The 141,492-nt window shown below is 41.6% G+C and overlaps 6 protein-coding genes across 14 annotated transcripts in view; 5 read left to right on the top strand and 1 right to left on the bottom strand.

Annotated features, from left to right (window-relative positions):
• The window catches only part of CCNC (cyclin C), a 17,805-nt gene extending 815 nt beyond the window's left edge, over window positions 1-16,990 (top strand). Inside the window, exons 2-12 of one of the 4 annotated variants that reach the window (XM_065731061.1) lie at window positions 3,754-5,122; window positions 5,306-5,390; window positions 5,627-5,696; window positions 7,210-7,261; window positions 10,343-10,398; window positions 11,449-11,484; window positions 12,728-12,819; window positions 13,497-13,564; window positions 13,895-13,974; window positions 15,042-15,160; window positions 15,673-16,990. In XM_065731061.1, the coding sequence (XP_065587133.1) occupies window positions 5,044-5,122; window positions 5,306-5,390; window positions 5,627-5,696; window positions 7,210-7,261; window positions 10,343-10,398; window positions 11,449-11,484; window positions 12,728-12,819; window positions 13,497-13,564; window positions 13,895-13,974; window positions 15,042-15,160; window positions 15,673-15,727 (792 nt within the window). In that variant the 5' untranslated portion in view covers window positions 3,754-5,043 and the 3' untranslated portion in view covers window positions 15,728-16,990. The remainder of the gene's footprint in view (window positions 1-3,753; window positions 5,123-5,305; window positions 5,391-5,626; window positions 5,697-7,209; window positions 7,262-10,342; window positions 10,399-11,448; window positions 11,485-12,727; window positions 12,820-13,496; window positions 13,565-13,894; window positions 13,975-15,041; window positions 15,161-15,672) is intronic. The other 3 variants (XM_065731062.1, XM_065731059.1, XM_065731060.1) reach the window with 3 other exon arrangements.
• A 2,046-nt stretch (window positions 16,991-19,036) lies between these two features.
• TSTD3 (thiosulfate sulfurtransferase like domain containing 3) lies at window positions 19,037-21,637 on the bottom strand. The gene is made up of 4 exons (XM_065730407.1): window positions 21,622-21,637; window positions 20,862-21,032; window positions 20,305-20,464; window positions 19,037-19,085 (listed from the first exon to the last, which is right to left on the bottom strand). Exons 1-4 carry the CDS (start codon window positions 21,635-21,637, stop codon window positions 19,037-19,039), a joined length of 396 nt encoding a protein of 131 aa, XP_065586479.1.
• Window positions 21,638-24,781: 3,144 nt separating this feature from the next.
• Window positions 24,782-71,374, top strand: USP45 (ubiquitin specific peptidase 45). 6 transcript variants are annotated; one of them, XM_065731049.1, is made up of 18 exons: window positions 24,796-25,463; window positions 28,990-29,099; window positions 30,119-30,303; window positions 31,861-31,964; window positions 33,042-33,142; window positions 41,547-41,692; window positions 42,781-42,876; window positions 45,028-45,158; window positions 55,230-55,317; window positions 58,887-58,968; window positions 59,978-60,069; window positions 62,129-62,185; window positions 62,975-63,118; window positions 65,792-66,455; window positions 67,798-67,895; window positions 68,268-68,354; window positions 69,164-69,317; window positions 70,243-71,374. In XM_065731049.1, exons 2-18 carry the CDS (start codon window positions 29,000-29,002, stop codon window positions 70,374-70,376), a joined length of 2,463 nt encoding a protein of 820 aa, XP_065587121.1. In that variant the 5' UTR covers window positions 24,796-25,463; window positions 28,990-28,999; the 3' UTR covers window positions 70,377-71,374. The 6 variants fall into 6 exon arrangements, with proteins under 6 accessions (XP_065587127.1, XP_065587125.1, XP_065587121.1 ...); XM_065731051.1 differs by having other exon boundaries at window positions 24,995-25,463; window positions 30,134-30,303; XM_065731050.1 differs by lacking the exon at window positions 24,796-25,463 and having other exon boundaries at window positions 28,919-29,099.
• Window positions 71,375-74,237: 2,863 nt separating this feature from the next.
• PNISR (PNN interacting serine and arginine rich protein) lies at window positions 74,238-95,635 on the top strand. The gene is made up of 12 exons (XM_065731048.1): window positions 74,238-74,345; window positions 82,708-82,817; window positions 84,102-84,287; window positions 86,124-86,347; window positions 87,989-88,175; window positions 88,474-88,664; window positions 89,106-89,243; window positions 90,279-90,378; window positions 91,074-91,127; window positions 92,378-92,548; window positions 93,937-95,041; window positions 95,292-95,635. The coding sequence occupies exons 2-12, from the start codon at window positions 82,739-82,741 to the stop codon at window positions 95,320-95,322; spliced, it is 2,466 nt and encodes an 821-aa protein (XP_065587120.1). The 5' UTR covers window positions 74,238-74,345; window positions 82,708-82,738; the 3' UTR covers window positions 95,323-95,635.
• Window positions 95,636-96,519: 884 nt separating this feature from the next.
• Window positions 96,520-102,812, top strand: COQ3 (coenzyme Q3, methyltransferase). The gene is made up of 7 exons (XM_065730406.1): window positions 96,520-96,587; window positions 96,893-96,981; window positions 97,673-97,775; window positions 98,224-98,323; window positions 99,428-99,670; window positions 100,640-100,799; window positions 101,827-102,812. The coding sequence occupies exons 1-7, from the start codon at window positions 96,520-96,522 to the stop codon at window positions 102,018-102,020; spliced, it is 957 nt and encodes a 318-aa protein (XP_065586478.1). The 3' UTR covers window positions 102,021-102,812.
• Window positions 102,813-107,127: 4,315 nt separating this feature from the next.
• Window positions 107,128-123,701, top strand: FAXC (failed axon connections homolog, metaxin like GST domain containing). The gene is made up of 6 exons (XM_065731058.1): window positions 107,128-107,390; window positions 107,730-107,865; window positions 110,975-111,171; window positions 116,914-117,131; window positions 120,169-120,285; window positions 121,885-123,701. Exons 1-6 carry the CDS (start codon window positions 107,128-107,130, stop codon window positions 122,166-122,168), a joined length of 1,215 nt encoding a protein of 404 aa, XP_065587130.1. The 3' UTR covers window positions 122,169-123,701.
• The last annotated feature ends 17,791 nt before the right edge of the window (window positions 123,702-141,492 follow it).

Below are 141,492 nucleotides of genomic sequence, written 5' to 3'. Positions count from 1 at the left end.
CTTATAAAACAAACAAAGAAACCTTAAGAGAAGCAAGGAGAAGCTGTTAAGCCAGCATATTAAAGGCTCATTGGTGAACAGTAATAATCAAACTGTGGTCTGTGAGCTTCTGGTTGGTTACATGTTAAGTATTTTAGCCCAATGCATGTAGTGCTGTTAAAAAGCAAAGCTCAGAATCTTGTTACTTGTGTTCAGTTATGTTCTTTGAAACCCGCACAGTGGCCCATGTCTTAGCCCATGTGACCAATTCCCCTGCAGTGAGTGGCTCTCAAATTGCCCACTGTTGTCTGCAGGCTGTTCTCCTAAAGAGTTTGGGGCTTGACTATGAGGTTAATTGAGACATGATCCTGCAAGGCATTTAACCCTATGAATAGCTGCATTGGAGTTTATTAGGTTACAGAAGGCACTTAAACCCTTTCCTATGCAGTTGTCTGGCATTTAAAAAAGAAAAAGGAAATCTCCTAGGAGAAGGATATTACAAAGCACTAGTTTGTTTGTCGACAGCTATTTGAACATTTTTCCTAGCAGTCCGTGGAAGTACAGAACACTTATCTTTTCAGCTGTCTGGTCATACTTAGTTGAGACAGAAAAGTTAAACTGAATTGGCCAAAGCCACTGAAGGAGCTTACCTATGTACTGGATTGTAATTGTGATAGACATTTAACCCAGCTTCTTTCTTAGGTTAATGATTTTTGCAGTAATTGAGTATGCTCCAAATCTGATTTCCATTGATGCATTTTTATTATTACTCATACAGCACTAGGAAGTCAAGCAGAATATAATCTATCAGTTTGATCAATTCCTGGTGTTCCTTGAGGATAAAACAGTCTCATAGCTTCCTAATGCAAGCAGAACAAATAGGATGCTGATAAGTTAGAGCTGTATTTGTGTTATTTTTCACTAGTATTAATTATGGAGTGTACCCTTTTTTATGTTCCACTTCAGTGCCTTTCCTGAGTAAACACTTACGAACTGTGTAGGTCACTCTGAAGCTGATGATACCTCCTATTCATTTCCATGGAAATTACCACAGATACAAAAAGCACTATAACACTATTTGATAGAGCAAATTCTCAACTATAAAACACTGTCTTTCAATAGTCGCCACCATTAGCTATGCATTTTCACCAGTCATGAACTAGAGCCAGCATGTCACGCTTGTAAAAATCTGTACCAACAGGGATGACCCACTGTTTCACAGCTGCTATTGTGGCGTTGTTTGCCCACGCAGTCCGTCTTTCATTTCAAACAAGTGGAAGTCAGAAGCTGACAAATCCCAACTATGCAATGGGTGTTGTAGGACAGTCCAGCCAAGACTGGCAGTGTGCTCCATGAAACTGCTATGGGGCCTGGCATTATTGTGTTGCAAGAGAAAGGTTGTCTTCTTCGTTGTGACTCTGGAAGTTTGAGCCTTCAGCTTAGTGAGCATCACAATGTAGCAGTTGGATTTCAGTAGGTCCTGACAGACTTGCATACAGTGTTCTTTCTGCTCCTGTGTGAGCATTTGTAGGTCCCACCTGGCACGAACTTTGTGGTATTGCAATATTGCTGCCACTGCATTAAAGCCAGTATTCAGCTTTGCACACCATTCCCTTGTTGTAATCTGTCAATTCATGCAGATGAGCTTTTAGAGATGCTCTTCATTTTGTAGCGTGACAGCTATGCATGGCCATCTGGAACATGGCTCGACATAGAAACATAGAATGGCTTGGGTTGGATGGGACTTCAGATATCATCTAGTTCCTAACCCCTGCTGTAGGCAGGGCTGCCAACCTCTTGATCAAGCAGTAGATTCTCCACATCACTGTCATCACTGCTGAAACGCACCACCCACTGCCTCACTGTGCTCACATCCACTATTTGGTCTCCATAAATGTTCACTAAGTGTCAATGAATATCAGTGGGTGCCAATTTTTCTTCATGGAGGAAATCAGTTCCACACCTTTGCTTCAAAGACACTTCCATGTCAGACACAATTGTGTCAGACTGCCCCTCTGCTGCCATCTGTCACACAGCAACAAAGTGGAATGGAATATTGTCAGGAAGGTTCAACCTCTATGATCATACCACCATCATCTGCCTTTGATATCACAGGCCAACATAATAAAATAGGAGAAGTAGCCCTCATAGATAAGTTCATAAGTTCTTAAGTTCATAAGGTTGGAAAGGACCTATAAGATCATCTAGTCCAACCATCCTCCTATCACTATCTCTACCCAACTACTAAATTAAGTCCTTTAGCACCTCATCTAAATGCTTCTTGAACAGCGCTAGGGATGGTGCCTCAACCACCTCCCTAGGCAGGCCATTCCAGTGCCTGACCACTCTTTCAGAAAAGAAATGCTTCCTCAGGTCTAATCTAAATCTTCCCCGGCGCAACTTGTGGCCATTCCCTCTCGTCCTGTCATTACTTATCAGGGAGAAGAGGCCCACCCCCTCCTCACCACAACCCCCCTTCAGGAAGTGGTAGAGTGCAATAAGGTCTCCTCTGAGCCTCCTCTTCTCCAGACTGAACAATCCCAGCTCCCTCAGCCGCTCCTCATAAGACTTATGCTCCAGACCCCTCACCAGTTTTGTTGCCCTTCTCTGAACACGCTCCAGGGCCTCAATGTCCTTCTTGTAGTGAGGGGCCCAAAACTGAACACAGTACTCGAGGTGCGGCCGTACCAGAGCTGAGTACAGGGGGATGATCACCTCCCTGCTCCTGCTGGCTACACTATTTCTAATACAGGCCAGGATGCTGTTGGCCTTCTTAGCCACCTGGGCACACTGCCGGCTCATGTTGAGCCGAGCATCAACCAACACCCCCAGGTCCTTTTCCTCTCTAAGTTAAACTGTTTGTGGTTCTCAGAATCTTGTTCCTTGGCATTCCTTGCCTCCTCTAAAGGAAGGTTTCCTGACCCATGGTAGCTGGAAGAAGGCTTTGCTGCTGTCTGCCCTGTGCATCTGTGTATGTATGAACCTGGCATGCCCTGGAGAGGATGGTGATGCTGGGCTGTTGCCCCTTCTTTGGCCAAGGATACTTTAATGGAGAGGACATTCCAGGGGTGTACTGTGCTGGTGGGAACTCATACAGCAGTTGCCATATTTGAGCCCTCAGTGCATGTTGTGTTTCTTCACCTGCCTCTGAATTGGGGACCCGATTTGAGGTGTATTGAGCCTCTCCCATGTTCTGCATTATCTTGATATGTGAGTCTTGGCCGTGATGTGCTGTATCTACCTCAGGAAGTGGTTGTTTCCCAAAGCAGCCTGAAAATTACCCAAAGGGGTAATCTCCTGCTGACTCCCCATTTGAAAGCAGTTGCTGTAGGTCAGCCATTAGAACTGTAGAGAGGGAAGACGATCATCTTCTAAACCAATTCAAACATGAGAAATTAATGTTGACTTCTTTCTTTGGATCACAGAGTTTTAATTGAGTTTTTGGATGAAAAGCCTATTGAATGATTTGGTGCAGAAGCTGTAATGTTTGCATTACAGGCTACTCAAGACTTTTTGGATTAAAACCAACAATTTTTACTTAAAAAACAAAAACCAAACAAATGAAAACCCTGAAATTACTTAGTTGGTGAACATAAAGGAATAAATAATCTAATAGCTTCCTTAATTTTTTTTTTCCACAAATTTATTGTAAGTACTGGAATTTTTCCTGGCATATAAAAGCTTCCATTTCATTAAATCTCTCTAGGCTTTTGTCCATTTTTTTTTTCCCTAAGCCTCACTTGGTTGTTTTTTTTTTTTGTTTTTTTTTGACAGCAGATGGCCTAACTGCTCCTGAAAATCCCATGGGAACAAGAAACATATTTGGAGAATTCTGTTTAGCTTAATATTTGGATTTTTCTGATGCCCTAGTAGTAGGACAGCTTTGTAGCCCTGTGGTCAAATCAAAGGGAAAAATCCTTCAAGGCCTTCCAAGATACGCTGATAAATGTTTTAATATTTGTACAGGCATTCCATAGTGAACTTAACCTCCTTTCTTTCAGTGTTGCTTGTGAGTCCTACTGTCACTGGCAAGCTAGTCTCACTTTGGCATTCTTTGTCTTTAGGAAAAGAGTGATATGACATGACAATGAAAGGGATTTAACATGGCTTTGAGTAATTATAGTGGGTAACACATTAATTATGGAGTAAAAAAAAATGAACTATGTTGCCAATATCAGTGTTGGTCAGGGTGGTTCTTCTCCTACGTTGGTCCATTTTCCAGCCAGCAATGCCCTTGTTATTTTCATGTTTCAAATTGCTGCAGTGCTCATTAAGTGGGAGCACAGTGCATGCCCTGTATATTCCCAAGGAGGAAACAACGGGATAATAGCATGGGGGAAAAAAAAGGACATTTAGGAGATCTTACATGCTTAAGTGAAGTCTAAGTGTAGTGTTTATTGATAATGGCATTGTTGCTTTTTCCATCAATGGTTGCTTCCTGGATAGATACTTGTATATACACTTATATACTTTGATGTATACATGTACTGAATTGTATAGTCAGTGCTTTTCTTGGACATTTCTGGTGAGGGAGGGAAACAAGATTCTTTACACAGCCAAGCCTTTCTCAGAGTAATGGCTGCGAAAAAGTATGGGAAAAATAACAAGTAACAACCTTATGTTTGTGTTTCTCTCTGTCATTCTCTGTATCCAACCCTGCTCTTAATCCCAGCTTGATGCATCTAATTTGCTTGGCACCTCTCCTTTGCCTGGGAGGCCAAACAAGAGCTACCTGCACAGATGACACCAGGGTTGTTTCTTGGCCAACTGGCAGAAGACCACTGTGATGGAGCAGCTGACTGCATCCTCTGGTCTCCCACCCCCTCTCCCTAGACTAAATATGTCATTTCTTTAACACCTGCTGCCTCTGCCAAATTTAATGACCATGTTTATGTTGGCAGCTTTAGTTGTTTGAAAAACACATCCATTTTGCATGGCCCTGAAAAGCCATAGACTTACATTTCAAGTATCTGGATTTCTTTTGCTATCAAATGAAATATTTAAGCTTTACCCTTTGAGCTTTGCATTGCCATCTACTTAAAGTTCACGCTCGCTTTGTACACAATGAAGTCAAGTTACTTTTCTTTTTTTAAAGGTGTCCACGAGCTTCAGGATGCAGTAGTACTTCTTCACCTGCATGTCTGTAGGTTTGCAGCAACATGTTGTCTCACCCAAGCAGTGTATGGGAACACAAGGAGAAGGCTGTGTTGCTGCTCCTTAGGATCTTCAGTACTAGCTGTGTCTTGAAATCCTTTGCTTTTGGTGTCAAATTTTTGTAAAAACACAACTCAAGGTTTTTTTTGTTTTTTTTTTTTTTTCTTTTAAGTTATCCAGGCTTTAGGTGAACATCTTAAATTAAGACAACAAGTTATTGCCACTGCTACAGTCTACTTCAAGAGATTCTATGCCAGGTAGGACTGTTTATTATGATGGGTACAGGAATAAAACATGTCAGGCACATTTTGGTAGCCCTTTTAAATTCTGTATTAAAAATAGTGCCACTTTTGTTTTCTGGATGGTGTAAAGCTTTTATGCTAGTAAAAGTTAACTTAAGTTTTGGTTTTCAAAAGGAAGTGTGGTGCTCTTAATAGATTAATGGTTCTACGTGTGTGAAACAACATATTATAATTTTGTTATAACATTTCAGATATTCCCTAAAAAGTATAGATCCAGTATTAATGGCTCCTACGTGTGTGTTTTTGGCATCCAAAGTAGAGGTATGAAGTATTACAATTTTTTAATGTAAAATTATGTGATGTATGAGAGTGAAAAAACGTTCAGGACTTTCAAAATTTTTTGTCATTCTTCATGCTGTGGGGGTTAAACCTTCTGGGTATTTTTTTTTTGTATGGATTTCTGTAGCAATTTAAGAAAAGGAGACAGAAGGCCTTCAAAGGTTTTATTTAATATTTGATCTTTCACATTTTTGTCTGAACTACTAACCCTGAAAAGCCTCTGGAAGTTGGAAAGATTAAATGTCTGTTTTGCTGTCACAGTGTTTACATATTTACGTACAGTATTATCTTAAATTGTGCAGTTTTTGCTTGAGTCTCCTTTCTCGTGTGTTTTTCCTTATGTTTACTCAAATTTTAAAACAAATTTGATTTTTTTTTCCTAATTATCTTTTTCCTTTTCTTATAGTGAGGGATCCTCAGAGTTTACCACACTTTCATTACTTGAATTAAAAGCATGTTGTAGCTCATGTGCTATGTTTGAGAAGGAACTGGCCCATTAGGGATAGTGATGAGAAGGCCTGAGTCCTCCACCAATGAAGGTGAAGGTCCACTTTGAAGGTGGCTAAAAGTTAGCATTTCTTAGTTCTAGAAGAAATGGAAGAAGTTTTTCATCAGTTTGAGGAGGGTCTGCATAATGGGGAAAAAAAACAACACAGAACAACCAAAGAAAGAAAACGTGTTGGCAAATCTATATTGGCAATCATGAGTTTTACAGGAGGAACCCAAATGCCTAGAAGCAGTGCTACTGAACTGTTGTTCATGTGTGGTACTGTTATCTGTACAAATGCTCTGATACCTTCCAGAGTTTGGAAGAGGTAAAGGAGAGGAGAAAGGCACAGAACATTGGAGAGAGTTTTTTTATCAGCCTGTTGGTCAAGCCTTTGATAAAGTCTACTCACATAAGGAAAACCTGTCCACTTACACTTTGTCTTAGAGAAAGTATTAGGAGGCAGTGCAGCCTTCCTGATGCTAAGGCTTCTGCAACTTCACAAGGCAGATGTAGCAGTAATGATTCTGGTATGTTCATCTCAAAAAGGAAGTTTGAAGTAGAAATTTTTGACTTGCTGGCTGCCTCAGTGGAGAACCTAAGGCTTCATGGAAACAATTTTAAAAGCTAGTTAATGACAGGTTTTATAAACATGGTTTTCTGTCCAGTTAGTATAAAACTACCATACCTTATTGAAGCTCTTTTGACTGTTTTATGTGTAGGTTGTTAGCAAACTAATCTTCAGGTATTGGCCGTAATACCTTTCATGTATGTTTACTATTCCTTGTTCTTCATAACTCAAACAGCAAAGTAATAAATGGAAAAAAAAAATAGCTAGATAATGTAGTTTACTTTGTTTACCTTTAAAAAAAAAGAAATAATAATTGAAAGGGGTGGGGAATACTGTGTAAAGAAGCCCATTTTAGTAAGAGGCTATTTTAATTCGATAGTAGTGTGGATAAGCAGTGTTTCTGGTGGTTCACCTCACTTAACCCTTTTTTTCTTCAGGAGTTTGGTGTTGTTTCAAATACAAGGTTGATTTCTGCTGCTACTTCTGTGTGTAAGTATTAGTGATTTTCATTATACTGTAGCTAGGTATCTCTGTAGGGAGGTTAGACTTTTTTCTTTTTTTACGATAACGATCTTTATTAAGTCATGGGTGGTTACATGCTGACTGCTTGGAGCCAGTTAAAGCCATTTAGCATGAATAACCTCTGATTTTACGTATGGAAACAGAAGGTTCTATCCTTTATTAGTTCTGGTTGAATCTGATTAGAGCTTGTAAGAAGCATAAATAAAAACTAAATAGCGAGGCTGATAAATAGTCTAGAATAGTCAATTGACTTCTGAGCTACTCGAAGATAGAGCTGGAAACTTAGGGCTTTATTTGTTTATTTCTAACAGGTTTGTTTCCATGGAAGTACCTGTTTGTAGAATTTCTGGTAGGCTTTGTGCCTCCTAATTTTTCTAATCCTTTTTCCCCCCCATCATAAAATTAAATGTCACACAATATTTATTTCTAAATATACATTTTATAATGTACATATTGTTCACAAAAAAAGATGCAATAAAATCACACTGTAATTACTTCATTTTCCCACTTGCCTTATATTTCCCACTTCCTATAAATTTCATGTCAGCCATCAAGGTCTTAAAGCAATAGCTTCCTTAACTAAATGCTATAATTTGACCCAGAAGGTTCAGCTACTCTCAAAAGGCAATTCCTCACTATGCTCTTCAAAATGTAGGTCAGTGCTTTCAAAATTGTTCTTAGCTACTGAGGGGACAGGTGACCGGCTGCATCTGTAGCCTGCACATGCAGTAACTGTATCAATCCATGTGGCTGGCTGTATGACAGTTCCACCACCAGACACTGAAACACATCTTCAGTGCCAGCCTGACCAAGACCAGTACTAGTCTTAGCAGTAACACTTGCTATTTTTGTAACAGGAGCATCTCTGAGCACAGATCTGTGTGGCTATGTTTATGCATGAATGTGAAACTTAGATGGATTTTAGTTGATTTTACTTGGACTTCTACTTCTGAGCTGTGTTGTTTCTGATAGCCCTCGTGGTTCTTCTGTCAGAGCTGGGATTCCTGTGTCTTGATGAGCACCCTGCATTTCTTGGCAGTGGGGACAAAAAGCAGCAGGCTTTTTCCTTGCATTTCTGTTTTTATTCTACCTAGCCTTCCTGTACTAGAGCTGCTTCATCAGTACAGATCAATTTTTTTTTGGAAGAGAGAAGGAGAAAAAAGATGAGATGAGAATAGTAAAAGGAAGCTGGTAAAAGGGAAAATAGCACAGTCAGGTTGATTCACTTTTTATTAGGTAAAAACATTGGAGTTAGTAGCACATGCTTCCTTTGTAAGGAAGGTATTTCTTGCAAGCTCTTCAAAAGTTTTTCCCTCTGTTTCCTCAGCTTCCTGAAAGGACAGTTTCATATGTTTGTGTCTCCAGCTTGCTATATGGGGAAAAGAATGTTTCCATTTTTTCCCCTCAAAATTGTTTATTTTTCAGTATCTATCTCTTTAACTTAAATGCTACTTGAGATGTCTGTTTTATTGATTCTTCTGTTATCTTGAAATGATTAACGTTTCCAACCAGTGGACTAGTCTTACTGTCCTGTAGCAACTTTTCTAGTAAAGTTCACCACAGATTTACATGTTGAAGTTTTCCATCTGGAGCACTGATGTTGCCTTTCAAATTGAGTGGCATACAGATTTCCTGGAAGTAGGAATCAGTTCATAGTTTACTGTCTGTCATTAAGATAAGCAGTACTGTCCATATCCAGGATGCTAAATGTTACTTGTTTTTCTGTGAAAGACAGAGTCTTAAAATCATTTTTGTATTTCACTTGTCGACATCTCAAATCAACACCTTAGTGTACTTAATTTTCTTTGCTCGGTAATCTGATTTTACTCTGGTTTTGCCACTTAACGTAGTTCTTAATGGTGCACTGAATACCTATCCTTGTAAAATACATGAGGCTACTTAAGTATCTAGATGATCTAAATCAGGGATCATGAAAAACTGGGACACAGAGGGTATAGATATACTTGGGCACTGTCTTGAAGGCAAGAGGTTCTTGAATTGTGTCATATGCCTAAATAGCTGCTTTTGAGTGGGAAAACTCAAGGAGAAAACACCCTTGAAAAGTGATAATCCAGTGCCTGAGGCATTTATCTGCAGTGTGTTTAATTGGCTTTTAAATTTGAGCCTGTTTTTTGCATATGGACATCTTCCCATTAGGTGTCTACAGGATCTCTTGGCTGGGCTCTCCTTCTCCTTCCTCCTCTACACCCCATCTTACTTTCCTAAGACTTTATCACATGGATTACAATCAAGCTTGTTGAAGGATCAAAAAAAACCCGCAGGAAAATTCCATTTGGATTTAGTCTTGAGAGTGAGATCCTAAAATGATCTCTGGATTGCAGTGACGTCAGTGGTCAGGCAGGCAGCCCTGTGAATAATAACTTGCAGGAAGTTAACTTATACATCTAGTAGTGGTTGACCAGAAGATTTAATTGTGCCCAAAGCATTTGTAAGGTGTGAGGGTAACACAGTGAATAATACAAAATGGTATTATAGCTAAGATACTTTGTAGATGGCATAGTTAGACAGATCATTGTGATGGAAAAGAGACAATTGAAATAAAGGGAAAAAATGTTCACCGTTGTCCTAGGCTCACAATAGAAAACTCCAAAGGAGCAATCTTCAACAAGAGATCTTTCCCCCGTGCTGGTCAGCCCTTAAATGGGGTCTGGGAGAGGTGGAGTTAGACTCTAGCCCTTCTGGTCACACGGGTGCATTGCCTTCACCTGTGCTTCTGTGGCTGACTCAGTGCTCGCCTCCAGTGATCAGTGTGTGGTTCAGGTCATCATTCAACAGTTCCCATACAATGTTAAACAAGTGTCTGATTGAATGCCTGTGAAAACATGGGTTTGAGATTTATTTCTCTTGCCCTTTCAGAACCTTAAATCTTATGACTTAATCTTTTTCTTTTGAAACCACATTTTTATACTGTGAGTAATTGTGCTTCCAAGTAGATTTGAAAGGCTCTGTCTAGGTGGATTAATAGAATTAGGAAAGAAGTTACAGTAGTAATTGCATCATTTTTAACATGTTTTGTCTTTACTGCAGTGAAAACTAGGTTTTCATATGCCTTCCCGAAGGAGTTTCCTTATAGGATGAACCATGTAAGTATGCTATAAAACTGTAACTTGATCAAAATGAATTGGAAGACCAATAATTCTTAGCCTGGCCTTTTAAATTCTCAGAAGGAAATATTTTTACGTTGATATATGAAATTGCTTGTATTAATTTTGGATAGTTTATCAAGAAAGATGTTTGAATAAATCTCATATAACTTCCTTTCTTTAAATTGCTGAAAGGAGTGTCATAAAGTGACCTATATTATATAGTATGATGAGAAAAGAGATTTAGCCTTACCTCCCCAAAATATTCTTGTTTAGAAGTGCATTGCTGCAGGGAAGATAGATAGTCCTTGCACCTGAGATGCCTCCAAGCTTACGTGCCGTAACAGCTGGCTTACAGGAAGCTGTTTTATTTTTGCCTGTAAAATGTAATTTTTTTGAAAAACAAATGTATCTATTATTCAAAAGTTAGATTTACTAGTGGTTTTGAAGGCATTTTCAGTCACAGGACTAATGTATTCTGTTGAGTTTTTCTTGAAACCAGTATTGATTTATGCTGTAGTATTTTGGAAGTAAATATTTCTAATTATTCTTAAGATTAATTGTGACAAATGCTACCTTTTTGTGATTTTTGCTTTTCATTCCATTTAGAAAGCCAAGTAATATATCAGGATATAAAATATTTTAGCTGCTTTCAGTAAAACCACTCTGCTTTTTTTACATATGAAGGCAAATGGAAATACACGTTGGGATATTGCTTTGCTGTAGCAAAAGCAGTCCAGCTGTTTGTTCATGGTCACTAATACATGTACTAAAACACTATGGAAGAGGAGAGGTTTTTTTAATTCAAGCATCAACAGAGGAGAGTTTTTTTTTAATTGTTTTAAATTTAATTAAATAACTTTTTAAAAACTGCTTAATCATAGTTTGATTTTTGATGGTTTTGTATTTCCAATACTTCTGAATGCATTTCATATGGAATTACAGGTGTTGAGAATTCCTTTGCATTCATGGTGTTAAGCCAGATGCCACTTAGTTCTCTCTGCTGTCTGAAACACGCTGCTGTTTAATTGTGATTTTACTTCTTTGCAGATACTAGAATGTGAATTCTATCTCTTAGAATTAATGGTAGGTGAGTTTATTTGTTTTCACTGACACCTTGATTTTTTGTATCTATTTTTAATGTTTTTAAATTTTTACTATGGAACGTGCATTATGCTGTCATCATTTTTTCTTCCCCCTGCTCTAATTTTAGAATGGTGCTCATGCAAGTCTAACATTTACATTTTCATCAGAATGCCTTAATCGCTCAACAGAAATAGTGCAGATTGTCGGAGTGGTGAGGAGTATGTATTGCTCACTAAGGCATAAATCCTGTTTCCAGAACTGCTTTTTATGCAGAAGAGGTAATTGTATATTACAAAGTCCTGGAACAGAAAGCAGGATGTTGGTGTCCTTGTTTGCCTACGTGAACAGCAAGTCAAGAGCACAGAGCTGTGTTCCTGCTCTGTCCTCTTCTTGCCTGAAAAAACATGGACTTACGCAGTGGTCCAGCTTCAGCAGAAGGTGTGGGCAGCTGCTACTCAGGCTGGTCTGTAACTTGGTAATCAGAGTAATCTGCTAGCAAGTCAGATGTGGGTTTAAGTGCTGTGAGCAAGGAGCTGACTGTAGGTCCTCATGCTTTCTGAGGCAGTGCCATACTTATTAGGGTGGTTCACGAAGGGACTACAACATCATGTTTTCTTGCAGGCACTAAAAGGAAAGGAGCTATACCTGCTTTTAATAAGGGTCACTATCTCATTGATCTGTTTTGTGAAAACAGCTGAAAGGATGCAGCCCAAATTTAGGGGGCTTAGGTAAAGTAGCACCAAGTTTCCACAATTGGATTTGGATGCAGCTTTTCCCTGTAATATCCATACAGTTGGCTGCTTTCAGTGAGGTTATTCTTTCTTGCATACACCAACCTGGGCCCGGAAAGGAGGAATTCAAAGACCTGGAAAATTTTTTTCTGCTTTCCAAACTAGTGTCAATTATTTTGGCATGCTTTCCATGTATGGTATTTAGTGACAGACTGCTTTCTGGCAGTGTTTTGTATTTCCAAGTGGGAATTACGGGTTTGTAAGCAAATGAGGTTTCACTGTGCTGCAGATGTGGCTTTCTGTGTCTCTTGGGGAAAAGACACTGACAGACTGGCATCCGTGCCATATAATGGTATTCTAGAGAGAGCAGTGCCCTCATTATGGCAGGGTTAGGTGTCACAGTGCTCCCTTAAAAGTACAGTAATTGATTTGTAAATCAAATGTTTATAACGTGAACTGACAACACGTTCTGCATTGTAATCTCATTTCTATCCTGTTGACATTTTTCCTAGGACTGCTGTTTGATAGTGTATCATCCTTATAGACCTTTGCTCCAGTATGTGCAAGATATGGGCCAAGAAGACATGCTGCTACCTCTTGCTTGGTAATGAAGACAGCGCTTAATTTTAGCACTTCCTTTCAGCAAGAATGCGAGCGTTTGACAGTTATGCCTCAGAGATGGCCAAGCAGGCTAAATAATACAAGGGGTATACTAGTTAACCTATGCACATATAAGTCACTGGCTTAAATGATTGGTTTTAACCCTGTAATGCTTTTTACTTTGAAATGCTCTAGTTTTTAGAACAGTTCCAATAGCAGTTTTTTACACTGTTAAATGGTGACTATGTGTAGACATAGCTATTTTTCTGTTAATGTCAGCTTTTGGTAAAAGTAATATATAATGTTATGCTTCTTAGATAAACAGAACTCCTTAAACACTTTAATTGTTTCTCAAACACAGACAATAAGAATGCTACCTTGATTTTTGCTCTAATTTGCTTACTTGTGAAACAGGAATAATTATTTCATGGTGGAGGTGAACATGCTCTGCAGAATGACATTGATGATGTTATAATGGAGTTTCCAAATAGACTTCTGCTGTGACTACAAGGAAAACAGTGGAAGACCTTAATAGATTTTTAGGAAGAGATCTCAGTTTCTCTGTCTTGCCCTGCAGAGTGACTGTTCCTACCATTTGGGTAGCTGACAAAGTGTTTATAAACTGGCAGCAGTTTATGAATCATGTAGTCTGAAGGAGATACTCTGCTTTGCTTTTCACAGGAGGATAGTGAATGACACATATAGAACTGATCTTTGTCTGCTGTACCCTCCTTTCATGATAGCTCTAGGTAAGTAACGCAAGTGACGTCTCTGTCACCTTCAAATAGATTTCTTCTTTACTCTGTCCCGTCAACAAGCATTCCTTAGAATGCTCTCATAAGCTTCTCCAGTTTGTACTTAATGTGGTACTGACAGTATAAACTTGCAACTTAGAAAGTCTTGAAGACAAATCAAATAATGAATCCCAGGTTTCTCTGTTGAAAACTGGCTGATATTGTTCACAGAGGAAGTGACAAACTGAACTCTGTAGAAATTTGCCTGCCTTACAAAAACAGTGTGTTTCTGAATTTATTAAGAGTGAATCATTGCTGAACATCTCTATCACCTGGTCTTTGCAGCTTGCCTACACGTGGCCTGTGTTGTCCAGCAGAAGGATGCAAGGCAATGGTTTGCTGAGCTATCTGTTGATATGGAAAAGGTACTCTTTTTTTACCTCCTGCCCTCTGCTATGGACTGACAGAAATGTTAGCCACGGTTAAAACCTGTTTTGCATATGCATGATACTGATTTGAGCGTCATTCAGCAATCACATTATGGACTACTGAAATTAGGCAGGAGAGAGGAAATGTCAGGTCATTTGGGTATCAGCCTGCACTGGAAGACAAGACTGAACCTCTGTGCAAGGGCAGAGCATTGCTGGTGTTGCCATTTTATAGACTGAAATAGAAAACCAGTATCTTGTGCATTTTGTTTTTGCTAGAAGAAAAAGAATTCCCAATATTTATTGCTCAAGATTGAACAGTATTCTCATTTTTAAATTCTAATGCATGTAGTTTCCTGATTTACCTTTCAGAATTGCACCTACATACTGTCCTTTTCTTCTCAATGCATATATAAAACACTGGCGTTTTTCGGATGACAGAGACTTTGGCTTTATTCAGTGTTAAACAAGGGTATTCCCAGATGATTCGGATGAGTTCCCTGACACTGCAAGTTGCATGTCAAATATAATCCACTTTGTAAATTGATTGCCAGCACAGGAGAAACAACCTGTATCTGACATATAAGCTTGACGTTGAATGTATCTGAATGTTTCAGTGTCTCTGTTCTCATACTGGTGATCACAATCTAAGCTTGAAATTAATTATTATTTGTTAGATTATTATTTTATTGTTATTTTTTTAACATTTAACACCATGGACCTCCCAGTCAAATATATCTGTTTCAAGGATATATACTGTTCTATCATTTGATGAAAATCCACAAGCCAGAAAGAAGCCCACTTTATTAATTTAGTAAGTGGTGAAACAAATAATTAGGCAAATGTTATGATTTGATTTGTGGGTGGTCCTGTGTGGAGCTGGAGTTGGAACCAGTGATCCTTGCAGGTCCCTTCCAACTAAGGTTATTTTGTGTTTATCCACCTTCCATATAGAATATAGCTCTGATTCTAATAGGAAAATTGTTCTTCTTAATTTGAGTTTGAGGAATGGTTAATTAACTGTATAATGCGATTGACCTAAAATCTACTTTCTTTCAAATCAGATTTTAGAAATAATCAGGGTTATTCTGAAGCTGTATGAGCAGTGGAAGAACTTTGATGAGAGGAAAGAGATGGCTACTATTCTTAGCAAAATGCCTAAACCAAAACCACCTCCAAACAGGTACTGTACCTCCATTACTTAATACAACTTTCATATGGAAAAATTAAAGTATTATCTTAAGTATGATGACATGTTTGAGGTATAGTGTATGATTGTGCACTGCAGGCTTTTCTGTTGTAAGTACCCAGACTGCTTGTTGAGGAGCAGAATATTTGTTCTTTCATGGAAAGCATTAATAATGTAATTAGAATCTGATCAATACAGTTTAAAAAGAGCAGTGTGAGGCTCGATGACGGGGCCTGATTCTCTGGAACAGTGCCTGTTTGATGTCATATTAAATTACTGTGATTAAATATCAGCATTAGGAATCTGCACATGCAAATTCCAGTGCGTGAGCTTCTGTAATGGGAACTTGGAAATGCTGATTTCAGGAGGAAGTTCAGGGTGGAGCTGCGTTGTAGGATTTTGAACTTACTGTTCAAATACATGAATAAATCATTCTCATTTCAGAAGACAGAAATGCAATATGATACCACTGTTTTGAGAGATGTTTTTGTGTTTCTTCCACACAGTGAAGGAGAACAGGGTCCAAACGGTAGCCAGAACTCTAGTTATAGCCAATCTTAAGACATTCCAAAGAATTTCTTTACGGACCACTTTGACTCAAGACACCCTGGGATCTTCCCCGTGTTCATGAAATGGACAGGATTTTTTAACAACATCTTTGACAAAGAACTTGAAGAGTGAATAGCTTGTTTGTGTCAAGCATTTTGAAATTTTTTTTCTTGAAAACTGCATCATTTTCTCTGACGCTGGAGCAAATGTACTAAGATTTCTCAGTGTAAGGAATCAAATGTTAAACCAAGCTGCAAAAGGGTAACATCTATCCACTCAGAACAGAAATAAATAGTTAAGTACTGGTTTGGTTTGCTTTGGGAAAATTGTGGCTTGCCATTCGAAGTGATTTTTTTAAGAGTAATCTTGAAGCCTAAGTGTAACTATATTAATGACCTGTGTTGTCTTCATTTTGTTTGTGACTGAAGGAAGATAGTGCACTGTATGTTAAACCTGTTAATTACCTAGAGTTTTGGTGATTTTTTTTTTCTAATAAATCTGGATTCTTTAACAAGCAAAACAGTCCTTCAGGAGCAAAACATAGAAGAATCTGCAAAGAATGGTGTTAAGAATTTTAATGAAAACTGCAGGAAAGAAATTGAGTTCATTTTTGGGGGTTAGAAAAATGCTTGTTTTACTCAGTAGATGTACTTGGATGTTTTTGCCTTGAAGCCTAGAAGCCCAGCTTACCAGAAAAGTGCAATATGTATAGTGATTCTGCAGTTTTCCTAAGTGTTTCAGGCATTTGGGATTTAAAAAACAAAGCAAAACACCAACAATGATTTTTTGCATGTACTGTGTAGTACAGTTGGAGAATTTCACAAATACAAATCTGATGGTATCTGATGGTATGATTGGTATTCTTTATTTAGGATTTGTTTTCTTTTGTACAAAAGATGTACACTGTTAGTCTGCCTTCACTGTTAGTGTGAATTTGTGAGACTCATTAAAGAGGTTATTTAAGAGGATCAAGCTTTTGGTGAGCTTCACACTGGCTAATTTTAATTGTGATCTTAGGAGCAACTCTTTAGAATAACTGAAATGGGATTCCTTGGTTGACTGTGTGCTGGAGAAAAGGAGATTCCTTCAAATAGAAGGCCATATCCTGTGTTCCTTACTCAGGCAGATGTCCCACTGAAGTCAGGAATTGGCCTAAATCAAACAGTGACTTTTAGATAACTTTGTTTCTACATAATTTCTGTACAACTTCATTTTGAATAAGAAACGCCGACTTGCCCAAGTATAAAAATTGAACAATAAATTAAAGTGAAGTACTGTTGTTGTCCAGCTTCTCCTTTCCTCAGACAACACATCTGAGTGGTTTCAGGTATCTGAGGACAGTTCTAGAAAAGCTTTGCTCTGTGATGTCTTGACTCAAAAAACTGACCCATTAAAAAATATGTGAAGTCCATTTTTGTAGGTAACATCCCTCTGCAATTTGCAGCTCATTCACAGAAACAGAAGTGTGTTTGCATGTAGCCAGCCAGGCTGCTTGCATTTATTACTGTTCAAGTTGTTTTTGTTAAAAGATTCAGTTAGTAAAGAACAAACCACCTTATAGTAAGATAGAAAAAATATACATTGTGGCCTTTGCCACTTCTGTTGCCTTTGACTGTACCTTCACAGACACTTGATTGATTAAGTGGGTTTTGCTGTTTGCCTTTGGTTCTTGAAGCCTAGAATGTTCAATTTGTAATGTGCACTTGGCAAGTAAGAATAAATGCAAATTGACTGCTGTATGGAGTTCTTAAATATGAGCTGTTCTTTAGTTAAACATCAGTCTTTTTACATCTATCCACATATCCCTCAAGCTTTATTTTCTTTTAAACTGGGAATCCTGTACAATTAAGAATAGCAGGTGAAGTGATGAAAAGTATTCTCACTGCTAAAGAGCCTTTGCAAACTTTTCTTTACACCTTTATTATCTACATGACCTAAATCTCAGAGCTAAAATATTGGGCACTTCTTCATGATAATTAGAGGCATCTGAAGTAATTACTGTCAAGGTGATGGTGATCTTACCATCTCTGATTCCAGTGTAAGCAGTACAAGGCCACAGAGTGAGGTCAGAGGAACTGGATTCACTGATGAGCATTTATAAAAGCTGTTTAGACAGCTTGGAAACTGTTAGACTACTGAAATAAAAGTTGATATTTCAATATCTCAGTTGTATGTTTCCATTGTTTCAAAACTGCCTTTAAAAGGTGTTTAACAGTTCAGATAAAATCCACTACTGTGCAACAGAAAACTTACATAAGATTTCTTAATGAGCTACGTTAATTAATTGTACAAGATTCCCTCTCAGTTTTTCAGCATCACCCAACAAGGCTGGATTCTGGGAAAGGTGTTCTTCAGGAGCAAAATGCTTCTGCCACTTAGTGAAGTAGGGTTGCACTGAAGGACTCCATAGCCTAGCCTGAGTTTTTGACTCAATCTTTTAGCTACTCCACTGCGCAGCTGGTGAAATGTCAGCTGGTTTGTGCCAAAGAATGTGGATTTTTGGTTTTGTTGTTTTTCATTTGGTAACAATTTTCCTTTTACTAAGAGGTTTGTTCTTCCAAAATTTATTTTCTTAATGGAATTCAGAGAATATAGGATTTCTTGTTACAATTGGTTTGGGCCCCAAACAGAATTTCAAGGTTTCAACCACATATAGGATGTTCAGAAGAGTCCAAAATTCTCAGAACTATTCAAGAAGGCCAACCCAGTTAATGGCACAAGTTGGCATGAAAATTAGCTATTATTTGAAAAGCAGTGCTCAGAAGCAGACCATGTATAAATGGATATATTTCTGAAGTAAGGAATTGCATGTTTTGAACAGCAAGTCAAGTTTCTTATTGTATGCTCTTGATAATATGGCAAAAACTTAAAAATGTGGCTATACATGAAGAATAATAAGCCTGTGCTTAGGACACCTACCCAACTCCATTAAACTGCAGTTATTCTAAACAAGCTACTCAGCAGTTATTTGGGAAGGATAATGTTATGCATACTATCACCATTTGTTTAAACACTCGTAAAGCAAATCATACAAAAATCCCAGTAGCCAAAAACATTAAAATTCTGCTCACTTTCTTCCAGCAAATAACATAGTGCAAATTAAAGGCTGAACAAATTTAACATCTTCTGCTCATTTCATAGTCCTTAATGTAAACCAAGCAGTTAACATGCATGCCTAATGAAGTGCCCATTTATATGAGGAAATGGGAAGGGTTTGTATTCTGAAAGTGAATGCAGGTAATTTGAATGCTAAAATCTACAAAGTGTCCTGAAAGTGGGGCAGGAGCTGGAGGATGTCACCTTCATTTTTTCTGCAGAGATTCATTCATGTTTTAACCAGTCCTCAAAGCCACCCGCATAGTGCTGAACTCTGAAAGTATGCAGAAGATACATGTCACAAAGTACTCTTCTTTATCAAGGTATGTAAGAAAAGATGGGGAAAAGAATTCACAGAAAAAGACCCATAAATTATCTTCAATCAAATTCACTTGTATGGCATACAGTGGACAAGGCAGAAATAAGGAAAGTCAGACTGCCTGCATCTGAACAGTATATTCTGCAAGCTGTCTCTTCCAAATAATGCAGTGTTGGAGATCAAACATCAAGGAAGCAGTAGCAGACGGATCAACGAAATGGTTTGCCAATCAACTCACTGTAGTGGGACACTGCATGATATTGTGCCTCAAGCTTCAGGCGTCATGAAATAAAAGCAGCACACATCTTTAGTCTCTTGCAAACATACATGCTGTACAGATCTGACATAATATTGGGAAAAAAACAGTCTTGATAAAACAAAAAACCACCATGGAAAACAATCCAGGCTCCTGCAGTTAGGCAGTATGAAAAACAGGCAGGAAAGGTTATTTTGCTCTTGTTTTATAAATATGCTGTTTAAATAAGAGCATAGTTCCATACTTTTGACTGTAACTGGCAAGGATGTCCCAATTCTTGAATTGCTGTTCAGTAAAAACATGAGCAAACAATTGATATTTGAAATTTCACCTGCAGCCTTCAAGTCAGCAACACGCCTTCTGTCACGACCCTAACAATTCTACCAACCACATGGTACTCTTTCATTCACTCTTGTGAACCTTGGCTTTTTCACTAATCCCTTCTCTACTTGATACTTCAGGAACAGCACACCACTTTACTGAAAGCAAAGCCATATTGTAACAGTGGTGACCTGTACAGGTGGAACAGCGATTTCATAAAGGATATGAAACTATTTAAGATTTTACTCTTACCAAAATAAGAACTTTTCTATCTTTCCAATCGTTTTGCATGTGAGGATTAGCATTTATGATGCTGTACAAGCAGCATCGCAGCAAGGGATAAATAATAGGTGGAAGGACCTTCCAATGCCAATGTGGTCTTGCAGCATAAAAGTAGAGCTGTTGGGGGATTGTTTTGCAGGACATCTCATTTTGCTGTAACACCGGTGTCTTTCAGTGTTCTGTTTGGAAGTTCTCTAAGATTAATAATTTTGATGTGAAACATGAATGATTACTTGCACCCATTGGAACCTGAGAGAGAGATCTACTTTACTTACTGGGGGAGGTCATGGTAACTCCATTGTTATGCATGCTTACCTGCTGAAACACAGGGACATAGCAAAACTCAGTGCTTGTCTACTTCTTGTTCCTGCAAAGCAGGAGAAAACCACATGGTCTGACTTGGCAGGCATCTTCTGATTGTACTGCTCCTTAAAGTCTGCTGGATTCATCTGCAGAGCTTCTACTAACTCCTTCACTAAATACAAAATCAAAACAATACAGAAAGTCTCACTTATTCTCTGTCCACCAGCAGACCTACAGTGTAAAGTTTCAAATTCTTCCAGGAAGATCTGGGCTCCCCTGTTGAAGAAAGGTGGGGATTTTCTAGAGAGTCAGTGGAGGGCCACAAGACAGGGTGACACAGTACAGTGCTGCCCAAAGAAGTTGTGGAGACTCCTTCTCCGGAGAAATTCAAGACCCACCTCAACTCCTTCCTGTGCCACATACCTTAGGGAACCTGCTTTAGTGGGAGTGGCACTAGATGGTCTTCAGAGGTCTCTTCCAAACCCCGGGGTTCTGTGATCACACATCCATAATGTTGCTCACCAGCCAAACAGCACTAACAAACATGTCCAGGTAACAGTGTATCTTACGCGGTATGTTGACGGACTCTGGGATTTTCCTATCTCTGTCAAACTCCCACCTCTCTCGAACATCGATGTGGAGGACGTTGCCTTCCTTCAGGTCCCTGAGCTCCTGGTAGGACACGCTGCTCTCCCTCTCAGAGCAGAGCCTGGGGGAGGGGACATGTACCACCCTTGGCTCTGTAAGAGCAGCACAGCCCACGAGCCCATGCCGAGCTCCCCTCGGCTACTAGCACCAACAAAGCATGAAGCACTCCCTCGGCCTCCACGCCTCGGGTGACCCCAGGCTCCACCATCCCTGCTATGATCTTCCCCTTTCTAAAAGAGGGCTTCCTTTTGAGGGCTACAGTCTTCGTTAACGAGAGTTTTCCTCCTCCGAACGAGAACAAAGTATTTCGCAGAGCCTCAGAGTGTGACAGATCGAAGCTGGCATGAGAGCTGGTTCCCCAGCCGCCCTTCTGCCGCCTCCCATATGGCCACGCGACAGGCATTCGCAAATGTCAATTTGGAGCAGTATATCTACGCGTGAGTTAAAGCTTTATGCACTTTCTGTTTTTAACAGGATACACAGGGATGGAATCCTTCCTCTTTCGAGCTGTGTTTTAGCATATACTTCATACGCTGTAAAATGCTGACCTATGCTTTTCTCCATTTGCAGCAGTCAGGGTCGTAGGTGGAAGTGGTGTCACAACAGAATGGTTTGCACGTGAGATGCGCATCCACCTATGGTTGTATTTTTATGGATTAATTTGTTTGGCTTTAATCTGACCTTGGGTCACGCACATGCACACGCAGAACACACTGGCCTGTGTGCAGAAGTGGGAACGACCCACAGAGGCTTTTGCAGGGCTCGGTCTGAAGTCAGAATGGGCTGAGGTAGGCATGCTCCCATGGTTACTGAAGGGGATGGGAGAGGGGACAGCAGCAGCCTGGTGAATGCTCTGTGCTGCGGTACTGCACGAATCACCATTTCCAATAACTCTTTTCCCTCTTTTCTTCAAAAGCAGCCTATTTATTCTCCTCTCTCCTTCACAGTACTGCCATTAGCACACACCCACCCAACTTACCCACCTTCCCACACTCCTTTTCCTTTCTCGTAGCGCTGTAATCATGCTTTACTGTGTGCTGCTGCCTTTCCTTCACTGCTTTCTCTTTATTTTTACATGCTTAATGTTATCTGTGTCCACAGCAGCTATTCCAAAAGCCCACCAATACCCTTTGGGATCCTTAAAACACCCCCTTTTGAGGTAATCAATACCAAGAATACATGGAGCCCCTGTCACAATAGGATGTTTTTGCCAGTCTTTACCAGTGAGGCTTATTTCAGCCTCCAACATGGTCAACTGTTGGGAACCCCCAGTCACCCCAGAAATATAGATTAATGCTGTTCCTTGGTGACTCGAGGGCATTAGAGTGCACTGTGCACCAGTGTCCACCAGTGCCTTGTATTTTTGGCCCAAGTATTTACAAGAGAATTTTTGAAATGAGTCCCATTATCTGACTCAATAGTGCCACGTTGCCACAGGACTTGTTTCTCGAGCCCTAAGATGGTGTTTCGGGCGGTAGCACGGGGTACTACATACGTTTCAAGCCACCCAGTGGTTGCTTCCACCATGATAAGCACATAATGCTTGCCACTGAGTTCATACTTGGAGAAGGCCATGATGGCAGGTGCTGTTCAGGTTTCGTCCTTCCTTGCGCTTGGCCTTTCCTTTTCCCTCACTATGTGATGTTTACGACAAGTCATCCGACCTCACAGCCGTGAGTTTTGCCTGGGATACGCGTAACTCCTTCTGAGCAGCGCTTCACTAACCATCCCCTGCAGCTTCTCCGTCCTCGTTTTCCAAGAGCCCCGCCGCACGCCCTTCCCCCGGTGTCACTACAACCACGTTCCCCGGGCCCGGCCCCTGTAGCGCAGGAGGCGGCCGGGCCGGGCCCGGGGGCGGGCCGCGCCGGGCGGAGCGGAGCGGCGGGGCTGTGTCCGCGGCCCAGCTTCCTCCGCCTTCCTGCCGCCGCTGTGCCTGCGCTCCCCCCGCTCGGTGAGTGCGGGCCGCGGCCCGAGCCGAGTTGCGGAGGGCCGTGCCCGCGGGTGGCTCTTCTGGGTGGCGCGGGGCCGCAGCGAGCTCAGAGCGGGGCCGGCCTGCAGCGATCCGCCATGGCGGCGGCCGGCGCCGTGCCCGCGGCCTGGGGACGTGGGGGCAGCCGCGGCTCGTGGGGACGGGGCGAACGGTGTGCGCCGTGCGGAGAGCCCCGCGCCCGGGGTGGCGGCGGAGCATATGCCGGCCGTGGGGGGCCGCCTTCCCGCGGGGCCGCCGGCTGTGCCTGCGCCGAGGCACGGGACGGTGTGTCTGCCCGGGGCTGGGCGTCAGCCGGGCCGTGCTCCGCGTTCCTAGGGGCTGTGGGGTTGCAGAGTCGTAGCGGCGGCACTGCAAGGGGTGTTTAGGGTAGTTCGTATTTCGATATATATATATTTTTTGTCGTCTGCAGAGCTTGAGTCTTTTGGTTGTGTGTAGGCTTTTTGTCAGGACTTCACCCTGCTTGTGAAGCGTTGCCGCTCTAACAGGATGTGCGTGTACGTGTTAAGTGCAGAAGCGCGAGAGCAAACGTGAGCAAAGTAGAAGCAGATGGCTTTAATTTCAGGTGTACTGTGTCATGTTGTCTTTAGATACAAGTGAATTCCATTAAACAGACCTTTAGCCCGTAAAGACTCATGCTTAAATGTTTCTTCCTGCCCCCCTCCTCCCCCTCATTATCTAGCATTTTAAATGGAAGTGCAGTAGTGGCACACACGTGCACCAGACTGACAGCAGGGCATGCCTTCTAAAACTGCTCTACGGCTTTACTTCGCTTGTAAATATTCTGTCAGATTTCTTCATGAAATATTGAAGAACTTGCATTCTGTAGTTTTGTTTCTGCCTGATTCGCAGAGATGCAGCTGGCGTTCAGGGTTCTGCTGTGGTACATCAAGGACAAGTCGTTCTACTTTAGGTGCGTTAGCAAAACAAACTGGAGCAATTTGTATGTAGGAGGGAAGCAGAATGAAATGCTTTGCTCTCAGCAGCAAGACTTTGACTTTCAGAGCAGAATGAAATGCTTTGCTCTCAGCAGCAAGACTTTGACTTTCAGAGAGCTCAGACTAGTTATTCATGGGCCTTTATGCTGTCTGTTCTACCACTTCAGTTAGCTCACTTCCACAACTTCCAGGGCAGATGGAAAACTTGTCTCATTTTGGTCCTTGTGGGACCGACCTGCTTCAGCTCAGCCCTTTAGGTGGGGAGGCTACATGGCTCTATGACACCAAGATCTCTCGGCTTGCAGCGTGGGCTTCAGTGTGCCATCTCAGGCAGTGCACTACAGCCACAATTCCTTTCTGTTATTTGACTTCTAAAGAATTTTAATTTTTTAAGACTCCACAGAAACAGTTCACCCTTTACTTGTGTTGCCCTTCAGTTTTTCATGATGACATCTTGAACCACTTTTTGTGGTTTTTGTCTCACGGCCTTGCCAGGATGCCATCAGCCCCCTGCTGATTCTCTGGCTGTTTTGGCCGTTACTCCTCGTGTGTTTGCGATGACGGCACTGCTCACTTCGCTGCTCACACCACGTGGCTGCCGGGGCTGGCAGCACTGCCAGCACACTGTTGCTTCACAAGGGGATGTTCTCTCTGGCTGTCCAGCATAATGACTTAGAAGCTATGGCTCTTGCTATGATGTTTATGTATTTTTATTTCTCAAGGATATCCATGGATCTGTAGGAAAGTCCATGTTTTATCCCCTGAACTTGTCAGCCCAGATGCTTTTCCCTCTCTGTGTATTCATTATGAGGATATTGGCAGGAATCCCTCAATTTATTTATTTATTTTTTCTGTCATACACTAGCAAAACCTTTCATATGAAATGCTAGCAAAAAATGCATCATTAAAGAACTGTTCCTTCTACCCACTCAATCCTTTTATTTACTTGAGTCATAAATCCAGTTTGGGGCTCTTTCTGTTCCCGTTCCAGGGCACATCTCATTTCTCTCCATCATTAGAAGCAGGGTTTTTTTTGTGGCAAGTAGGTTTCAGTGGTGCATACGTGGAGGATTGTGTAGGACGCAGACGTGAACACTGACAGACCGTGTTTGGCATGGACAGATGAATTAAAAAGATTAGTACGAATAAGAAACTCCATGGGATTTTCACTCTCGCTTGGGAAGTTGTATCCAGTGGTCAGAAGGCTCTGTCTATCTGATGTGCAAAAAGTACATCTGCGTCTCACTCTCTGAGGACTGCAATCTGGTGTCAGGACTGGCATTTGAGCTCCAGTGACGGTGTAGGATGTGTGATGTGCCTTTGGGCTAGGAATCTGGGAGATGACACTTTGAGAATTTCAAACGACGTTTTCCAGGGGAAGAAGTGTTGCTGCCACTACCAGTCAGCAGTTCTGGTCCTATTACTGCTCCAGCAGGCAGCGAGGGCTTGTTTGCTGTGAAGGTTTTGGTGGCTGTCAGAGTGCGCAGCGTCCTGGCGGCTGATTGATGCTACTACCCAGTTGCTGACCGTGATGGATGTGGTTCTTGCTGCGATTGGGTGACATTTGATCTAGCTGTGAGTGAGCCAAAATGCCACAGGTAATGCTGTGAACAGACGTCCAAAATAGATCAACTTGCAGCTTGCATCAAAACATGGAGCAAATCTCCTCGCAGGGAATCTGGCATTACTATCCTGGACAAGTCAGTCGTTTTACAGTTAGAAGGAAACTTGTCAAGTGCCATTGCAAATGTGCTACAGAGCATCTTGACCTTTTGGTTTAATCTGCACATCTCTCCTGATCAGCAGCACTGTGCTTTGGTGATAGGCTGCTGTTGGCAGCTGTGCAGTGCTGTTGAGGTTCACGAAAAACCTCTGCTAATTTTTGGAATGCTATATTTAGTGCTTTTCCAGTCTGATACAATGCTTTTTATGTTAGCAACATAGAATGATATAATTCTAATTGGTACAAATGGTGAAGCAGTTGGCATCTAGGATACCTGAGATGAATTGAGGCAAACGCGTTCGTCCCAGCTCATTTCAGTTCAGTTGCTCACTGGTGGGGTGGTTCACTGTATTGGTTCAGCAGTTAATGGCCAGTTCTTCTGGCATAGTCTTTTCCATATCCAGAATAGTACCTGGAAACCATCTGGAGACTCTTGATACTATTTCCTAAGTGTGTTTAGATAAGCTGATGGTTATTAAGTCCTTTTTATCTTACCATTTGCATTCCAGTAATGCAAGTGTTATTCTCCCAGATATTCAGGAAACAGGAGGAATGTTGTGATAGGCGTTGTACAGATAAGAACACTTATAATACAGCACTTGGCTGGAGGAGCTGGCACCCTGATTGTAAGGTGGGAAAAAACATGGATCTCGACAGGTGGAACAGAACAGTGTTATGGGAGTGGGCAGTGTGGCAGGCTATTGCTGACTTGCTGGTGTACTTAAGGTTTCTTGCAAGTGCCATAGTGAAGGGACAGCATAGGAAAACACACTAAGGTTACACTCAGGCAGCGAGTGAGCTGTAGGAATTGTAGGAAGAGGTACTCAACTGCTAAGTATGGTGTGCAAGATAAAATGGGAATAAGTTTTGGGGAATATCAACAGTGAAGTCTGTGTCTCCACCTCTGTTGCATGGAGGTCTTGTGGAGAGGAGTGACTTGCTTGTTCATTTTTTCCCAAAAGAGAAGTGAAATCAGGTTCACACTAGCCTGATATCTTCTATTGTTCCTAGCTCTACTGAGTTTCATTAAAACACAACATTTAAAAAGCAAATTTATTTTAGGAACAATATCCAACTCTTTGAAGTTTCTAAATATGTACTTCATTGAGAAGGCTATGTTAAATATATACCATTTCAGGCATACCTTACATTAAAAATAATCTAGGCATACCTGAGTTTAAGTCAACAAATTTAGCACTGTTACCTTTTGTTGCTTGTTGGCACTTAGTCAAATTTGAAGCTTTTAAAATTAGGCAGGCAGATTGTTCTTCTGCTTTTGAAGTGTTTTGATCTTTCTAGAAAGGTGGAAATTAACAGTTAGAATGAGGAGCTTTTGATCTTCATCAGCTTTTTGCAGTCAGACTGCCATTAGGAGTCATTTTAAAAGTAAAAAGTAAACCAAGAATAGCAAGTGATGAAGATTACACTTCAAACTCTTGTATGCTGAGCTCAAAGCATCTGAACAAGTTTGGCAAGAGCTAGTTCTTAGTTTTGTATGAAAGGATTATTTAAATGGAAGAGATTTGTCTCTTTCTATTTTTATTTTTTATTTTCCCATGAAATTGAATTATTTTTGTTTAAGGAGGCTGGGTTGGAAAGAGACAAACTGTGTGGATATTGCCAAGATTTTAATTCTTGGTGTACCCAGTTCATTTTGTGTTCATTTCCCCTCTGCCCGCTTGTCTTGAATGGATTGTGCCTACAATCAAGAGAAAGGTAGAGAGTTTCTATCTTGCTTTCTTTTAAGCTATATTTTATGTTTTTTTTTTTTTTGAGGGGTTCTATTTTTGTTCAGGGTTTTCACTCCAATTAATTATTAATCTTCTGTTTCACATAAACACAAACATTTCTGAGGAATAATTTCTGAAGCACCTTACAGTTCTTGTATCTTTCAACTAAATATAATAACCAGATTCTTGGCTTAGTCATTTTGGCTCTGAATTGTTGGTCATGATTTAAATTGTTATATTCAGTTTTCTTCTTTTTTTCTTTTTCTTGTGATGTTTTTAGTCCCCAAATGAGCTGGAAGAGGTCAGGCAAGTGTCTTGGACACTTTCTGAATGGGTCCCTTTTCTTCCTCCTTCGTCCCACACCTGTGCTTTTCAAAAATCCTGTGTGGGTCAAGCCCTGTGTGGCCAAGTCCATGTTTCTGTGGCTTTTCCAAGAGCTCCAAAGTCAGTAAACATTGCCTGATGGACACCTCTCTGTGTGTGTTTGAGAAAACTGACTAGTGTGCTTGTCCTTCTTACCTTTTGTTCTGCCTGCTCTTACTTCAGTGAAGGCAGAGGAGTCTCCAGGATGGATGGTGAATTCAATTGCATTGCTTACTTGCATTTCTAAGCATTTGAAGTTCTATATCCTTAGATACAGAAAATATAGAAATCTGTATTTTAAGATCTCGATGGCATAAACTGATTGCTATTATATATTACAGCATAAAAAGAATAAAGTGTGTTTTAAAAGGTCAGTGTGGAAGCACAGCTAAAAATGTTTGGTTCTTGTGGATCAGGTGACATTATTAACCCGGGTGTGGTACTACAAGATATCATTTATTTTCCAAGCAGAATTGCTCACAGATTTGCTGTGCTTGAGTATTTGTCTGTCCCACATTGTATGCTTTTCTATATCAAAAACTAAATTTATTTGTTTTCATGGAGTGCTTTATTAAAAGACATCCTAAAAATGAAACTACAGAAGCTGTGTGATGCACTGCTATACTGATGCAGTGCATTAAGATTTGGATTTGGATTAAGTAGCCAGTGCGCTGAAATCTCTCATGGACTTTAGTGTAAAATATTTATCATTCAGTTCTTTTTTTCTCTTAGGGCTGATTTATTAATTTCCTATGGGAGCATTCATCTGTGTGGATTCTCTGATGTTTACATCAGAGGGGGGTCAGCTCACATTGCAGTTGGTCCACACTTACAGTTGATGGCAGTTTCATAAGAATTGGAAGACTTTTGTCTTTAATTAAACCTTTTGAACTTTCTCAAAATGTTTTCAGGAATTTGCACTGGTAAATGATGACGGAAGCCCTTCTTACAGGAGATATGTTATAGAAGAGATGTGTTAAGGAAGGATAAGATGATAAGATGTGGCTGGAACTCTGCAGTAGTTTAAAATGGCAAAAATACATAAATCTCAGTCCCTCAGATGTTTAACATTGCTGCCTGGAAGTGCATGTCCCCTGTAGCTACAGATACAATTTGTAACTCATGTCATATAACTGATCTTGCAGCATACCTAAGAGTTCGTTTCTGATGTGTTCACATATTTTTTATTACAAAATAGGTGACATTAGGCAAAGTCTAAAACTATGTTCCTGAGGTTTGAATAGGTGATGTTAGTTTAAACTCTGTGATGTATTTAGACAATAAGCAATCCTTTTCTATCCTTTCTAGTAAGTAACAGATGCGGGTGAAAGATCCATCAAGAGCTAACCCTGAGAAAGCAAAGAGAAGCAAAAGGCCTAACAGGCCACAGGATGAAGACTCGTCAGATGATATTGCAGGTAAATACATAAAGTGATGTTTTTGCCCTGAGGTTGAGGGCTGATGATTCCCATGTTGACTGACAAAAGCCACAACTCATTGGTGCCAGGAAGTACTTTATTGTTTGAATTCATAACAGAATATCCTCAGTCAAGTATTCATGGTTGTTACACTGCTTGACTGTCCTCCTAAAGGACTGGTCTTCTGTGACAACCTAAAGAACACAGGGACAGTCTTTTCCTATGCACAGAAGATAAGAGCATGGCAGGGGGGATGCTTGGCTGAGCAGGGAGCTTCTGACGAAGCTGAAAGGCAAAAAAGCAGCACAGAATGGGTAGAAGCAGGTATGGATTGCCATCTGAGGGGCTTTGATTATATGGGGATGGGATTGGGTAAACTTACTTTGGTTAGAGTTGAATCTGATGAAGGAAGTAAAGGTTGAGAGGGGCTTGTTTTGGTGTTGTGACAGCGAAGTGAAGGCTAAGATGAATGTGAATGTGCAGCTCGAGGGTACAGGGGATGTAGGGACAAGGGGCATGGAAAAAAGCTGAGGAACTCAGTCCTTTCTTTGACTGTCTTCACATGTAACAACATCTGCACTGTCTTCTCTGGTCCCGGAGCCTAGTGGCAGGCTCTGGATTGAAGAATTATCTGGTGCAGAAGACAATTGAGAGCTATTAAGCAAACTGGATGTACACGAGTCCATGGGATCAGGTAGAATGCATCTGAAGGTGCTGAGAGAGCTGTGTGCTGTTCTTGTGAGGCTGCACTCTTGTCATCTTCATCATCATCCTAACAACAAACTGGGGAGAGGAGCTGATGTACTGGAGGGTAGATCAGCCATTGAGAATGGCTTAGACCTGCTGGAGAAATGAGCTGGCAGAAACTTTATGGAGTTCAACAAAAGTCCTGCACTTGGGCAAAAATAATTACATGCAATTACAGTGTGGGAACCTTTACTAATGCTAATTGTTAAAGGCTGTGCTCCTTTAATGTCTGTATGCTCTCTTTCCTAACTATTATTTTTAATTGCTCAAAGTGTCATATTCTTTAGGCTTAACCTGCCAGCACGTGAGCCAAGCAGTGGATGTGCATCATGTGAAGAGAGCTGTAGCTCAGAGCATTTGGTCAATATGTTCAGAGTGTCTGAAGGAAAGGCGGATGAGTGATGGTGAGCCTGTGGCGCCTTCAGACATATGGCTGTGTCTCAAGTGTGGCTCTCAGGTAAGCATGTGTTCTGAATTCAGAGGTGGATAGGCCCTGATTTTCTAAAGGATGATGTAGATTCTGTTGGCCTGGTATGTTGTTTCCTGCAATGAAACAGTGTGACTTAAGTGCTTAGTTGTAAGAATCCATGCTTCAGCTTCTGTAATAGAGCAGGATGTGGCCTTATGTTCTTGGTTGGCTTTGGCAGTATTTTGGGTTAGCTTTATTTAGGTGCAGCTTTGCATTACAACTGGTAGTTCCACCTCTGCTCCGTTCCTCATTTGCATGCATTTCCACATATGGAAAATTAGCTCCAGGAACTGTACTGTTGCAAAATACATCAGTTGGGCTGGCTCATCTGGCAGAAGATACTGCAAATACAAAGGAATGAATAAATGAATTTGCAAATTGCTGAATCAGTTTATATTACAGACACTCAATTGCTAGATTTGATTGAACCCTGGGAGAAGGAACTGCAGGGAAGTGAGAATGCTGCTTGCTATCTGTGATACATAGCTATTAGTCTGAATCAGTTACAATGTCACATTGTGGCCTTAGAGTTTAAAATGTAAGGTCCTGGCCCTAAGAGCTTGTGTAAGTTTCTGGCCTGTGACTGGAGTAAAGACTGATACTGAAAAATGGAGTTTATAAGCGATGTCATGCTTCCTTCAGCTGATAGTTTCCTAGAAGAAAACGTTTCACAATTTTTTTTAGACAGTCTATGGATCTTACTCTGTAGTAAGAACAAATGCCAGCTTCTACTGGGATTATCTGAATGGATTTAATTTCGGAAAGAAGTATGCTATTAGCAGGCTTCGGAGGATAGTTGAGGAGGACTAGTAGATTATCTTCGAAAATTTATAGCTAAAGAAAGCTTTTAAAGCAGTTAAATCCATGGGCTTCTTCATGATTATGCAATCAATAGCCTCTAAAATTCATATCTTATTCAGAGACCAGTATTCCTCCTTACTCTTCTAAGTCGCACTCTGCAGATACTTGAAAAACTGCAGATGTTTTCTCTTGAATTTGCTGTACGTAAGTGTTGTATTCTGAGTAGCTTTTTAGTGGAAAACAACAAAAACAACAACACAACAATTTATATGCCTTTTGCATTTGCTGCTTGGAATGTATGAGCAATCTTGAGCAGTGACGGTTACCTTGGTATTCCATGGACCAAATGAGCTACACAGTTAATCACTTTTTTATTTTTTTGTAAACCTTTGTAAATGGTGTAATTGGCTTTATATTGACAATACTCATTCAAAAGATAGGAATCTCTTAATTCAAAACAAGTCGAATAGTTTTGCCAAATAGAAAATATGAGGTATACTGTTTTTGTGTTAAAATGAGATTTCTTGTTTTTCCTGAAGAAAGAAAATGTACTTATTTTTGCAAAATTGTTAATTTATGTCTTTATCATACTGAATTATTTTGAATGTTCTCTCAGTTGTTGAGAATGAGTATTATTACGCTTTATAGCTTTCTGCTTAATTTTGGAAAGTAAGGTTTTTGTAGTTTATTTAACAAATAATATACTCTTTTCTCACTTCCCTTTTGTTCTTACCCCATTTTTAGGGATGTAGCAAGAACTCAGAAGGACAGCATTCTCTAAAACACTTCCAAACAGCACGTGCAGAACCTCATTGCATTGTTATCAGTCTCAGTACATGGATCATATGGTAAGAATGAGTAGGAAGTGTTTGTCTGTGCTTGTTTATGGATTGGTCCTAACTAAGAGCAGTGTCTTCATTATAAAGAATACTTCCAGCAGATAAAATAAGCTATTTATATAGATCTCTGTAGAGGAAAGAAGCAGGCTTTCTATAGAGAAAATTAGTTTGTCCTTAGGTGTGTAGAGAGATCACAAATCAAGTAAAAGAAAAAGGAGTTTTGGTAAGCTTCCTTCCTGCCTGTCCCATGAGAGGTGTTTTTTCTTCTTTGTCCACACACAGGTTTCTTCCTGCCAAGCAACATTCAGCCTCATTACCTACCTTTTCTTGTGTGTCAGTTATTAAGTAGACAAAATATCCACTGTGTTGTGGACTGAATGATTTTTACAGTGGGCAGTGTACTTCATTGCTATGGAAGAAGATTACAGCATACTGGCATAGCAGTTTGTGAGTCTATTGTGTTGTGTAGAGAGTTGATTGATGTATGGGAACTGTTGAATCATGGCATGAACCACTGGTTGATCACCTGAGGCAAGCAATGAGTCACCCACAGAAGCACAGGTGAAAGCAAATCTCCTGTGTGTCCAGAAGGGGTGGAGTCTGGCTCTGGCTCTCCCAGATCCCATTCAAGGGCTGACCAGTGCTGAGGAAGAATCTCTTGTTGGAGATCATTCCCCTGTGGAGTTCCGGGTGAGCCCTTCCTAATTCATCAGGTGTCTGTATACCATCTGGATAATCTGTCCAAAAATATTCTGTCTGCTTTCATTATTTTGTGTGGGTACTGTTCTTTCAGGATATTCACCCTACAGTTGATTTTAGGAGTTTATCTTTCCTGCTTGTTTCTATCTGACCACTTGCAGGGCTTTAAATTGAGATTAATTAAATCTGTTAATTTGGAAGTGAATTAGGGCTGATCTAAAAAAAGAGTATGTATGGGATGGGGAGGGGTTTAATTTTGTTCTTTTTAGCACAAAAATTTGAGACCTAGAGCTTAAGTAATTTGTGTAAGATGTTTTTGAAGGTCACTTAAAACTTGAAGGTAAATACAGATATCCTGAATTCCAGTATACTTCCTCTTTTGTTTAGGTGTTACGAATGTGATGAAGAGCTGTCAACACATTGCAACAAAAAGGCTTTGGCTCAGATAGTTGACTTTCTTCAAAAACATGGTTCTAGAGCTGATCCAAGTAAGTGTACACAGATAACTTTATCCAGGATACCTGTAATATACTGTCTCTAAAAAAGGAGTATTTCAGAATTTGAGTCATATGAAACATTTAATTCAAAAATTATGTATGTTTAGGAGTGTAATACAATTTTTAACTGTGCAATTATTTGGACAAGTAATGCTTATCATAATGGTGTTTATAAGCAACTGAATTTCTTTTATCCAGCATGAATAATTTTTTCAAGTATTTTGGGCACTGTAGGATGGTTTTCCCAAGCTGTATCTTTCATGAAGACATAGCAGTTTATTGTAGAGAAAATATTATATCTTAAGTATTATATAGCTATTATACGTACTGTATAAATTAATGCATCAAAACTATGTAGAGGAGATAATGAATTTAATTTTTATAGTGTGGATGTGTAACATCTTTAATTTTTTTTTCTGATTCATTTGTTTTCCGTAGTTAATCAAATTTGTGTAAGAGGATCTTACAGTACTCTTGTTGACTGTAATGCTTTCTGTTCTTTGGTGTAATTGGATTTTGATATAATGCTTATTTCTGTTAACAGAAAATGATATTAAATTATTTTCTTACTTGAGGAGCTTCTTGTCTTTATCAGTATATATGATTGCAGGTTGAACCTTGTGTGTGTGTCCCTCAACTGTCTGCTCTTGATAATCCCCATTATTCATCCCTGCTGTTCTGGCTTTTGACTTATGAGAGACATCAGATTCCAGATTATCTTCACATGCACAAAAAAAAAGCTTAACTAAGCCCGTGAAACACTTGGCTGCAGATTTTAGCAGAGATCAGCAGTCACCTGGTTGGAAGTAGGATTGGAAAAGAGTGATGTACTGGATTGGACTATTATTCCTCATGCTACTTATATACAGATCTTGCTAATTCTAATAGGTAATAAGTACTTCTTGAGGGGAAAAAAATCTAGGTGTCACTCAGAAATTCAGATTTTGTATTTATGTGGTCACAGGTTCTACACTGAGTAATTTATTTGTAATAAGTTTATGAATTGTTCCTCTTTGCATCTTTTTTTCCTGGAATAATGAAAATCCAGTATGCGATTTCACTTTCTTTCAGTTTCAAGTTTTCATGTGGGCATAAAGTGAGGTTGCAGCTTCCTTACAGATTAAAATGCCCTAGTGTTTGTTTCAGTTAATTTAATGGAAACAGTTTCATTCTAGATTTGAACTTCTGGGTAAGACTTTCAGAAGTGATAGGATTCTTTATGCTTCATGTTTTGGAATATTAGTTTGTGAAACTTGAAGACATCTGAAGTTGAATTTCAGAGTTGGGGGCTTAGAAAATTACTTTTCTGCATAATGTCTTAAATTAAACAAGCACAATTCCAATCAAGTTCAAAAAAATTAAGCTTGTCTTAACAGTCAGGGGTTTATAGTAGAACAGGGCAAAGTGTATTTCCTCTATATATGTATTTGTGTTTCGTTTTGATACTCTGCTTTGTAGGCACATGTATTTCTTTTAAATCTCTGCTAGATACAACTGGAGATAAAAGTGTTTTGTTTTTTTTTTCTTCTGTTAAGGAATGATTTCTTTACTATTTTTTTCTGTTTGATATAAACCAGTTTCCTAAGCCAGGGATTGAAGTTAAGAGCTAACCATCATTCAACTTTAGTCTTTGGTTGCATATGTTGTGTCAGGATTGGATAGAGTCCTCCCTGCTTGCTGTGATGCCTTGAAACACAAGGTGCTGTGGCCGTGACTGCTGTGTAGCTCTGGTAATCAGTATAACTGGTGAGGTCAGGCTGGCTTTTACTGTGAACACAAGGCAGTGAGTGATGTAGTGCACTTTGATATCGTTGACAGCCTAATGAGACCGGTGCCCCTCACCATGTCTGTGAGGTTTTGGGGCCTGCGCTGCCTCAGAAGAAAGGCCCTGCTGTGTGTTCCTACTCCCTCCTTTCCCGATCTCCTTCGCTGGCCCTAAGGCAGCAGAGGCAATTGGTGTAGAAAGCTGAGGGGGCAGGATTTGTTCTGGCTTTGTTCTGTCCTGGGTCAGTTCCCCAGGGTGCCCCTCTGCGGGCTCTCCTGTGTGTGGGGATGGCTCCTGGGTGGAGGTCGTGTTGCCTGCACCATTCCGGACAGGGGCTGAGGCTCAACTGGTGTGAGCTGATGCAGAAGTCAGAGGATGTGTGCTCTGAGCTGAGACGCTGGCAGCCCTCAGTTGGGAAGTGTCTATGCCAAGATGTTCAGTCTGGGATCTGGCAGTATTGGCCCAAAGGTACTTAGACTTCCCAGGCAGCAAGGAAAAGAGGAAGAAGCTGTTTGACTGGCACAATTGGTTCCTTTGGTCCCAGCTACCTCCTGGAAGATGCTAGGAAACATTGATGCAATGATGAATAAGTAATAGGTGTTTCAGCAGAGATTTTCAAACAGATCCTATGATCTGTGTTTCACTTCTGTAAATTCAACAGCATTCTTTTATGTCAGATATTTACATTGTAACACTAGATGCTTGAAGTAGAGAGAGATGTAGCTTAAGAGTTATTTTTTCTTAAAGCCAGAATACCTTCAGATGCGTATTTTAATAGAATCAGAAATCAAAGCATAATTTATGCTGTTCAGAAAATGAAAGACACAACTCACAGCAGTGAAGATTAAATCCAGTACTCATTAGTTATTTATTACCTTATTATTTATTACCTTTTATTTTGTTTTAGGTGTAGTATTTCATTTAATGTTACAGTGATATTTTCAGTGTAAGTTGTACTTTAAATTCTTAGTTAGTTCAGATTAAAAAAATATATATTGCATATTAGTCAATAATAAATACTGTTTTTAAACCTGGAAATACAAACTACTGTCAGTTTTACAGTGCTTTTTTCTCACAACTTATTTTTTCATTTCTTTAAAATTAATCTTATGCTTTATCCCACTGCTTTTCTGTTTCTACCTTCAATTAAAAAGGAGCCAAACTGAACATATTTACTTATCTTTCATACCCCAATGTTGCACTGTAATAAAAATGCATCTTATATCTGGATTTCTTTTCATGCTAATGACTGGTTGGCGTGGTGCTTCATTACGATTCAAGTAGCATAGTGTCAAAAATTCTACAGAAATGCAGTAAGAGCGTAGATCTAAATAACAGATGAGGGCTGTTAGGGTTTTTTCTTTTTTTTTTTAATTCTTGAGTGAATGGGAGTCATTTAAAGATAAAATAATCGGCTTCAATGTGTAAGGGATGGTTATATAGATTTCTTAATTAATGCAGCCTGGAAAATAAACAAAAGCAAAATGCTTGTCATTTGGTACTAATGTGGTGGAATAGTGTGGCAGCAGGATCCCTGCTTTTCACTCAGCCTCTCATGAAGATTCAACTTCACTTCAGCTGTAAAAATGTGCAAATTACATTACTACTACATGACTGACTTTTGTAATTACATTAAGCGATTGAGATAAATCCCAGTGCTGGGTTCCCAAAAGAATGCTTGCAGCTGTGTGATTTTCGCATCTGATCCTATGGTTTGTTGTACCCAGCCATGCCTGCTATTTTTTTTTTTCTTTTCCTTTTTTCTTTTTCTCCCCCTCTCTGTAGAGGAGTTTGTTTGGTTAAGAGGTCATGTTGGGCACAAGATGGAAGAATAAAGCAAGATTGCTTTCTAGGGTGTACCACCCAGAAATTTGTTTTGTGGAAAAGGTTAGCAGGCCATGATGATTTTCACAGAAAGGCAGGTGCAGTATTGTCAGTGTGGCACACTTGTGAGCTTCACATGGACATAATGCACATGTAGTACATAGAAACCATGCTGAGACATTGCTTGCTGGGTGCCTGCTCATTTGCTGGAGAAAATAAATTGTTTTGTGGTTTTAAAAGTGCGTGTTTTCCCTTATAAAAGCCAAGCTAGACTAGGGGAAGATGTAGGATTGCATATTGAATTTCTTTATAGAGTAGTTAATTAAATTTGTTTGTATGGCAATAGAATGAAAAGGAAGAGTACCTGTTCTCAAATTCTGTAGTTAATTTTGTTATTTAGAAGGTTAGGCAGAGGAGTGAGATTTTGCTGTTCAGTTCAGCTGCCCGGCTTTTGCCAACAGATGAAAGTTGAAAACTTGATTTTTTGCTTTAATGGATATAACTGGTGTAAAGGAAAAACTAAAAAATAAATATGACTTTACAGTGCAAGTAATGGGTTTTAACATGTCCGGAAAAAGGAATGGTATGAAAAATGTAAATGCAAATAGAAAAACAATGTAGAATATGTAGACTATCCAAATTTGAAGTACACTTCAGAATTTTTGTTGCCTGTCTTAAATTTTTCATTTAAAATAGACATTCTGTCATTTTTAGCCATAGGTTTTTCCCTTCCTGTGTGCTTACCTGTGAGGTATAGCTCTGGCCATCTGACCATGGAGCATCAGCACTGATGGCTGAGTAGGTTGCTCTTTCATTCTATGCATATGAGTTTTTTAGTTTATAGCAGTCTGACAGGATCTTGGAAATAAAGTTGGTAGGACAGGGCCACCACAAGAGAAATCAATCCTTTAAAACACAAAACTAGTGACTGTTTATGATTAGTACAGTTCTGTTTTTCTAAGGGTTGGATTCTCATTGTCGTATGGTGTTGGAAAAAAATGCATTTTTTGAATAAAAAAGGAGTGACAGACAATTTAGTAGCATTTTGTAAAACAGCATGATGAGAACTTGGTAAAAGAAAGGAAATCTATTAACCTTGCTTCTGCTATGAAGACCTTCAACTGAAGTACTGGAGTTCTATTCAATGGAAAATGCTTGACCTTGGAATAAAAGAGCATATTCCTGGAACCCTCATATTTAATTAAAAAAAACAAAACACAAAAACAACAACACAGCAACAGTTATATTGAAAAGATGAGCAAAAATGCATACTCCCCCAGCTGAAAGAAAAATTGGATGTCATTTACATTTTTGCTTGCATACCATCTGCACCCCCAGGCACATTTCACTTTCAGCAAGAGAGGTATAAAAGTTCACATACACTGCAAATGTTTGTAGTGCTGAAGAACAAACAGATACAGGACCACTGATATTTTTTCTGAACGTCTTTTGCAAGTGGTTGTGCCAGCACTGTGTTGCTTTTGCACCTGGTCTGTTGACTTGTCATTCATGAGCTGAATTGTTTTGTGCATCAAAGTAGGGCTTGATTTCTGCCATGTACCTGTAAGGCCAGTGCTATTCAATTGTGATGTTCCCTACTCTCAGAGCCTACAAGGTGAGGTGTAGGTTAGCAGATGGAGGTAGAGAAGCTGAAGAAAACAGTGGCACAATATTAATTCTCTGTGGTGCAGTAGGAGAAGTCACTAATGACTGCCTGGGGCTGATGCCCACCCTGTCTGAGAAAGGCAGAGAGGCTGAGGGGACCTGTGTCATCTCTAAAAGATGCAATAGTGAATTGCAGACAGAAATGAGGCAATGAATTTCATTACCTGTGCACTTATCACCCACTTCGCTCTTGTTAAGGCTGTCGGGAGTTCCTCTGTAAGAGTTACTGCTGCCAGTGGCTGGGTGGAGGGCAGTTCTTCCTTTCACCAAGTGCAATTCAGTCAGGAGCTGTAGGTCCTCGTGTACAGTAGATTTTTTTTTGATAGAGTCCTTTTCTTTCAATTCTTTTATCCATGCTGGCTTAAAAATCACTTTTCATATCCCAAAGCATTTCTGTGAAAACATTACAGAATTGCAAGGTTAGGTCAGGAAGAATCTGAAACAGTTCAGTGCAAATTCACTTTAAAAAATTACATATTGGTCTTTTGATTAATAACAGGCTTGTAGCCGTGGGTTGATATTGCAGAAGGACCCTCCAGCCCCAAGCTGTACAAGTACTAGCTATTGCAGGCATCACCAGCATCTTCTATTAAGACTGGCCAACTCATCACATGTCAACTAAACATTCAGCTTTAGGCCTGTCTGTCATCTGTCCTCAAACTGGGGACGCTGAGCAGAGTTCAATTAAAAACCACTGTCCTTCCTCTGGCTCTTTTTATGTCCCTTAAAATATCTGCATGGAGTGAGCTAGATGGCAGATAGTGATCGTAAAGGAGAAGCACTGTTGTTTTTTTTTCCACAGATAAAGAAAACTAGTGAAATGAGCTTGTAAAATCTTCTGGAAAAAATCAAGAGAAGGTAATTAAAACCTTCTTAATGAAAGAAAGGAGGTTCCTAGATTTCTGTACTGACATACAGGCCTTTTCTTAATTTATTGCTCCTCACCCCTGTACTAATTATCCAGCTTTGTGACATCGTATGGCTGGTTCTCATGCACTGTGCTTTGCAATTGCATTTTCGCTCAGCCCTTATCACAAAACTGGATGCTGTGGCTTTGTTTTTCCCCCTTAAATAATTTATATGTGAGGTTCAGCAAATGGAGCCTTGCTACTTGTGTGAAGTTTCCATTTAACCATGAAGTGAAATGCTTTTATCGAGTTTGCCCTGCAGATATGGTCCGCTGTGGCAGTGCTGTCCATATTTGGTGGCTGTGCAAGGAGAGCCAGGTGGTGCTGCAAAGCGTAGCACAGTGAAGCGTGGACAGATCTAGGTTTGACATTTGTCATCCTTTACTGCTAAAGGGAAGAGAAAAATCTGCTTTTCCATATGCTTATGCTTTAATTTTTGCCTGCAGTTTTGTCCAGATGGCCTTGTGAACATTGTTTACTTTAAGATGCTGTCCCAGATGTTTTTGAATGCCGATGGATAAATGCAACAACTGTGGTATACTAATATACAAATTATTTACACAATTTTGGCTTTTTTTCTTTTTAACCGTCTCTTCTCTCCCGCTCTTCTCTGTGTGCACTTTTCCAAAGGGAAGAAGTCTACAATAACATTATCAAATTTCTGAGAGCGAGGAGTGCCTTCAAGCTGCAGATACTTGGGGTTCCCTTTATCCCGCTAAGATTTTTTTGGAGTTCTTTGTGGATGAGAGAGCATCGGACACTTCAGCATAACCCCATGCAGTGTAAATTATAAAAACATTACTGCTCATAGCCCATGAGACAGTGAGTGTTTTTGGGTGTGAGCAGCTCCCAAGCCGTTTGTTGTTTACTGTGTTCAAAAACATGTTGCTTTTTTCAAAGAGGATTTAGTGTCTTTCCTTGCTCTTGTCTTCATTTTCCACACTGGTGGAATGGAGAATCTTTTAAAACTGTGTAAGCAGTACTACTAGGAACATTTAAAAATATCTTTGGACAGCAAAGCACCTCTTGCTGCATTTCGACAAACTCAGATACAATTCAGAAAAATAATTATGCCTTGATGGCACTGCAGGGTGCAGACAGACTGCATTGGAGGCTTGTTGCAGATAAAACAGATATTTTAATGACTTGTTTTATATTTTTTTCATCTTCTAAGCAAGAAACTATGCCAGAACGTACATTAAAGAACCTTTTGGCATGAGCATTTCATTAACGTAAATAGGCTGGTTAGTTATTTCTCAAGAACACTCTAATGAGACTTCGATGTGAAACTCATTAGAACAAATACATGAATTCATATGTCAAGGCATAGATTGCAGCATCACAGTTCTTGGCATCTATTAAGTCCATAACTCGTTTACATTGACATGCATTGTTAATCAATATTTAAGACGCCGCAGATGTCAGTAATGTTCATATTTAGTCCTGCAACCATGACAATATGAAAGTTGCTAGTAGAATTCCAGGCTAAATATTGTTATCTCAAGTCTTTCCATTACCTCTAGGCTACAAGTTAATGACTGTCTAACTTTGCTGCCCCAATCTATTTAAATAATAAGAGAAATAGGAAAACACATGGATGTTATGCTGGTAGCATATTCCGTTGCAGTTTTATCAAATTCTTGTGGTTTAAAATTAAAATAACATCATTGTATGCATTTGGGTTTTACTAGCAACTCCTCAGGCTGTTACAAAGGGAGGTGAGTGGGGGAGCAAATGTAGTATTCGAGAAAACTGATAACAACTCAAATTCAACTGCCTTGGCCAAGCTGTACCAGGCCATTTAAGAAAAGCACAAAAATTGGTAAAGATGTGCAGTATACAGGTGGTAACTTTCAGTTACTTCTCCATAAACGCACCAAGAAGCAGCCCTTGTGTGGCATTTCCAGTGTGTCTAATGAACATGCATTAAACTTCCTGTTAATAAACTAACAGAACCTATTTTACTTCTTTCTTTTTTACGTAATGGAGAAGCTAAAGTCTTGGGAGAAGATCTAATTATTGAGAAAGATGTTCATCAGATATATGTAGCTCTGAGAATTTTCTTTTCCAGAGTTTTAACTGTTGATGTCTCATATTTTTTAAAGACTTTGTAAAGTGGCTTAGAGCACCATCAAAGTGTCTTTCAGCTTATGTCAAAAATAACAAACATAATCCAGAGAAGGACTGAGTTGTTTAAACTATCAAGTAATGCTAATCTATAGTTTAACTGCAGGTTCATCGAAAATCATACGACTCCGTGATGAAAGCAGCGAAACAAGTGAAATTCTGAAAGGGAAAACTTCTGGAAACGGTACATCAGTTCCAGTTAAAGGAATAAATAACTTAGGAAATACGTGCTTTTTTAATGCTGTCATGCAGGTAAGATGGAAAGCTCGTACAGTTTTCTCTTTATAGACTTCAGAAATATTAATCTTTAGAAACTCTGGGCTTCATGAAAGGTTCTGAAGGTTGCCACCTTCTGCTTTCCGGAGGTCCTTTTCAAATTCTTTTCACTTCTTTCTATCTAAGCAGTATTTCCTTTTATTAAAAAAGAAAAAAGGAGTTGTTGGATCAGTAGCATTTTTCAAAGTACTGAGACAAATGAAAATGTCGTGTGTTATACGCTGTGTATGTGTGTGGGTTGTACTCGAGCATATGGTTTTATTTGTCGTTCAGCATCAGGCAGTCATGAGTAACGCGTGGTATTTAGCATACTGGTGGGTGTGAAAAATGGTACTTTGTGCATATTTTTATTGATTATAGTGGCTTTTTCTGACCAGAATGAACAATCTGAGCAAACTTTTATTGATTTGGATGTACAACTAATCCAACATCCTAAAAATAGCAGCAGCTTTACTGGCTTTTATATGGGAACATCTCAATGCCTACTGGTTGGATAGAGATGTGTATGTATGTGTCTGCAGTGAGGAGTGAGCAAATGAAATAAAATTGCCACAAAGGTGTTCTGAACTGGCACGTTTCTCTTAACATTTACGATGGTGGCTATAGAAAGTAAATTTTTAAGAGTGTAGTAATTACTACAAATTGTTCTCTGTGTGGACATAGGGCACTGAGGAAACTTGAGTCATCTGCAGCGAACATTAACCAAAAATAAAGGGAAAAGAAAAAAGCTGGAGCACTATGGGGAAGGCTGCAGATGTTAACAGAAACAAACGCTTTTTCCTATTAGTGTCCTCACCATCAAAGAAACAAAAGCAAAATAAACAAAAGCGTTCAACAAGAACAATCCTATTAATACAGAAATACTTGAGAATTGCAGAAACAGAATTAGATACAATTTTAGAAAGTCTGGAATTAATGATAGCTCTTGTAAGGGCGATACCAGCTTTTTCTACTGATTTAAACCTCAGTTGCACACTATTAAATATGTTTGAATTTAGAATAAAGAAAACTGGGTAGTATAAAGATTGGTGTGTTTTCTTGGATTTGTTTACTTTTTCTTCAAGAATTTGGCGCAGACTCACATACTGAATGAATTGATGTACGAGATGAAGGAAAAAGGAACGAAGTTAAAAATCTGTCATACTTCAGACTCCCAGTTGGTAAGTATGTAGTGAAAAATACAGATTTGGGCAAATACAGGAAGAAGTTGGAGCAAGAAAATCACATCTCTGTTAAAAACAAACTTTTACTGTCGTGTTTCTTTTTGTCTTAGAATCATAGATGAGATCGGGTGTTGCCAGAGTGATACAGCCATTTTTTATTAGTTCAGCCAGTTTATGTTGTAAACTCCTGTTACAAAACCAATTGTTTTGCTCTGAAATAAGGGGAATAGTCACTTACTTTCCTATTTTCTAGCTGAAGCTGAACTAGCAAATAGTGCTTGACCCTATGAAAGAGTGGCTTATCTTTGTATTCCATTGAAGAAACAAAATGGAAAACAGGGAAGAGTATTTCTGGCTCTATAAAGTGTTGATGAAATGTTTTATACTGGTCTGCCTCAGCTCTACATTGATGAGGCTTGTAAAATGTACTGAATGCTTCCCAGATGGAGAATTAAACTGAGAGTAACAAAATTCTAGTGACGACTAAATGTCCTCATCTTCATTGGAGGCATATGGGAAAGAAATATTATGATCAACATGCTGTTGTACCTTGTCATTTCTTAGAGGTGTTCATTTTCATAATACATTGTTGGCAGATGGAGTAAAGATAATGCCCCTTTCCCTCTGGTAGTTAAAGAAAGCAGTTTGCAGGGTTTTCATATGTATTTTTTTTTCTTTTATTTTTCTGCTGGTTGCTGGGAGCTCTCTGGTGGTGGTCAGGATTGAGGGGTTGGAGTCTTTCAGATTCTGCTGAAATTACAAAAGATTTCTGTATGTTGTTGTCAGTGGTGCTCATAGCTTCTCCAGGCAAAAGCAGTGTGCAACAATGAAATTGCACTGTTCTCTATATTAACGCTAATGGCAGTTCTGAACAGCAACATGTTTCACCAAGTTATTCCCCAGCCACAACTGAAGTCTGGAGCTTGTTTGTGCCTGGAGGCTTAGAAAAGCAATGGTATGTTGGTTTATGTGTGATGTGAACCTTACATAGCCATAAGGTTGAAAAATTTATTTTCTCTTTAATGACCATGCTTACAAAGTAAGTAAGCTTTTTGGAGCACAGAATGTATTTTGTGGCCTGTCTGTGTGAGCAGAGGATCAGAGGACTCCAGTAGCCTAACTGTTATTAATGGAGGAACTCCTAGCTTCGTGCTTGGTAAAGGGTATTTCTCATGTTTTGATAGTGTATATAATGCAATGTGATTAGTGTCTGTGTGTATCCATAGATCACATGTTTTGTTCAGTATTGCTTTGAGAAGAGGCACCCTCACTGATTTATCTGGAAATTGTAATCCGTTTTTGTGAGGATCAGGAGACCAGTAGACACTGTGACCAAGGATGAAGCTAGATGCATGTGAAGGAGGGCTGATGCCTGCAGCTTTCAAAACACAGGTAGCCCCAAAGCAGCTCAGGAGCATCTCCTGCTCTGAGACACAGCTGCAGGTCAGGTCCTGGCAGCCCTGTGACCTGCTGGGAGGTGCGAGTCTTAACAGGAGAGGCTGGTGCCATATCCTGCAGGTTGCCCCCAGAATGGCTGGCCTACACTGGTCTGCTGTCCGCCTCTGCCTGTGAGCTGCAGCCTGAGCTGTCCTGACACCTGGGTGGTTTTCTGTGGCTGCTGAGTGTGTGAAAATTTCCGTATGCAGCACCCAGCTCAATGCATGTGGGAGGAAGAGTAGAACAGATAAACCAAGGAGCATATGAAGCAAACTTTCTCTTGGTGTTTATATTCTGAAAAACAGATTGAATAAATAAGATTTAATTGTTTGTTACTAATTAGTTTCAAGTTTCAGCAGTAGAAAGTCCCCTTATGAATAGCTCTGATGACGCAGAGTGTGGCAAAAAGACCTCATTCCTATATTTCACTTAACTCCAGGAATAATGGACATACTCTTTTAAAAAAAAGTTACTGGTTAACAGCCAGTTTGTTCACTGAGAATTGCTTGGTATGGTAACTATTACAGTTTAATTAATAAGCTTGCTTTTTCACTGTTTAAGTCTTTAGATGACATCAGTCTTTTTTTTTAAAGGTAAACCCCTCTAAGACTAAGAATTGCTTTATTCTTTGTGTTAAATGTATTAAGCTGAAATAAGATTTGTGTCTCACTCATTTTGAAATCTGATGCACATTTTACTTTTGCTTTGAAGGATCCTTTGGTGGTAAACCTCTCCAGCCCAGGACCCTTGACTTCAGCGATGTTCTTGTTTCTTCACAGCATGAGAGAGGCTGGAAGAGGTCCTCTTTCTCCCAAAGTACTGTTCAGCCAGCTTTGTCAGAAGTATGTGTTGTCAGTATCTTACCAAAATCTGTTCTTTTTTTCCTAAATTAACCACAATATTTTTCTAAGTGTACTATGTCTGCTGTGCTTTCTAGTACGCCCTTAGCATTTTACTAAGTGTTCCAGAGAATGCCACCTTTGTGTTTAAAAGTTGCAGGATTCCTTGTTCCCACTCCTGGTTGTACTTGCTTTTCATGAAATGTATGTCTCAGCCCTTAACTACTGATGTGCAGTGGGCTTTCACTGGGGTTTAAAAGAGCAGAAGTTCACTTGCAAAACAAACAAATACCATCATCTTTCAGATCTTGTCGAAGGCTGAATATTAGCTTAAAGTTGTACTAGTACTGTGAGAAGTGTAGATGCTTTAAGAAAAAAGAAGAATAAGCTTTTAAATCAAGAATCACAGAATTGTAGGGGTTGGAAGGGACCTCTAGAGATCATGGAGTCCAACCCCCTGCCAAAGCAGCTCCCTAGCCCAGGTTGCACAGGCAGACCTTGAAATGCGAAACCTCTGCTATGATGTCTGTTCTAAGCATAATTTCAGAATTAAAAAGTTTATAACTAGTAAAGACAGAGGAAATGCCGAAATGGCATATGACTCCAGGTTGCAAAGAGCTTGGAAGCCCTAAAGAAACCCCTGTGTCTTGGTGTGGAAAATACTTACGGTGGTAAGCCTTGTTGGTATCTTCAATTATGATGCAAAGAATCTTGCTTTTTAAAACACCTGTGGAGGAGGTTGATTTAAAAGTTGATGCAGATATTTTAATACTGACTTTACCAGCAGAATAAGTGGCAAAAACAAGAGTATGTGGACAGTGTTATAGCTGAGTCTCGCATTTGAAAAATGTAGAATAATTCATGTTAATTTGTTTGTTACAGTATTTGTAAATAGAACAAGAAATATTCCATAAGTGTTCTGCAGCAAGAGAGTTAGGAGCACTGCAACTTAGTACTGCAGAGTTCCAGGGTAACATAGTTGTGCAAAAATATGCTATAAACAAACATAAGCTTTTGGGCTGGACTGGAGACTGTGTAATTCAGAAACAGAAATCACATACTACCCTTATTTCAACTTTCAAAACTTAATATTACACATTTTTTTTTATTGTACTTGACTTATTTTTTGTACTTTCGGGTTGTAAAAGCAAGTGTATATGAAGTGTCCTTATAGTGACTTTGAATCAAATAGTAGTGTTCTCTGCTTAGCATCATCTGCTTGAAAGAAAAATGTACAAGGAAGTTAGGATACATTCTTTGCTCTCGTGTTTTGAGGATGACTCCAGAAAGTAATTATAAGTACAAAACTTGGTAAAGAATTGGAAGGGAAATTGTTAAATAGGAATAGTACCTTTTTCTCTGTAAATACCATGGGTGGAAGGGAAAGGACAATACTAAGCATATTTTGAAGCCCAAGTCAGCAAACTTATTACAAAGTAATAACAATGCAGTGCACTTCAGATGACGTTGCACTTTTGAAATCACAGCTGTTTTGTATTTGCCCTGTGTGTTTGTATTTGTGTAGTCATCAAGTGATGAAACTGTGTTAAATTTTAGATACCTATTTTTTCTTTGATTATATTTTGATCTTCAAGATGGGCATACACTGTAACTGTGTGATAAAAGTTCAGCGTTCTGTGTGAGAGTAGCATACTTGCTGTTTAGATATGTATGTGTCAGCTTCTGCCATCTCATATTTTTATCCCCTGCTTACTTTTGTTAGCCTTACAGAATGAACCTAACTGAAATGAATCCCTTCTTGGCTCATGTGTCAGTAATGAAGGCCACATCCTGTTAGCACGACGTTAAGTGTTCAGGGATGTTCAGTACATGCCTGCACAGTTAGGATTGGGGGTTTTGGTCTTTTGATTATTTTGTTGTTGATGTTGATGTGGGCAAGAAAGAAGAAAGAGAAATTCATCAAATTCATCAGTCTGCATTGATATATGTAGTAGTAGAAGTGGGAATCTTTATAAAATGAATACATTTACTGTCTATAACTAAAATAAGACACGTGATATTCTGTCATGCCATTTTTACTTCTAGTGCTGTTGATTTACTTTTATGTCTTGCACATAGAAGATTGCTGAGTCTAGTTGCAGCTTGGTTTCTGTTTTTTAACTTCTTCAAATATCTTATCACAGTCTCACTACAAAGAATACGACTATAACTTTCTTCTGTAAAGAGTTTACGAATACATTAGATAGTATAAGATATACTTGTCTGTGATACCAGGAGTTGGAGTCAGTGACCCAGGAACTGTCTTTCCAGCCCTGTATTTGTCTTTACCATGACATTAATTTGAGAAGTTGCTTGTAGTGTACAAAACACACAGAGTGATTGTGCAGAGTTCAGACTTTTGAGTAAGACAGTGATTTCCCAGTAACATTTTTATCATGTGTTGCAGAAGGCTGATCCTTCAAAACTGATTGCTTGTCCATGGTAACACGATTAGGATTTTGTATTTATATACAAATTCTATATAATCACACAAATTTATCTAGCTATCTAAGTCGCTCAGGTAAAGCACTTCTGTGCCTGAAAGCTTGGAGAGGAAAAGTGTATTTTAAGCTTTTTAAAATGTTTCTTTATATGTATTGAACACATTTGTTCTGATGGGCTTGAAATTTTTTTTTACACACTGAGCAGAATGATGGCTTATTTTTGTGTAGTTTTGATTGACACAAGATAGAAGCATAGAATGCTTCAAGTTGGAAGAGACCTCTGAAGGTCATCTAGTCCAAATCCCCTTCAGTGAACAGGGACACCACAGCCAGGTCAGGTTGCCAAGGGCCTGATCCAGCCTCACCTTGAAAGTCTCCAGGGATGGGTCATCCACCACATCACTGGGCAACCTGTGTCAGCACCTCACCACTTTCACTGTAAAAGACTTTTTCTTTATATCCAACCTAAAAAAGCTTGAAACCATTTCCCCTAGTTCTTTCATAAGTTGCTAAAGGGCCTGTCCCCTTCATTCCTTTGGCTCCCCTTTAGGTATAGAAGAGAGATAGAAGCTGTATATTTTAACTCCTGACACTCGCCCTTTTTTGCAGTTCAGTAGTAGAAAAACTTCTGAACTTGATATCAAGAGTAGTTTTTTTTTTTTGTTTTTTTTTTTTAGGGAGATAGGAGTTGAGGAACTTGTCCCTCTAGGATTTCAAAAGTTTGTCTGCTTCAGATGTTCCAGGATGAGTCTGAATCCCAGCAATTGATCTGGACATCCTTACTCAAATCATTTGAGATGTACTCAGTGGAAAAAGAGCAAAGAAGGCAGGGAATGAAGGAAGAGCATAAAGGAACAGGTGAAGGCACTAAGAAGTGTGGCTAGGTGTGGACAGGGAGCTTGTAACGAAAGGGAGCAGATGCTGCCTTGTTCAGTTGACAGCTCTGTAATGACTCGAGTGGAATCCCACAGCCTGAAAGTGGGAACACACTGGCAAGTGGATTTATGTTTTCTGCTCAGAATGAGAGAACTGGGGACATAGTCCTTTCAGCTGCAAGCTGCGTCTTTAAGAGTCTAGGGAGATAGCAGAGTGAAGTTCCTCATCTTGTGTATGAAAGGGTATTTATGGTGCTATTTTTTTTTTAATAACAAAAGAAAAAAAAAGATTCTGAGTGTTAATTTTGTCAAGTGGTGGGGTAGCCAGGTTGAAGAAAAGGGGAAGAAGAAAAGAAATGGATGAGTCTTTCTGTAGCAACTGTTTAGCGTCTGGTACTAATTCTTCCACTGTTAATTCTGTTAGTGTTGCAGCTGTCAGATGTTTTGCTAGGACAGATTGTGAACATAGCTACAGGGCCCTTCTGTTTGTTTTCCACTATTCTGAATATTAGGATTGCAGACTTCTGACTTATCTGGAGACTTAGTGACTAATGCAACATTTATCTATTAAGAGGACATAAATTTTATTTCCCTTATTTGTTATCGTTAGATGCTTTTATTGGTGGATAAAAGCATAGATTTGTGTAGCAAGTAAATCTTGCAGTAAATAAATGAATAGTCCAAGAAAGAGTTACATAATATTAGAAAAGCTGCTTCAAACAAAATAATTTAAGTGGTACTGTGTTGCTGCATTGATATAAGAGGAAAAATATTTTCTTAATTGAGGATTTATTGCTGGTAACTAAATCCACAGAGGTTTAGTTTTTACTTATTTGTTTTTCCTAATGAATATTAATCATTCCTTCTCATGCACAGGAGATAGAACTTGTGGTAGAGGTTTATATGAGGCTGACAGAACTGAGATTGTAGGCAGTTAGGGCTATTGATTTGTTTAGGAGAGAAACTAAAAAACATTTGGAGTGTTCCACATCTGTCACTTCTAAGCAGAAATGCACAGAAGAAATAGGTAATATTGTACCAGATTTAAGAAGTGAGGAAAACAAGATTTGTTAGCTAGGAATCTTATTGATGCTTTTCTTTTAATACTGTTGTAGAGAAAAATCCATCTTAAAAAAATAATGTCCATCTTCCTTGTTCTGCCCATTTGACTTCTGTCTTTTAAAGGTAATAGCAGCAGAACGCCAGGTTGGTGTTTTCTTGACCAATAGTGAAGAATGACTTTGTGTCCCACTTATACCATGGTGCTCCCTGCTGATAGTGCTGCCTCAGGTTCAGGGGCTCTCTGACAGAGGAGGCTGCATTGCCTCCTGCAGCAGAATTTGGGAGATCACATGCATTCACTGCAGTTTGTTGGTTTCCACAATTTCTGAACACGTTAGCAAAAGAACAGGTTTACGACTGCAGTGTGGACTAATGGCATAATTAAGTCATGTGCATTGGCAAGATTCATCTGCTTTTGCTTCTCAGCTTTGGGTTTGCTTCTTCCATTCAGGAGGAAGATCTGTACATTTTGATCAGCAGAAGTGCGAGGTCTTGATGAACTAAGTAAGTGCTGTTTATAGATACAGTAAAGAAGGAAAACAGTAATTTCATTAGGTCTGCCAGAGCTGATCTGCAGCTGGAACACCCATGTTAACCAGAACAGAACATTGCAAGATAAGGCCCTTACAGAGCTTTAGGGAAGGTGACAGGGATAGCAACACTTCATGTGAAGAGAGACTTAAATATCAGGAGATCAGACGGAAAAGGAAATTAAAAAATGTTACCACAGGAGAACACAATAAATGATAGAAGATAAAATATCTATACTTATTCAGCTGCCCTCATAAGAGTTCAGGGAGCTCTATGAAACTGAAAGGCAACAGATTTAGAGCCAGAGGGGGGGAAAAAAAAAGTCTGTAGGTTTTTTTGTTTTTGTTTTTTAGGTGGGTTTTTTTTTTAATCTTGACATTCTGTGTAATTAACCTGTAAAATTTGATATCATGGAACACTATTGAAAATATCAGGAATCAAAGGAAGAAAGAAGAAGGGGATATCCATATGAAGAGAAAATTTCTATAACGTCTTATAGCTTTCTGCATGGACCTCATGTGTAAAGGCTTTTACTTGGCTACCAGCTGGTAGACAAGAAATTTCTACAGAAAAGGAAATTTCTATTACTTGGTATAAGGAACCATATTTTTTTATCTGATGGCCAAGTGGGAAATGGATCTGTTCTGTCATGTCAGCTATTACCTCCTTTAGACACACTCCTAAGAAGGGCTTTTTGCTCATGGATCAGAGTTCTTGGTGCATTGTCATAAGGGAATGATGCCACATTTCCTTTGAGGGGAAGGTAAGTCAGAAAAAGGTGAAACATCAAAACGAGAGCTAAATCCTGACCATTCACACCATTGAGATGAGACAGGCATGTCTCTTGTTTTTTATTAGGGTTACATGTGCCAAGCTTGTGTTTTTTTCCTGCCCAGCACCTCGTGGTAGCAGAATGTTTGCTCAGTGTCAGATCTGAGATAAGAATAACTTAATTTCTCTTAGCAAATCCAAGAAAAGAATTAGAAGTATAAATAATTAGAAGATGTTATTTTTCTTTAGCCGTGTATGTTACAGTGTAGTTTTTGTTACTAAAAACATCGTGGGGTCATCACGAGCAATTTTCTGGTAACTGATAGTCAAGCAATTGTAACTTGTGTCCAGATGAGTAGTGAGAGGATAGACAAGTAGCAAGTATGTGGATGTCACAGTTGTCCTTCAGCACTTATGGCCATTAGCAGGAGTTCAACCTGTTCTGTCATTATACTGCTGACACTGTACAACAGGTTGTATCGCGTTGGCACTGGCTTCCATATGTCAGCACATCTGTGAGCGGTCAACTCAACCAACCATCTTAAAGTCCCCCACTTTTGCCAAGGATCTTGCTTGAAGCATATTTTCAAGGAGACAAGAGTGCACATCTTTTAGTTGTCAGATTTCTGTGTATCAACATGAATTAATTCCTTTTTCCTCCCACATACTAGTTCATAAACGCAGGAATTTTCCAGTAAATGCATTATGCGATATGAAATTCCCTCCTTTACTCCTCTTGTTATTTTGTTTTTATTTTGTCTTCCTCCAGAAAACAAAACAAATGTATTAACCTGGAATGTTATTCCACAGAACATCAGCTATTTAGAATTATGCATGTTATGTAGAATTCTACAGACGTGAATGACCAATTAGCTATATATCAGTACTAACAATGGCATCATTTTTCAGTCAAAGTAAGTGATTCATACCTTGCATAACAGCTTCACAATCACTTTCCCTGACGTTTAAAGTGGTCACTTACATCCCCATCATGCTGTCTCCATTAAAATCCAAGCATGAGGACGTATGTGGGCTGAATGAGGATTTAGTACAAGCACAGAGAGGTGTAAATAATCTTGCCCATTATAGATGCAGTGCGTGCTAATAAAATGAAAGATTAACTAGTGCTGCTCCATTGAAAACAGCTGTAGCTGGGTTCATTTTTTCCCTTTGTTTACACTGATAAAACTGAATGGAATATGCAGATAGACTATTTTGCCTTCAGATATCATTGAGGAAAATATTTGTCATCAGAAATGAGTATTTGGTGTTTATCTGTGGAATGTTATGCCGCAAACTATAAACAGTAATACAGGGTGTTTGTGAGGCTATTAATATGGATATGTTGGAGGAGGTATACTGAATATGCTTTTTAATTTTTATTGTGTCAGGAAAAGAAGATATTTCTCGGAAGTGAAAGAAAGAGTAGCACTGTTGTAGTCAATTGGAAAGTGAAAATGTGTGCATGTTCCTTTAAGCATGTGTGCAAGTTAATGTATCTCATTTACTTTTTGTAATGTAAATTGAGTGTTTTATTGGATCCAGTATAAAGGTTCAGTGCTTTTCAGAATCTGATTGGCTTTAATAATCAAATCAGTTGGAATTATAACATTTTATTCTAATAGAAGCAAACGTATTTGTTTTGACAGCGTTAATCCAAAGCGTTTCATTTCTTAGGAGGAATACTTCAAGTTTGAATTTATTGATATTTTTGAAAAATTTGGGATGAAGTGCATAGTAAAATGTATATATAGCTTTCAAAGTAAAGCTGGGAAAGTATACTTGCTTTGCTGTGTCCAGATTTTGTTGTAAACCTTAGTTAAGTATTGTCCTTTGGTCATTGTGAAGTATGAGTATGATCAACTTTGTCCCAAAAAGCAGATACAGAGTATAAATGTGCAGATATGCTTCTTGTAAACGTGAGCATGTTGTTTTGCGTACGCAAGACCAGATTTATTGCACTTAATTTTAGGCACTGACCTGAGATTCCTAGCCACCTTAGCTCCTTCTCCAGTTACGTCCTCCCGTGCTTCCAGGGAGCGATTCAGGACTTGGACCCTATCACTGTACTGCAAAGAGCCTCAGTCTGCTGTACTCCTAACGTGACATCTTACCCAGATTTAAGTTTCACTGCTGTAGACACATTGCATGTCTGATGCAGTTTCTTATGGTAGCCCTTAATTTCTGCTAGCCACGAGCACAAATTTCCTAAGCAAACCCGAGTATCTGTATTGTGTAAGTAGGAAAGAAGCCTCATCTGCTGGAATCCTGAAACAGCTAAAGAGCACGGGTGGGCAAGAAAGATTATACTGCATGTTGAGAAAATACAGAGAGATATTTACAGCTCAGTGCACCGGTTAGTCAGAGCATGCAATCTGGGGCTGAACATGAAAACTGGCTCGAGATGCGTTTAATAAAATTGAATGACTGAGTAAGTGGTTGGTTTTTCTGCCCCCTCTGCCAGTTTGATCAAATTCCTGCTTGAGCTCTGCACAGCCGGTTTTCTCCTGTGCTACATTTTGGAAGATTTTTAGCACGTGGCTCAGCATACACATCTTCTTACTGTGCAGCAAGAGACGCAGCTGCCATTTGATGGCATTGCTGGAAATAAAACAGAAAAAAAAACCAACACATTTTCAAATCCCATTTTAGACGAATCAATCCAAACTTCAATTAAAAATCTGAGGAGCAACTAGTTTGGAAAGACAGGTGTGGTTTGGCCAGTAAATTACTGTAAATGTAAATAACATTGTTTATGGGGAATATTTGCATGGTCTCATTTGGGATTGCAGGAAGCTGGAGGTCCAAATTGCTGTGAGAAAGCTATTGTTGTCTCAGTACAGGTGACATCTAAAGAATCTGTCCACACACTCGTGTGTTTTATAATGTTTCTATAATCTACCTGCAAATTATGATACTTTACGGTGTAGTTAAATATTATGAGCAGTACAAAAGGAATCAGCAGTATTGAATACTGATAATTTAAACTACTGAATGCCTGTGTCACAAACAGGCACAACATCAGCCGGGTGCAGTTGACTGGTGTTGAGTGTTAGTAGAGTCTGAAACAGATGCTTTTGCTCTTTTGCTTTGTGAGAGCCATGTGGATGCTGCTGGTGGTCTTTTTTACTGGAATTGCCTTTGCTGTGGAGTCTCCAGTTTCCATGTGTCCGGCACAGTGAAGTGTAACAGTAAATAACAGGCAAGTGCCAGTGTTCCTTCTGCGTCCTTGGGCTGACTGGCAGGCTGGCTGGCCTCTGTTGGTGCTGGTGCCAGGCACCATCAAGGAGGACAAGCTGCTCCAAGGGCAGTGGAGGCTGAGGGAACAAGGGCACACCAGATGTATGTTCTCTGGGGCGTGTAGATCCTTTCTGTCAAGACTTTTAGTTTCTAGAGATATGAAACATGTTGAAGTGCACTCACTTTTTTTAAGTCAGTTTCTTTCTCTGTTTAACCTGAGTAGTAAGCTTGTATTATCCTAGAAGGTGGATTTGTGATCTGGAATTTTAGACAGTATCTCCAATCCAAGAGGTAGTGATGTTACTATGTATGGAAAAGCAATATCTTCAGCAGTTACATTTCATTTTTTTAGCTAGTGGGATCTACAAAAGATAAATAATCTTCACTTTGTCCAACTACAATGTAGGAAGGAGGGCTGTAGAGCAATTGTGTAGTGCTGTCATGCACCCTACAAACAAAATCACAGGACAGCTGGAGAGTTGGAGCTCCATAGCTTTCTCCTGTGAGCCCCTGAGCCTGAGAGGCTGCTCCCTGCCGTGCTGTGGTGTGGCCATGAGGACCTACTCTACAGGAAACAATTCTGGTGGGCTCAGGGCTAGCACATGTGCCATCCGTGCTTACAGATGCAGTGTGGAAATAGACTTGACAGGATTTTACCAAGGGCATTGAAGTTTTAGAGGAATGTATTCCATATTCTAAACTTGGTTATGAAGGGATAAAGAGCTTTGTATTATGACTTTCATTTTAATGCTAGCTATTCAGATCAATAAAGGATACTGTGGGTGATAGGAAACACAGCAGTATTAATAAGTGACAGTAACAATGTTAGATTTATGATCTTCCATGGCTTGTACACATAGCTTCTTTTGGTGCACTCAGAAATTGGAAAAGGACTAAAATTTGTGCTGCTTTTGTATTCAGTGTGCAGTGGGAGTAAAATTCCTGATACACTTGATTGTTCTGGTGGATGATTAAGGAGAATTCCTTTGAATTAGTGTAGACTTGTGCAGTTTGAATCTTCACTTGGATATGAGTGTGGTGTGATTAGTATGACGTGGATGTGATTCATGACGTTAAAAGGTCCTTGTGAAACTTACGTAAAGCAAATAAAAGAGGAACTCTTACCTTACTCCTTACTGCTTCTTTTGCAGAGCTCCACGATTTAAAGGGTTCCAGCAGCAGGACAGCCAAGAGCTTCTGCACTATTTGCTGGATGCAATGAGGATTGAAGAAACAAAGGTAACACCTTTGTGTGTGTTTTTAAAGAAGTCAAGAGGTACTTGACTGTACTGTAAACTAATTGTCATTCAGTGTTCTTCATGTTTCCAGTGCTTTAAAGATGTCCTTTATAGAGAAGGTGAGGCTATTTTTGTTATCTTGAGAAAAATAATAACTTTTTAGAAAGGTGATGTAATCGTGTTCATGTTGGGGTCTTAAAATTGTTGATAAGTTTCAATGAGCCGTAGAAAGTGTGTGGCAAGTAGATCACGGTAACTTTGGGAGTCTGCATTGTTAATGTTTATTAGGAAATAAAGGACAAAAAAGTCCCTTCTGAGGAAAAATGTCTGTCAGGATAAAGCTTTGGGACAGAAATTAGCTCCAAGAAGTGAGTCAGCATGCAGTTTTCATTGAAGCCTATTTCACTGAAAAAAAAAGGACAAAAATTAAAATCTCACAAACTTTCTTTTATCTTAAGAAAGTGTGAAGAACTCCTTGTTTTATAAATAACGTGCTATGTTCTATGAAAATCTACATCTGAATATGCTAACTATATAACCAGTTCTATTAAATGAAAAATGTCCCTGTGTACTTCTTTTCATGTTTCTCTTGATTGTTTATGCCTCCTGCATTGTTGACTACAAGAAAGTATTTTTTTCTTGCTTGAACTATTTTGACTATATATGATTTCATCTGCCTGACTTAGTCTTGGAACCTTCCTCTCAGGTGATATTGTGGTAAATAACCTTTTCTGAGTCTAGTCAAAAGAAGGTCCTTAAGCATCATACTGACCAGCGTGCTTCTCTTCCATCTCATTTGATAACACAGGCAATGTAATGATCCTAAGCTGGATTCTTCTGGAAACGAAATATAAAGCTGTAACAGAGCCCAGTTTGTGACACTAGAGTAACACTGAAGGAACCCTGACATCAGTGTGCTTAATACTAAGCAGACCTGAACTACAGGGAAGAAGGGGTGACCCTTGACATTGTCATGGTTGCAGGGTGGTGTGTCAGTCTATGCACACCACAGAAGCAGGTGACTGCTGGTGCTTTTTCTTTTCAGTAACAGCAATAGCCGTGCTTTTACAGTAGAGGGAAACTCTTTGTTGCTGTTTGTTGATTTTCATGTAGTAAACGGTGGAATGTATATTCGCTTCACAATTGAGGATTTGCCAGAAGCAAAACCATTGCAACCACTGAGCTGCTTCTCTAGTCACTGCTCTTTCCCCTGCTGTCAGTCTCCAAACGTACCAGCAAACGTACCATCATTACTATAAACCTGTATTCTTAGTTGTCTGTTGAGTCATCTGTTAGAGCTGGCCAGCTATTCAAGCTACTGGAAAAGAGTAGCGGGCATGTTGTGAATTTAAATGATGTTTTAGGCAGCGGAGTACTTCTGCCACCCCCAGTGCTGGGCAAACAAGCGCAGGTCCCACCCTTCGTGCAATTACACCCCTGTTTGCCCGTAATGGTGTGTTACAGCAAACGCTGACTCCATCACCTCGGGCTGCTCACTGAGGGTCACAACTAGTGAAAGCTCTGTCTTTTTTTCCCTTTTTTCATCCTGCGTTTTGAGTCTGTAGGCTGTGTGACAAACGGAGTGCGTCGGGGCACGTTCTGCTCCGTGTGCCAGGCAGGAGCAGCATTGTCAGCCCTGGGAACTCTGCAGCTGCCAGCCGCCCACTGCCCAGCCCCACACCCCCAGCCTGTGGGGAAGGCACAGCGTGCTGCCTCCCACCAGAGCCAGAAGTGTGTCCAGCAACTGCCCATTCTCCCGGGCACCGCGTGTAAGGCTGTGCTCCAACAGAGGCGTCGGTAGGTGGCAGCCCCATTCGCAGCACCGCAGGAGGTGTGTGTGCTCCACCTGCCAGAGGCCTGGCTGAGTGCTGCAGACTGCCCGTACCCTGCTGGGCGCCTTGACCTGACTGCCAGAGCTCTGAGACATGCGTATAGTTACAGAGCATGACGTGAGTTATAACAACTTCAGTCACTCCCACAAGTCACGTTCCACTTTTGCCTTTTGTCTGAATTTTCCTGTCTCGCAAACCAGCCTTCTCAGAGCAGTGCTGAACTTTTTCCTGTCCCCATTAATGTGTGCATGTACACAAGTGGGTTTTTAAGATAAAAGGCTGTCGATAATGACGATAAAAATGACATCGTGACCGTGGTGCCCAGCAATGCGGGCTGGAGATTGTTTCACACCAGGGCCTGAAGTAGCTGAACCCTGCTGCTAATTGATTAATGTCTGCTGCCATTGTTGGCAGCACCCTGTCCATTCAAAGACTGTGTTTTTCTTTGACCTAAATAAATGGTTCAACGCACTAATCCCAACAAAAGGGTTGCTTATGGCCCTAGACCCATTTATGGTGTTCAACTTCGTGAATTATCTATTGATTAGCCCTTTTGGTATATTGTTGGCTTTAAGATGAACAAAGCTGAGCTTCGGGCAGCGGGAGTTAATTCACAAGCCAGGTCACATACTCATAAGGTAGGAGTATGCCTTAGCCTGATGGGTGCCTGAACTGGAAAGCAGACCTCTGGGGCTGCCTGCCATCATCACACTGCTGTAATCGATGGCTTGAAAGTGCACTTCACTGTCTGCAAACACAAGTTATTGGCTAGCTTTTTTCTGCTGGTGCACAGGTTTTGTGTTACTCGTGGAACGGTCGGTATTGCTGTGTTCCTAGAAGGGTGCTTTGCTCTAGTTGTGACTTTGATACCGTGTTTCATTGTAAATGTCATTTGCACCCTGACGTGGGCGGCTCTTAGTGGTGTTTCTGGATTGGAAAGCAAGTATGTTTGCCAGGAGAGGAAAACTGGGGTCAAGCATGCTGCAGTGTTCTCTGGTGGCAGAACCAGTACAGTCCTCTCCTTCCCTCTTCACAGCTTGTCACAGGATGGGCAGAGGCACATCTTGTATCAGCAGGTGCCAGCTGCATACACAGCTAGATAATTCATAAAAATACCTCTATCCCAGTTACCAATTGAGAAATATGGGGGAGGACTCCCCTACTTCAAGCTGCAACTACCGCTCACGGATAAGAATGTATTTATTTCTGAGTCTTCTTTAAAAAAAAATGTGATTTCCAGGGTTTCTTTTTCTAATAGTGTTGCTGAAGTTTATATGGATTCATAGAAAATGTTGCATATCTTTGAAGTTCCTGTGATGTACCTTTGAAATGTACAGTGTTAGAAAATAAATGGATGTAATAAAATGTCTGAATAGAGTCACAGAAGTCCATCTGTTGAGAGGCCTTCACGAATTCTGTATCCCAGTCACTCAGACCATTTTTCTGGTAGTACGATGTTGGTTTTTTTCCCTGACTGTGGAAGAAATGAAAAGCATTTGTTCACTGAAAATCTTATTGTTGGTTGATAGCCCCTACAACTGCTCCTTTTTATGAGGAGGAAATTTGGAAATGGTTACATACTGAAGCTAATAAGCTTACTTAGTTTTGACAGTGTTAATGAATAACAGCAGTAAGTTATGCTTCTTTTATGGAAATATTTAATCACATGGCTATAGTCCGTAGAATGTTTACACTGTAAGTACTTCTTAATCTTTTGTCTTTTATTTTTTAATTATAGCGTATACAAACTGGTATCTTAAAAGCATTTAATAATCCAACAACTAAGACAGCAGATGAGGAAACGAGAAGAAAAGTCAAAGGTATGAAACACGTTATTGAATCACTTTTAAAATGCAGAAGCTTTAAAATACCATTTTCTTCAAAACTGACTGTAGCAAACAGCAGTCTCAAAGTACTGTAGTGTTAAAACGTTTTATGACGTATTAATCTAGTGCCACCTAGTGCTTATCTGAAGTATAGAGCACTTATTAGTGCAGACTATAGCCAGAATCAGTTTTCACTGTATCAGTAATGCCTTCTTTAATGATATATAGAGTGTAATTTTGTTTCCTTACATAGTTTGTTTGTTACGTAGGCACAGTTACTGTATCACTCAGACCACTTTGCATAAGCAAAAGTTATTTCTATCTGGTATCTGATACTGTATGCACTTGAAAAATGATTACAAAGCCAAAAGGGGAAGCTCTTTCAAAAGAATGCTTGGTACTTTTAAACAAGTTGAAAATTATTTTTCTTTTGTGTATAGGCAAAAAAAAAACACTTTTTTTTTTAATTTTTGCTTTAATTAAATTCTATATAACAGTGAAGCTCTTTTGAATGTTGACCTTCCCAAGTCTGCAAGTTAAGACACAGAACTGACTTTTTTCTTTTTTCTGTTTTTTTTTTTTGTTGTTGTTGGCTTTTTTTGTTTGCTTGTTTTGGGTTTTCTAGTTTTTGAAAGCAATTTAGAAAAAAACTGACAGCCTGTCTGCTACTCCAGTGTCTATATCAAGGCAATACAATACTGTATATATACTATATTAAATGAAAACTTAGATTAAAGGCTTTTTTTGGTAGATACTGTATGATTATCTTGTTATAGCAGGTGGGGGTAGGAAGTATGAAGGGAACTGTATCACTGACTAACAGAGATGTTTTTAAATACTGAAATACAGTGTATGATGTATAAGTTACTGTGTTGTGTTTAAAAACTTTTGAATATGTTTAAAAACTGTGCTTTCAAAATGAATCTTAGAAATTTTGTTGTACTTATAGTGTGGCATTGGTTCTGTTATTTTTCACATTTAAAAAAAGGCAATGTTTTTTCAGCATATGGAAGAGAGGGTGTGAAGATGAACTTCATAGATAGGATCTTTGTTGGTGAATTGACTAGCACTGTCATGTGTGAGGAATGTGAAAATGTAGGTATTTTGGAATTTGGTTTGATGTGGAATAGATCACATACTGGTTTGATTACATTGTCTTGAAAGTATAAAATTGTATTGCCAATTTTATACTTGCTTGTTTGTCTGTAAAAGCAAGACTATTGACAGTTTCTCATTTAAAATAACTTACTTACGCTTCCTTAAAGCATTATCCTCTGCAAACCTAAGGAGAGGGGTCATTTGAATTCCAAATGGTCTCAAGTACCAGGCTTCGTTTTGCATCTCATTTAAGGCTGGAGGTTCCAAATTCTGTAATTATCTGTGTTACACTACAATTTTTATTTGATACTCCTAAAATGCTTACCTGTCTTAAACTGTAAACCCTCCTGCCTAGTCTTCTGAGATATACCTGCAAATTGGGAATTCCCTAATTTGAATTAGTATGAGTGGGGAAATGCTAAAATTACTTTCTTTTCTTTAAGTGTTTTTAGAATAAATGTAATATCTCTAATGAACAGCATATTCCTGTCATAATTAATATTACTGACATTTCATCATAAATGCTTTCCATTATCCTTTTAATTTTCTTTAACTTTGGCAAAGAAAAATCTTACTTGCATGTCTTTTTAAACCTCAGTATTACATTTGTGTTTGGTTTGGTTTAAAGCATTATATTTAATATTATAGAGATTAAGTAAATCAATCAGTCTGAATACTTGAGCACAGTTCTGCAGTGCCAGGTAAACTTCTCTGTATGTGACGTGCAGATTAAACTTCACTGTGCTACTAGTATCAATGAAGAACTTCAGCTGTGTACCAAATAGGCATTGTCTTGTGTTTTGTGTGTACCATTTATTTTTGTTGGATTCTTATATTCTGGCTGCACAGGACTCAGGGCTTTGCTAGCGGTAGCCATGTGAGGACAAGCTTAGCTGTCACTTTCCTTTGCTTGCATTGGCAAAGATCTTTCTGACTAGTGTTTGTTCCTGCAAAGTTAGTCTCTAGTGGAAGCCCAGATTGAATATTGCTCATTAGTCAACGTAGTTAAAATAGTTCTAACCTAATTTATTGTTTTACTGGAACTTAAACCATGCTGAGTCCCACACACAACAGATGAATGTAAGCTTTTTGTTAAGAGAAGCCTCTGGTCCTTATGTCTCAGATGGAAGATAGGGTCATAAACATCAGAGAAAGGCAACAATGACAGTAATTGAAGGTATGACTGTGTTCAGTAATTATGTGCACAATGTGATGTTCTCTTTAAAGGCTTTGCTTTCAGTCTTTCCTGAGGTAAGAGAAATCAGTTTTGGTAGGAATTTGAGAGTGACAAGAGAGAGAGGTTAAGAAACAGGCTTGGAGTAAACGTTGTGGTCATAAAGTCATATTTCCAGTGTCAGCTTAGAATTTATGTGGTTTATAGAAGGGAAGATAATACTGCAAAGCAGATAATAACATATTTTACTGAAAATAAAAGCACCACTTTTTTCCTTTAATTGGCTTTATTTTAATAATTCCTAGTGTACATTACGACATGAACATTTCTATTAAAACTTTGGCTGCAGCCAGCGAGCTTTATCTTCCCCATGAATGCCAGGTTAAAACTTGACATCTAACTGCCATTAACCAGTTCTTGCTGCTCAACAATATACAAGATCAGTGCCTGCACAGAAATGTCCAGGTTCAGGAAATGCTTAAAAGTTAGGTTTTCTTCAGAATTCTACTGGATTTGCTGTTCCTTCTGTCCAAAAAGTTGTGGTCCATCTAGAAGACCCACTTGAGCTGAAAATCTGTCTGGAGCTCAGAGAAACTGAGCACCACAGTACTTCTAGGTCTGGCTTCTGCCCGGAAGAATGGCTTTGCCTTTGTGTCTGTGTGCTCGGATTCCATGCAGGGTTAGAAAGAAAATGAGAACCATCTTAAAATTCTAAAATATAGAAAAAAGCCTGTGGGAAGTTCTTCATTGTAGATTGATACATCTCGTAACTGATTAGCTTGTGTAGTTTCTGATAATAATTTGGTTTAATAAAAAGGAGATAAGTGCTGAAGCTGTGCGCAGCTCTTTGCACTCAATATACTTTTTCTCTTTTTCTTAAAGATTTCAACAGTAAAAGAACCTTTCATTGATCTTTCACTTCCTATAATAGAAGAGAGGGTAAGATAAAGAATGCATAATAACTGTTGTTTCCACTGGATTGCTTTATGAAGATGTTTCTGTATGTATATGTTCAGTCTTGATTTCAAACCTAGAAGTGAACATATGTCTGTAAACAGATGTTTGCATACTGTCTGGTCATTGTGTGATTTTTATATATTTATATAGATAGAGAAAAAAATCTTTTTTTTTAATTAGACAAAACTTTGAATGAAAATGTTATTTACAGTATATAGAGATCTGAGATTAGTTTAGTAGTACTTTTAGCATATAGATTGATTATAAAATTCTTTAGAAAGGTCCAAAAAGATTGATTCTAGCTTACTGGTTTGCAACTAGGGAGCTTAGGCCCTAGGTTGAAATGCACCTGAGGTATGAGTGAGGGTGGAAATGGATAAACTTTGAAAACATTTGTTCTGGTGCTTTGTCATAAATCATTTACAGAATGTCTTTGTTAGCTGCAGAGGGTCTGTATTCACTTTGGGACATATATGTTGATTTTTGTGGGACTTAGAAGTTTTATCTGGGAGTAGGAGGATGGATTGGGAGTGGTTCTTCCCCGTCCCTTTGTATGTTCACATACATTTAAGGAAGAGTATTTAATGTAATATTTAGTCCTTCCTTCATAAAGTGTGTTTGTTTCCAAACACCAGTTTGGTTCTTAACAACGTAGGTTACTGTTTTCTAATGTATAGAAAGCAAACCCACCTACATGAATCTCTTCTGCGTGTTGTAAAGGAATGAAAAATAGGCGTATCACCTTTCCTAAATTCCTGCCTAATTTCTTAGGTTGCAAAACCCGTGCCTTTGGGGAGAACAAATAAAAGTAAAAGTGTGCATGAAGCAGATCTCGGACAGTATACCTGCTCTTCCATCAGTACACTGAGTAATCAGCCCAAAATTGTCAAGAAGCACACTTCAACAAAAGATAAGGTAAGAAGTTAAATGTTCTAAGTAGCCAGTCATTCTGAGTCTGCTCTGAAGTTTCTAGGGCAACAGGAGAAGGAATACTGACACCTGCAAATGTTTGTTTATCTAAATGTATATATATGTAGTTGACACAGATCAGTTTAGAAATATTTAGATATTCATTAGAAATGTGAGACGTTATTGTGAACCGTTACATTTTCAATTATGGGGTAGTGTTTGTAAGAAGAAAGATCTGCACGTTAGTTTCAGCTGATGTTGGTTTAGATTTTCTTTCCAGCTTTCCTTTTATTGTCCTTGTTTGTCTCTGGCTGCAACCCCGTGAATTGTAACAGTAGCTAAGAGGGCAGGCAGGTCTGTGCTGGAGCCATCTGAGGGGTTATCTGGCAACAGGAGCAACAAAAATAGTACCAGCACCAGAGATTCTTGGAGGCTGAGAGTGGGATTTCCATGGAGCACTTGGCCTTCTGTAACCCAAAGGGTTCAGTTCAGCCTTCCAGTACAGTCCTTCCTGTACTGAGCAAAAGGGTCCTGTGAATACACTCACTGAACAGAACTGTCTGTGTGTTTTACAGATTAAAATTCATCTGCAATAAGTATTTTGCACTTCCATTGTTAATGAAAGTGGGGAGGGCTCTCAGTGTTTATTAATTATATTTATTTATTTATTTTTAATAAGCCTTATATCCATATAGGATTTTTGGACAAATAGAATCTGTACTAGAAGAGACACGGAAAATTTCGAAATAGAATGAATAAGAAAGTTAATGCTGTTGCATACAGATGTGTTTACTGGATGGTTTTCAAAATTGAGACACAGTTTGGATTCAATAAACCAGGCTAGGCAATAATATAAAGGAGGGAACGGCTCTGCTCTTAATAAGAATTGATAAAGTGATATGCAAGATGTCTGACTAGTGATTCTGTGTTCCCCCGTGTTTTTGGACACTTAATTGTCATCAGTCATCTTTTACATGATTTTTAGGGTAACATAACATTTAAATTCTAATCTAAAACAGTGTTGAATTCAATTGGCATTTATTAATATTCTCTGACTTCTGTTAATTGGTCTGTAAGTTTGCTTGTGAAAATCTGAGTGTCCAGTGGGTGGTTGTACAGGTAACAGTATGTGAACACTGGCTGTTATGTTTTCTCCCTGAAGTAAGGAGCTTCACGATTTTAAAAGTTATAACAATGGTTTGTGTAATGCCCCTGAAAACTAGCAGTAATTAGCCAAGTTTCTCTCCCTCTTCTCTATAAAGAAAGTAAGCACAGCTGAGGAGACAAGTAGTCTCAGCAGACAATCGTGTTTGGGGGTTTTAATGACCCTACCTGTTTTTAAGTTTAAGGACTTGAATTATGAAGTAGAGTGTTCAGTGTGACTTTAAGCCCTACTTGGGGAAAATATTTAGAAATACTATTGGCCTTTTACATTGCATTTGGACTTAAAATTAAGCTTTATGGATGAACTTAAATAACTGTTGAAGATTCCTTGTGAATATATTTAGGGAATAGTCTTAAGATCTTATAAGGCTTCAAGTTAGGCACTTAACTGTGATGCCTAATATGTGATGCCTACCTGTGACTCAGAGGGGGATATGAAACTTCAAGATTTACCTATATAGGTAACAAAGACGGTCCAGAAGTCCTCTCTACTAAATTGGAATATTCCTGGCAACAGTTTTAAACTGAAAGAGAGTCAGTTTAGGTTGGATATAAGGAAGAAACTTTTCATTCAGAAGGTGGTGATGCACTGGCACAGGCTGCCCAGAGAAGCTGTGGGTACCCCAATACCTGGAGGCATTCAAGGCAAGGCTGGATGGGGCCCTGGGCAGCCTGATGGTGGTGGTGTCCCTGACCACAGCAGGGGATTGAAAATGGATGATCTTTAAGATTCCTTCCAACCCGAATGGTTCTGTGATTCAGTGATTCTAAAGATAGTAAGAAATTCTAAACAGAAAGTCATGTCTATAATTATATCCTTACTGCTACTTAGGCACATGGTCAAGTGTGCAGAAGATATTTCTGTCCACTTAGCTTCCCTGTTATGGAGGCACATCATGAAATCTGTTTTCTGTAGTTTGTTCTGTCTAGGCAATGGAAGGAAAAATGATCATTTCTTTAGTAAACAAGACAAATGACAGAAAGAACTGTGAACAATTTAAGATTATGGCAGCTTAAAGTACTTTTTAGCTATAGGTTTTTTTTTTGTTTGTTTTTACAGCAAAGCTTTTTGTTCTTGCAGTACATCATGATAAGAAAAAATCAACTTCAGACAAAGCAAAATGTACACGTTGCTAGCAGTTATTTATTTAATTCTAAGATGGGTGTCTGTAAGGTAAAAGGGATTCTTTTCTATAGTTCTGTCAGTAAGTCCTCTAGCAGAATGCCAACTTAAACCTGAGAACCTTTTAGAAGCTTAAGTTAGATTAAAGGAATGCCACTTTGCATGTGCCATCCACAGCTGTCACGCAGTGATGGTAGGTGGTACTGATTTCACAGTAAGTTTAGTGGTCATAATTGATTGGTATGGAGATTTCTAATCCTACATAGTTTAAACAGATCTTAAGGAGATCAAGTCGCTTAAGCATATGAAAGATGGAGAAAATAAAATACTAGGTTTCATTTGCTTTGAATTTCTGTTTATCCTGTACGCAACTAAAATGCCATAATTTACAGAATCAGTTGAACCAGGAGAGAAGGCTTGCCAGAAAAGCTTCCTCTAATGAAGAAGAAAGATGCCCTATTATCATGCAGGAAAGAACCAAAAAGCTAGAGCTGGCAGATAGCTCTGGCATGCTGTACTCCAAAGACACAACTGTGGAATCTGCCATGAATGGAAGCCAGACAGAGGGCAGTGAGAAAGAAGCCAGCCGCTCTGAAAGCAGCTTTGATGCAGACAGTGAAGCCTCTGAAAGTGAAAGTGCTTCTAAGCAAACAGCTTTTAGCTCATGTAGCAACACATCTACTTTGAACGTCGGCTACATCGGTGTTAAAACACCCCACACCAAACCAAGTGACACTAACGATGAGAAGATTTCCAGTGCCATATCCAAACTCAGCTTTTGTGATACTATAAACGAAGATGAAAAGTCAAGCTGTGGCGATCCAGGCTTATCAAATAATTCCATGTTCTCAGTAGACAAGTCCTCTTTGTGCCAAAACCCTCAAAACGCTTTTCAGACGCTTTCCCAGAGCTATATAACTAGCTCCAAGGAATGTTCTGTCCAGTCCTGCCTTTACCAGTTTACCTCTGTAGAGCTGTTAATGGGGAACAACAAGCTTTTATGTGAGAGCTGCACAGAAAGGAAACAGAAGCATCAGAAGAGATCCAACTCCTCAGGTAACGTGCTAGTATTTGGGCACTTCTCAACCAGGTTGGATGTGGCCCTGGGTACCCTGGTCTAGTACCAATGCTGGAGGTTGGTGGCCCTGCCTGTGGCTGAGGGGTTGGAACTTGATGATCCTTGGGGTCCCTTCCAACCCAAGCCATTCTGTGATTCTGTGATTCACTGTACAAGATTTCCTGTCAAAACCTGTGCAACTACTGATGCTTCATTTCTCCAGCATGGTCTTCCCCCTTGTGGTTAAACAGAAAATGTGAATATTAGAACGTATCCGTAGATATCATTTCGAATTTATTCTGCAGTTGAAATATTTTACTTTAAGCATGTTAATTGATCTTTTCAGGGGAAAAAAAATGTGGTGGTGTCACGTTTTCTTCTTAATCTGTAGCTAACGGCAGAGCTACTTTTTGTAAGGACCCCCCATTCAGTTCCAACTGCACCACAGGCCACGGCTGCTGTGTGTTCAGGTTACCAGGTTAGGAAGCATCCTGAAATGGATCTCCTCCCTCCAGACCTTTTTCAAAGATAAGCTCAAAGTATATGCTTTCCATGAAGGATGGAGAAGTAATCTCTGTGTTAGTGGCTAAGACACTGGCATGGATGAAGAGACCTGCACTTTGCATTTATTTTCCCAGTGGTTGTTCATTTCAGGTGAAATGATTTCCACGGGAAAGTTGGGATATTTTGGCAGCAGGTTGTATGGGAACTGTTGAATCACAACCTGAACCACTGATTGATCACCTGAGGCAAGCACTTGAGTCAGCCATAGGGGCACAGGTGAAAGTAATGTACCTGTGTGATGGGAAGGGGTGCAGTCTGGCTCCACCTCTCCCAGACCCCATTTAAGGGCTGACCACCACCAGGGAAGGATCTCTCGCTGGAGATCCCTCCCTAATGGAGTTGTTGGCGAGCCTCAACCATTGTAAAAGGTGATCCACCCTTTACTTACCAGTAGTCTGTGTACCATCTATATAAAGCCTTACAGAAATATACCACCATCCACGATATTTCCTCTGAATTCCATTCTTTAGAATTATCCACCCTACACAGGTGCTGTATCTCAGTGTGCCCACTGACCTAGGTACTGAACGTGCTTTTGGTTTTCAGTCCGATCTGTGTCAGGCAGATTAAAGCAGTACTCAGGGCTTGGTAGGTGACTATATTGAAAACAAAAAGAAAGTATTTTTCTGTTATTCTACAAAATTTCCTTAGGAAAACATATATGTGTACAGTCATTGCAATGTAGATCTGTTCTGTCAGAAATTTAAAAGAAAACAATGTGTAAGTTCTGTGTGCTTGTCCTCGCTTCACAAATTATTGTAATATTTATAAATGCAGAAAAGAAAATGGAAGGTGTCTACACAAACGCTCGAAAACAGCTACTGATTTCTTCAGTTCCTGCTATTCTTATTCTCCACCTGAAAAGATTCCACCAGGTAAAATGCCCTGAACCTCTTGTATTCCTCTGCCATTCTGGTGGATGAGCAACTGTTGAAGTGTCATTGTGCATGCTGATGTTTGCTTTTTTCATGAAGGACTGCTCTGAAGCTCGCTTGTGGTTTTTTGAATCTCTGCTACCTTCAGAGGGCATTCAGCTATTCAGATGTATCCAGGGAAACCTTTCATGTGTCTGTCATACTTGTGTGCAGCATGCAGCGTATTAGTGACATAATGGAGAATGTTTCAATAAGTTACAATCTGATTTGTGGTTTGGTTTACTTTAACAACAAAACAATACTTAACAGATTTAAAAAGCTTCCTAGTCAAAGTATTTATCGTACTGTCTTTTTTTCCCTTCTTTGTTTAAGGCTGGTTTGAGTCTACGGAAAGTGAATAGGCATGTGGATTTCCCTCTGATTTTGGACCTAGCACCATTTTGTTCCGCTTCTTGTAAGGTATACATTTCAATCTCTATTTTTATTGCACTGGTGTTGTTAACAGAATGAATAATGCCTAACAGTATTTCAGCCAAGGTGTTTTACAGATGGTATAGTTAGAAAGATTATCGTGCTGGAAGGAGACAATCAAAATAAAGGAAAATGCTCACCCATATCCTAGGCTCGCAGTAAGAAATTTCAAAGGAGCAGTTGCCAGAAAGAGATCCTTCCCCAGTGGTGGTCAGCCCTTAAATGTGGTCTGGGAGAGGTGGATTCAGACTCCACCCCTTCCAGTCACACAAGTGCATTTGCCTTCACATGTGCCCCTGCTGACTCAGTGCTGACTCAGTGCTCATGAGGGCTGTGATTCAACAGTTCCCATACAGTACTTTTAACAGTTTCTGTTTTCCTGAACACAAGTTAATTGGATCAATGACAGTGAAGATGATGATTATTCCTTCCTTTCCTGTAGAAATTGTAGACAGTGTTTTCAAGCGGTGTACTCAGAATGTTAGCCGACTGAAATTCCTTTCATATCAGTGAATGGTATGAATGCTAACTAATGCTACTTAAGCTGTGCTGCCCTGATAGTTTTTGTGTATCTAACAGCATTTAGGACAGATACTGCTGCTTCCATGGTAACTGAATTCTGTTAACAGACGATTGTTTTTAATAGACGTGTTTCACCACTGGAAATGCTGTAAATGTCTGTCTTGTTTATATACATATATATTTATTTTTAAAGTAATACTGTTGAAGGGTAATTAAGGGTCTAAAATTTACTGTGAAATAATCTATCTTTGTTTTCTGTGTTTCTGGGAATATAGAATGTTACAGATGGAGCAAGAGTGCTGTACAGCCTTTATGGAATAGTGGAGCACAGTGGATCAATGAGAGGCGGTCATTATGCGGCTTACGTGAAAGTCAGAACACCTTCCAAGAAATTACTGGAGCATATTTCCACCACTAAAAATGTTCTAGGTACGTACAACAGAACTTCCTTCCTCTACGAGCGAAGCCAAAAGCATCCACTGGCTGCAGCTTGTTTTCATTAAGGAGATTTTGAATTGTTTTAGCTCAGAATGTTATTTTTAGGACCCCCCCAAATCATTCTGTGTTATCCATTACACACAACACGTCACCTGCTTCTACATTAAACCCACATACAGCTGAGTAAACAGAATTTTGGTTCAGTTATTAGAGAATTGATGGGAAACACTTCTCTTTTTCCTAGTCAAAGTAGTACATTTGGAGCAATAGCACAGCCTTCTAAGTTGTAAATACTTGGTAGATTTGTTATTTCAAAATATCAAGGGCAAGAGCCAAATCCACAGCAGTTTATTTTTTTATATATACATTTTTACCCATAAAAGAATTAAGAATTGGTATTTTTTTAATGCTTAAAAATCTGCAATGCTCTGATTAAATGTGAGCAGCAAGAAACATTTTTATGCAGGGCCTCTTGTGCTATTTTGAGAAGAGCATGCCAGATCTTTGTAACGCTTTGGTCATGCAGAGTGAAATAAGATTCTCGGATAGAACCTGTTAGTGAATGATTTGCAGAGGCAATGTTGAGTTGTCAGAATATGTTGAATGTATTTACTGTTTCCTTTCATGAGGGAGCAAGAACCAAGCATGCACTTTGTCCTGGGTATTATCATTTGCATTAGAAGCTCATTTCCCAGAAGGACAAAATTTTTAGATGATTTTTGGGTCACATCTCCCTCAGTCTGAGGCTTCCCATGCAGTAATTACTAGAACTGATTACGCATTTTTTGTGTTACTAGTTTCACACTGATCAGCTTTTGAAATGTTGTTTTTTATTACTTTCTGAAACATCCATTGTATCCATTTGATGATGCTGTGAAATACAACCAATGTGACTTCCTTTGGTGTTGTGTTTCAGGTTTAAAAGAAGCTGTGGGAGCACCAGCAGGACAGTGGGTGTACGTTAGTGATGCTCATGTTCAGGTGGTTCCAGAGTCACGAGTACTAAATGCACAAGCGTATCTGCTTTTCTATGAAAGATTGCTGATATAATTATCAATAGTTTAATTAAAAAGAAAAAATACCTGTAGTGGTTATTTAGTTTCTTTTATGTAAAGCTGCAGTAGTAAGAGTACCTGTAAATATTGTGCCTTTATCTCGCTGAGAATTTATCCTATGTTGACTCTGAAATTCAGTCAAGCTATTCTAAATATCTAAATGATTCCTTTAGAATATGCACTTTGCCACACATTTTAATTTTACATTTAGAATGTAAGATGATGTTCTATCCTTGTGAGGTTAGTGGAAACTTTTGTTCTTTATTTTAATGAAGATAAGCTTTTGCCCATCGTTCCAAAACAGGTGAGAATAAAAATGCTGATAGCGTTAAGTGCCTGGATTTGCTGCTGTACAGTAACAGTATAAAGTACTTGAACTTCTTTGCAACTGAGTCTGGATCCTTCCCATCCCTGGGCTGGATGTCTGCTGTTAGGATTTCTGCAAACAAGTACATGTCAAAGCATGTAGGCTGCAGACGTAGTAATTGGAAAGCAGTGTTTCCAGAACAGAACAATGGAAGTGTCTGGGGATTGCTGCAGTGCACTTTCCAGATGTGTTGTTGGAAATAGGTTGGGAAAGTATTAAAATATTGCTTCTACAGTGCGACAGTGTCGATAGTTAACACCTGTTCAGCTGTCTCCAACAAGTGCTGGTATAGCCATGTACTTCTGTTTTAATGTAAATATATACTGTGGTGTGCATGTATATATTCTCTGAGATGTATATATATATGCACACCATAAATCCTTCAATATATATTGTCATTTTACCTATTAGGGTAGGAAAGAGAACTGCAAACACTTCTGTATTTAGTGAATTTTCCAGTTGATGATTGTGACACGTGTACAGCTTATGATGAGCTTGTGTATGAACATGTATGGGGTTAAAGTGTAACTCGGTAATTCTGTTATTTTTGGTTCCAAACATTAATTTGTTTATCTGTTCCTGAATACTTTTCTCATGAGAGTAATAAACTATAAATTATTTTTGCACTGTGTGTGTGAGTTGGACAGTAAATGATAGCTCGTACCTTCTGATGCATCCCTGGACTTCCCTGTGCCATCCCTGGAGGGCAGCAGGTTTCCTGGTTGCACAGCTTGCTACTGTAGCCTGGCTCCTGCCCATTATTTTGATTGCCCAGTCTGCGGTGTTTCTTCTTTCAGTAATTTCCATCCCATCTAGATACAATCTAAGGGCAAAATCTGATGATGATTTTGAAACTGTGTAATTATTTTTAATAAGCAGTTACTTAAATACAAGTTGTATTTGTAACTATTACATATCTGGTTGAGCTTGCTGTTTGGTAGAGAAAAAACTACGTTCATTTCCACTTACTGCTTTCATCTATAGAATTTTTTTGCTGTGAAAAAGCCTGCTGTTGCTTTTACCATCTCTGTTACGTTTTATCACACTTGCATATCTTTCTACGTCAACTAGAGACTAAATTTCACTTCTGTGACTCAGTCTTCCTTAGAGACCTCAGATGGAGTATATTTGACCCATCTTAAAGCAGGGATTTAGTATATGAGGCCCTGAACTTTGTGCTCTTGCTGACTTCTGAAAATGGAGAACTACTGAACTTAAATATGTACCCATAGTAAAGTACTTTTCAGCCTAGAACTAATACCCTACAGGACGGAACTAGGAGAGAAGCAGAATGAGGTTTTCTTAGGCTGTATTTTCATTTTTAATGCTATTTTCAGGAAGCTCTCATTGCAGCAGTCTTTGCCTTTAAGCAAGATGTTTTGCCCTTTGAACTGATGAATTCTTCCCAAGTGATTAGGATGCGAGGAAAGATGGTGACAGGATCATTTCCTCATTAACATCCAGAGAACACTTTCTTTCTATTAGGATATCTTACAGAATGTGGTGGGAAAGAGACATTAGAAAAATCCAGTGCCTTTCACCAAGTTGGCCATTGTTCTTGCTATTGGATGAGGCTTTCTCAGCTGAAATAAAAAGCGCTTCTAGCAACAACTCGAGTCTTTTCAGGGTCGAGAACAAAAATAAAAAGGTTGTAGAAAACATTCTGAAAAATAAGTCAGTAGGTTTTAGAACGAACAGTTCACAACTCAAGAGAACAGAGTTAAGATTGAAGTCTCAATTAGAGTATCCTTCAAGACTTCATGTGTTGGAATTTGGCTGCATAGCAAATGATTGCACGCTTCCACGCTGGAGACCTGTTACAGTTCTTTCTTAGGAACTGCAGAAGTTCAGAGCACTCCTGGAAAATGGAGATGGACATCCTGTATTTATTAAAATGCTAAACATGATTCTAGAGCCTGTTTATGAAGCCTAGGAAACAGCTTCCTGAAACCAACAGATGTGTGTGCACTACTGAAAAGCCATGTGTTTTCAGAATTTAACTATTTTTCCTTTCATGTAATCTCTTCTTGTTATGAGTCCAAAAAACCTTTTCAAGCTTCCACCATCTGCTCTTACTGGAGATATGCCATACCATTTTTTTTTTTTCCAGAGCAGGAATTGCTTAGAAACTTCTTTTTGTTTCACCCTTCCCTTTGAACTGCTGCCTTCATCTGCTTCACTTGTTCCTTGTATTTTGGTGTCTCCATCATCATTAGTCTCTGCACCATATGACTTTTCCTTCATCCATCTCTAACCATAAAACAGTGCTTCCTACTCATCACTTGGATTCCTTGAACTAGCAAAACTCTTATTGGAAGAAATACTCTTAACTGTGATCTTGCCTCTCCCTGCCACTATACTGGCTCTATAAACAGGTGGCAGTACAGTTATGTGTGATGACTCCCAAACAGCTGACCACTCACATAACGCTGCCTTCAAACCAATGAGGAAGAAAGCAAAGTAAATAACTGCCCATCCTTTAGTAAGGAAACTTAATGTATGAGGGATGTGTGAGCTGCATTTGGGGCACCTCACAGAATCACAGAACTGTAGGGGTTGGAAGAGACCTCCAGAGATCATCGAGTCCAACCCCCTGCCAAAGCAGCTCTCTAGACCAGGTTCTGCTTAAATTTTAGCTCACTTTCAGTGTGGGTAGAGCAGGAATGAAAAACTTTTGATGCAAGTTGTTCCCAAGCACGCTGCAAGGCAACAGTATTAAAAACAAGAGGATGTGACCGTGTCTTCTGTTGCAGTGTAAGGTCAAAAGCTCTTTAACCTGTAGGGTTCGGCGCAGGTGCTGCTTGTCCTTGCTGGGGCAGTTAGTCAGCAGGCATCTTAGAGGGAAGTGATTTTAACCAGTAATTTTAACAGAACTGAGTTGTTTTCTTACAATGAATATCTCCAGGCAATCAGTACGAAGTGTTGTTAAGGTGTAAAACAACACTATGTACCTCTCAGTGGGGCAGAAACCAAGGTGCTGAAGCAGTGTGCCCCGTGTGCTTACACAGCTGCGGACAGGTTTCCTGTCCCGTCCCGTGTTGTGTGCGGCCCTACTGGGCGCTCATCGATACAGATGCTCTCTTCAGCTCTGTATTTATACCGCGTTTGGATAACGATGGCGAAAACCGTGGGGGGAAAAGGATTACGCTAACCTATTCACTACACTAATGCACATACAGAACGCCCTACACATATAAGGAGGAGACCCGGCTGCCTCTAGGACGGCCGCCGTGTCCCGCGGATCTGACGGGGCTGTCCCGTTGTGCCGCCCCGCCCCCGCCGCGGCTGCCATGGACAACGCGGGGCGGCAGGAAGCGGCGCGCTGCCCTCGCTAAAGATGGCGGCGGCGTGGCGTCACCCGAGGCGCGCCGCCGAGTGAGAGACGGCGGGGCCGTGCCGCCCGCCTGCCCTCAGCAAAGATGGCATCGAGCGGCGCTCCCGTGCGCCCGGCGCGGGTCAGCGTCGTGACGCGTTCTGCTTCCGGGGCAGCAAAAGCGGGCGCCATATTGTCTTGTTCGTGAAGACGAGAAGCGAAAAGAGGGGAGAAAGCGGCGGTGGCGGTCACGGCAGCGCCTGCGGCGGGAGGCGGGGGAGCGCGTAAGTAGCGGGGTGGGCAGCGATGCCCGCGCTCCGGGGCTGGCGGGTGCCGTAGAGACCCCACCTCCTGCCCGGGCCGCACCGCACCGAGCACGGGGTGCGGGAGGGCGCCGAGCGCCGCGCCCGGAGCTCCCCCCGCTCTGAGGGGCCGCCGCCCCGAGTCGCTTCCGAGCGGAGCCCGCCCGCAGAGCCGAGCCCCTCACCCCGCGTCCTCCCCCGTCGCCCACGCTGCCTCCGCGCATGCGCGGGGGTGGGGGTGGGGGAGCGGGCCGAGGGGCGGCCGCCTCCGGGGAGCCCGGTTATCCCGTGCCGCGCATGCGCCGCCGCCCAGAGGGTCCCGCGGGCGTCCGGGCTCTGAGCGAGGGGCGGCCGCCTTCCGTTCTGTTCTAACGTGTGAACGGCGTGGGTAGCGAGCTCAGCGCCCGCTGCCCTCCTGTGCTGCCACGACACCTCTGCTACTGTTGTCTCTTACTGTGTATATTCTTTGAGAGAGATGTCCCTGTGCTCTGGGCTTCACAGAGCTTCACGGTCCCCACAGCTTGCCACGTCACCTGCATGCTAGGGGAGACATAACTGCGTTTGGCTGGCAGTGCGGCACGGCACTGTGCAGGGTTAGCACGGCTGCAGCGATCCCCTCCCTGCTCGTCGTGTCAGAGGTGCGTGGTGGACAGAAGTGGACAGAAGCATGCCTTTGGTAACCGATAATAGTGGCAGTGTATCTGTGAGCAGGGCGTATTGGGTGTCAGTGCTTCCACCACCAACTGACGTGTTTCCTTGAGCGATGGCCGCAGTTACAATCTGGGATGAAATCTGCGAGCAGCAGGGAATAGTTGCTTATGTGCTTAGCTCGTGATTTTGTTCATCAGTTGTTGATGCTATTTTTATCCAGAACGTACTTAAAGGAGGAAGCTGCAAGTGGACTGTTTTCTTCAGGAAAAAAAAAGTGCTGTTGCATGGAGACCTGAAAGTGTAGCATCAGGACTTCTCGTGCAGTATGTGCAACAAATAAGCAGACTTTTTTCCAATCTCAACACAGTTAGGACTGATTAAGTTGCTTTGGTGTTTCTGTAGCAGTGTTTTAGCAGTGGTTCTTGTGCTTATGGTAATCAAACGTGTGTTTGTCCTTATGTCTTCGAAATGCAAAATGTAAGTAAATGATACCTGAGCGGTCGATGTCTGGTCCTTTTGCTTACTTATAGGGATTAGCTTCAACTCAGCGGTTATGTCGATTTAAGTTTAAAATAACAGCTTGGAAGCTACACTGCTTGAATGACTCACTGTAGAAGTTCTTGTAGTACTTTTTGTTTTATTTGGCCTTTGTTCAACTAACTTCATTTTAACAGTGCTGTAAGTGTTAGTCAGTTATGCTGATCTATGAAGTGGGCTCTGGAAAACTTTGTAGGTACCAAACAGTGCGGTTTCCTAATTCCTTTTGTGGTGCTTTGTCTTGGATCCTGGTGACATCCTTGGACAGCTTTTACTCTGTAGACTGAGAATGAATAGTTCCTGAATTAAAATTGCAGCGGAGCAAAGGAGCTGACATCTAACATTCTCACAGTGTGCAGCTGTTAATGGGCTAGGAGTGTTAGGTGCGTTTCTAACTAGCCATCTTGGTAAGAGATCTCAGGAGAAATATTGGGGTAGTTTCTGATTCTCGAGAAGAGAAAAGATCGGTAATTAAGTACTGGTGTTAAGTACTTGCAACAGCTTAGGGTGATGCTGTAGATTATGTCTTTGTCCAACTAAGAGGAGAGTGAGTGAAAGTTACAATCGAGACAGATTTCCAGGACCTTTGCTTCTGAGACTTCTCAGTTTTCCTTTAGGTCCTTAGGTCCTAAGGCTGTATGGGAGATGAATATATGGAATGTCTTTTTTTCTCCTTTTAACCTAGGTGTGTGACTGATGATTTGAATATCAAAAAGGGCACGTCATCTTTCAGCTCTGCATTCAAAGACAGTATAGGGTGGGGGTTCTCAAGCATGCAGTGTGGCCTGTGGTTTCAGCTCCTTTGCTTGTTTAGGAAATGCATGCTTCCAGGCTAAAAGGCAATGCCAGCTCCAAAGGCCTGTAGGACCGGGTCTGTAGTCACCACAGGAAGTTCTGCAGCTACATATTAGAGCTTGTCAGGCCATCATATATGGACCTGTCATTCAGGGATGACGAGTAGCATTATCAGAAAGGTGATGCAGCAGCCTCTCTTGTGTGTCAGAATGCACTTGATTGTTGGGTATGCTTCCATAGGTTCTGGAATCACCTGTTCATGTTCTGGATGTGTGGTCAAATGGTGCCTGGTGTATGAATTCCTAACCTTAAGCTCTTCAACTCATAAAACAGTGTGAATTGCCTGCTACTTTTTTTTTTTTTTAAGTTGTTCTGTGTGGTTTGGATGTTGTGTAATATTCACATGGAAGATAAGCATATTTTCTCAATGATGAGAGCTGCTTAGAAGAGGCAGCAAAGAGCCTAAGTGTGCTCTTTGTGTGCCTCGCACCCCGAGACTGCTCCACTCTACTGAGTGGTCCAAGCAAAGGTAACTGTGCACGAGTGTGCTACAGCTGTCATAGGTTCATAGGTTCATTAGGTTGGAAAGGACCTACAAGATCATCTAGTCCAACCATTCTCCTATCACCATCCCTACCCACTGTCAGTTCTGGGTGACTGATTTTATGCAACTTCTAAGGCAGAGAGTTGTCTGAGGGGTCTGAGTGAGTTTCAGTTCTCTTGGTTGTTCTGCTTAAGAAAAATATCAAAAAAAGGCCTCATCTTTGGCATCCAATGGCAATTGCCTGGGGTGCCTCTGGGGCCTCCAGCAAGCACTGTGTCACCCTGTCATGCTGCTCAGGACACAGTGCAATTCCCATTGGTATGAAGGTATCTAGCTTGCTAAAATGTATCCGTGTTTTGTGGGGAGTACTGGGGAGGAGTCTACCAGAGTTAGAAGTGAGCATGAGAGTTATCACTCAGAGCTCTGATTGCTGGTAAGTACCTTCTGTTTGTGTCCAAACACACCACGCAAACTGAAGAATGAATGTTGTACAGTTACGTCAGAAAATACCTTATATTTGTGGACAAATGAGCAGGCTGAAGAAGATGCCGTTTGTCCTAAAAGAACAGGTTACCTTGTAGCACTGCTAAAATTCACATCATGATGGAAGAGAGGACTTAAAAGACACCCTTTAAAATCTGTCTTAACGGAGCTTTTTTTGTTGTGCAAAATACAAAAGTGTAATAGAGAATTTGGCAGCAGCCTTAAATTGTTTGGGGTGCTGTTGGCCCTTGGAGGTTACTGGCTGCTAGGGATCAAGGTAAGTCCTAGGTGTACCACTCTGCCAGCTTTTTTGCTGGAAGAGAAGCTTTCACCATCAGTCCTTAAAGGTGGCCCACTTTAGTAGTAAAACATCAGTGGTTCAGCCTGGGTAAAGTTTCAACCTTAAACGTGCAGCAGGATGCATTTTGGAATGTGTCTGCTCTTAAAAGCATTATCAAAATGTTGAGAAATCGTATTGATGTTCCTAATCTTTTCAGTACACGTGATTGTAATCAAATGTGAGTTGACTGGGAATGATTCTGTGGTGTGATTGTTTCTGTATGAAGCAAAAAAGAATCCTCAATTGGCTTCTGTTTCTTCATTGGTAAACAGATTCAGGTTCCTGTTGTGTGATCTGATGGCAGGGAACGGTTCTTGGAGCTTCAGTAAATGTTCTTTTGTTTATTGGTGTTTGCTGGAGAGAGAGGAAGCAGAAGGGCTGTATTCAATTAAATTGTAGGGTAAAACAGCTGACTAAAGGCATTTGAGTCCATCCTCAGAAAGGAGGACAGTGTGCACGTTTCTCTTTGCAAATAGGTGGCTGGGATATCTATCCACTCTCTGAACCTGTTTCCTTTCCAAAACCTGTGTGTACCTTTGACGTTGGAACCCGAGTGCCTCAGTGACTTCTGATCAGATGTACCCCCTCTGTTAGTAGAGAAGTGTCTTGCCCGTTTTTGACTCATCTACCTATCATCTTCCCCATTTTCAGCAGAAAACAAGGCTTGTGTTTCTCTGCAGTTTGGATGTTCTGCTGTGTGTTTGGTTTGGTATCATTAGTGGGAAATGGGCTCAGATCTGTCCATTGCAGTTAGGTGAAATCTTTTTCTTTCAGGCCATACAGATTTGGGAATTAAAATTTGTTCCTGGTTTGTGAGGCAGTGTTTTGGCAGCACACATTTTAAGTAGATGGGAGAGGATGTTGATCCTCCTTTTTTTCATTCCTTCATTATTGCTGCTTGAGGTGTCTCATGAAAATGATGCTTGATTCTTGACGCACATATTTTGATGAATGGTTTAGGCTGTTTGAAGCCTTTAGGTTGTTGGCTTGATGGAGGGGGAGACTGTTTGGTTCCTTTCTGCCTCAATAACAGGGTTTGGTACCTTGAGTGAATGTAAAATTACTGAGAGCAGGTTGTGTTTTCTTAGGTATGAGCTCATTTGGAAGTAGTTTGTGCTCTGTGCAGTTTATGGCGCTCATGTTTAAATGTCATTTTTGTGAACTCCAGCATGTGATTTTTCTCATTAAGGGAGGATATCTTAGTCTGGATAGGTAATGTCTTTATTTTTGACACCTTTAAAACCACGACTAGCAAAGGAAGAGGTAAGAGTGATGTCTGAGGCAATACTGAGTCTCTCTGAAATAAGTTGGAATGATACTCTTCACAGTAAGTATGCAAGCAGCATACAAAGTAATACTACTTCATAGCATCAGATAGTCTGCATGCATGTAACTTTGTAGATGTGTGCACATAAGATCTATTTCATGTGATGTTTGTGCTTTTGTGTGTGCATACACAGATGCATAAAGAAAATGCTGCAATTGCCTGGGTGCTTGTGTAGTATGTGTTTCTGGGTGCTAAATTTGGTCATGAGTGCTTGCTTGAATGCCAGCATGTTTTCCAGTTGGCCCTGTGTGAAAACTGCCATTTCTGCAGGATAGCAGTGCAAGTACAAATGCAGGACAGTATAAAAAACTTTCAGGTACAGCTTACAAAATAAAATGAGCTGTATCAAATGTGATTTTGTAATCAATCACCTCTGGTTGACATCACCTGAGTTAACCAAGTGCTGACATTCTTTGAACTTAGATGAAGTTGTTGCTGTCTGGGCATTGCATTTTGCATCAGAATCGAAACGGACTCCATATCTGCCCTGTGCTCTTGGTGTCTTGTTTTGCATTCCCCTACCTGATTTGTCTCCCCAGCATAGCAGCGATGGTGAAGTAATATCTCTTGAGAGCTGAAGATGCTGGGCCGTATTGTGGAGAGATGAAGATGCTAACAGATAAAACCTGCAGCCAGCTCAAGTCAGATAAATGTTATTGGGATTGGAAGGGACCCCTGGAGTACATGAAGTCCAGTCTCCCTACAAAAGCAGGTTCCCTTGGTGGGTCAGTAAGATAGCTGCTGTGTTGGTGGCAGGTTATACAGAGGAGGTTTGGAGGAATTTGTCTCCTTCCATCTTCTTCCACTCCTCACTGGTGTTTCAGTTTGATGAGCTGAAAAGCAAAAAGGAGAGAATACTAAACAGTCTCTTCTGTGCAGAATTGATGAGGAACAGATAACTGGTGAGTGTTTTAAAAGGTTCTGGTGTTTACTGCAAACTAGTTGTGTTAGCTGGAATACGTCAAAAATCTGCCGTGTCTGAGATCTTAGGATAGAGATACATAACCAGTTCTGTGAAAATAAGTCTCATCTGTTCCCATAAAGCAAAAACTTTGTGTAGGTGTCTCCAATTCAGTTGAACTTGTAGAGATGCTCTTTATAATAGTATAGCTACGCTTCCAAAAGAGAAGTTATTATTTCTTTGGCAGTTTTGAAATTCAGTGGTTTTTTTTTTTTTCCTACAGTTCAATGTGAACCTGTTTCTTTTCTGATAAAATCAAAGTTATTGTTGAAACAGTGTAATCATCTAAATGTTGTACTTAATCCAGTTTAGTGAAACATCACCAACGTTCTCCAAAGTGCTACATATTTAGGTAAAGAGGTGATCCTGAAATTATTAAATACATTAGAATATATCATATGTATTACTTTTAATTATTTAATAAATTTATAATATTTATTATAGTGTTTAATATATTAATATAAATTAATATATATATTGTTACCAGTGGAATTTAGCAGCTGGGCACAAACAGTAGAGGCCGTGGTGCTGTTCAGCTCTTTGAAGAGTAGTGGTTAACTTGAGGCACAGTTGTTAGAACTTAGTTTTAGTAGGTAAAAAAGTTTATTTGGGGGATGGAAACAATCTGGATTGTGGATGGGAAAATCAATTAAGAGAAAGAAGAAACTTTTTTTTACTTATTCTAGGGTGAGTTGCCTCACTTCAGGTGTGTGAATTTTCTTCTCATACTCCATGCATAAAGTGTCTGTCTGTGCATACTCCAGGAACTGTGTTGCAGGGACAGCTTAGATGTAGCAGTGAGTAGCAGGGTGCTTCCCTTGTTTGCCTTTTTGCCTTGTTCCCTTTTTGCATTCAACTGGTGTGAGTAAGTAGGTGTGCTAGATATAGATTCTCACCTATTCCAAGTTGGAATGTAAGAAACACGTCACTGAGAAGGAAAATAAATAAATATTACATATGATAACATATATAAATATAATATATATATATATGATTTAGTGAGGAAAAATATAGGGAATACCATAGGATGCATTTTGCCTGGTGCTCTCCTGTTTCCAAGCTTGATCTGGTCTTGTTTAAAGCCCCCCCAGAAGGCATTTGCAACTGGTTACTTTTCTGATCCGTAGACATGTAGTTTTTATGCTGGCTCAAAACAGAGGTGACTTACAGTTTTTCGGATTCAGTGATAACACTTGACAGAAGTATGTAAAATATCCACCTGCTGCATTCATCTCAGCACGACCCACCATCCCACAGTTTTGCCTGCAGCTTTTTTTGTTGTGTATTTTGGAAGCATGCCTCTCCCTGTGCAGTCACGCAGTTATTTATGTGAGTGCTTGGCCGCTAAGCACGAGCTCCCTTTGCAATAGGATCCCCTGTAATTGCTCTCTTTGTGCCTGCTGAAAGCTGGCTCTGTGTGGGGCTGTGTTTATATGGTCAGGGCTGTATTCCTGGCTGTCTGTCCCTTGGCCTCGGCTGCTTTGAGCTCATTACTTCTGTGTCTGTGTGTTATCACACCTGGCTCCTAAGTTTGGAGTGTTTGAAACAGACTGCGTGGGTATGCTTCATGGCTGGAGAGGCTTTGGTTGCACACTGTAGCTCATGTCTGTGCCTGGTTGAGTCTGCTCTGCCCTTCTGCTCAGCCTGGTTTTCCATCTGATGGAGTTGGGATGTCCAACCCATGTGAAGGCTGTGGGACGAGAGGCAGGAGAGCAGCCCTGCAGAAACAGATCTGAGGGTTCCGGCTCCCAGCAGAGTGAGGATGTATTGATTGAGTAGAAAGCCTGCTGAGAAGTTGTTAACAGCATGCGTAGGGTGGAGGAGTAGGGAGTGCTTGTTGCACTCTTACAAAGCTGAGATTTGGGAGCAGGTCACAGACTGAAGGATTCACAAAACTGTGCCCAGGCTTTGTGTTCAAGAGAGCTGTTTGGGGCAGCGTGCGTTGCCCCACTCTGCTGCTTCACATAGGGCTGGTTAGGTGTTTGCAGGAGGCATGTATGAAAGAAATGGGTTTGCTGTCGTAAACATCCCTCCCTGTCAGACTGCCGCACATCATCCACTCCTACAGAGCTCTCCCCTGTCAGGCCTGGGGCTGGCTGCTTGGGGGCATACAGCGCTGCACACAGAGTGCTTCTCATGATTTCAGGGGCCTGTGGTCAGCGTGCACAGCTAGGCAGTAGCATTCTTTTCCTTTCAGATGTTAAGGCATGTTTTACTGTGCATGTTGATGGACACAGTCTTGAGCCTGTTTAGTTCTACAGCATAATTAATGATCTTTTTACCATTCGGTGACTTTCTTCTCCCTCACTTAACAGCCTTGCATGAGTTAAACTTAGATACAAAAATACACTTTATTTTTCCCCTAAGATTCAGACAAGGATATCATTTAAATAATGTCTTACGTAGTTTCAGTTTCTTTATATTGCTGTTACTGACATAGATCTTCTCTGTAACGTCTTTCCTTAGACTTCATTTTGCAGTTAAATTATTTTGGAACATACAGAGAAAGCGTACTGGTCCTCTGAAACCTTACCCTGATATTTTCAGATGTTACTCTGAAGGATGAACCGTTTCCTCCAGCTTAAAATGTTAAGCCAGCATTGCTTCAGCTTGCTTTGCGAGGCTTAAATATATCTGCAATTATGTAAGTTTCAGTTGTGTGATATTTCATGGGCATCTGTTTAAACATACAACTGTTATTTTTAGTTGAAATATAGACTATATAAAGACTTAAAAGATGTGGGATCAACCTTGGCAGCAATGGCCTTTGAACCAACAGCAGTGGATGCAGTCATTTCAGCACCAGCAAGATCCAAGTAAGTATAGAGAAAGCTTTGGGGAATGAATTATTTTTGTGTTGTAATTTATATTTTTGAATCTTTGTTGCAGAGCATGACTGAGAGATGTTTTTTTGTTAATCTGCTTTCAAGATAACGTGTTGCTTTTCTGAGCAACTGGAAAGAATAGCATTCAAACATTCCAAGTGTTTTGACGTCTTTAGTATTTAATATGCAAAATACAGGCAAGCAGACTGAGTAATCCTGGACAAATTGTCAACATTGTGCCAGTCATACAGATTACAGCTGGGGCTCATGTACTTTCACAGCCTCTGCATCCTTTGCAATTCTTGAGCCAAGCTAAGTCATGACAAATCAGGGATTTTTTTTTTTTTAATTTGAGAAAATCTGCCCTTTTGTGCATTGCCTCTGTGGCTGAAGTATTCATGCAGATGTATCCACAGAAAAAAGCCTCACTGCATAACTAGTGTGGTACTTGTTTTAGGTTACAGCAGTGATGATCGTGGTCTGTAGTTTGGATTCCTCCCACTCCCATCCCCTTAAAAAAATGTGGTTTTGTTTTTTCTAAATAAATAGGACATTAATTTAAATTGAGTGTGAGGTGACAGTAATTAAATGTATGCAGAGAGATGCAGAAACAGATATGAAAATGCTCAATACTCATGCAGGTTGACTTGTTCAACATTATATTTTGTCAAATTTCTGCAACTTCACAAGAGAGATTTCTTGACTCAGTGATGAAAAGACAGAATGCTGTCTTCAGTTAAGAGTGTGATTTGTTTAACTCCTGTTAGGAAAGATAGCAAAGAAAGAAGGGGGAGAGAACTGTAACCTAAAATAGCATTTCAAAAACATGTTACATAAGTAGTATACATTGCAGAATGTAGAGTACTGATGATGTTAGGAACTTAGAAAACTTGCATCTTTTATGACTTCAGAATTTAAGGCTCTATATCATATAGTTTTTTTTTTTTAAATCAACATTAGTTCACTTGTGAAAAAAGTCTGTTGCTGCCACTTATTCAGTGTTAATGAGAACCTAAAATAATTTGCGTTATTGCATTTTGCATCTTGAATGTGTGCAGGGAAACTCTACTTCAGCAAGTATGTGCCTTTTGACACTTATTTTACTGTTCCCTGTAAACTAAGATGTAACGGTGCACAGGGTTCTTGCTGAAGGTAAATATACCCTGCTTCACTTGAACAGTGACAAGTGTAATAGAGAAACGGGTACATGTAATAAAGAAATAGTTACATTTGAGAGATGTGAATACTAACCTAAATTTCCTCTGTTTATTTTAGGCCAGATTGACTGGGCTGCCTTAGCTCAAGCATGGATTGCTCAGCGGGAAGCCTCAGGGCAACAAAATGTAGTGGAACAGCAAGGAATGATGCCAAATGGACAGGATATTTCAGGAATAGAGTCTGGTTCAAACAATCACAATAATTTTCAGGGGGATCCCAACTTCAACAGAATGTGGCAGCCAGGTTTGCTAAACTTCCCACTTGTTTCTTCTTTCTTCATGCAGTGAAATGCCATCTTTGTGAGGCATTTTTGGGTGTGAGCATGCCCCGTCTCTCAGATGTCTACACCATCAATAGCTTATTGAGTATCATGGCTGCTACTTCTCAGTCTCCAGAAGAGAGATGGATGTCATTTTATGCGTATAATGTTTTTATTTTGTCTTATATATCAGGTTATCATGTACATTTTTTTTTCTCAGTTTTATAAAAGTACAACTGATTAAACATTTCTGATAACATTGGGTGCATCATGTTCCTTAGCACATTTTTCAGAACTTTAGTTTTAGCCAAAAACTCAGTTTTTAAGAAAATCTTTCATAAAATAATACTGGTGACTGGGCATTTTCAGCTAAGGCTTCTTCCTGAAATTGTGTTCTGAACACTTTCTGAAAGGTTTGTTATATCTCTACAGTGTAATACAATTTGAAATTTCTGAACAGTGTGATTTGGAAGCCTACATGCATGCTTTCTCAGTGGAAACTGCATTTTGTGCTTGACTGAGTCAGCACAAAATCTGATTGAAACAGGCATATCTGAATATTCAGAGCCATAACTGGGGGTATTACTAAGAGCAGGGTTTAGCAGAAGTAGACTTAAAATGTTGGCAGTTCTTACGTGCCCATAACAAAAGGGAGGAGGACATCAAGCTTCACTTAAGTTTAACCTCCCTACTCTGGGCTGCATGTTACTGTAATTTTTACTTTACTGTGTGACCATAGAGTGCATTCTAACTGTGCTTCTGTGTTAGTAGATGTTCTCTCAGAAGAAGTGTCATTATTGAACAAGTCTGTGCTGATGCAGGCAGGATCCAGCTTCCTCTAATTTAAAGCAATGTCTTTCTAAGTATGTAGTAGAACAAACTAAATCATAGTACACATGGCTAGCCTAGGTCCTCCCTCAAGGATTTACTCTGTTTCTGTGAAGTTTCATCTGTCTCTGTGTCCTTCTGAGTTTCTCTGTCAGTTTTGGATGCAGAAGTTTGTTTTTTCCTTTTGCATGCTACTTAGAGAGGGGCAAAATGTCAGTCTGAAAGCCAGCTGCATAACTAGCTTTGTGAAGGGTGTCATGTTCCAGAAGGTAGTAAAAAACCACAGTCTGTAAGTATCTCTATAGTGAATATAATCTTTAAACTGATTTCCTAAGAGAGTAAGACTTATAACCATGCAAGCTATTAATTCCTCACAACCTCTGAATCCCACAGAGGTCCTGGCATGTGCTATGGCCACAAGCCTTCAAACTGAAACTATTCAATTGTGACTGCAGTTAGAGGGCTTAGGGTTGTGAGTTCTGTTTGCTAGATGTTAGAGAATCCAGGGAACCATTCATTATCAGGACACGGGACCTTAGAAAGCAGGATTTAGTGGTTCTGATGCTCACAGAGCCATCTACTTTCATCTACTAGGTTTTTCTAGGCCTGTTATGCAAAGGAATCAAATAGTTCATTACTTTGAAAGCTGAAATGACACTGAAGTTGAGAAGTAAGAGCAGTTCTTTTAATAGCTGACACATTTTATAAGAGCTAGGGTGCACTTTGTGTTACTGGAGGTCTACAAAAAATCAGTTTCCTCCCTCTCACCTCCACAGATGTGTTCTGGTTCATCTACAGCTGTTTGTATTTCCTTCACTTGTTAAAGGAATTACTGAGACAGTATAATACAGTCTGTATGCATCGGTGATTTTTGTCACAGCTTTATCCCGTGTGTTGCTTTGAGGAAACTTCTGGTAGATGAAAGAAAGTGATCTGTGACTTTTGCAAAGCTTATTAACTTGTTATCAAATTGTATTCTAAATCCTGAACAGAATGGGGAATGCCTCACCAGCCCCCTCACCCTCCTCCAGATCAGCAGTGGATGGCTCCAACCACGGGTCAAATGGAAATTGTTCCTCCATCTGAAGACAGCAACAGTCAGGACAGTGGGGAGTTTGCTTCTGACAACAGGCATATATTTAACCAGAACAATCACAACTTTGGGGCACCTCCCGATAACTTTGCAATGGGGCCAGTGAACCAGTTTGACTATCAGGTGAAACATATTTGTTGCTTTTATATTGTAGACATGCAGAGTCCCATCCATGGATGTGTTCCTCTAATATCATCTAGCGGCGACTTTCATTCTTCAGTTCTACAAACTACTACAGAATCTGTTATCTGTTAAGATAGATGTGTTGTGGTTTTTTGTTTGTTTTTTACCAAATACTTTACAGAGAAAGACTAAAGAGTTTTCTGTTCTGTTGAGGCCCAGGATGTTTTTTCTAGACTAGTAATGAAAAGCGGCTGTTGTCTGCAGTATTAAAACAGATCAGTGTTTTCCAGCACGTGAACTAACGTTGAGGTGGTGTTCTGTTAGTTTTCCAAAGCAAAAAAGAGCCAAGTATTACCTTAAATATGGCAGATAATGTACCGTGGGGAACAGTCTTGTATTTGGAGGGAGATAGACTGGATGATCCATTGATCTTTTCCACGTCTGCTGTGATTCTTTGAATAAACACTGGTATTTCTTAAAAGTCCACATCCAATTTTTGCATCATATTGGCATGTGAGTTGTGTAGCATAATAAAACTAGGTGGTTTAGCACTAATAATAGAAGGGGGCATCAGACAAATCTTTAAATGCAGCTTTTGGATCTTTTGGATCCTCAGGTTTCAGTATTTTTCTCAAAACTTCTGATACAAAGGACAGATGTTTCAAAAAGTATAGTGTACCTCTTGTTCACAGAGGGAAGACTGGCAGAAACGTTTCTGGCCTTTGGTCTGCTTTTTTCCATTATTCATTTTTCGTGTTGAGCAATGCTGATAGGAAGTGAACCATTCATTTTGAAATACTCTAGGTTATAATTACTTCATGTGTTAACTAGTGTGAGAACAAGTCTGAGAATGAGTTTTTCAGGTTCTCTGAATGCTACAGAAAACTTGTTTTGCAGAGGACAACCGCCCAACCTGAAATGGTAGTAGAAGAATGCTTCTATTGCTATGGACTTAAATAGACAACAGATCATAATAATCATTCTAAGAAAATGATCCTGTAGCTTTCTTCCTAAAAGCTGCCCTCCTAGATAGTTTCATTAGGCTTTTGTGGGTACCAGATACTATTACAGTACAACAAAAAAGTGACAGAATCCCATCCACGTATGCCTCAAACTTGTTACATCCAGGGTCTGTGCTAAACTTCTATATTTGTGCATTTAATATTTTGGTCTACCATACTGATAATGTCTGTGAATGATTCCTGGAGAATACACAGCGCAGAATTATTTTGTAATAAAAACTTGAGCTTTTCGTTTTTGTTCTCAGGTCATGAGTGCAGAGGCACACTCACAGCACAGCTAGAATTTTAAATCTTTTGTATACTCGATTTAACTGCATGCTCTGAGCACAAGTTTGCAAGGAACTGCTGGAGAAAAATTGTTACTGTAGGGCTTAGTGGTTAATACAGTATGAAAGGAGATTGCCTGAAGTCTTTTCAGCTTCACTAGTATTCTTTCTAAACCTAAGTTACTCGTTAAATGCTTAAGGAAAACGTGTTGGGGACCACAGAAAAAGAGATGGGAAGATCTTGTAGCCTAGCAGTGGTGCTTGCGATCCCACTTGCATGGATTTCTGTAGACCGACATGCGCACATATACTGTGTTCAATGTGAAGAAAAATAAACTGCATTACTCTTTCAGCACGGGGCTGCTTTTGGTCCACCTCAAGGTGGGTTTCATCCACCTTATTGGCAGCCAGGACCTCCAGGGCCACCAGGTCCGCCAGCACCTTCTGCACCTCCTCAGAATCGAAGGGAAAGGCCCTCGTTCAGAGACCGACAGCGCTCACCTATTGCGATGCCTGTGAAGCAGGAGCCTCCACAGATTGGTACATGTTAACCACTCCTTAATGAAAAGCATAAGAACTGTGGTTAGGAAGGAAAGATTTTTCTAAATTTGAAGACTTGTTTTATACTTGAGACAAAAAGGGAAAGAAAAAAAGCAGAAAGTTTTTTTTTTTCTTTTCCCCCCACAACCACTTCTGTGAGTTGTTTGGCTTGGGGCGGAGGATTTGCTTGTTCTTGGGGTTGTGGGATTTTTGGTGTATTTTCTTTCTTGTTTCTTCTTCTGTGGTGGGGGGAAGCTTTTTTTTTCAGCTTACAGAACTGTAAACCTCAATTATGTAGATGCTGTGAAGCGTAGAACTCTGCCTGCCTGGATTCGTGAGGGCCTGGAAAAGATGGAACGAGAGAAACAGAAAAAGCTGGAGAAAGAGAGGATGGAGCAGCAACGCTCACAAATGTCTAAAAAGGAAAAAAAGGAAAATGATGAGGCTGAAGAAGGGGATGGCCCACGGTTGCCTCAGAAAAGCAAATTTGTAAGTAGAAAGGCTTGGTTTCTGTCAGGTTTGTATGAAAGCGTGACGTTTTTGATCTTGAAAGAGAGAGATTGTGTTTTGGGAACTTAACGTGGTCTTTGAAGGAGATTTGAATTCTAAATAAGTAGTAGAACAGATTCAGATATCTGTATTTGTGAAATTGTGCCCATTTAAGAAGCCTTGTGTTGCATTTAGCCTAGCAGTTATCTCAGTTGTTACCACTTGAGTACCTGTCTGGTAGTGAACTGCTTACTTCTTGTGGGAGGAGAGACTTGTGTTCATTGCAAGAGGAGAAAAGTAATAAGGTTTTACAATAACTGTAATACAGATTTCAGTGCAAAGGAAATCAAATTGATTATCATATGTAGAAGGTGATGGGCTTTAACTCTATTTTTCTGTTGTGTTTTTTTTCTCCTGAAATATACAATGCTTTTCTTATAGGACAGTGATGAGGAAGATGAAGATGCTGAAAACACAGAAGCTGTAAGTGTTGGGAAAATCAGTAGAAGTCCATCCCCAGTTCCTCAAGAGGAGCAAAGTGAACCAGAAATGACAGAAGAAGAAAAGGAGTATCAAATGGTACTAACAACGGATTTCTCACCAACATTATTTGTTGATATTATTTGGGCATTACAAAGTCAAACACTTCTTTCTCTGTCTGATACTTTTGCATCATAGATTGAAGCAGGGTTAAATGTGTGTGTTTTTATAACGCTGTCTTTCTCATGTAGATAGTATATAGGTTATAAAAACTTACTTGTAGCAGTAGTGAAAGAACATGGTGAATTTAGCCTTTCCATTGACTGCTGTTAATTCTGTAATTTTCCTGAGCTGGACACAGTCCTGGGAGCTTTAAGTGATTAAATATATCCATCTTGAACCTGTGCTTCAGTCACAGTTCCAGAGAAGGGGAACTTAAGAAAGGTATCCTTGCAAGAAAGTACTAGAAGCTTAAGTCTTGCACCAGAGACTGTTTTCTGTGTCCGCAAAACCACTGTACTTTGCAAATCATGATCGTGCAACTGAAGCCTTGTTAATTAAGGCTATGGATTTGAAAACAAACAAAAAACAACAAAAAAAATCTGTTTTATCAGTGTATTTAAATTTTTGCTCTGTTGCTTTGTGATGTGTTTTGTAAAGCACATGGCCAGACTAAAGCCCTTGGAGAACTAGCTGCTGACGTTTCATGGTTTTGTAGCAAATAACTGATGAAGTCCTATGCAAGTGATTGCTGATGGTTTTTGCAGGACTGGGGGTCAGTGAGACAGCATACCAAGCAGAAATATGTCCTTTCTTATTTGAAAGGTGTATGGGATCAATCTAGTTACAGTTCTCTTAAGTACTGATTTTTCTTTTTGCATCATCTTTCACATTAGGAATTGGTGCCCTGTGTAAGTGTATTTAATATATATGGTTAGGGTTTGTGGTCAAAATATGGACTGTTCTGGAAGTAGTAGAGTTTTGAGTCAAACAATTTTAAACTTTTTTCAGTCATGAGTAATAAAAAATGCAAAGGAAAGTATTTTCACAGCCATCCAAAGCAGTGAAGTTCTGTGAGGTTTTGGGCCCTTAATTTGTTTTTTTTTTTTTTTTTTTTCCAACACTTTTCTTCAGATGATGCTGACAAAAATGATGCTGACAGAGATACTTTTAGATGTCACAAATGAAGAAATTTATTACGTGGCCAAAGATGTACACCGTAAAGCAACTAAAGGTATGCTGGTTCTTTTTCTTTATTTAGTTTCTTCTGTGAATATTTTTATATTTGCATGTCTCTAGAATATGTAAGTTCCATAGCTGTTCCCCAAGAGCAGTTCCAGTATAATGCATCCGACTTGATAGAGTTCAAATCCAGTAGTCATGTACTGTTGTCCTGTGCAGTGTATTGTGAGTTACTTCAGTTGTTCCATTCCTTTCATACGATTCATTTACCTAGTTATAATGGTACCCGAGTGTCAATGGCTCTTCAGTTGTAGCTGTTTCTTAATGCTATCATTTTTACCTGGAGTTCTGAGCTGTTCAGAAGTGAAAAGAAACAATGAGTCCTCACTTAGGAATTCATTTGCTTTCATTATTAACATGTTATTCACTTGCATAATGTATCTTAATGAAACTAAATATGTAACTACTGAAGCTTGAAAATGATATGCAGATGCTGTAACTTGGAAAGTGATTTATGAGTACATATTTGTTCTTTTTCTCTTCGCTAATAATTTGCGGTTTAATTCTAAATCTTCGTGGTCAGAAACTCTAAGAGTTGGTTTTAAATGGATGATACGTTTTTAATGTTTCTTCTCTCCCTCCAAAGAGCAGCAATAGTAGTAGATTTAACAATACCGTAGACTCATGACTATGAAATCGTGGCTATTTGTGTTAACATGTTGTTCCTGTTGTTGATGTGATACAAAGCTCCTGCAAAACAGCTGGCACAGTCCAGTGCACTGGCTTCTCTCACTGGACTCGGTAAGTGTGTTCTTGTTTTCGAGAGGGCTTGAGGGGGGGAGTTTCACTCTTGCCTTGCATTTTAGAAACTGCATTTTGATATTAGATTTTAATTGCCTGAGGGTATGGGTCACTTTCCAGTAACCTTTATCAGCACCTCTGTTTGTTCCGCAGGTGATCCTAGGATAGGTTTTGGAGTAAAGGCCTAGTCAGTGTGAGTTAGCCTGTGGGAATTTTGTTCTGATTTTGGAAAAAAAAACCCAAAACATTAGATAATCTTGCTTTCAAAGTACGATTGTTTCAAGAGCACTCTTAAGTCTTCAGAGAGGGGAATACTCGTGATTTTTTTCTTGTTTTGATCCATCTAAACAACGATGGAAAACTGGGGGAACAGAAATACAAAATGCTATAAATGTTACCAATGTTGGAATCTTTATGTAATTGGAAAGCTATGTAAGCACGGAGGCTCCCATATCGTGTATTACCAGAATCAGCTCAGGAAAAAGAAATTCCAACTTGAGGCACAACAGCAAAAGATCTTTCCCAACGTACTTTTTATCATCTAAAACGTGTTATGCTGGTGTCACTGATTGGCTATGTGCTTCTTACATGGAGTTCTGATGAATATGATCAGTGGTTATAATCACAAATGTTCAAACTTAATAACCTCAACCTGAAAGAAGATAAAATACCTCCATGTCACGTGTATAAATTGAATTTATATTTCTTATCGGCCCAGTAGTTATTAATACCTCAGATGGGGAAGGAAGTCCATTTCTATTCCATCTCTGTGCCTGTCAAAGTGCAGCGTTCTGTAAATCAGTGTACAGAAATTCATGTGACGTTCAGAATTCCGGTAGCCTCAGACTATGGAGGAGGCTGAAGTCATTGCTGGGATCTCTCCTAAGGAAGATCCCAGGCATTTCTCTTTTTCCTGTCCGGTTGCTGTTACAAAGGAAGGCAATGTTCCGATCTTCACAGAGAGGTTTTTTGCCCTTCCATACAACGGAAAAAGTATTGTGGCCTCAGTGGTTCCCTGGTGAAAGTAGACGAGGTGTTCCAGAAGGAGTAGAACCGGACAGTGAGCAGCAATGCAGATATGGGGGCCTTGATCACACCGCTCAAACACCACTGGCGCTTAACAGAGTAAAGTAACTTCTGCAGAGAAGAGGAAGTGAAAGAAGGGCAATGTTACTCTCCTCTTTGCCCAAAGAAATATTAAGAATGAAGCTTAATCTTTCCTCGTGATAGACTGGACTTTATGCACGCAGGTGGACTGGGTGGCTATGGATCAGGAGACAGTGAAGATGAGAGGAGTGACAGAGGCTCTGAATCGTCTGATACTGATGATGAGGAACTGCGACACAGAATCAGGCAAAAACAGGAAGCGTTTTGGAGAAAAGAGAGAGAACAGCAACTATTACTAGAAAAACAGCTAGAAGGTAAATCACATCGTGTCTTCTTGTCACACTTGATGTATAGGAGAGAATGTGCATTTTAAGCAAAAAAAAAATCTAACTTGGAAAGAATGTTCTTTAATTAAAATGTATTAACAGAAGAGACTTTTTTTTTTTTTTTGAGTGATTTGATCAAAATCAGGCTTGCTTCTTTCTTACCAAAAAGCCCCCTTCTGGTGCTTTCCATATAAGCTCTTTGACCTCAGTGATAAAAAGATGCTATGTGCATGCTGTGGATATTACGCTAAATAATAGTATCTCTTTATAAGATGCATATGTGGGTATTTATTTACACAAACACAGACTTAAATCTATCAGAATCTCAGTTGTAAGTTCCCAAGCTGTATGGGAAGCACATCTAGCTTCCACTCAGAAGTTAGAGCTTTTATCTTACGTGCGTTTGTGTAGTGCGCCTTTCATGGCGAGCAGTTGGAAGCTACAGTAAGCTGTTTTTTTGTGGGCTCAATTAAAAACAAGGAGGGGTGCTGAGCATGGATGTGGATGCAATGCATTTCTGTTCCTGTGTGGAACAGAAATAAGTAAAACTTCCTTTAAGTTGAAAACTTCTGGAAAGTGCTCTGAGAGTCTGAATTTCTTTATTTGCTACGTGAAAATCTTGGCCCGTGTGTTCGTTGTTAGTTTCAAGAAATACATTTTTACTTCTGCAGTGATCTCCTTAGCCTGAAAGTCAGGAAATATGCACACATATAATCACATCTGGTGTTTACTTTTTCTTTTGTAAGAAAGTTGCATCTGTCTGTACTAAATATTCTGGTCTTTGCTTCTTAGCTGACTTGTCGCAGTAAATTGTGTACGAGTCCCCTTTTTGTGTTGTTCCTCTCTTCCTTCAGATTCCTTGTTTAGAAGAATGTAAAATCAAGGGAAAATGTAGACTGCACGTACTAGTCAACATTTAGGACTGATGTAACTTCCCCTACTAAAGCCATAACTTGAATGTTTTCTTCCAAAAAACAAGCAGATGCTAGTACAGCAGATAGTAGACTCTAAGGTCTTTTTGGTTAGTGAGGCCTATAAAACATACAGGCAGGCACAGCCAACGTTGTCCTGCGGTTCAGGGCAACGTGTGCACTGTATTTAAACCTGCCAGTGATCACTCAGCCCTGTGAGAAAAGAACTGAAAGGGAGACCGCAGCCACAGGTACAGCTAGGGGAGAACTGTATGAAGAGGAAAAGGAGACTCTGGTATGTAGAATGGCTGCAGGAGGAAAAAGGATGTGTGTATAAACGAATTTGGGAGTTCTCGTGGCTCACGGTAGTTGTTTGGGAACTTGTGTCTTTAAATGTGTCATCGTTGAAATGACATCGGGTACTTCTGAATGTTCATTTTTTTTCCTTTATGTATTTTTTTTTAGAAGAAAGGCTACAAATTGATAAAGTTTCAAAGGAGATGAATGAATATATCAACAAAGAACCAAACAGCATTTCGACATCTCAGGAGGCAAAAGAAATTGAAGCAGACATGGTTCACGACAAGAAAAGATCTCCAAATGCAATTGCACCTGATGTAGAACCCAAAAAAGAGGGTAAAGAAAAAGAGAGGACAGGGAGGAGTAGGTCAAGAACCTCGAGTAGCGGTAGCTCTAGCAGCAATAGCAGAAGCAGCAGCAGTAGCAGCACTGTATCTAGTTCATCATACAGCACCAGCTCAGGTAGTAGTCGCAGCTCTTCGCGTTCTTCCTCTCCTAAAAGGAAGAAGAGGCACAGTCGCAGTAGAACGCCTTCACACAAAGTCAGGCGCAGTAGAAGCAGGAGCTACTCTCACAGAAACAGAAGAGAGAGGAGTAGAAGCAGGGAAAAAATAAGGGAAAGGAGAAGATCCAGTAGAAATCAGAGCGCTGAGAGAGGGGAGAGGCGGAGAATTCAGAGCCCTTCTCAAGAGAGAAGCTGGGATAGACGTAGAAGTAGTAGTTCGAGGGACAGGAGAGTTGGCCGTGCGAGTCGCAGCAGGAGCAGGGATAGGCGCAAAGCCGAAGACCAGCATAGAAGCCCTCCTGGGAGCAGGCACAAACACAAGAGTGACGGTAAAGATCAAGAGAGGAAGAAAGAGCATGGTGGGACTGTAGACAAAGACAGGAAAAAGAACAGAGAAAGGGAGAGGGATCAGGAGAAAAGAAGAGATAAGCCTAAAAAGGAGGAAAAGGACAGCAAGGCCGGCAATCACGATGACAGTAGATTAAAGAGAAAAAGAGACAGTGAAAGAACTTTCCCTCGTGGCGAGACGATATCTGTGAGAATAATAAGGCAGGATTCCAGACCAGACAGCAAAAAAGTTTCTACCAAAGATAGCAGGAAACAGTCAGGCTCTGAATCTAGTGCGAGGAGTAGTTCTGAGTCGCCAGGAAGCAGTAAGGAAAAGAAGGCTAAGAAATCGAAGCATATTCGGTCGTGCTCCGTGGAGAAATCTCAAAGGTCTGGTAAGAAGGCAAGCCGCAAACACAAGTCTAAGTCACGATCAAGGTAGTATACTTTTTAAGTATTTTGTCTGATTTTTTTTGTTTTTATTTTTATTTTTTTGCTATTCGTCTTCATGTGTACGGCATATGAACTTTTAAAGTAAAGTGTGGTATTGATTAAATTTTCGTAGGCGGAAGTAACTTTGGAAAATCTTTTAAAGCTATTAATTTTTAAGCCTAAAGTGTGTGTGGGTTTGGGGGTCTTTTATTTTTTCCTGTTAACTTTTTCCCCCTTTTTTCCTCTTATTTTTCAGATCGCCGACTCCTCCTCGTCGTAAACGCTGAGCGATTTATGGCGCCAGTGCTATGATGCTTAACAATTCCATGAGTTATAAAAGGCTTGTCTCATTATAGAGGCACATTGTGGCTATGTAGGTGAAACCAGAATCCTTTTTTTAATCTGTAAATAGGTGTATTTTTTTTTTCCAAATGCTGCTCTGAATTAAATACCTAATAGGATTTCTTTGTATTACATTTTTTCAAGAACGGTAGTGCTTAAGAAGAATATAAAACATACCATTCTCTTTCAGCTGTAATGTTCTTAAAATTACTATTGAATGTACTGTGATGTCAATAAAGCTCTTTAGTTCTTTTTTTTGTTTAAAGTTCTTGCACCTGGATTTTGTGTTAAGTTGTAGGAAATACTTCAGGAAAAAAAAAAAGGCAGCTTTTTTGGTATAAAACATTTTTAAAGTACTTGAGAAAAAGGTTTTAACTTGTCACAGTCCGGATTTGATGAGATTCATCTGTTGGGGGGGGATGTGGAAGAACAGAGAGCAGACATCTTACTTTAGATGTGTAATAGGTTTTTAATATCCTTTTGATTTGGACTCTGGAGTAATGTATGCCGTGTGTGTGTTAAACGTGGGTCACTGTCATCCAGGTGGTACTCAGGCTGAGCCCCATTAGGAATGTGTGCGACGAACTGATGGTGTGTGGCAGTGCTGCGCAGCTCTGTTCCTCACCCAATTTCCAGAGAAAACTCTGTGGACGTTCAGGGACGTTGCGGGAACGAGGCTCACTATGTCAGATGTGTTACGGGGTGTACTTATAACTGGCGCTCGCTGCGCATTAGGAAACTGACAGAAGCTAAGCGTTACATTTTGGCACATGCTCTACGTGTACAGTAAACATTAAAACTGGTTATTGATGCTGTTGTCATGAGAATCGTGATTCCTATAGAGCTAACGTTGGCTAGGCAGCAACTTAACTAAATGTAAGTACAGAGAGAGGTCTCTATCCCCACGAAGTGAAAGAGATCACTGCTGACCTCCTTTGGGAAACAAACTACAGCTGTTAGTAACAGGAATGTGAAATCATACCACTTTTAAAAGCAAACAAAGCCCGCACGACCCCAGGCCTCTGTCTGTCACAGAAGAAGGAACGTCCTTTCAGGAGCAGGGTGGGGCTCTGTGCCCACAAGTTCTGCTCTGTTACCGACGGTGGGAAAGAGAGGAGGCTCAAAGTGCGAGCTCTTCTTCGATGGCTGTGTCTCCTAGGGAAGGAATTGCACTGGTGCAGCAACTCACGAGGCATGTCTTCTTCAGCAGGTTAATCCATTTAACTACAGGTGCAGTGGAATGAGATGCAGAAGCAAGAACTGTGTTTTACCTACACGTTTATTTAGCAGTTTAATGGCCGTCGCATACACACGTGCTTACCAGATCCCAGTATGGATTTAATTCACTTATAACGTACACTTAAAATTATGTAGCATAGAGCAAGCAGTCATACCAAGTAGCAAGATAAGGCACACGTGGCTACCTCCGGTTTCGAACCAGCTTATCCTGTTAAGTAAAATACGCCAGCGTGTGCGTGTTCAATTACTGGTCACCGGTTTTGTTTCTTTAAATAGAAAATACGAAAGCACTGGCAGCACGTATCTGGGCTCTCTCCTTCCACACTGTGCCTTTGCTCCGCTGAACGAATCGCAGAATCGCTACGGTTGGAAGAGACCACTAAGCTCACGCAGTCCCACCCTCAGCCCAGCCCCACCGTGCCCGCGGAGCAGCCAACCCCGTGAGCGGGCGCGGCGTCCTTTCCCGGGCCTTCCTTCAGCGGGAGGGCTGACAGCGGAGGGGGCGGGGCGAGGCCCGGCGGAACGGAAGGCAGCGGGGGAACGGGCGGGCAGGAGCGCGGCGATGCGGGGCGGCGGGGGCGCGCTCCGCGCTTTTGTCCGCGCCGTGAGCGGCCGGCGGGCGGCGGCGGGCGGTGAGAGAGGAGGGGTCGGGCCGGGCCGAGCGGGCGGAACTGGTGCTGCGCTCGGCGGGGCGGGCCGGGAAGCGCGGCGTAACGCGGCCGTTCGCCGGGCAGCGCCTGCGTGCGCTCGCTCCGCCACGCAGCGGCTCGGGGCTGGGAGCCCTGCGTTTGTGCGGGCGTGGGCGGAGCCACGTGCGCTCCGCGGGTACCGCCGCGGGCCGTGCGTCGGGGCTGTCGTGGTCACCTGTGAGTTTGGGTGAGAACAGACCCGTGAAGCAGCGGTCGCTACTTCACGTGAATCGCCGCCTTCCTTTTTCTGAGCAGTAGGCGTTTAGGCTGCTTTAAACACGTCGGGGCCTTAGAGCAGCAGCGACGGGCCGGGCCGCTCTCTGCCCACGCTGCTGTGTGCCGCTCAGTGCCCCCTCTGTGTCCGCAGGTGCCCACGGGGACCCGTCCCGCCCCACAAGTGCTCTCCTGAACCGTAATGGCAAAGCTCGGCTGAATCCCAGCAGCGTTCCGACTGACCCCAGCAGCAGCGCGTAAGGACGGGGCTGAACCAATGCTGTGTGACGGGGGCTGCCGTTCTCTGCAGCACCTTCGTTTTGGGGCAGCATCACCTGCGGTCATTTCTCAGTAGCACAAATGCTGAGAGCTCTCTGATTATGAAGAATGTGTTTTCCCACCGTGTTGGCTTTCGTTGCTCAGGGTCACCGTGCGGAGGCTGCTCAGCACCTCGCAGCCATCAGTGGACCCAAAGGAAATGAGGAAATTCCAGCTCCTCGCGCACAAGTGGTGGGACGAGCAAGGAGAGTACTCAGCCCTGCATTCCTTGAATGACATCAGAGTGCCATTTATTAGGTGCGGGTCTGAGGATGGGTGTTTTTGTGGGTACTGCTTCTCAGGAAACCCTGAGAACGTATAACAGTTCGGATAACTGTTTGTGTTGTGTTTACTGAGCCACCCTGTGTGTTTGCCCTTTTCTTCCAGAGACACTCTGCTGAACGTGGGCAGCACCTACCAGCGGGGGAGCCCGCTTTCTGGGATCAGGATTCTGGATGTTGGCTGTGGCGGTGGACTGCTGAGTGAGGTAAGGTACCGTGTGCTCCTGGATTTCCTGTTCAAAAGTAGGTGTATTTTTTGAGATCGCTATGATGCTGTTTCATTTCTGATCTTCAGAGCAGCTCTTCTCTTCTGGTGATAGGTTAGGTAGCAGAACAGCGGGCTCCTGTGCGGTCTGCAGAGCCTGAGTCTGAGAGGAGGAGCACAGTGGCCGCACAGGCTCTGAGCAGCACTGCATCTCACCAGACCACGTCTGGTTTGTAACTTCAGTATTACAGATCTGGCTGAGTGATCCTGGGAACTTCATCAGCACCTGAAGTGTTGCAAAGGCACCCGTATCTCTCCCCATTTTGGTTTTTGGCTTTTTTTTTTTTTCCCTAATTCATTCTTAGCAAAATCCCGTGGTGTGATGTGCCTGCTCTCTGCTGGGACGCGCGGAAGCGCTGTGCTGCATGGCTCCCTCACGCTAATGACTGGTGGATTTCGGGTTGGAATAACATACACGTGGTCGTGTTCGGCAGCCTATTTCAGTTTCAGAAGAGGTGATGACTGAGGTGTTAACCTATGAGTAAGAAGACACTGGAGGAGCTTGAGTGACAGCCAAGCCTGATGCTATCCTAGCAAGCATCAGTGTTTAGTTCTCAGCAGTGAGAAAGCCCCAGATATAATCACGTATTAAGTAACCATTAAAAAGATATGAGGATTTGCTGTTACTGATGGATGTTGAAGAAAGTAATGACAATAATTAAATAAGGCTTTGTTTTCTCCCTTTACCTACTGTGTTGATTTTCCTCCGTTGTTTTTCCCCTACCTGAGGTTAACATCAGAGGAAATCCTTATTTGGGATGACAAAGTGGATGCAGAAGTCGTATAAAAAGCACTCTAAATGTATATAATCCAGTATATAGCTTTCTGTCAGAGAAAATTACTGCTCCCATGTGCCAATTCTAGGTGTTTTTATTTTCCCTTTAGTTAACATCTAAAATAAAACTCCTGGACCAGAACTCATCATTTATTGGTGTTTGTTCCCTGGTAGACGTTTCCTGCATCATTAATGGACATTGTGAAATTGAAGGCACCTTTAAATAAAGTGTTTTCACGCAGAGAATAGATTACAGTCTTGTATTCTTAGCCTTTAGGTAGACTGGGAGCTTCAGTTACTGGAATTGATCCTCTGGAAGAAAACATCAGAACAGCGGATCAGCACAAGTCATTTGATCCAGTTCTGGCCAAGAGAATACAGTACAAGTCCGGCTCACTGGAGGAGATTGTGGAGGAGTCTGTGGAAACGTTCGATGTAATTGTAGCTTCTGAAGTGGTGGAGCATGTGGCTGACCTTGAAATGTTTATCAAGTGTTGCTCTCAGGTGTTGAAGGTAAGAGAGTTCTTGCTTTCATTATTGGAAATATTTATTCTCTCTTATGATGGAGGTTTTCATTGGAAGGTATGTGAGAACGCCTCCATCTTCGTCCCTTTCTGCCCCGCTGCATGAGGGCTGAGCCACGCTCCAGTGGTGCAAGTTCATCTTCCCAGCTTCAGGAACCTCGAGTTGGAGGACGCTTATTTCCTCAGCAATAACATCTAGTGTTGAGATGTTGCTTTGCATCCAGGCCTTGCTAAGTCTGATTGCATCCTATTTCACCTAGGTGAAACGAGTCAGTGCTGCTGGTAATCGAGTGCTGTGGCTCGGGCTGCCTTTCAAACTGACTGTAATAACATTTCTAGTTCAGAAGAAGCTCCTGAGTTGCTTGTAAAGGGTCATAGTGATCCTCGGAGATAATCAGGTGTTGCTTTCTTCCTTTTGATATCACTTCATTTGCAAAGAAGGATGGTAGGCCTGGTGCGCAAGCAGCAGCTCAAATCTCTTGCTATGTTTTTCTGTCCATCAGAAGGAATAATTGATCATTGGAATTGAATCCTTAACTAATTTTCAGCCATTTGGGGACACTACCTTTTTTTTCCTACTGAAAAGTCTCTTAAGTACTTAGGATTAATTCCTGGCTTTGGATTTTGTCCCTGTCATCATTAAAGCGAGCAGTGTGTTCAGCAGTCTGATAAGCAGTATTGCATGTCATATTAAACCTTTAATTAAAAAAACAAAGCAAAACAACAGGTATTGCGTTGACTTTATGCCTTTCTTTCGTGGGCAGTATTATAAGTGACTCTGTTAGATGGTTTTTGTGCAAGGACACGTTTTTCAGACTCTTCAGGCTTTGGTTGTGTTACCTTGTAGCATGTAGGCTTGGAGATAGACAGCTTGAGTTTGAACGAGAGTGAATTTAAAATGGTTGTTTTTTTTTCAAGTAAATGTTTTTCTGATTTAACATTTTAATATTTTAACTAGCCCGGAGGTTCTTTGTTCATTACTACAATCAATAAAACTCAGTTGTCCTATATCCTGGGAATTGTGATTGCAGAAAAAATACTAGGCATTGTACCAGAAGGAACACATGAGTGGGAGAAGTTTGTTCCCCCAGAGGAGCTGCAGCACCTCCTGGAAGCGAGTGAGTACTGGGCTGAGTGGTGGACTGTGGGGAGAGACTCAGTGCTCACTGGAGGAGTGGCGACGGGATGAGAGAGCTGGGCAGTGCACAGCTTCTCCTATGTGTCACCAGTCAGATGTTAAGTACCATTTGTGCCTTAAAGGCACTGCTGCACGCTGCCTTTTGCATAAACGAAATGCATTCAGAGTGCATTGAGTACAAATACTCAACCAAAATCACCATTGCAGCTGCCCTGCTGTTTGACAGCTGATGCAAGAAGGCCAAGGTTTCCCATCCTGTTCTGATGGCAGGATGTGCACTCTGAAGTGGTTTGTATCTTCTAGGTTGGGTTTCAGGAAATAACTGTGTTGGCACTGCTTTGTTTGTCCTCTTCCTGCTACAAGAAGGTGTTTTATTTTTGGTTGTGGCTCCATGTTCTTTATGAATATTATGTTACTAAAAGAGAGCGTGAAAGTGAAATCTACCACAGATACAGTAGCTCTTGAGAAGCTGTACCATGCTGCTTTGAACAAATCAGCTGTGGTTTGAGTACTTTTAAAGAAAGATACAAAGTACTGGGCTGGAAATAGTTCTGCTTTGTTGCCCTCCTTCTCTACAGATGCTTTAATACACTCTCACCAAATATTTCACTCTCCTTTAGTTCACTGTGGAGAACCTGAAGTCTAGGATGAGTACTGTCTTGCTAATGCCTTCACTTAGCACCTTCGGTGGTGCCATCAGGATCACGACCTGGTTTGCTGCTGGTGCTTGTTCCCATTTCCTCCTGAAAGGATAGGCAGGTGCAGTGGAGCGATTTGTTCTGAGTGACGGTTTGTCTCCTGCCTTGTCTGCTGCATCCTGCTGGGGTGTGGCAGAGGCATGCAGCAAACTGAGAGCTGCACAACAGGGAGTGCTGAATCACTCCTTGCTTGCACCAAGTTCCCGACTGCACTCTTCTGCCACAATTCCACAAGTGGAAAACGTGTATTTCAGACTTGCTCAAGTTCGGAGTTGTTTGATGTTTCTTTATGCCTTCTTCCTTTTCCAGATGGCTTCTCAGTCAAGGCTGTGAATGGGATGCTGTACAACCCCCTCACCGGGTCCTGGAGCTGGATGGAAAGCACAAGCGTTAACTATGCCCTCCACGCTGTGAGAGCTGAGGATCAGGCACAGACGAGCCAAACAGAGCCTCTCTCAGAGATGGAAAGTGAACAGTGCTCAGCCACAGCTGGCACCAGCTGAGATGTGTGCTGATGGACTGCCACCAGGAACAGAAAAGGTTTTACACAGACAGGCACAATAAAGCCTTTTGTAACAGCAAGCTTGCTGCTTGCATTAATAATGTTGATGCCATTTTTGGCCAAATATTTTGGGCATTGTCAGGAAAAACAAGTGCCTAAAGTTCTGCCTAAAGCAGAACTTTACTAAGCAACTGGAGCTTTCTGCTAGATCCATGTTACATTAGCAGTCTGTCCTAGAATCAAAATGCCATACCTAGTTGCTTGTAAAGTTCTAGTACCAGCTGAAGGAAATTTGTTTATTGAAACAGGCCTTTCTAAGTGTCATTTTATGGTTGTATCCTTCTCTCCTTCACTTTCCTTTAACTTACGTGTACACAAAGAGGTGGCAATGCCTGTGTTTTTTGATGTTTCATTCCTGAGAACTGAAAGTGAAACATTTCTTGTTTCTGGGGTATTTCACTTGTTGCAGATGTTTGGTGAGCTAATCACTGCATTACTTATTTGTGTTCTTGCTGCTTTGCTCCATGACACCTGAGTATCAAACCTACGAGTTGGATCTGATGATGCACATAAGAATATGATTAATTAATAAGGGAAAGAACAGTAAGTCACAGATATTAAATCTGAAAGAGTTCTCTACTGTGAACATTCATGTGACAGCAAATTCTGCTATGTAATATCTGTGCTACTGCTTTAGCAAGAAAAACTATCTTCATGTGAAGAGTTCAGTGATGTGGAAGGTGCTGTGTAGGGCTCACGTAGCTCGACGTGGGCACCTGATGCACTGTCACCGTGTGTGTATAGAAGTGCTGTCAAATGGGAGAGCTTAAGTGTGTGGCACGGTCCTTGTAGCCTGTGTCTGTGAAAATGCCATGGGTGCTATTGAAATGGACAGAAATTAAATAAATTTGCAAGTCTTTGGCTTTCCTGTTGCAAGTTGTTTCTAAAGCCACAGCTTTGAGAATTACAAGAGTAGTGATAGGAGGCTGAAAAAAAAATGAAATGTTAGAGCACCTGGTACTAGGGCAAGGCAAGAGTGAGTCTTGCCTTCAGATTGAGAAAAAAATGCCAATTTTTTTTTCAGCTTCTATATTGTTTGTTTGTTAACCCTTGAGCCTCGTGTTTGCAGTTATTTTTTTGGGGGTGTGGTGGCTGTGTTGTTCTGGGAGCTGAATTTTCCCACCGCTGAGGGAAACATGTAGAGATAGGGGCAGGATGCTTCCAGCAAGCTGAACCTCCTTTGTAATAAAACTGCCGTTTCAGATAATAATTCAAAAGTGAACTGCACTCTAGTCTGATCTGAGGAGGTCCTCTGAAGTGATTCATATTTAGTTTTCTTTTTAAAATAAAGATAGAGCTTGAAGTTTCCATGCTGTTTTGTTATGCTTTCTCATTGTCCATTGTTCCCTTGTGATCAAGTCTTTTCTAGACCACTTTAACAGAACCTAAAAATTTCTGTACGTATGTTTGCAAACACCCTGCATTATTTCCCTAGAGAATGGAAAAGAAAGGGAGTAAGTAGTGGGAACAGAAAAATGTAGTGTTTGTCACTGGAAACGAGAAGCTGTTTTCAGAAAGGCTTCCTGCAGCATGGTCTCGATTCTGAAGTTCTTCCATTATGTTGAAACCTCAGCTCTAATTAAAAGAAAGATTTCTCCAAGTGCTTCTAAGAAATGCTTGAAAGGAATAATGGCATGCAATTGAGAGGTTCGGAGGCCAAAAGGCCCAGCTTCTGAAATTAACCGGCCTGATGAAGAAGGTTGGAGGAGAATAAATGAGACAAAAAGGTGATGAACCACCATCAAAGTGTCGATAACGTGGCTGCAGTGCTTTGAGGGGATCTCAGTACCATAACTCTGGCAGATATCTGAAACAAGGCCCCAGAGTTATGGTACTGAGATCCCCTTAGACTGAACGCTACCATAAATTTGAATAAAAATATCAGTCTTTTCAATTATGTTCTTGTGATAAAAATCAACCTGTATTTCCCTCTGCTTCCTCCAGTCTATAGGATAAATATCTGATCATTTAATCTGCTCACTAACCTTCGTGTCACGGTGACTATTGCTTCACCACACATGGCTATTTTCTTGAAGCAATGTAAAATGCTGTCACGTTTTCCCCTAGCTAGAAGAGCTGGGTTTTTGTCTGAGATGTAAAACCACCTGACGCGTCCTGACTTACACACATTGATTGCACAGCCATGTCTCCTGATGACATCAGTGCATTAGGAGCTCAGGATATATGCTTGATTTCCATTTTAACATGCTTTTATTCCCACATGGAGTCACTCCAGTGTTGTAATCAATATTCACTTTCCCTAAAAAACACGTTTTGTTCTCTTTAAAAGGATTGTGAAGACCATTAGCATTCCATTAATAAATTTGAAACCTCTTGTGTCCTCATGAGTTGGGCCAACTGAAAAAACAAACCTAAACCGAGATTACGATATTAATATGGCCTTAAAATAAAGCAACTGTATTATATGAACTTGTAACAATTGAAGTTATAGGAACAGATTTGAAGTGTTTATTCTCCTGAATGAGAATATGCACGTACTGAGGTCACAGCAGCGTGAGTCTGAATTCCTCTGATGGAAGGATGCTGTTCCCAGTTGATACCTGAAAAGGAGGGAAGGTGGGAACTGCTGCCCTGAGCAGCAGATGCAGTGGATTCCTGGAACTGTTCTGCTCTGAGAAAGCTTCAGATGAAATATCCGACCACAGAAGCCTGTGACTTGCCAGCTGTCCAGAAAGCTCACACCGTAATACAACTAAAAATGACTGAGGGAACCATGAGACTGCTTTGACAGTTAGGCTTGTTTTCCTGCTTACCTAGCTCATGGGATGGAATCATAGAATCGTTAAAGTTGGAAAAGACCACTAAGACCATCTAGTCCAGCCAATCTAAGTAACTTTTGAAGGCAGCCAGCTTAGTGCCGAGCAGTCAGCCAGCACAGTGCCATTTTCAGGAAGCAAGAGGCTTTGTACATAGTCTTTTTTTTAATTTTTTTTCTTTTTTCTTTGTGTGTGTGTGCAGAAGGAGGGAACGCTGAGCTATTTTCATCATTTGGATCAGCCTCCTGATGTGAGTCACCTCTGAATGTGGCTGTGCTTATCAGAAGGTGCTAGGTAAACTGGGACGTACACAGAGATCCCTCTATACAGAAGATTCTGGCTGTTTCACATCTTCTATGTACCTGTAGGGTTGTATTTAATCAAAGTTCTCACCAACTCCTTTTCTACACACAAACCAAAATGCAGCCTGAACGCTTTACAGCTATACATTGGCTATTTTTATCTGAATAATTAAAGAGTGGTGTATATGAAACCCAAGCTGCCCAGAGAGATCATCAATATTACAACAAAACAAACCCTGGCAGCAACCAGCGACTGCTTCAAAAGAACTTGCAGAGCCTGCTGGCTATGATGCGTCTTTTTTCACACTCAGACTCAATCTGATAATGTCTTCTGCAAGCAAAGGCTCAGTAAATTCAAGCTGTTTCAAGCAGAAGAGAAGCATTTCTGTGCACATGAAGCCTTCCCAGAGGATGCTCTGCCAGCACGTGCTTTGAGGTCCTACTTGAGTGGCGGTGTCACTGGGGCTGGGGACAGCAGGTCTTTGCACGTCAGCACTGCAGGGTGTTTTCACTTCAGACAGAGCATCCCAGAGCAGTGCTTGCAGGAGAGTTTCTTCTAAACACCCAGAGAGAAGGAGGATTGCTTAACAACATGTTGCCTTGGGACTAAGCAGGAAACAATCTGTACCAATTAATGGAGCTGTTAAAGCTCCACTTTGCCCAAGCTCTGGCTGCTGGGAAGAAGGAGAGAGCAGAAGCTGTGGGGTGGTGAGATGAGCAGCGAATGAGTGGTCCTTTTTCTTGAAACTCTGCTCTCCAAAACCAACTGGAAACAGCAGAGGAAAGCAAACCTCAGGTGAGGCAACCACGATACTCAGAAGACTTAATGAGGTCTCAGGCCCTGACATAATGTAGCGAAGATATAGACACATGGATGTACCACTACTTGTTCTGTTGTTCCTTGCTCCAAGAACTGAGGAGATGAGGTGGATGACATCCAGCTGAGGGGCAAGCTTTGATTCTTCTTCCTATAATGAGAGCAAGGTAGATATTGTGCTCCATCTTGTGCCTGTGGCCTTCTTCCAACCTGTGTGCCATCTTAATGCCAGCAAGGGCACAAGCTGGAATGCCAGCACAGAGCACTGACTTCCTGAGCACGAACTGCTTCCTTCAAAGCACCAGCTTTGCTCCTCTCATTCAGGGTAGCACTGAGGTGAAGGATTTAATGCCTGCTTCCTGCTTTCCTCTTCCACACAGCTCATCACTGCTTGTGCTGGACATGATACAAAGCACAGATTTTAAGAGAGCTCATTCGCCTCTGTTAGTGCAGCAGCTGCCACGTGGATGCCCAAGACCTCTCCCTGCCCTCCCATAAGCTTAGATCCGATCTGTAATTGGATCGCTCTTATCTTTACCACAAGACCCTTGCAGCAGCAAATGCTGAGACTGGCCACCAAGCAGCAGCAGCCCAGATTTATTGGGCCGTCACTGTAGCAGATCTTAGCCTGAGATTTGCAGGTGTTGGTATAGAGAAAACAATTCTTCTTTGTCTTATTTGTTGCCCTAGTGTAACATTTAGCAGAACCTCATCATGACACCGCTGCTGTTCTCCCTTCCTGCATGTACTTTGCTCTTTGTGTGATGCCTATAGCACAGACCCGTGTAAAGAAGGAGCTGTGCCAGCAGCTCTAACAGGGCGAGCAGCAGGGCTCGGAGCAAGCTATCTTTGTGTGGAAGGAGGTTTATATGGCAAGTGTCCACGGGCTTAAGAGGAGGACGACAACGCACCCCCCTCACGTGAGGAACCGACACCCCCCTGCGCCCCTCAGCCGCGCAGCTCGGGCCGGGGCAGACGCATTCCCGCGCTCAGGGCGGCGGGCGCCCCCTTCAGGCCGCTGGGCGCACCGCCGCCAGCGCCGCGCAGCCGCGCCGCGCCGGCGGGAGGGGGCCGGCAGCCGGCGGAGCCGCCCGGCCGGGGCTGGGCCGCGCCGGACGGAGCGGAGCTGGGGATGCGGGGCTCGGGCGCAGCATGCTGTGGGGAGTCGGGCTGGCGGCGCCCCGCTCCTGCGTGGCGGACCTGAGCCGCAACCGCAGCCTGTCGCTGGGCTGGTGCGCGGGGCCCGAGGAGCCGCCGCCCGCGCTCTATGGGGGCGAGCTGGTCGCCTTCCCACTGGCGGGCGGCACCATGGCCGGGCTGGGCTCCGACTCGTGGTGGAAGAAGACGCTGTACCTGACGGGCGGTGCGCTGCTGGCTGCCGCCGCATACCTGCTCCACGAGCTGCTGGCCATCCGGTGAGCGGGCTGTGTGTATGTGTGTGTTTTGGGGGGGGCTCGGCGCCCCGTTCTGCCCCGCAGCCATTTTGCGTCGCCCCCGCCTCGGGGCCGTGCCTGGCTCACCCAGCGTGCGAGCAGCCGGGGCTGCCGCAGCAGCGACAGTGCCTCGTAGCGGCCCTGCATCCGACGGATAGAACGTTGCAGCCCTCCATTAAGGGAGGATGCGTGTTTGGCCTCAGCTGGGTTTTATTTTCCTTTGTGTATTTGAAACGTATCATGTGCCTGTTCTTTGCTTGTCCGTTTGTTTGCTTACTTCTTTATTTTCCTCCTTAATTTGTTTCCCTTGTTTTCTTGCAGGAAAGAGCAGGAGGTCGATTCAAAGGACGCTATCATACTGCATCAGTTCTCAAGGCCCAACAATGGTGTTCCAAGCCTGTCACCTTTCTGTCTGAAAATGGAAACGTACCTAAGGATGGCTGACCTCCCCTACCAGGTACGTCCATGCAGTTCTCCTTTGCCTGTAGTTGCGTGAAACTACGCAAACCTTCCCGTGCAGAGAGATGTAAATCCCACGTACAACTGTCTGGTTATGTGACAGCTCTTTTGTCTCTGGTGTATGATCTTTAGAGTTGCCACTAGAATGTGGTTGGTCTGGGGCAGCTCTAGGTTTAATTGGTAAAGCAAAACAAACGATGGAAGTTAACTTGATTGGAAACGCTGAAGTAGAAGAACAGCCTACAGTACACTGAATAATACCATAAAACTGAAGAACAGTGTTACGTGGTCTTTGAATTCATCCATGCTGAAGAGAACAAGGTGAGCTGGCTGTAGCTGCTTGTTTTCTGGAGGGTTTCACCCTGGCGACCTCCTGGGAAGATGTGCCTCCCTTCTGCTTTGCCTGGTGTCTCTGGGGCCTCTCCTCCCATGGGGGAGAACAGGGTTGTTCTGCAGGCCCGTTCAGCTATGATGCTATGAGTTGGGTGCGTGCTGTCTGGTGGTGCCACCAAGCAGGTTATGCAGAAAGTGAACCCTTTGAGGTGTGAGACAGGTCTTTTTGCTGCTTGTATAAAGCATTGAGGACATTGCAGATGTCATATTTGTTGTTACTGTTGCACTGACAATCTTAGGAGGAAGAAATCTCTTTTCCCCCAAGTTGTGTAAGTTTGGGCTGTTACTTTGCCTCAGATGGTCTGAGTTGTGGCTGAATTGCATGCTTACCTCAGTTGGGTTCAATTCACTTTTTTCTGCTGCATATGCAGGTATTATGAAGAATGTTTTGATTGCATCTGGTCTTTTGCAGAGGAAAACAGTTTGAGGACTTGATTTCGTTTTTGTGATTGGTACTCACCCATGTTCGTGTGTGATTAAGCCCCTTTATGCTGGACATGAAAGAAGGTCTAATTAGTGCGCTGTGCTTAAGCATTTAAAAGCTTGCGTTTTAATGTTAATTATATTAAGTTTTAATGGCACTTGAACAAGGCACTTCAGAGCATTTAGCAAGGAGCTGGACCAGGTGGCCTCTGGAGGTCCCTTCTAACCTCAGCCTTCTATGGTTCTGTAGCCTGAGGGATGCAGCCAGAGACATGCTGTGGGTCGTCGTCACCTTCTGGGGCAGGGGCTGCTTAGAAGGGGAATTGTGAAGCTGGACTGTACTTTCAAAATGTTTTATGCTTTTCTTCATAAAGCTTATATTAGAGAAGCCCATCTGTGATTGTTTGTGGAAGACTTTTGGGTATTTCTTGACTTCCTTGTGACTGTTGAGGTTTGGCCATTTCTATTATCTGATGAGTGTTTGCACAGCAGCACTGTGCTGTTTTCATACCAGGTCTGTGAAAATGGCAGAGATGGCAGTCTCCGTGAGAAGAAACAGAGGAAAAAGTAAAGCATAAGCAACAGTAATTGAAAATGTAGAAGCTAGTTTCTTCTGGAGTGTACTATAAAATTACCCCAGAAGAGCCCTGTGCTGTGTGGTTTATAATTTCCAATATAAATGAGGTTCTCAGGAGCTCTGTAGCCTGCAGCTCAGGTTAAAGTACTATGAGGCATGAGGGTGTTTTTTTTAATGGTAGTGCCATAGCTTTCCTGTGTTGCAGCTGGACCACTTTTCAAGTGGCAAATTGGTAAATATTTGATGGCAATTAGGAGCAACCATAAGAATACTGAGGTGTTTCAAGCCTAAAAATATCTACTTGAGAACAGCAGATACAGGAGTAGTAAAACTGAGATTTGCACTGAGATAAAGGTTTTCTCAGGTCACTGAAAGACATTTCTTGTTTTGATTGGTAAGGTATATGCAGTGAAACATGAAAATCCTGCAACAGTTTCTAGCCATCATTTGTAGTTTTTTAGTGTGTAATATTAATGTAGCAATAACATAACATTTTACACAATGTATTTATGTATGTGGATGAATAATAAGAATCTGCTTTGTTTGGGTAGCAAATGACACAGACTGCAGTAATTGTATGGAATAAGCACATCTTTGTGTCCAGCAGCTTCTGCAGAGCATCAGTGTTGGTGTAGAGGAAGATAAATCTCTTACTGAAGGTGTTGTGAACTTGATGCTTTCCATTTGGTTTCAGATGTTGGGCAGTCACCTGCACACGCAGGTGGGGCGGATTATGCTGCTTTGTTCATCCAGGCTTGGATGCAGTAGATCAGATGTTACATAATCCAATATTCTTGCTGTAAGATTAGCTTGGGCAGAAGTCCCAGAGGAGGCTGCGACCAGAAGGTTTTGTTTTCCCAGCAGCGTTACCTGTTCCTTCTGTTTTGATCTGAAAGGTTGAGCTTCTGGGAGTGGCCACACAGGGGTAGTGGTTGCACACCTGTGTTTTAAGCGACAGCAGGAGGATGTGCATTCAGGCTAAGATGGAGCCTCTGGTGCGTGGTGATCTTCTCCATCTTCAGTGAAGAAGTATGTTTTTATTTCTGTGCAAGTGTCACACAGAGATGTGCCAGTATTCAGCAGCTGGCTAGGGCTGTGCTCGCCAGCAGGGCTGTGCTCTCATGCATCCAATTGTAACAAGTGTGTCTGAAGGTATACATGAGATTTCTAAGTTGCAAAATTGCTGAGCCCTGGGCAGCCTGATCTACTAGGTGGCAGCCCTGCCCGTGGCAGGGGACTTGGAACTCAATGATCTTTAAGATCTCTTTCAACCTAAGCCATTCTGTGATTCTGTGAATAAGAATGAATAATATAAGGTGCTCCTAACATGAAAAGTGCTGCTTTGTGTGAGAGCCTAATTCAGGCGTGATTTCTGTGATTAAAAACTTGTTTAGAATGATGGACCCAATCTCCTGGGAGATGTGAGCGTCCCCATCCCCTTAAATAACCCTGGTCCTTAAATAATAATATGTCACATGGCATCTATTATAAAAGTGTGCAACGCATTGCAGGACCTGGAAATAATTATTTTGGATTTTTCATATTGCACAAAGCCATTGCCCCGATTGAATAGCTGCAGTTAGCCTAGAGTGTTAATTAAGAAATAATGTTGCTTTTAAAAACGTGGAAAGGTATGACAAAAAACCTTCTTTCTTGTTGAAATGGATTTTTCTTTTGACTGTTTGTTTGTTTGTTTACTTGCTTTTTTTCTTAGAACTATTTTGATGGAAAACTTTCCCCCCAAGGAAAAATGCCTTGGATTGAATACAATCACAAAAAAGTGTCTGGCACTGAGTTCATTATTGACTTTTTGGAAGAGAAACTCGGAGTGAATTTAAATAAGAACCTCGGTCCACGAGAAAGGGCTGTTTCCAGAGCAGTGACGAAGATGGTGGAGGAGCACTTCTATTGGTAAGCTCTCATGGAAAAGCTGGCTGTGTTCTGAAGTCAGACCTGTACTCTTTGTCTAGAAGTGAATGCTTATTTTGTCTTGGATACCCAGCTATTACGTTTCATGGCTTTTTTCAATGTGGAAAATTGCTGCTGCTTTCTGCTCATGTTGGTATGAGTCAGGAGTAACTCCACGGAGAGCTGCAGTGATGCGTGGGCAAGGTAAGGAGTCGGTGTTGCAGAGGGGAGCAGCAGTGGGCTGGCTGGCTGTCGTCTTTTGTATGACCTCTGTGCAGGAGCAGCCTTGTTAATGAGCAGTAAAAGACAAGATGGCTGAAAACACTGGGGTTTAAGAGGGGGAAAAATGAAATCTAGCGTTTGGAGAGAGTTTGAAATGTTGTGGATATCCTTGCAGTTACTGGTTTTAATTATTGTGTGTGATCACAGTGTGGATTACCACCTCATTACTCCTGTTAGTAAGCATTGCTGGCATCAATGCCAGTTGGTAAGATACAATACTAGCTTTGGTATCCTGAGAAGATCAAGTATGGGTATGAATGAAAAACCGAAATACAGCTTTGCTGGTACTTTATGCATTTTAGTGACACCTTTGAATATAGTGTCTTTTTTTTTTAATTTTTATTTTTTTTATGCTTCATGCTCCCCGCTCCAACTTTTCATTTCAGTTCTTTTTTTCAAGTGTCCTTTCCAGTCTGGATCCATAGAAGTAGCAGGTGGACGTGGCATCTTAGGTGTGACACTGGATACCTTGGCAGGCATAAGGCTTTTTTTCTGACAGTTCACTTTCTTGCATGCATTTAGAGTTCCAGTTGTACTGAGCCTTGCATTCAAACATCTCTTTTTTTTTTCCTCTAGAAAAACTGTTTGATTTCACTTGAATGCATTTACCTTTTTTCCTTTCATCTTCTTACTGAAGATCAGCAGCAACATGTGCATGTGTAGTATTTTGAATCATTTGTGGTGTTTCCTGGGACCGGTAGCAGCATTCAGTAGTTTAAATGATGAGATTTAGGAATGCAGTCCCTGCCCTCCCAGAAGTGGGACTTTCCCTGGTGATACCTATCTGCAGTGATGTCTCAGAAATCGGCCTGCAGCTCTCAGACTCCAGTAGTCTGCAAGTGTGACTTCTTTATTTTGTTGTTCCTTTTTTCTCCCCCATAGTTGCTATTGCTGCCAGAGGGAAGATGAGGCCTTTAGATCCCTTAATGCCCCATCTCCTTGCCTAAGTGTATTGATTGTTTCATGGTCCTCAGACTTAACTGCTTTAAATGTAACATTACTGATGACAAACTTGCACAGCTCTTGTGTGTTTGAATTATAGATTACTCTTTCCTTGGTGCAGTCCATCCGTGTTCCCACTGAGCTCACTCAGTACTGCTGGGCATGAGATAGGAGTGCATGGGGCACAGGTACTGCAGATTCGGACTGGGGCACTGAAGTAGATGGACAAAGCAAGAAGTAGGAAAAAATAGGCATGTGCCTTGTTGCATATCCATGTTTCCTTTTGTCTTTAGTCATGCAGGTGAGTTTCCCAAGGGCAGATATTTTACTGCAGCATAGAAAGATGCAGCTTCAGGTCTTGTTGTATGTCCTTGCTGTGACTGGGTGTATGAGAGGGTTGCTGTGCTTGTGAGACCTCACTGTGCTGGTTCACTTATACTCGGCCGGAGCCAGAGTTGTGAGGCTGCTGTAACTCCTGAATAACAGCTCTGACTGTCCTGTAGTTGACCATAATAAAATCAGGCAATAGCTGTGCAGAGCTTTGCACTGTTGCTGAGCCTTCCTATTTCCCACCAGGAGCTGAGGGCCTGTTGTGATGTCCTCAAGTCCCTTGGGGGGAAACTTGTCACAATCATGGCCTTTCTGCAGAAAATTTATAAAATCAAGCCTCCAAAGCAGTGATATAAAATGTGATTAATACAGCTTCATTGCCAGCAGCATGCAAAGTAATTTCATCATAAATAAGTAATGCTCTATTACATCAGTTGAATGAACAAGCAAAGAACATCCTGTGGATTAGGTCTGTGGATGGAGCTAATCTGAGTGGGTGCTCAGCATCCTCCTGAAATGTTTAGCCTTTGCTGAACTGATTGCTTATCTTTGGCTGCAGCTCTGTTTGCTTAGTACCCCTTAAAGATGGAAATTACTGCTCTGGCTGGAGCTGAGAGCAACGTAGGACTATTGTGAGCCTCTGCAGGCTGTGGTGCCCGGCAGAATGCCAGTGAGTGATTGAACATGCCTATTTTAGCAATGGGATATTAGAGCACATCTCCGAGATGCATGAGACTAGTGCTGGAGCATCTGTCCCTGGAGAAAGCTGTAATTGTCAGGTTTGCACTCTGTTTATACCAGCAAAAGAAAAAACCTTTTAGCCTAGGTAGGGGTGAGGTTGAGTCCGTATGGAAGAAATGGGAGCAGGCTGGTTCTGTGCTTCAGGGACTGGGCCTGAGCATGAGGTCCTGGCTGTGGGCAGGCCTCTGTCATCTCCCTACGACTTGCACTGGGTCACAACTGCTGCCTGCAGTGACCACTAGTAGGGGCACTTGGAAGCCAGTTAAAGGTGTCACGTTGGTTACCCTTGTCAAACACAAGTGATTTATCTGTATACACATGTGCATAAATACATTCATTTCTTCCTTTGTCTTTAAGAAGACTGTAAACATCACAAATGTGTTGGGTGTTTGAAGGATGGGAGGAGCATGGTATGATAACGTCAACGACTGACAGATGTACAAACTTGCCATATTGAACATAATACCTGTTTGACATCAAACCGATTGTGAGAGTGACATCTCTCCTGCTGTTGAGGATGATGATGCTTCAGTACCACTGGTGGCTTAAAAGCCATTCTCTCTGAGAAGTTCAACAGCAGTTAAGGTAAGATTTCTGCAACTGATTGTGGAAGGAATTCATTAGAATCCTTTTCAGTATCAAGAAATTCCACTTTACTCAGGATTTGGATGGGCAAAATAACTGCCAGTTTGCATCCTTGTGAGCAAACCCCCCCCTTTGCCTTGGTGGGTTTTGTTTTCTTTTCTTTACCTCTTGAGTTACTTGGGGGATAATCAAGCAAGCTGTTCCTGATGAGTCACTTTCTCTATCTCTTCTGATGTATGTATTGAGGCCAGAGCTGCTGTAACATTTATGCTTCAGATTTGCTTTACCCCTGTAGCATTTCTTTAATGCGTTATTGTTTTATTGATACTCTTAATAATTCTGGCACAGATGGAGGTGCTAATATGACAATATGACATAGAATAATAATGTCATTGCATATGTTCTGAACTACAGTTAGTTTTTATAGTTAGTATTTATAATTGTGCTGAATTAGATTATGTAGACAACATGATTCCTGGTTTTGTTTAATTTTTGTTATTTTTATAATACTCTACTAATGTAGTCTAAGCAGAGGAATGATGGCTAGAATTAAGCACAGAGGAACATATTTTGAAAAGCACAGATTAAATCAGTTATAATTATTTTAACAAAGTACTTGTAAAGCTGATTTTAAAACGATTTTTAGCTGTTCCTCTAAATCTGACCCTACCTTTTTCTTTGCTTTCTTTGCCCAGAGGCCTAACATTATAGGCATAAACTGAGCAGTTGTCTGTTGAGCTATCTTTGTTGCTCATGTAGATGTGAGATTTGGGACCTGTGACACCTTTACTCACTCAGAGCAACAGGCACACATCCAAGATTGGTCTTTGGTGGTGTAGCTGAGGCAGGGTTACCTAAATCTGCTCCTGTTTGTTAACTCCTACCTGGTCTCTGTCTCTTCCAGTTGCAAAGACTCTCTCTCCAAGAATGAGCAAGTGAGAGTTATGGAAATGTACTTTTGTTTTACGACGCACACTAATTAGCTTTGTGGGAAACCTTATTTGTGCTGTCTCATGGAATTAAAGTTGTCCCATTGTTGATGGCTCGGTGCTGTGCCAGCTCACTGGTGGAGTCAGAGTGAATAATAGTCATGGCAGGTCTGGAGGGTCTGCTGGTCGTGTGTGACTGGGGTGATTTTTCAAAAATGCCACAGCACAGTCTCCTTTCTGCTTTCTTGCTTTGCTTGTTTCTCTCACTACTCCTCTATGGAGAGCCCTGTTGTCCTAAAGCAATTACAGTTGTGCTGCAGAATGGCCAGTGCATAAAGCTGGTAAGATCCATGCTGGGGGGTGAGGATCTTCATAGTGAGATGCACAGCTGTACTATTAGAGAGCAGGTTTTTTGTGGCTTATTCAAGTACATAGTACAAATAATAGCTGGCACACACAGATCATAATCGTGATTATTTCCTACAGTCCCAATTCCTTCTTCTCCCTCAAAGCTGTATTGATCCAAGGGACTGTGTCTTCAAAAGTTGATGGTTTTGGTGTTTAGTACCCTCTGCTTGCTGGCTTTGTGTTCTCCTTTCTTGATGGTGCTTCTTTCTGAATCCAGTCAAACTCTGTTTCAAACTCTGCTTTGCAGAAACTGTCCCAAAAACTTTAGTTGGTTCATCCAATTTGAATTCAAAGGATTGTGCAACATCTCCATTCAGAACATCAGAGGGATGCTGCTGTTGTATTAATGCAGTACAAGATGTCTTGGAGAAACTTGGTGAGAATAAAAGCAGTCAGAAGCAGTGCAGGTGCAGTTCTTGTTCTTTATTGTTCATGCAGTTGCACCGAAGCCTGCTCAGGCCTCACTGTTGCTGCTGAATTTAATTAATCCGATCTGAGCAGAAGACATTGTACTGCAGGGGACAGCTTTTAAGGGAATTAAAATGCCTTTTATCATCTCAGAGATATACATTTGAGTTTTAAGTGGCTTTTTTTTCAGCTGTTATACCAAGTATGTTCTTTTTACCTTGTGTTACTAGTAATTCAAATGAGGAATCTGTGGAAATGTGAAGATTAGAGCATTTTCACCATGTTGAAATAGTTGCACCCTGGTGGTAGTGCTAAATTCAGGTCATGGTATACTGGTGTGTGAGAAAGTATACATGTGAGAAAGTATGTGGGAGGTCTCTTTTTTCCCCTCTTATTTTGAATAAGTTGATCCATGTAGGCATAAAGAGTGTGCAATTAGAAATATGTGTAAGGATAAAACTGAAGTTGTGTTCCAAATTAAAAAAAAACAAAACAAAAAGAAACTCACAACTCTAACCATAGCAGAAATGGAAGCATTTAATTATTAAACACTTCAAATATTGAAAAGTACGTGAATTTGCAACTTTTGATATTCCAACTTTTCTGTCAAGCTTCATTAATTTATCATATCTCACGAGCCTTTATTTCATTCTGTTTAAGTGCAGAAGCCTACTTCAACGTTTTTCAGCTTGGAAATATGTAAAATATATTGTGTTTCATAGATCCTTGGCTTCATACGTTTGTCACACCTACCTGGAATTGTCTTCAGCTCTTCTTCCAATATCCCTTGAACTTGTGATGAAGGCTGTTTGGTCTCTGCTTTCTTCAGAGCACCTCGTGTCAGAAGGTGCTACGTGTTAGAAAAGTTAACGCAGCAACACCAGCAAGTGGCCTTTGCCTACAAAACTAATAAAGAATGAAAATTATTATGTAGCTGGAAAGACAAATTTTAATGACGAGGTCTTTTGAAATAATACTTTGCTGACACTTAGCCAAGCAGTAGTAGAGTGCAAGGAGAACTGGTTGGTGGGGAAGGCTGCTTTCCCCATTTTTCTGTTTTCCCTAGCTCTGTGCTCTCTGGGTGTTGCACTGTTATGACTTGGTGTTTGCATCCTTCTAGGACTCTAGCTTATTGCCAGTGGGTGGAAAACCTTCATGAGACACAGAAGATGATTTCAGTTTACGGCCCCCTCAGTGACTTGCTGAAGTGGATTCTCTGCCATCTGACCAAAGGGATCGTGAAGCGGGAGATGTACGGTCACGGAATCGGCCGCTTTTCTGAGGAAGAGATGTACACACTGATGGAGAAGGACATGCGGACTCTAGCAAACCTGCTGGGTAATGTACCACAAACCTTACACCTTCTCCTTGTGCAGAGCTTGCTGCTTTAGTGTGGAATTGCCACATATCAGCCTGGTCACAGGTGCAAATGATCTGACTTCTGTTGGAAACTCCTCACTGCTGCTATCCCCTGGTGTCATCTTCACTCCTGAGGGAATGGGTTTCTTTCCTCACTCTGTGTTACCAAACTGCCTCTCTAGGAGGGTAAACAGATTTCTTCTCTGGGCATTGAATAATTGTATCTAGAGGAGCAGACCAAGGCCTGTCATTTTTTTGGAAGAGTGTTCTTCTCTCTGAATTTAGGAAAACCTAGCATTGATTTCTGCAAATATGACCTCTTATTTTTATTTTGTCTGTTTTTCCTAGCTGAGACTCAGGAGTGTTTGATAGACCACTGTGAGGCTGCCATTTGAAAGTCCTTTGCAGATGTCACTTTCAGCTAGATGTTGCTGCATTTGGTTGGTGTTAGAAGCTTCATTTGAAGCTGCTGGTAGGAGATGGGTCTGTGTTGTCAAAATAAATGGTTTTAGGTTTGCTGGTTGTTGTAGGTGAACACTGCAGAGATCGTCTTAAGGTTGGCCTCACTCAGCCAGAACCATATAAGCCTCATTTCTGTGGTGTAGCTCAGGCTGAAGTCTAAACTAGAACTGTTTGCACTGTGCTTCTTGCTCTCAGTCTGCTAAGAGCTAACTGTACTATACTTTTGTGTAAAAATGTACATTTTGAGGAGTTCATTTGAGGCAGCTTATCTCTTACTTTGAGCTCATCCCTCCCTTGGGCCAGGATCCAAGAGGTGGTGCTAGTTTGGTTTGTTGTTCCCTGTTACGATCCTTCAAGTGGTGTTTGGGCAGGGGCAAGAGTGGTCCTGTCCTCTCTGCCCAGTCCTGGCTCCTGAACTGGCCTGTGCTCTGGAAAGAGGACAGAACATGTGCTTGAACTGCCTAAGTACAGGGTTGACAGGAGGATTAAAGAAGAGAGACAAGTAGAAGGCAGAAATTGAGTGCTTGCTAAGCAATGGAGGGATGGAAGATGCTTTTGTTCTTCCAGGGTGTTCGGGAAAGATAATTGCAAAGGACCTAGAGGGAGCTGTTGGGTTGGGAGCAAAGTGAAAAAGGACTTGTGATCATGGACTGTGGGTAAGGGGGAAATTTGTTGGCACTCGTTGTTTTCTGTCAGCTCTTTTTCATGCATCTCATTTGTTCAAAAGGAAAAGAAATGTTATCTTAAAAATAAAAAAGTTGTTTAAGAAAATGTCATAATTTTCTTTTGAAGAAGCACTATTTTCAGAGGACAGAAGATTCCAGAAGGTGAAGATGCTGCTACTTTCATCAGTGATTGGGTGGCAGGTGTTAATCACCATCAAAATCTGTACAGAATTTGTCCAGTTTCAAACAGGAGCATGTATGATCTCAGCCTTCAGGCAGATGTTCCTTCCTGCCCTCCCTGAGCTGCCTGTGCCATCTCCTGTGAAAATAAATGCTGTGATGAAACGATTTATTTCACTCTTGTTTTCGCTCAGAAAAATGGCTGGAAATCCTCAGACCTCTCCATAAGATTTGTTTTTCATTGGTTGGTAATAATTCTCCCATTCTCTGGATATACCTTCTCTTCCCTGCCCTCCTGCACCCCCAGATTTGTTTTCACAGTATGCATTGCTTGTGGTATCAAAAAATGTGAAGGGCAGTCACAGGGCTGGCAAACTGGGCCACAGCTGCCTTTTTTTTTTTTTTTTTTACTGTGTACTGTTACCAGCAGGGCTTTTATACTTACTTCCAGATTATTGATGATAAGGTTGTGCCTCCTGTGTTTTAATAAGCCTTGATGGGCACCTGCTGTGTTATGGTTACTTCACTGCATCACTAGCTAAATATTGTATGTTTCATTTTTATCTTCCCTTCTGAAATGAATGTCGTATTAGTGTATGGTTACTACGTTTGCTGTTGTGATTATTGGTGCCTTTCCCTACTCTGTAGTTTCCTTGATTTTCCATTAACACCAGCTTGTCATGATTTTCTCCAGCCAGCTGTTTGTGGCTGGATCTAGGTACCCACGGCCTCGGGTAATATCCTGGGCTGGGGATAGGAGGTGAGTGACACTGCCAGGCTGGATGAGGCAACCTGGTCTAGAGGGAAGTGTCTCTGCCTATAGCAGAGGAGTCGGAACTAGGAAGGTCCCTTCCAACCCAAACCATTCTGTGAATCTGTGACTTCCAGCCTGACTGGAGGCTCTCCTCATTTCACAGGGTAGATTTGCTACCTGCTGTTGTTGCAGCAGAATTGCTTCCCAGCATAATATTGTCATGGATTGAGACGCAGGCGCAGCTGAGCAGTACTAAATTTCTAGCATTGCCAAGTGAAATGGGATTTTACACAGCATATTACTGTGGTCTGGGGACCTGTTTTTGAGCTGTATTTGAGATCGATGACTGCAGAGCAACACATAAATACAGAAAGTACACAACGTTTACCCAGTACGTAGTCATCAGAGAATAGGTCGGTGCAGTTCTCCAAGAGCTGGGGAGAGTTAACTCCATTTCTGTATCACATTTGACATGCTGTGGGAAGTTGTTATTCGTTATTTCTGAGTATTGCGCTGCTGCATCATAGTGCAGAGGGATGACAGCCTTTGTTGTGCTGTATTTTGGACAGTTTTCCTGAACTCATTTAATAACCCTAACATTTAATAACCTGCTGAATTACAGGCAGCTTCTGGCATACAGGGGAAGAATGTCCTGGGGAGATGGGGTAAGTGGATTTGGAAAATTCAATTGCATACATTTCACAGAGTTTATAGTACTCTGGGCAGAAGCAGGAACAACGCAGCCATCTAACCTGACCTCTGAAATGCCACATGATTCACTTGTGTGCTCTGCTTTCCTTCTTTGCTCCAGTTCTAATGCCTACGCTGGGGAAACAGGCAATACGGGATGTTTCATTGTGAATAGTGTCTTTAAAGATGATATTCTTCTCTGTCTTCCTTATACAGGAGAGAAGTGACATCTCCCCAGTAAAATGCCTTGCTGTTGTATTTACAGGTGACAAAAAGTACATTATGGGACCAAACCTATCCACTGTTGATGCCACAGTTTTTGGCCATCTGGCACAGGCCATGTGGACGCTACCAGGGACTAGACCAGAGCGACTAATCAAGGGTAAGAAGTTCTAAGTGATCTCTGACAAAACAAAACACGTAGTGGCATTTGCTGTGTTTAAGTGTGGAGCATTTTGCAGGATTTTTGTAGGATTGCAGGAGCACTTCAGCTGTATGATAAGCTGTTATCGTGTTTGATATAGTGTTTCTATTCTGTAATGTTTGGTGTTTTTTTTCCTTTTGGTGAAAGTTTGTGTTTGTTTTCACTTTAATGTTTTGCGTGGTAATTGTTTCTATTTCTGTACTTGATCTTTTCCCTGTTTGACATACCAAAGGCTGAATGCTTATAAGGGATGAATGCTGGGATAAGTATTAGAAGACAGAAGCCATGAGCTGAATTCTGCTGAGCTAAATAGTTTCATTGACAGTAGAAGTGCAAGTACTGTTGTCCCACTGAAATTTAAGCTTTTGCTGCTCTTAAGGACACTGGGCAAGGAGAAGAATCCAGTCTGGCTTTGGAGTCAAACGAGTTAGAAACCAGTATAAAATACCTCCTTCTTCCCTTCCCCAGACTTTATTTTTCATTGTGGAGAGGTATAGACACATGAAAGTCTGTGGAAGATCTTGGCATCACTTTACAGAGTAAACATAATGTGAAAAATGGAAAGAACTGAGGAAAAGGATGTGAAATAGCTGTAAAAGAAGTGAATCTGGTCTGCATAAGAAGTAGCTACTGGGGCAACAGTTTGGAGTGTACATTTTCTCATTACTAAAGCTTTGATTTGAGGAAAAAGTACTTGTGGTCAAGGGCTTGTGACTTAAGGGTCATAAATTGTCTGTACTGTAAAACTCTTGGTATCTGGAGGGTCGCAGGTAAAATTCTGAACGCTCCATTGGTTTTGAGAAGAGAATGTGATGATTGTTGGAATATTTTGTGTCTTACAAAAAATGAGTGGGGGGTAATAGATGAGCATATCCATCCAGCTACTTGTGCTGTGGTATGCTGAGTGCAGGTTTGATGTATACATTCATTTTCCATTTAATATGCTATTTTTTCTTTGTCCTCTGAAGTGTTTGTAATTTTTCCTCTCTAAGCACACGTGTATGTATCTGCATGTGACGTTACACTCCTGTGTAGGCTAGGAATGCTGGAGATGAATCACAGGAAAAAGAAGACACAAACCCGTGAATTTATCTTGTGGGCAATGCTGCCATCTGGTGGTGCAAATACAAAACATCCGAATTCACTATATTGTAATGCATGAGTGAGCTGTGCATGGAGCTTATAAAGACAAGATTGAATTCTAGGTTTACACCAAATAAGCAAGAATTTTGCAAGGAACAGCTTACGCTGTTAGTGCCCTGTATTGCTATATTTTCGTTGAGGTTGAATTTGGGATAATTATTTTGCTACATGTATATATATTCCTTTCAGTGTAACCTATGTAGGTTAATAGTATGTCTATTAAGTTATGTGAAAAACAGCCACCAAGAGGCTTGAGTGAATCTTGCCATTCTGAAACAAGGCTCTGGTGCCTCTTTGCAAGGAACCTGCATAAATTGTTTCCAAACAATGCTAATAATATTTCTTCATCAGATGATAGGTTGAAGTTTTATTGACTTGAATGTACTTACTGGAAGGTGTTGTGCTGTGTTCCAGGTGAACTCATTAACCTCGCTATGTATTGTGAAAGAATAAGGAGGAAATTCTGGCCAGAGTGGCACCATGACGACGATAATACTCTGTATGAATCTGAGGAAAGCAGTGACGCAAGCAAGACACACTCCCCTTTGCAGGACTTCAGTTTTTATTCAAGGACAGAAACATTTGATGAGGAGGGGAACAGTATTTCTCATACTCCTGACACAGATTACACTGGACACTCCCTTTTTGATTCAGATGTGGACATGGATGACTACAGAGATCACGAACAATGCAAATGATGTGTACAAGCATCTCTTGTTTTGCAGACAAGCTGTTTCTTGGGGTCAGCTGGATTTATTTTCTGCTCCAGGTTGGGAGAAGGCTGGTACCGCCTCCAAGAGACCATTGTACTTGACTTGGCTGTCACAGCTACCCAGACTATGTCGACCTTATTTCATTTTATGTAATTGTTCAGAAGGAACCAAGGTAAACACTTATTTAAAACATACAGTGAGGAAACTGGAGGTCCAGAGGACAATGGTAACTTTCAGTCTGCCTTCTTGCTCCCGTTGAAAAACAGATCCCACAGACCAGTGGAAGGAACCTCCAGGAGGTGGAGCACTTGTCAGAGCTGGTATATGTTGTTATCTTTACAGGGAATGGGTCAAGGACAAAAGTGGAAGAGGCATTACTGGCACACCTTTCTCACATGGAAGAAAATGATTGATGTGGATTTGGTGCAGTTTCGGGGAAGTTCTGATTGCTACCTGCAGTCTGGGTGATCACAGAGTGTCTGCAGGAATGAACTGCTCCTGGTTCTTTCAGAGGCAGACAAGGAAGGCAGGAGGAAATCGTGTTCCTACAGAAAGGAGCATTTTATCATTTCTTGTTCTTTGCAAAAGGTTGAAATCACTGTTCTAAAATATTTTTTATTCAAAAGAAGAATGTCAGTTTTAATATATAATCTCCCACACACTGATCTGGAAAGTGTGTTGGCCAAAGCCTGGCTTCAGGCCTTTAAATTTCTCCTGTGTTTTTGAATTATTACTATGTTTGTACTTCCTGCCACCGGCTGTTATCTGCTGCTGATGCTAGAGAAATGGGATTCATTACTGAAAGCCTGGAGCATCTCAGCAGTGGGTGCTTTGTGCTCATTAATGCAAAGACACATCAAGCCTTTAAAGTTTGCAAAGGAACTTGAGGTGTTTTTAGGTGTGAGGTGCTGTGTAAATAAAAGGTGTTATCCTGCAATCAAGTACTTTAGAGCTGGCTGGGACAGTGGGCTTATAATGCACAGTTCCTGAAGGCAGTGTGTGGGAGCAAGCTGTGAGAAGACAGCAGTGTCAGCACGTGTTCTGTGAGGATTTCCAGGAGCTGAAATGGTGCCTCTTTGGTGGCATGCTTGTGAATCTGGAGCAAGAATAGCTGCACAGGTGCTGACATGCTCTGGTGTCAGTGCAAAGATAAGAATGGATCCATTGGGATGGTCCACCTGCTTGAATGAAGCATCTACACCTCTGTAGTATGGTAGTGAGTGGTTGATTTTAGAGAGAAAGCATATGAAGATTACAGGTGGCCCTGGGCTTTGTAAATGTGTATAAAATCAAGTTTTGCCTGTGTAAGTTGCTGGTAGCCTGCTGAAATTAATCGGGACTTTCTCACTGAATTACAGTTCTTTGAATTGCGGCCTCTCAGCAGAAATTTTATCATATGTTGATTCTGAGAATAGACAGGACACAAATACTTTAGGATGTTTATTGCTGATACTCCTAATAACCCGGAACTTGAAGTAACTCCAACTTTCAAAGAATATGTCCCTTTCCTGAACAGTGGGGGGTGTCCTTAGCAGGAAAATGCTTGTGGGGAGCACCCAGCTAGACATGGCTCTGCAAGCAGAGAGGACGAGGCTGCAGTGAATTCCCACGTCTCTACCATGCCTGGGAGCTACTGCAGTGAGAATAGGCAGTTTGGACTGAGGTGAGCACAAACTTGCATCTGTTTCCTAAATTCTCCACGTTTCCTTGGAGCCATTCTCCAGTCTCTATAGTCATGGGCAAGTCTATATTGTCCTATTTGCAAAAGCAAAATGAACCAAAACTGAGGAGGAGGAAAGTATGATCCAGTTACTTGGGACCCTTCTCAGGAAACGAAGCACAGGAACAGGTCACAAGGACGTGAATCTTGGGCTTGAAAGCACAAGGAGCAATGGTCTGACATGCCTGTGAGACTTTGCAGATGCAGACGTTTAGGTACTGGTATTCTGGATAAAAAGCATCTGCATCAAGAAGCTGCTCTTCAAAAATACTAATCTTTTGGGAATTCTGGTAGAGACATTCTCATTTGTTTATCCATCTTTTCAGCATTAGGAGAGTGTGTTTCTAGGTATGGAGCCCCCGCTGGCACCAGATGAATCCCAGCAATGAGTCATGGTTATTAAAAGACCAGCCCAAGTTCATTGGACAGAGCTGTATTTATCATTTTCCTGAGCTGACAAGTCTGTCAGTGGCAGCAATGCTTGGGGCATCCCAAAAGGCAAACTAATCACAAGCCAGTGATGTAATTTTACCCTCCCATGTGTAAGCAGCTGCATTTGGATATCTCAGGGTGGTCCATGGCAGTGGGCATGGTGTCGTGTTGTGGCCTTCTATATCTGAAGGCTTTCTTGGTGGCTGCCTGATGCTTTGTTCCCCAGAATTGCTGCTGCAGTGTATCTGGTACTGTACATAGTAGGCCATGTAAGTGCATATATATACACACACATATGTATGCTATTAACAATATATGTGTGCATATATAAAAATATGTGAATGAATATATATATATAAGTGTTTGGTGCCAAAAGGAGCAGTATGGTGGGAAGTAATCTGAGGATTTCTCCTCAGCAGAGCCTTGACTTCACTTTGGTAAGTGTAGCCATGGGCTCTGTTGCAGAAGAGTGAAAGACAGAGCAGTTCTGAAGGGCGTGTGGAGGGGGAAGGAACTTTTTGTTGTTGGCTGCTATTTTTTTCAGTGATTTAGTCAGTTGGGTTGAATGTATTTCGTAGCGTGTCATATGCCTTCCATTTCTTAGGAACTACTCAGGTTATTTTAGAGAAGTTACTCAGTAAGTAGCTTTCTCGTTATGACAGCTATCCCAGGTACTGTGTTTCTGTGTTTGGCTGTGTTTCAAACTAGAGGTGAAATTAGAAAATGGTGTTTGCTTAGGAATTTATATGAGTAGTAAATCCTTGGGTTACTTTATCCTGTCCAGAAACAAATACTGACTGTTCGACCTGTGCTAAGGATTTGATCCAAGCCTTCCTCACCCACTGCCTGGGCAGCCTGCTCTGTGCCCACTGCTCTGTAGTGAGGAGCCTTTCCCTAACCCCCACACCCCCACCCTGACCCTCCCCTGCTGTGGCTCCATGGCTTTTCATTTCCTCTGCTTGTTTCTCACTCTCCCCTGATCAAAACTGCCATGGCAGTCCGCAGCATGCACCCCACAGGCCCTGACCGTGGTGCTGCAGGAGATCAGGTGTCACTGCAGTGCTGAAGCCTGGGACAGCTCAGGAGTGCTGGCTGCCCACTGTGTGAGGGCCTTTTGAAGCTGGGGGTGAAGGAGACTGCGATGCTATGCCTAAGGCAATGCTGACAAGGTTTACAAGGTTTCTTAGTGGCTGGGGACTTCTGATGAGGGGCAGCATCAGAAAGGGATCAGGAGCCTGTGTCATGAGGGGCACGTGTGTGGGAGGTGCTGGAGACCAGAACTGGTGATGGTCCCAGCCATAGGTGCAGGCTGACCTGGAGAGGAGCAGTGAGCTCCTCACAGGAGCAGACGGCGTGTGTGAGGGGCCTTGCTCGTGAGTAGGGAGCAGCTCCTTGTCCTCACTGTGGGACACTGGTCCCACCATTATTATTATTATTTTAATTTTAAACACTGCCAAATACCAAGTATTGTGTTTGTTTCCACAAAGCTTCTGTGAGGGAATGATAACTGCTCTTCTCTTCCTCATTTGGCAAATGGGAATTAAAAAGAAGCCCCGTATCCCTAGTGTAGTTAAATTAAAAACAGCCTGGTTTGTGGGTTTTTAATTTTTTAACTGTGAATTGCAGTGCCCGATTGTGTAACACTCTGTCGTGTCAGGATGGATTTGTGTGTCAGTGTCAGCATTGCTGGCTCTGTCAGCAGAGCTCACTGTTACCATGCAGAGATGGATGCTGGGCTGTATAGGTCCTACAGAAATTGTACGAACGTGGCGCTTGATTTAAGAACCAAACCAAACCTGATGTTTCAGATCTGGAGGTCTGTTCCCATCCAATTACAACGCTGCAAGTCACACATTTTGATCTTTAAAACCTTGGCAATGTCCCTCCAGATCTGTATTCTCTTTGAAAAAATATCGCCTGAAATATTTCTGCAGCAATAGTTCAGGCACAAATTTCCTTTTGTCAGTGATGTCTGCTCAAGTAATCATGACAGCTTCATACTGTTTTCATTGAAAGGGTTGTATCTGTCAGATACTGAGCCGTACAAAATATTGCCTTCTGGAAAAGTGTGTTATGTGCAGATTTATGCAGGGCAGCTCACCAAGCGAAATTTCTGTGGCAGGGGATGAATTCAAGTGGGTCTTGTCCTTAGATGTTAGAAGGATTGGAATCTTTTTCCTGACAAGCAGCTGCTTAGTCTAACCCCGCCATCGCCAAATACTGCAAAATTATAAATCAGGCCTGTAATCAATCAGAATAAAGCAAATTGTGCTCTTTAAATGCAGACCTATGCTGGACAGCCCTGTAGCTGGTGTATGGAAGTGGATATGCATACTGAGTTGTGCCAATGCCTGTCAGTGGCTGTGATCTGGAGGAACATTCAGTCTGTGCTGTCTGATCTGTGGACAAGGAGGACTAGAGGTGCCCTTGAATGAGCACAGTGGTTCTCAGCAGCATATTAGTGCTGCCTTATCTGTGTGAGCTGTGCTGTGCTTCAGCTGCTTGTTACCACCGAGGAGGTAGTGGAAGGGTTCCTTTAAAGCTGCTGCTCAGGCGTGGCTGCTGCTGTGCTGTACCCACGCTGTGTTCTGCATCCCTGTGACAAAGGGCAAGGATCCATTTGGGTCTGGCTCCTTTACAGGGCACTGCAGGGGCTTCAGCTTCCTTCTGATGGTGCCCAGTGGGGTGTGTGGGCCATCGTGATCCACTGGTGCCCTGCCAAGGAGGGACCTTCCCCATCACCCTATACTGTGTTGGGCCTCCTGTGTGAGCGTGGGATGGGGGTGTGTATTTTCAGGCTAGTGACCCCAGTCTTTACAGCTTCTCCTTAGCAGAGGGAGGCGTTGTAGCACGGATCAGTTCTGTCTGAGCAATTTTGGGCAGTGCTCTTTGATGGCCATTGTGAAGTGCTTCTCTTGCTCGCCTTCCCCGTACGTGCTAACACGAAGAACTTCTCAGCAGAGATTTTCACAGGTCCCTGAGGTGTTTGGAGAGGATTGGGATGTCTGTGTGCTGTGTGGAAATCTTAATCGATGGGAACATTCAGTGAGTCACTGCGGTGCTGAGCCGTGAGTACCGCCATCCAGTTTGCCCAGCTGGCAGAGTTTGAGGCCAGAGTTAGTTACGGGCATTGAGTGTGACTCACACATAAAAAGGACCCTAGCATTTCATCTTATCCATTTCCACATTCAGCTCAACGAACTGAAGCAGAAATAGAGCATCTGCTTCCAAAAGGCATTCAGCTTCTGCGGGACAGCAAGATCCTGCCTCTTTGAAGTCCCTGGCAGAAGGGCCGTTGGCTTCAGAAGGGCCAGAGGTCTTTTATTTTTTCAGAATACTTGAAGAATGCAGGTCCCAAAGTCATGGTGCAAAATCAACTGAGGATAAAGCATACACGGGTGGGTTTGGGGTGTAGGAGCGTGTCCAGCTCTGTACGGCGTGCGAGGTTTTCCTGACGAAGTGAAGGAACACATTGCTAACTGAGGACTTCAGTGCTGCGGCTGCATTATGTTATTTGTCGATGGATTCACAAGACATATGTTATTTTAGCAGTGTTATTCCTACTAGTTTACAAAGCCATATTTAAAGTTGTACACTTAATTGTAACATAACTTTAAATTGTGTACTGTGTTGATTCCTGTATGTATATATGAAAATCTGTATATTTTGTCTTTATGCCATATGTCATTAGTGTGTAAATTACAAGTAATGGATCTGAAATACCTTTCTGGTTCATGTCCTTCTTGCAAATGTCTCTGCTTTCTGCTATCCGTGACTAAGCGTGGAAGTGTGTGAAGCTGTAATGACCAGTGAGCCAAATCCACATCTCCACAGGCAAATACCTTGGCCACTGTTGTGATGTGGGTCAGTTACTGCCACTGTTCTTCTCTCCCCTTGGCGATGCGTGAATGTTTCCAGGTCAAGCTCAGGATGAAGGGCTGCACTTAGCCTTGGGTGTGAGGAAGAGTCTCTGCTCCTTTCTCCTTACTCTGGACTAATGCTACCAGCATGAACCTAAATAATCCTGAGAAAGGCTGAGGAGTGTGTGTATTTTAAGGTCACTGCCCAAAGCACCATGCTGACTAGTACAATAATATTTTGGAAAAAAAAAATAAATAGCGATTTTAAGTCCTTAGCCAGATTGAGCTTGTGGCTCTGAGCACAGTGTGGGGACGGAGTGGTGGTGATGAAAGTGCCAGACTGTGTTTACAGGTGTACTCACACCATCAAATTCACGTCAAGTCCTGCCTCGTGACTGCCTTGTGACTGATGACATCCGTGCTGCAGGCATATCCGTGTATTTCAGGTTGGATTTATGGGCGTTTTACCCAACTTTCAGTTTTGAGACTGTGGGAGTGGACAGTTAAGTGCACTTCACTGACATGGACATGTTAAACATTACAAGTTAGGCCAAACCCTACCATTCTGAGTAGGTATTTTAGCTCCTGTTGCATTACAATACTGCGGCCTCGGAAGTGAATGTTCATAGACTTTTCCACAAAGCCTAGAAATATCAGTGCATTTAAGAAACCCTAGGGTAAAAAAAACCCACATACTTAGATTGAAATAGAGGATTTGAATCATTCAATATTGCAAGCTCAGAAGAGCTGATAATACAAACTGCCCTTCCCAGATGAGGTCTCAGTTCCAGTGAGCTTCCCTGTTGTTGAAATGTCTGTTTGTGTCCAAATCCCAAAGCTTTAAATGATGGTGTACAAGAAATATTTTGGATGTTTGTTCCCTGGATGTTGTTCTTTCGAATAGGAGAAAGGTTATGGTAAAGCAGTTCTGTGGGTTCCTGTGCACCAACCATTTAACAGTCGCTGACCCATTGCAATTGCCAGCTGAAGACGTTCAATTAAACCTCAATAAAAGAGATTTAAAGTTCTGAGCTATGCCTGCATGTGCAGCTGCTTTCTGAAGCTGCACTCATTAAATCATAGCAAGTGGTGGAAAGCCTGATCCTGCCTTCAGAGGGCATTTCTGAACAGGTGAAGAACCTTGAGTTCATGATGTGAGGAGGTGGAGGTCAATGAGCTTGGGGTGCCCCAGGATGAAAATGGGAGTGGGAATATTCCTGTTTCCATGAAGCTGTTAATTAAACCCAGCTGACTGGAAGAATCTGTACTGTCTTCATGCAGATGTCCCCGTGAGGTTGGGTTCACTTGCCCAAGGTGTTGGTGCCCCATACATCCTGAGATGTCCAGGTTGGGCACTGCCCACAGCTGGGGCATTTGTGCAGGGCTCAAGGGTGGCCTGCAACCAGGAGTGACACCAGGAGCCCAGATAGCCTGTGTTAGGGCATCACAAACAGTTGCTGAATGCCACTGTTTAGATGACTGGATCTCATCCTGGATAACCACTTCGAAAGAAAATAGTGTTGGTAGTGTCGTTGATAAAATACAGTGTCTACATCATGTTAAGATTCATTATCTGACTGGCATGGTTCCATGCAGAAGTTTATGAGCTCTGGGAGAGGTTCTGACTGTGTACAGTGAGGTTTACAGTCTAATAAAAAGATGATACACCAAGTATGAGAAGAGAAAGTAAAGTACATAATGCTATTACAGTATCTGGCTCCCAGTTTGGCCATGTACATTTATATTAAGGCATTGCTGCCACTCACGGAGATCCATCCAAGTGGTCATCACAGCCAAGGGCTCATTAAACAAAACTTTAGGCTGTAATGTTGAGTGTTTAACAGTTAGGAAATACCAGGGTTACGTTGCCATGTAGTTTTAACGTCACCTCCTCTTGCATAAGCATTGAGTTGTAGGTTTCGGTTCTTTCTCTCTCTTATTTTTTCCTTGAGACCTCTGCCTCGTCTGGTGCAGGGAGTAGAACCTAGTGGATTGATGATGAGCTGTTGGTTATTTCATTTGAAGTGTGACTCCCAAATCTTATTTACTGCACAGTATTCAAGTCTGACAAAGGAAACAGAATGACTAATTTCCTCATCAACTTTTCTGTGGCAGTCGTTACCGTGATTTTCGGGTGCTTCAGAAATATTAACAAGCTTATTTTCACAACATCCCTGTACACATGCTGTAATGGATAAGAGTAGAAAGAGTTGTTAAGAGCCTTGAAATTAACCACAATAAACTGGAATATGATCCAGGAAGAGCCAGTGGATGGGCTCAAAGAAAGGGAAGATGTAAACAAGTAATTGGCATCCAAGACACTCATGGCAAACACACTTTATGTGGGTTAGAGGGCTGATTGCTAGAGGCTGGAAGATGAGGGTCTGTACTGCAGCTTTGTATGTCAAAACACAAAGGAAATTATTTAAAAGAGAAATGTGACACAGAATAATAAGATCTGGAAAGAGGTGTCATGGGATGACACCCAACAGATGCCCTTTTTTGGTCCTCCACAGAAACACTGCTGCAGCTGAGTGTGCTGCCCTTGGAGACAATGGGGAAAGATGCTTAACCTTCCCTGCCCAGGCATGGAGACTTGGACACTAGGCCGCACTTTGCCATCGTTTTGACGGCAGCATTCATTTGGGAGCTGCCTGAAGCATGGTTATTGTCCGATGAGATGCTTCTTTTTGTTGAAGGGCAGGATCTAGACCAGCATGCCAGCTACATCTACGTATTCAGAAATCACCACAGTTTCACATAACGTGATTCACTGTGACAAAGAAACCAATAATTATGCAGCGGGCAACCTCCACTGCATGCTGACATGGTTCTTGTCACTGCGACTTCTGACACCCCCCAAAGTGTGAATACGTTCTTGCAGGAGCAGCCAGCGGGGCAGGGACACGAGGCTGCTCCCAAAGGGGCCCGAAGTGCTTGGAGGAGGACCAAGGTGTTCTGGGGGCCTAGGGCTCCCAAGTCTATTTTTGATCCTATAGCTGAAGAGAATCAGTGATTCATAATCACACAACAATTCAAAATGTGAAAACACGAAGGGTTTCTGATGAAGAAAGCCTTGCCACGAAAGCAGTTGGCTCCCAAACTTGTGCATCCTTTGTTCCTGTAAAATCAGAGTGTGAAGTTTGTGCCTCCTATCTACGGAGTTGCTGTGCGAGTCGTGAACAGCTGTGGCTTTTCCTCTCACAACTCTGGAAAATTCTGCTGTAATATTTCAGCTGTAAAATACCACTGCGCATTTTAAAGGCGGGAGTGCATCCATTCTGTGTTCGCAGACTTAGTGCCATCTGAGCAGTGAATGTTCTCCAAGCTATCTTCTGAAAGTCAACACAATTCCCTGTAAACAGATTCCTTGTTATTCCCATTACAATAATTCAGAAGATTATATTTACTTTCATGTATAAGTAACAACAAGTGTGAGTTGGAAAGTGTCTAGATTTCACTGCAGCCCTTAACCAGATACTAAAAACCCGAAGATTACCAGAGGGTTGTAAAAGCGTGAGGATGGTGTGGGGACTTTCATGCTGCTTTAACTATTGCTAATTTATTTCACAGAATCACAGAATCACAGAACTGTAGGGGTTGGAAGGGACCTCTAGAGATCATGGAGTCCAACCCCCTGCCAAAGCAGCTCCCTAGCCCAGGTTGCACAGGTAGGCATCCAGGCGGGTCTGGAACGTCTCCAGAGAAGGAGACTCCACCACCTTTCTTTGTTTTCTGCTATGAGGCCAAATGCAAATCTTAACCAGAGGTGGAAAAGTGACTACATCTGAGACACAATTTATATAGCTCTGCACAGTTCTGGAACCTACTCAGGGAATCAGAGAGAAGAGCATTCTTTTTAGAGCTCACTTCATGAAATAGTTCACAAAACCAAATCCCTTAGAGAAGTCATTAAAGAAGCCTTCAGTCTTTCAATGAAAGCCATGAATTTATTTACACTTTTACAATGAGTCTAAAGATATGACAAATGAGAATGACTAGTATGACTGAGAACTAATCTCTCCATGTTTTTGGAGCTAGCTAACAAGTTGGACAAAAGTCAACTACTGTGCAATGATTTGCCTTCACTACTATCGTATATTTTTTAATCCTTAGATCTCAGAGAGCTTTGGGAACATGCAGCACCTGAGCCTGACAACACTAGGAAAATGTCAGAAGGGACCATATATAAGATATGTGTTGGCAAATAGCCATGGCTGGTGGGGAAGAAAGAGCAAACACTTAAACAAATGGGGTAAAAAAGACACTAACGATACGAGAAGGATACAGAAGACAAGCAATCATTTTGCAAACTCAGACCTAATGGTTGTTACGTGAAGTTTTATAATTCCACCTAGTAACGAGCTTTCCTTTCTGTGTAACGAGGGTGATTTAACACTGCTTTCCAGAACTCATCTTCAGAGATGGAGGGCTTGGAGTCTTTCCAGGAGAGGAGGTCTCTCCCTGGGTATCTTTGGAAGTAGACAGCAGTATTTCATGTGTTTCTTCTCTTCTTCCACATACAGAACAGGCACATCCACACCATCCTCAGCATGCTCTCAATGCATGCAGCTCTGTGTTTAGTTGGCCATTATCAGCAGATCCCCTCCTTACAGGCACTGGAAAAAAATTTCCTCACCAGGAGCAATGAATGGCAGTTATTAGCAGTGCTCTGACCTTCCTCTGTGGAGACAGAGCAGGGATGGGTTTCGGCTGGAGATGAGGCCTGATCCCACACTGTCCTTTGAGAATGACACTGCTGGAGCCTCCTGCACTAGTGAAATCCCAGTCTCTCCAGTCCTACAAACAGCCCCTCAGATTTATATTTTCTCTATTTTATTTTGGGTGATGAGATAGATGAGGTCCAAAGAGGGCTGCCTCCTCCACATTTAACACCATGACACACAGTAACAGGGATCTGGTTGCTGCACTGCGTGGGCTCCTGCTCGGCCTGTAGGTCTGTTGTGATGATGACTGGGTCGCCCTCTTACAGAGGCCAATGCCAGCTGACAAGCTACACAGATTTTGTGCTAAGCTTTTACCATTCTGAAAGCAGATTCCTAGGCTTGCTGGTGACTTTAAAGGCTTTGGGGTGGTTTCTAATAAATTACCTTGAAACTCAGCGTTTCTGCTTGTACATCTGAATAAACTTTCCTATTTCTATCCAGATTCAAGATAGAAGAATGCTTCAAAATGAAATTATTTTATTGGGAAAGTATTTCATTGGGGTTGCTGTTGCTCAAAGGCCAGCCCCGTATCACGTCTCTGATCTGATTCCTTGCTGGAAGGTGGCAGGGCCAGTTATTAATTGCACGTTGCCAAAGTTCTGCACTGGGGCTAAAATGACAGTATGGGCAACAGTCACCCTGATTTTGATCTGCTATAACAATGCCCCAGATGCAGAAAGGCCCACCAAAATCCCGGTTTAGCTGGTTTTTCATTCTCACTCTGCGTGTAATCTCCATTGAACAGAAGTGCCATTTCTAACTGTAATCTAATACTATTTGCTGCCGTACTGGCACTGAGGGTAGCTCGTGTCATCAGGCCACTGCAAACATAAGCAAATGAGGCTTTGTTAGGTAAGTAAATATTTTCTCTGTTTGGCACGTGAATGAAACGAAACAGATATGAGTGATTGACTGACACCAGAGATGTCAGCTGCCTGGATGCCCCCTGCCTGCCCTACTGTAGTCAGCATTCTGCCCATACACACCAAAATGCAATTATTTTTTGTTTACGCAAAACTTTAAATGAGAGAACGATGCTTGTGATTTTAAGTGCTGTTCCTTTAGCCCCTCTAACCTCTGCATCTGAAACGGGGTACAGGTAACCAGTGAACGTGCAAGCCAGGTGAGTTCTGCCACTGGCTTTCAGCCATGTAGCCACATCATTTTGTAGCAGCCATACACGAAGAAGCAGAAACAGATTATTGATTTAGCAAAACTTCTTGAAGGACTGAAGTAGGGTTTGTACCTTGTTTGCCTTCTTTCTGCTTTTTTTCCCCCTGTACTCAGCTCTGGTGCGGCTGCACCTCGAGTACTGTGTTCAGTTTTGGGCCCCTCACTACAAGAAGGACATTGAGGCCCTGGAGCGTGTTCAGAGAAGGGCAACAAAACTGGTGAGGGGTCTGGAGCATAAGTCTTATGAGGAGCGGCTGAGGGAGCTGGGATTGTTCAGTCTGGAGAAGAGGAGGCTCAGAGGAGACCTTATTGCACTCTACCTAAGATTTAGGTTAGACCGGAGGAAACATTTTTTCTCTGAAAGAGTGGTCAGGCACTGGAATGGCCTGCCTAGGGAGGTGGTTGAGGCACCATCCCTAGCGCTGTTCAAGAAGCGTTTAGATGAGGTGCTAAGGGATTTGATTTAGTGGTTTAGTGAGTAGGGATGGTGTTAGGAGGATGGTTGGACTAGATGATCTTGTACGTCCTTTCCAACCTAATGTACCTACGAACCTATGCTTTTGCAGCTCAGCCTCCAACAGCTGTGGCTGCTCCACTCCTGGTCCTAAAAGCCTGCTCCTTGGTAGGGGGGCTCCAGCAATGAACATTTCAGCCATAAATGTTCCTGCTTTTTCTCCCTGGGAGGACTGAAAGAGGTTCTGCAGAGGTTGGAAGAAGCTGCAAAAAGGACCCTGACATCACCCACCATTATCTATGCATTTTCACCAGTGATGCACAAGAGCCCACATGCTGTGCTTGTAAAAATCTGCATCAGTGGAGATGATCTCCTGTTTCACAGCTGCTGTGACAGCATTGTTGCTAGGAAAATGTTGCCCACACAGTTCCTCTTACAGTGGCCCAAACAGATGAAAGACAGAAGGTGCCAAATCCAGACTGTGTGGGGAGTGTGGTAGGACAGTCCAGCAGGACATTGGCAGTGTGCTCCACGGTCTTCAAACTGATGTGAGGCCTGGCATTATTGTGTTGCAAGAGAAAGGATGTCTTCCTCTCTGAAATTTTGAGCTTTCAGCTTAGTCAGCATTGGAAGGTAGCTAGCAGTCAGAGATGGTTTCTTTGGGTTCCAGAAAATCCAGAGGGATTTTTCCTTTTCTACTGCAAAAGATGGCAGACAACCTATTATTTGAGGAGTAATTGGGTAATTCATGTGTTGCCACTCCACGGGCTGCCATATTGACTCCAGCTTGTAGTTGTGACACTACACCGTGTCACTGGTAATGATGTGATTCAGGAAGCAGTCACCTTCTGCCTTGTATTCAATAGGTCCTGACAAACTTGCATACAGTGTTCTTTCTGCTCCTGTGTGAACATATGTGGAACACACACGGTGCAAACTTTGTGATATTCCATTGTTGTGATATTCCATTTACATCACATTTACACTCGCATTCAGCTCTGTACAGTTCCCTGCTCATAATCTCCCAGTTTGCAAGGATGAACTGATTGAGATGCTCCTTATTTCTTGGGGTGATAGCTGTGCGTGCCCATTCAGAACACGACCTGTCTTTCATGTCGCTGTCAGCGCTGCTGAAACGCACCACCCACCGCCTTACAGTCTCACATCCGCTGTTTGGTCCCCAGAAATGTTCAGCAAGTGTCCATGAGTATCAGTGGGTGCAATTTTTTTCTGTGTGGAGGAATTCAGTGACACACCTTTGCTTCATTTCCTCTTCCATGTCAGACATCATTGTGTCAGACTGCCCCTCTGCTGACATCTGTAACACAGCAGCATGTAATGGAATATTGGTAGGAAGGTCCAGCCTCTACTGCCACACCACCACCATCTGCCTCTGATGTGGTGGAGCAACATAATAAAATAGGAGGCCTTTTGTGGATGCAGCTGCTGAGCAAACTTGCATTCTGGAGATGAACATCTTAGACCTCAATCTTACATGTGTTGGCAACAAATGCACTGCATGCCAAAAACTCTGTTGGATCAAACCTCGCAAAATGATGCTTTCAACATGCTCAACAATTCCAATCCTACCCCTTTGGCAATGGCATGGGAAAACGAATGAGATTTTGTAATCCTAGCTGTGCCTAATCCAATAATTTTTCAGAGACTCCTGTGTTATATTCAGGAAGCATAGAGGGTTGATCTCAGAGAATAATACCATTATATCAAGGGTTTATGATCTTTCAGCCGACAGCCGAGCACGAAGGAGGGAAAAACACTGTGAAGACAACCCACTCGTGTGGTGGGTGGATGCCGGGGAGCATCCCCTCGGAGGAGGACCTTCCCCGAAGCCAAAGCTCTGCAGGTGCTTCGCCCGCAGCCACTGGAGGGCAGTAAATGACCTGAATATGCTTCTTTCTACTTTTATCTGTTTTTTTAATCGTTTCGTTTCCCTTCCTCTGAGCTCCTATCTTGTCAAGAAATAAAAATTTGACGCTGATGCGAGAAAGGGGATTTGATTTTCATTTCCCTCTGCGAGTTTGGCACATTTTCTTCGTATTCTTGTTAGTTCAGCTTATCATCAGCGTGTGGAGAGTTTGTGATACCATCCCTTGTACTGCACACAGGGCAAGAGGGGAGTGGGGGGAACTGTTTGTACAACTTCTGTGTTTACACGACTTTCAAGGTCAGCGTTTCTGCCTCGGCTAAAAACTAACAGAGAACCCACAAACAGTTGAATAGTTATCTGCGGGGCCCACCGATTGTCCTAGATGCACTCGGAATTCTTCCTTCTTGATTTAAAGACCTCGCATTTGGCATAGCTTTCTGTCAACAAACAGCTTAATAACACCGCAGCTCCAGGCCCTCCTGTGGTTTGTAGATTTGCTAATAGGCAGTGTAGCTTTTTGCCACCGTGATATTTGTTCAAATCCAGCTCCAGCTAGCAGGGAGTAAAAGCTGTAATTACAATCTGAATTAGATATTACTGGTACAAAAAAATGAAGATAGTTCTCCTCGTGGTCAGTGTTTGTGCCCAGAGGGTCTCTGTGACGGACAGTGACAACAACTGCAAGATCAGGTCAGGCTGTCCGGCTGACCCTGAATCCCACACAGACATAGAGAAGTTGGCAAATACTCAAGACTGTAGGAAGACCAGTCTAGCAGTGAGCAAAAACAGCCATACGCTGGATGGACAAATAGCCCTTAGAGGCCAAATACGGGTTTTACAGTTCACAGCAGAAGTGATGTTTGAAATATTTGGAGCAAGTTAGAGAGAACAAAGGCTGTTTCTGTGGCATGCTGAGTACAGGGAGGAGAGGAGAGCACCCACAGCGTGCCAAGGAGCTATGAAATATATGCCTGTGTCTCATTATGCCAGAAGTTTCTGGGCTTTATTCCCAGAACTCCTACTGACTTGTGTGACCTTGTGCCAGTCATCCACACTTGCCATGCCTTGGTTTCCCTATCACAAAGTGAAAACGAAGCTATCCTACCTGCGAGCTGTTGTGAAGGAACTGAATTTGTCATACTTTGATACTGGGGTGAGAGTCTCTGTTTGCATTTAAGCAGTATCATCTCTCAGGCAGTTTGGAATTCTTTGATTCTGCAGCAGAGAAGCCAGTCTTTGTGTTGATGCATTCTTTGTGCTGAGGCACTGCAAAAGAGAGAATGTCACAGCAGAGGCAAAACTCACATTGCTCCCAAGTACAAACTCTGCTGTCTGCTTATAGAATATCCTGTAGTAGCTGGCAAAGTGGGAGCTCTGGGACTTGTACTGAAGTAGTTCTTACTCTGCATAACAGAGATAGGTAGTATTCTGATATATGGCCAGATGCAGAGCAGTAGGGTACTGACCCATGATTTCAGCTCCCAGGTTGGCTGGTCACCAGCTCCTGATGCAAGGTTCAGTGGGCCCAGACTGACAGAAGATGCTCAGGTGGCACTGAAAAAGAAACAGGAACAAGACCCTTAGCTCTGAAGGGCAGATGAGAAATCAGTGAATGCCTCATGGAAATCTCTATCTGCCAGCCTAGTGCTTGTTGGATCAGGCTTCACATGCCCACTGTGAATGGGTTGGACTTAGAGTGTTGGTATGTATGTGATTTATCTCTGTGCCGTTTTACAAAGGTTTACAAGTCTGGCTTATTTTGTAAGGGACTCCCAGATCTGTTGCTGGCCTTAGGTTGCTGCACATTTCTTTTAGCTGTAGGCTTGGATTATAGTATATGCATAATTGTATGTACACTCACAGAAGCAGGATTTCTTCATACTATCATTGCTTTCACCATTTACCAATATCAAACTGAGCCTCCAGGCTCATACCTGTGCACGTGAGCAAACACACACACACAGCCACCAATAACAGATTTCTGGGGGAGGCAGGAAAAACATTTATTAAATTCATGTTCCCTTTTTGGATTGGCTTCCTCAATATTCAGAGCAATAAGGTTGTGGTGGAAACATCTCCCGATAAAGTAGGTTCTAAATGAATTTTGTAACATAACAGGAAGGAATTCACGCACCATATCTGCAGAGATACTTGTTTGTACAACCTTGTACTGGCTTCATGTAACGAGGTTTTGGTAGCAGAGGGCTGCAGGGGTGGGCTCTGTGAGCAGAGCCCAGCGCTGCCCATGTGAGAGCAGTCAGCTTCAGCTGCTCCAAAGGGACCTGCCGCTGATACAGCTGAGCCCTGAGTGATGCTGGGTGTGCTCTGCGAGAGCACAAGGACCACATGGCATGGAGCCATGTTGGAGCAGTGCTTGGAGAGCTGCAGCCTTTGGGAAACCTTTGTAGAATCAGTTTGGGAAGGATGGCATTCCATGGGAGAAATACATGTGAAGCAGGGACAGAGCGACTGTGGAAGAGCAGTAGAGGTAGAGCACTGTGGAATAACCACAGTCCCCATTCACTATTCTCTGCTGCTTGGGGAAGGAGGTAGAAGCGGGCAAATGAGAGGAAGGTGGTTTTAGTTTTCTTTTAGCTCTCCATTGCTCTATTGTTAGCAATAGGCAATACATTACGTTAATCTACCTACACTGAACTTTTTGCTCATGACAGTAGTTGACAAGCTATCTCCTATCCTTATCTCAGCTCTTTTCTATTGTATTTTCTCCTCCTCTTCCTTTGAGGTGGTGTTTAGCTGTCCATCATGGTGAACCACCATAAAACTGTAAAAGCAATGTAGCATGTAGCAGTAGCCAATCCCGTTGTTTCAGCTGCTGAATATTGCACACTGTCAGATGATACCTTCTGATTTATCTAACTACTAAAAATAATACATTTCTCCCCCTCCCTCCCTCCGTCCCTCCGTCCTTCCCTTCCTCCCTTCCTTCCTCCATCAGAAAGGAACCAGATGAGGTTTAACAAGAACAAGTGTAGAGTCTTGCACCTAGGGAGGAATAACTGCATGCACTGGAGAGGAGCTCTGAGGATAGGGACCTGGGTGTCCTGGTGGATGACAGGCTGGCCATGAGCCAGCAGTGTGCCCTGGTGGCCAAGAAGGCCGAAGGGATCCTGGGGCACATTAAAAACAGCATGAACAGCAGGTCAAGGGAGGTGATCCTCCTCCTTTACTCTGCCCTGGTGAGGACTCACCTGGAGTACTGTGTCCAGTTCTGGGCTCTCTGGTGCAAAAAAGACAGGGATCTTCTTGAAAGAGTCCAGCAGAGAGCTACAAAGATGGTAAAGTGCCCACGTGGCCAAGAAGGCCAACAGCATCCTGGCCTGTATTAGAAATAGTGTGGTCAGCAGGAGCAGGGAGGTGATCATCCCCCTGTACTCAGCTCTGGTGCGGCCGCACCTTGAGTACTGTGTTCAGTTTTGGGCCCCTCACTTCAAGAAGGACATTGAGGCCCTGGAGCGTGTTCAGAGAAGGGCAACAAAACTGGTGAGGGGTCTGGAGCATAAGTCTTATGAGGAGTGGCTGAGGGAGCTGGGATTGTTCAGTCTGGAGAAGAGGAGGCTCAGAGGAGACCTTATTGCACTCTACCACTTCCTGAAGGGGGGTTGTGGTGAGGAGGGGGTGGGCCTCTTCTCCCTGATAAATAACGACAGGACGAGAGGGAATGGCCACAAGTTGCGCCGGGGAAGATTTAGATTAGACCTGAGGAAACATTTTTTCTCTGAAAGAGTGGTCAGGCACTGGAATGGCCTGCCTAGGGAGGTGGTTGAAGTACCATCCCTAGCGCTGTTCAAGAAGCGTTTAGATGAGGTGCTGAGGGGTTTGATTTAATAGTTCAATGGGTAGGGATGGTGTTAGGAGGATGGTTGGACTAGATGATCTTGTAGGTCCTTTCCAACCTAATGAACCTATGAATATATGAAAGGCCTGGAACACCTCCCTTGTGAGGAAAGGCTGCGAGACCTGGGTCTGTTCAGCCTTGAAAAAAGAAGACTCAGAGGGATCTGATCTATGTCTATAAATATCTGAGGAGCAGGAGGAAAAGGGACGAGGCCAGACTCTTCTCAGCAGTGTGTGGTGATAGGATGAGGGGAAACAGCTACAAACTGAAGCATAGGAAGTTGCGCATAAATGTGCATGGGAACTTCTTCCCAGTGCAGTGACGGAGCAGTGGCACAGCTGCACAGAGAGGTGGTGGAGTCTCCTTCTCTGGAGATGTTCCAGACCCACTTGGGACACCTACCTGTGCAACCTGGGCTAGGGAGCTGCTGTGGCAGGGGGTTGGACTCCATGATCTCTAGAGGTCCCTTCCAGCCCCTACAGTTTTGTGATTCTGTGATTTTGTGATAAAATGTAAGAGACAGGGATGTACTAGTCCCTACCACAACAACTTCCTATCAAACAGATCAGCTTTAGTATGAAGGGTCCAAGAGAGTTCTTGTTCCAGTATATGGACATCTCTCTGACCTGAGGAACTCATTCTATCCCAAAATATGTGTGCTGGTCTTGTAACATGGAGACTTGCCTGGAGGGTGGAAGAGGCCAAGCAGCTCACTCAAGAAAACATGGACATCATTATTCCATGATGGGAATTTAGGCCATTCCTCTGAGCAATGAAGAGCTTCAGTGCAGCTCTCTGCTCTCAGTGGAGCACAGACTCCCTCTCCTCTCAGTGCCTTTACCACTGGGGTACAGCGCTCTCCCCATTGCTCCATTGTCTCCCCTCCTTCATGGGAGACATTCTGTGACAGATTCCCTCCACTGTGATCTACTCTTTGTAAAAAATGACCACAGCTACAGCCTAAAATAACTGAAAATGCTGAAAATGTATCAAGCTGGAGGAACAATTTAGTTTGATTCTCTCAGGTTGAGAAGTGGATGGTGGAAGAGTAGAGAGGGATGAAGGGTTACCAGGATGAGCTGTGTTTGCACTGTGCAAGTTCTGAGAGAAGTCTGGTTTTATTGCTGTTATTTTTAAGCCACCAAATGAACAAGAAATATTAATGACATCAGTAATCCCTCCTGGACATATGCCTGGTC

Source organism: Cyrtonyx montezumae, unplaced genomic scaffold (genome assembly GCF_038088225.1).
Source record: "Cyrtonyx montezumae isolate F1298 unplaced genomic scaffold, pur_monq_1.0 scaffold_13, whole genome shotgun sequence".
NCBI lineage: Eukaryota > Metazoa > Chordata > Aves > Galliformes > Odontophoridae > Cyrtonyx > Cyrtonyx montezumae.
The sequence above is the reverse complement of the archived record's forward strand: the minus strand, read 5'-3'. Positions and strand labels throughout refer to the sequence as shown.

Coding starts and splice junctions, on each gene's coding strand:
- FAXC (XM_065731058.1), top strand. CDS start 107,128: ATGCTGTGGGGAGTCGGGCTGGCGGCGCCCCGCTCCTGCGTGGCGGAC. Junction 117,132..120,168: donor GACTCTAGCAAACCTGCTGG/GTAATGTACCAC, acceptor TTGTATTTACAG/GTGACAAAAAGTACATTATG. Junction 120,286..121,884: donor ACCAGAGCGACTAATCAAGG/GTAAGAAGTTCT, acceptor GCTGTGTTCCAG/GTGAACTCATTAACCTCGCT.
- PNISR (XM_065731048.1), top strand. CDS start 82,739: ATGTGGGATCAACCTTGGCAGCAATGGCCTTTGAACCAACAGCAGTGG. Junction 84,288..86,123: donor CAACAGAATGTGGCAGCCAG/GTTTGCTAAACT, acceptor AATCCTGAACAG/AATGGGGAATGCCTCACCAG. Junction 88,665..89,105: donor TGCCTCAGAAAAGCAAATTT/GTAAGTAGAAAG, acceptor CTTTTCTTATAG/GACAGTGATGAGGAAGATGA.
- TSTD3 (XM_065730407.1), bottom strand. Junction 20,465..20,861: donor AGAGTCCGTCAACATACCGC/GTAAGATACACT, acceptor TTTTGTATTTAG/TGAAGGAGTTAGTAGAAGCT. Junction 19,086..20,304: donor ATGTCCCTGTGTTTCAGCAG/GTAAGCATGCAT, acceptor GCATACTTTCAG/AGTTCAGCACTATGCGGGTG.
- USP45 (XM_065731049.1), top strand. CDS start 29,000: ATGCGGGTGAAAGATCCATCAAGAGCTAACCCTGAGAAAGCAAAGAGA. Junction 60,070..62,128: donor TGTGTGAGGAATGTGAAAAT/GTAGGTATTTTG, acceptor TTTTTCTTAAAG/ATTTCAACAGTAAAAGAACC. Junction 62,186..62,974: donor TTCCTATAATAGAAGAGAGG/GTAAGATAAAGA, acceptor CTAATTTCTTAG/GTTGCAAAACCCGTGCCTTT.
- COQ3 (XM_065730406.1), top strand. CDS start 96,520: ATGGCTGTGTCTCCTAGGGAAGGAATTGCACTGGTGCAGCAACTCACG. Junction 96,588..96,892: donor AGGCATGTCTTCTTCAGCAG/GTTAATCCATTT, acceptor TTCTTTAAATAG/AAAATACGAAAGCACTGGCA. Junction 99,671..100,639: donor GTTGCTCTCAGGTGTTGAAG/GTAAGAGAGTTC, acceptor TATTTTAACTAG/CCCGGAGGTTCTTTGTTCAT.